The sequence below is a fragment of the Corvus hawaiiensis genome, chromosome 2 (assembly GCF_020740725.1).
Source record: "Corvus hawaiiensis isolate bCorHaw1 chromosome 2, bCorHaw1.pri.cur, whole genome shotgun sequence".
Classification (NCBI taxonomy): Eukaryota; Metazoa; Chordata; class Aves; order Passeriformes; family Corvidae; genus Corvus; species Corvus hawaiiensis.
Genome location: NC_063214.1, coordinates 32072337 through 32188456, shown reverse-complemented (window position 1 = coordinate 32188456; position 116120 = coordinate 32072337). Strand labels below are relative to the sequence as shown.

General features: G+C 41.1%; 1 protein-coding gene across 2 annotated transcripts; it reads left to right on the top strand.

Annotated features, from left to right (window-relative positions):
• The first annotated feature begins 3970 nt into the window (after window positions 1-3970).
• Window positions 3971-70831, top strand: LOC125321408 (ephrin type-B receptor 5). 2 transcript variants are annotated; one of them, XM_048294205.1, is made up of 17 exons: window positions 3971-4123; window positions 22582-22800; window positions 33146-33210; window positions 35729-36425; window positions 49267-49422; window positions 50408-50746; window positions 59310-59434; window positions 60422-60584; window positions 61363-61477; window positions 64241-64296; window positions 64412-64531; window positions 64929-65176; window positions 66098-66313; window positions 67340-67489; window positions 67640-67833; window positions 69093-69248; window positions 70296-70831. In XM_048294205.1, the coding sequence occupies exons 2-17, from the start codon at window positions 22707-22709 to the stop codon at window positions 70402-70404; spliced, it is 3003 nt and encodes a 1000-aa protein (XP_048150162.1). In that variant the 5' UTR covers window positions 3971-4123; window positions 22582-22706; the 3' UTR covers window positions 70405-70831. The 2 variants fall into 2 exon arrangements, with proteins under 2 accessions (XP_048150162.1, XP_048150161.1); XM_048294204.1 differs by lacking the exon at window positions 3971-4123 and adding an exon at window positions 4194-4613.
• Window positions 70832-116120: the final 45289 nt, after the last annotated feature.

The following is a 116120-nucleotide window of genomic DNA, read 5'->3' as shown; positions in this document are numbered from 1 at the left end:
AACTGATACACATACTTAATGAAAACAATAATTAAAAATAATAGGTGGGTGAATAGTCAGCTAATGTAGATTGAGGTTTTTCTCCTCTTGGCATTTATTTCCATTAAAGCTCATAAGCAAAGCCCTAAGCAGAAGTGCAGGATGGCAAAGAAGGAACAAAGAGAACAAGTCTGGTCTGTAAGCAGAAGCACACTGCTTGTTTCAAGGGAGAACTGAGATCCAGAAGCCTTTTTGCTGGTAGAAAATCTCATTATTTGTGATAAAGATTAAAAGAAAAAAATTAAAAAGCATGTCTGTATACTAATGTTGCCAAGAGCCGATGTGGAGACTGTAAAGGTGCAGGGTCTGGTTTTTCACACTCCATTTTGAGCTGCCCGTCAGTCCTTTGCACTTCTGTGCTTCCCCAAATTATCTTCAGTTATCTCTTAGGAATTTTCTGTAAGCTTCTCCTCTTTCTATGCCAAGCTTTCTTAGGGAGAAAATACCTTTGTACTTAACCAAACAGCAACAAACAAAACAACAAGGCTTTGGATATAGGGTATCCAGAAGGATATTATAAGGTTTTAGTTTACTGCTCTGTATGATTATTTTTCAGAAATCTGTGAAGGAAAATGTGCTATTTCAGACAGTTGCAGTGATAAATCTGCCCTTGAAAAAAATCTTCTTGAAGATTTTATCCACTAAATAGTTCTGCTTCAAAACTGCTTGTCAAACATGTCCTCTCATGTATAAATAGTACCCTTCTTATTCTTTCCTCTGCCTGCTATTCTATTTGCTGTTCCCAGCTCCTCCCTTTCTTCTTCACATCCCTTTCTTTCCTTGTCTGTCTTTTATAGTCGCTCTGTGTGTATCTTGCTTTCTCTACCTCTGTCTCCCATCTCTCTCACTCTTACCCTCCTTCTTCTCTCCTTTTTCTTTGAAACTCTATTCCCCTTGTCGTAGCCTCACCCCTCCCTTTTATCCTCCTCAGCTATTCTCTCATGGGTGGTTTTCTTCACTTTGGTTTGTGTGGTCTGCCCTGCACATTCCAATTCTTTTCTCTTCAAGACCTAACATGTTTCACACAGTGAGGAGAGTATTTGAGAAATGAATTACGCTTTGCTGCTCTGACCATTGTTTTAATAACTGCAACTTTAAATATTATGAGATCTGTTTGTGTGTCTGGACATTTGAAACTCACTATTGTGTGGAATTGTGTGTCTATAAAATGAATGTCTGTCTGTGTAATTTGGAGTACATGATTGTCTTTATCAGTGTCTCCAAACTTTCTTGATCATGTACCCCTCTTAGTAAAAGGCTTTAGCATACACCCCGTTATGCATATATTTACTTATTTATAAATTATGTAGTACTGAAGTTCTAATATTTTCCTCCTGCCCCCCAATGGGCTGCCTTGCATACCCCTTTGGGGTGCATGCACCCCACTTTGGAGATCACAGCTCTATATTGTGGAAGCCACATTGTTGCATGAGATACACTGGTTTTGTCACATTTAGAGACTGTCCTGAGAATCCGTGGTAGTTTGGGATTGAGAGCTTTTTCTCCTCTGTTTCTGTCACGTCAGCTGTGATTGTTTATATATTGAGAGGGCTGAGTTTTTCTGGTAGGGTGTGATAATTTGCCTAGCAGAGGGAGATTTCAGATACTGGATTTTTTTTTTTTTTTAAGATACAAATTCTGCAGCATCGCAAAATGCCGCAACATTGGAGAAGGAACATTTAAACGCTGACATAAAAATTAATCCCTCGTAAAAGGTTGACTGTCCGCTTGCCTTTCACCAGGTGAGGTTTTAAAGAGGGTTTGGATGTTGCATGTGCACGCGTGCACAGGAACTTTTCCCAGACTTCCTCATTCAGAGCAGTTCGCTCATGCTTGGCTTTCATTCCACAAGAAGGAGGAGGAGGAGGTTTTGGGGGGAATATTCCGTTACCATAAAGGGGAGGAAGTGTTTCTGCAGCTATTGAACAAAGCAGCTAGTTAACCTCTTTCCCGACCCCGGTGCAATGGTACAGTCCCACTGCTCCTTTCTAGGGGCCAGATGCTCCTCACAGTAGTAAAATGAGGAAGAAAGGAAAACATATGTGCAAAAATTTACTACCCAACTGAGTAAGGACCAGATTCCAGGAGGAGTGGAATACCTGCAATTTCTCCTAAAGTAAATTTATTTTAGAATCATATTGGGGTGGGGGGGGGGGGGGGGGGCGGAGAGAGAGAGGGAGGGAAGTTGGAAGGAAAGAGGTCTGTTGTAATTGGTGTCTAGAAACCCCCACAGAGAGGATTAAGAAAGAAACTATGCTGTCTGGGAAGAAGTAGGTATTTGTGTTACTCTGCATATATACAGAACTGCTAGGAAAGGCTGTGTTCTGTGGAAACTAGCCCTAGCTTTCTGAACACTGAGATGTGTCACTGTCTGCTGGTGGTACTTCTTTTAAGCAGAACGTTATTCAATGTGCTTTTTTTCTTCTGTATGTGTACCAGTGTCTTACGTGGAAGGGAATCACAGTCACTTTCTATTGTCCGTATTGTGAAGCTCATACTTCAAACCAAAGGAAGTTACTTTGGCAACAGAAGCCCAAAATTCTGCTCTGTGTTATCACAGAAGTATTTATGAATTGTAAGGCACTGAGTTTTGATATCTTTTCCTTTCAGTCCTAATGCACGCTGTGTTTAGCTCACTGCACCCTCCCTCATTTTCTGCTGCTTGGCTGTGTAACTCACTGAATGGTAGGAATGAGCAGAGGGTTATGCTGTATGTCTCATCCTCTAGCATTTCTCTGTTTTCAGCCCAGTGACATTTGCAAAATGAGTAGGTAGACTCTTGTTCTTGCACGAGCAATAAACAGGAGACACCCAGAAAGATTATTCAAGAAAGATGCAAAGTCCTTTGTTTCCACATTGGAAGCTGAGGTTCTCCTTTGGAAGAACTGAGGAACCCTGTTTGATTCACCCAGACAATTAAGGTTTGTCAGTGCCTGGAATCGAAGAAGTGCCTAGCTAGCTTCTGTGACATTTCACAGAATCACAGCATGGGTCAGGCTGAAGGGATCACGGGAGGGGTCCTCTGCTCCAACGTCCCTGCTCAAGCAGGGTCATCCCAGAGCACATGGCACAGGATTGTACTCAGATGGTTCTGGAATAACTCCAGTGAGGAAGACTCCACAACCTCTCTGGGCAACCTGTTCCAGTGCTTGGTCACCCACACAGTGAAGATATTCTTCCTCATGTTCAGGTGGAACTTCCTGTGCATCAGTTTCTGTTCGTTGCCTTGTGTCCTAGTGCTTGGCACCATTAAAAAGAGCCTGTCTCTATCCTTGACACCCTCCTTGCAGATACTTACAGACACTGCTAAGGTCCCCCCCTCAGACATCTCTTCTAGAGGCTAAACAGGCCCCACTTCTTCAGCCTTTCCTCATAGGAAAGGTGCTCCAGTCTGTTAACAATCTTTGTAGCCCTCCACTGGACCCGTTCCTGGAACTCCATTTCTCTCTTGGACGGAGGAGCCCAGAACTGGACACTGCAACTCCAGAGGCAACTCACCCGGGCTGAGTAGAAAGGAAGCTTTGGAGGTGGAGTACAAGCAAGCACAGATGCACTAACTTGAGGCTGGGTCCGGCAGAACAACAGGAGATGCCACACAGTAATTTGGGTTTCAACAGTATCAAGAGAGACTGACCAAGGATTAGTCCTGTACAGCCACACTGTCCCTCCTAACCTGAACCTGGCAGGGGCAGAGGGGCAGGGGCAGAGGGGCTGGGGCAGGAGCTTGGGCAGAGGTTGGGGCAGGCACAGCTGCGGCCACGCTCGGGATCCCCAGAAAGCAGGCGGCGAGGGAAGACCCGCTTGGAAAATCCCTCTCTGGAAGAGGCTGGGTGGGGGAAAGGAGGAGAGGTCGGGCAGCACAGGCTGGGATCGCGGAGGGAAGCCGGTGCCGCCCAGCGACCCGCCCAGCGGAGCGGCTCCGAGGGGAGGCTGCGTGCGGCCGGGGGAGCCGGCGGGGCGTGCGGCACAGAGGATGGCGATGGCCGCGGAAGTGACAGGAGTGGCTGCAGCCGCCTCGGAGTGCGGGATCCCGCAGCGCCCCCACCCCCATTTGCCGTCGCTGGGCCTCTGCGAAGGAAAGCAGGTCGGGGGGGCGGAGAGAGAATGGAGGAGGGGCACGACGAGGAAGGGAGGGAGGGAGGGAAGGGGGGAGAGAAAGCGAGAGAGAGAGAGAGGAGCCGGGAGAAAGGGACAAGGCAGATTCTGGGAAGCGAGAGGAAGAGAGACTCCTGCAGGAGGGGAAACCTGGGCGGGGAGAGGACATTCCCAGTGAAGGGCCTGGAGGGGAGCGCAAGGATCGGGACTGCTCACAAGCATCCGACTTGTTGAAAGACGTCGAGCGAGGACCAGAGGCTGTGCCCGGGGCCGGGGGACAAAGCGGCGTTGGGCGCGGAGCGAGAGGGAGCTGGCGCTGGCCCGCCGGGATGGTGCGACTCGCGCCGTGAAAATGGTCTTTGTCCAACTTTTCTGATGCCGGGAGGCCGGGCGGCACGGCTCTAGCGGGAAGGGCTCCTGCGAACACTGCTCGAGTAATGCTGGGAAGTGGAGGGGGTGTTGCTGGAGTCCTGCACAAGGTACCGTGGCGGACGGGCGAGGACGGGTATTGTGAGTCCGGCCGGAGCGCTCGGAGCGAGCGGGACGTGGTCGCGGGTTACCCGCCGGTCTCTGCCATCCGGGGGAGGGGGCACAGAACAAACGAGGACTACTTAGAAAGGGGTTCAAACTCCTCAGGTCATGTTTTTTCCCTCCTTTCCCGGTGCGTGCTGTTCAAAGGCTGCGTTACCGGGACTCTCCCCCGAGCGCGCCTCTGCTGTCAGGTGCCGGCTGTGGGCGCGGGGAGGACAGATGTGGGCAGTCGGGTCACGGCCTCTTGCTCACGGAGGTTACCATCGCACCCAGAGTCCTTCCACACAGCCATGGTGCGTTTGGTCTGCTCCCATGAGCGGTGTTTTCCGTCTCTCTAGCCCCCTGAAGAGCCATAGGGAAAAGCTGCCTTTGAAGTCTCTGAAGTAGGGTTTGATGGATGCTGGTGCCGGTTCCCGATCCTCGTGGAACGACACAAGCGAGGCTGTGTGGCCTTGTCTGTGGGTAGGGTTGCTCAGCGCTCTTGTGGGGGACAGATGGCTGTATGAGTGCTTGTGGCAGAGAAAAGCCATGTTAGGCTATTTTTCAAGGAGATGATGCAAGTTACTACTACTCAAGCTAAATAAATCTGTGAATGTGGGAGGGGCTGTTGTGATGGGTAATTTTAATTTTGCCTTTTGTGGGATCCACTGAGATGATTTCACTTACTCTGAAGTTTCTCTTGCTGTTACCACACTCATTTGGCCAGGGAGGAGAGTGAGTATCACCTGCCTTTCCTACAAGTTCCAGAAACCAGAGAGTAAAGGTGGGGAAGCAAATCTCCCGAGGGGCATCCTTCACTAGCAGTGATACCATGTCATGCAGATTCATGATGAAGAGGAGTGAGAGGGCAAATGGAAACAACAAAGTCAAGAAGAGTAGCTGGCACCAGATGCATCTGTTACAGGGACAAATCTGTAGCCTCATCTGGGATGGAGGAGGAGACCTCCTTTTTCATTGTTGTATGGGTTCTAATCAGAAACGTGAAACTGGATGTGGATGCACCTCTTGTTTAGTTACAGCTGATCCAGCTGCCCTAAGCCATTAGTACAAGATTTATTGGCTGGTTTTAGGTATATCTTCATTCCTGATTTGAAATAATTTCAATGCTGATGTTCCTTTGGGAGAAGGAAAGGAAAAGATAATCCACAATCTAATAATCCTCTTCTGATGCTACCCCATCTCATTGCAGAAAAAAAAATACTGTTTTTCTCTAGAAGTTCATTCCCTAAATTCAACACCTTGCACTACTTCAGTTCGCTGTGCTGATGTATTGGCAAGTTTCAGATAACTGCACATAATTGCATCCTTTCCTTTACTGCCCTTTGCATGTATGTTCTCTTAGCCAAATTACGCATGTGCAGTTTTTAATTCCTTGACTTGTGTGTCCCTCTAGCCACTAGACATTTTTTTCTTGTCTTCTGAGTTCTCTTCTATTTGACATTCTTGCACTTGCATTGAGCTTCTCAGAATTGTTTGCATGGCCATGTGTTTTGATACTTGGAAATACCATCACTTTGGGGCACTGGAGATTGTATGAAGTAGGATTGTATCTCTTTCTAATTTCATCACAGAAACCCTACAAAGGCATGTTTTCTTGCGTTGTTCTGAGGTTCTCAGCTCTTCCAAGCTGTTACCTGTGGCAAGAACAGCTTAGGTTGTGGAGACTTTTTGGAGGGGGTTGGGGAAGAGATGTCTCTTCTCTTTTCTTTCGCCCAAGGCTGCTGCTGTCTTCGCCTTCTGTATTTTACTTGGAGGCTGACCAATGGCACAGTGTAAATCTTTTTTTGGGGGAAGGCAGCTGGTGGATCCAAGGAGACAGCTGCTTATTCTCCAGCATGCTCCCATAGGCTACCAGCACATGTATCTGACAAGGGAGCTGATCGCTCAGTCCATTGAGAATTGTCTTCTTTATGCCTGTACAAATTCGCTGTGTACGTCCCTCTTTGTGCCCAGGTGCAGATGTCTTCCCCTTCTCCCCTCTGATACTGCATGTGCCATATGCAAAAGATCATATAAGAGATGAGTATATTTTTTCCCCCTTATCTTGTGTGCTTCCAATTAAGACAGTGTTGTTTTTTTTGGTCAACTCTCCCTCCCTGAATTGTAGAAGATTTATGCATGCTTTTCCTCTGGTGCAGGAATGCTCCTCTCTCCAGATCTGCTCTCCCTAAAACCTTAGTTTCCTTGTATTTCATTGTCCATCAGCAGTCTCTTTGTAGAGGGTTATCCTAAAGTCCCTACAGATTAGTGCAGAGTACTTTTTGAGCACACATAAGGTTGCACAATATATTTTAATTTCTCATGTCTGTGGCCATACTGCATATGTTTACTGCACACATAAACAATAGAAGGTGGAAGAAGTACAAATGGGTGTGTATGGTCAAGCTAGAGCTTTATAATGTCATTTAGCCACCAAACAAGAGGGCAGTATCTCCCAAAAAGGGTGCTGTCATGAAGAAGTATTTATTAAGAATATTCCAGATTGGCTGGTTTTGGTCATAAACGTGATGATTTTTTTCAAAAAGCTCAAAGACTTATTTCTGTGAAAAGCAGATTAAGGGTTTAGGGGGAAACTGATGAGCCCCTATAATATTGTCATTATTTAGTCTTGTTTGTTGTTGGTTTTTTGCTTAAACCTGATTTAATATTATATTACTATTCTATCTTGCTGTTGAGTTTGATTTTGTTAGCAAGCTTTGTATCATCTTGCAGAAGTGCAGGTAATGTACTTCTTCCAGCTACTGACTCCACACGTTCAGCAGTTTTCCAACTCATTACGACCTTATACTTTAGCTTCTACCTGTTAAGTCTTGGGCTGGGTATCACTCTTCTCTCCATATTTGCTCTCTTTGGCAACCATGAAGTGTCATGGGCTTCAGGGGTGTACACAAGTGTAACACAGGTGTATTTTGTAAATAATTCTGCAGATGTTGTACAACAGCATACTAGCTCTCTTTCTCCAGTGCTGCCAACTGTGCTGTGTAAACAGACCCCCAAAAGGATAAAAACTCCTTAATTGCTTGTGTCAGCCACAGCAGTCAAACATGTGAGCAGCAAGTCTGAGTAAGAAAAAGCCATTTCATGTTGTCACTCTTCTCTCACTTGATTTATACAAGGAGTTTTAAACTTAACAAAGAACTACACTAGTACTTCCTTCTCAGAGGCATGTGTTGTGCTTGAAGAAATACTCCTCTGCCACCAGAAATAGAATATTATTGGAAGTGTACTGTTAGTATATGTTGTGTTTTAAAAAATGCAGTTAAAACGTGTACTTTTTGGAGATCCTGGCACATTATTTTATACTGAAGGTGCTGTCTTGCCTCTTAAAAAGTCGCCATGGAGCAAGCTGATGCTTCTGTCACAGAGGTCCTACTTGAAGGTTGTTCTTGAGATCACTTCTGCCAAAAGATCTTCTAGTCATTGGTTTCAATTTTCCATGCCAACAGAGGCCCCTGTGCATTCTGCTACTCAGGCCTGCTTGTCAAGAAGATTTTTGTTCAAACGTTTCACGTGCACACCCCCACTCCCATATGCACGCACGTGTGCGCATGCTCGTGTGTGCCCACAGCTATGGGCAAAGAGCGGAAAAAAGGGCTGTCCTGGCAGTAGAGAAGATTCTGGGTACTATAAGAACACAGCCTATCCAGCCTGAAAACTATAGTCTTACATATGAAAGCTGAATCCTTAAGGTCTTGATTCACCTTAGGATGGAAATTCTCGCCAGCCCAGACCTGCACATTGAAACATACATGACTTCATTTTCAGACAGGCTTTTTTTTTTTTCCCCCTGTCTCCTTAAGCTTGCCAAGTGAATGATTCCTCTGCTGATTCTGCAAGTTTCCAAGTGCAGTTTTTTGCTCTATGCCATGTCTCTGGAAAATATCCAATGTGTCTAAATCATGTAATTAAACCCTAGAAGCTAAAGACTCAGAACTACTGACTCTTTGTAAGATATTTCTGTTTTAGCATGCTGATGTTTCTCCAAGTTACTGTAAAGCTTTCAAAGCTCCCTAAATGACCTGATCTCTCTCCCACTTACTGCAAAACATTCACATGATATGAATCTGTTTGGCCCAGCTGACCACTTCAGAGGCAGTGTGTAGGATACAGACGCCTGTGTGGAAGGCTTTAGCATCAGGCTTACCACAGGTTCTCTCAGATCCTGAGGATGTCTACAAATGGAAGCATGGTTCCTTGGCAGAACTCTCTTATCTTCCTAACTATTCTCTAAGAAGAGAGTGGGATGTCACAAGAGAGACAATATTACAGAGATTTCTGGGCAGGTTTTGAATAAATTCAATTTGGAAATTCAAACTGAACTGTTTATAAGACTGTTTGAATTTCCAAATGTTAAGTTTCACGCACAGCTAGGATCAATTTCATTCCAGTACGCAGAATCTGGAATGCTTTCTGCACCAGGAAGATGTTTTAAATTACTCCTCCTTGGGTTTGAGCCAGGAAGAAGCTGCTGGAAGCACAGCTGGATTGGGATGCATGCTTACAGTTGTCTCCCAGATAGTCCCTTCCCTTCCTAATGTCAGTAGGCTTTCAGCTGGTGCCAGCAGCAATGGGAATGCAACTATGTACTGACATTTTCACTTTTCAGTGAGTTTGCTAATCCCGTTCGGTGCATGTGTTGTCCCTAAAGGGGCTACCATAGCAGCAGTAACCACTGCCATCACTACAGTATCAGGAATGGAGTAGTTGAAGAATGTTTGTTTCACTGCTAGTGCAGAGAGGATCTTAGTGGTCTTCTCCTCTTCCAGTATCTAAGCATGTTAGAAATACATAAAGATGCAGTACCACATGATGTGAGAACAAATCCTGATGACTTAAGTATAAATCAGCAGTCTGTTAAAATCCAGGAGATAGATTGAGGCTTGACAGAGGGAATTTTCTTAGTTTGCGCGTGCCTTGTTCTGCTGGGACATGTATGTGGAGTCAGATGCTGAAGAGTAATTAGTCTTCATTTTGAGCCTTACTGTAGCTACCTTTTTGCTTGGGGCTCCAGGCTGAGCACCAGAAAGACATTTGGTGAAATAACGTAATGGGAATGATGCATGACTTGTGCTCCTTGTTTCAGTCAGAAGTCCTCTTAGCTGACTGCAAGAATCGTGTTGACAGCTGTGTGTTTCTCATGGATAATTTTACCAGTCTTGACTTAGAAGTGGCTCTGGATGGTCTCAGAGAGCTGCAGGTTCTTGCAAGAACTAAGGATGTCTTCGGGTAGAAGATGGAGTGCCATGAAGGGAGGGCCAGAAAAGAGGGCTGAAGCACCTCTTCTATGAAGACAGGCTGAGAGAGCTGGGATTGTTCCGAGTGGAGAAAACTCTGGAGAGACATTATTGTGGCCTTCCAGTACTTAAAGGGGATGCGAGAGAGCTGGAGAGGGACTTCTGACAAGGGCATGTAAGCAATTAAACATCTGGGAAAGACTTTAAACTGATGGAGGGGTGGTTTAGAGCAAGGAATTCTTTACTGAGAGAGTGGTGAGGCACTGGAACAGGTTGCCCAGAGAAGCAGTGGATGTCTCTTCCCTGGAAGTGTTCAAGGCCAGGCTGGATGGTTCTTGGAACAACCTGGGGTAGTGGAAGGTGTCCCTGCCCATGGCAGGGGGATCAGAACTAAATGATCTTTAAGGTCCCCTCCAACCCAAAACATTCTATGATTCTATGATTCTGTGAAATCAAATTAGTGACTAGATCCCTGTTACCTGAAAAGAATAGCTTAAAAAATTGTCTCCCGAATAGATTCTTTTGATTATGTGAACCCCAAAAAGAGTGTGTGTGATGACAGAGCATAAAGAAAACAAATCCATCTTTGGAAACAGATTAAAAATAAAAATGTTCAATTCTTTAAAAGAATTGAGCTAAAACAAGTCTTACTCTGTCTGATAAATTAACACTTACAGCCCTAATGGAAAGGATCAGAATAGGCTCGTTGAATAGTCGTTCATTTCCTGCTTCTCTTGGCTGATTGTACCAGCCCACTGTGTCTAATAGCGTTGTAAAGAGTTGTGTGTACAGAAATCAGAGTGGGAAGAGGGAACTTACCCATAACCCTCAGAAAGTTCTTTTAAAATCAGTTTTTAGATTATTTTTTTTTCTAAGAAAGACTTAGCTTTCCCCTTCTCCACCCAGATCATAGCAGATCAGCCTGGTGTTTTCTGCTTTTTTTCTTTTGTGCCTCTGAACCTGAGGTGTTGAAATTGGACAGTCCCTGACTTTATGGCACTAATGCAAATGCACACAGACTATTTGTGTTTGACTGTGTGAACTTCTCTGCCACAGCACTGATGAACTGGGAGCTCAGTGAAGAACAACAGAAGTGATTAGGTGACTATAGGGAATTTCTAAAATGCTATTAAAAAGAACTAGCTTACTGATGAGTGAAAAGAGTTTGCCCTGGAGTAGCTAGACTACCTGGGAGACTGTTGGCAGGTTCCTAGGCAAAGGGCTGGCTCAAATTGCCCAAAGCAGATGGATTTGGGTTCAGTATTAAGATGTGGTTTCTTCCAGCAAAGGTTCACACAGATTGTAGAAAGTCATGGAAGCCATATTGCTAATGACATTTAAAAATATGACTAGGCAAGCCTAAGGAATTATACAGCCAAAAAATCCTGCAGTTGACCGGGGACTGTAGGCCAGATGTTGTCTAAATAAAGATGCCCATCCCCCTCGTTTCATTTCTATTATTATAGCCTCACCAACAACTGGGGGAGGGACTACCTTCCTGACAGAAAATGTATCTTGGATCTGCTCTGTTACAACCAAGACTGGTTGATATCCAGGGAAAGGAAGTGGTGTATTGTACTCACTCCATTTTAAATGTAATCCTTTGGTTTTGAGGTTGGACGTGGATGTAACAAGAGCAGCGAGCCCCAGCATCCACACTGAAATATAAATAAGCCTTTGAGACACTGAGGAGGCAGGATGAACTCTGAGATTTATGTGTTGTTGCTTTCATCTCTGGCACGAAAAATAATACAAACATACGTTAGAAAGAGATGCTATGAGCCTGAAATATCTTTCTACCGTAACCTTCTTGGCCTTCCCTTTTCCTCTTAAGACTATTTCTGTTCTGCTGAAGTATTAGTGGCACATAATGTTCCCATTTCCTGAGGGTGGAAACATTGAACTGGAAATGCAGGATGGAGCAGGAGAGAAGGACCTGAGAATGAAATTGGCTGCTCTTCAGGCTCTGCCAGTGGCAAGTTCAAATTTTTGGTGGAGCTTCCTAACCCACTTTTGCTACACATGGGCTCCTTGTGATGCTTCACTGAACTCAGGTAATTGTTCCAAGCAGTCATTCCCATTCATATAATCTCTTCTTTGCAGCCTTCGTCTGACTTCTTTTCTTCAAGCTACCATTTCTCCTTCATTTCCCTTTCGATTGTCTTGTAGACGAGAGCCAGTTTTGGGCAAACCTATTCCCAAAATCACAGTGAAAACGTGGTCAAAGCCTTGAACCAGCATGAATCATTAGCGTTGTCCACTAAATAAATATCTAGATGTTGATAAAAAGTCTTAAAGGTCTTAGTGTTAGAGACCAAGTGAGATGTTTCTGAAGTCCAAGGCACTAAGAAGAAAGACAGCTGAGTCTGAATGAATATTATGGATTTTGAGACTGGAACTGAAGACAGCAAAACTGGAGAAACCATCTATTTTCTCAAAGCCTTTCCAGAGTAAGTTCTAGGTGTCATAGTTCTTTTCTTTGTGTTCTTGAGAGATTGCCTGTTACTGCACAGTGTAGTAACATCTCCTGCAAAAATGGTTGTAAGACAGACTGCAGTAAGCGTTGGTGTACAGTTCTCAGAGTGTGACCAGTGCAGTGCAGGGTTGTTTTGTAGTGTTTTATTACCTAACATGAACATGAGACTCAAACAAATGGCAGAACAGACAGAATTCCCATCTAGGCAAACAGTGGTCATAAAAGAATGAAAACTGTGTGGCAGAGCTCTTCTCTGAGCCATTTTCTCCCTCCCTCGTAGCTTCCTAGTTTTGTGCATATATTTCCACATCAAACGCTCTAATTTACGTGCTGGAACTAAAGCTTGTATATTGTACAGCCTGTTGGTGCAGTCAGCAAAATGTAAGGGAATCAGCTTGACTGAAGATAATTTTTTATTCCCACTGCCATTTGGGGAATATGTTATGTTACAGCCCTCTGTTGGGGCAACCTTATGAACTGAAAAACTGGTATTTGCAATTTTGTGGGGGTTTAACTAGATGGAAGCTACCTGGTAATCATCTGCATGGAGGGAAGCTGGGAGAGTAGATCTGGACAGCAAGGTCAAGGCAGTGAAAAAGTCAGTGAAGTGATCGTGCTTCAGTGCTTTTCTGCCTTGTTGTTTTACAAAGAAGCATTCTTGCTTCTCTTAACAGGAATTAAAACAGTGATGATAAATAATGCTAGTAATTAAATAGTTTTAAAAGTAGCCTCTATCTGCAAATGCATGAAGCCAACAATTTGTGAACCAAGCTCTATGACAGCCCAAGGCTGTGAAACTGATTAAAATGGAAAAAAGTAGTTTTAATTAACCCTTAAATTATGAAGCACATTCTCTGAAAACCCAAGCTGCCTCATTGAAGCCAGAATGGAGGTTAATAAAAAGAGCTGCACTTAAATTAAGATGCTTTAATATTATTAGTTCTTTCTGTAATCTGTTTTGAAATGACAGTTTCTCTCGAATGAAAGGCAATTTCAAAATGATGGGAATTCTCATAGAAGAGGAACATTATCTCTTAACCGGCTGTCAGTGCTGCCACTATATCCCAATAGACAACATAACCTTGGATCCTGTGAATACGAATAACATGCATTTTCTGCTTATGCTAAATATTTCTTACTGTAAAACCCTCATGAAGTCAAAAGCAAAATTAGAGATGAAGACAGTAAGCATATTTTTACAAAAAAAATGAAGTTCTTTACTGCAGCTGAAGAAAATACTAATCCATACTAAAGGATTTTGCAGACTGGTCCACAATGAACAGTTTTAGAAAAGTATTTTCAGCTTGTTCCTTTTTTTCCCTCCATTGTATCTTTTTAGTATTTGTGCATAGATCTTGGTTCATATATTTCTAGGCATGCCATGTAAGGCTACATTCTTAAGTTACAATGGGAAAGAGCATTAGTATAAAACATCCCTTTTCTTAGACTTACTCATATCTTAGTCTTGCAAGCCACTCTCGCTTTTGCTCCTACTCAACCCTTCAGGCCCTTGATTTCTTTTCCAGTGTCCTGAGAGTGCCTTTAAGGTTGTTTTGCAGCTCTGTGTTTGGGTTGTCTGTGCAGATTTGCAGTTGCATTTGCAGGCTTGGTCAGCAAATGTCAAGGTTATTTTTCTGATTTGTGGCATTGCTTGTCTGGCCATAGCAGACACTGTGCTTGGCTTCTTTATCACTTTCCACCCATCAGCAATCAGAACTTGGTATATAATAACTTTAATTTCACTTGAAAAAAAAAAGCATGATCAGCACTGCTGAGTAGATGAGAACATGATTTTAGGGACATTCTCTTTACGTCACTGTCATGGTTTAACCCCAGCTGGCAACTAAGCAGCACACAGCTGCTTGCTTAGCCCTACCCTCCCACCCCTCAGTGGGATGGGAAGGAGAAGCGGAAAAAGTTAAAAGACATGGGTTAGATAAGAACAATAAGAACAATTTAATAATTGAAATAAAATAATAGCAGTCATAATGGTGATGATGATGATGATGATGATGATGATGATGGAAAGGAAAGGAAAGGAAGAGAGAGGCATAAAACCCAAGAAAAGCAAGTGATGCACAGTACAGTCACTCACCACCCACTGATGGATGCCCAGCACATCCCTGACCAGCGATCAACAGATCCTGGCCACCTCCCCTCTGTTTGTGTACGGAGCATGACATTCCATGGTATGGAATATCTCTTCAGCCTGTTTGGGTCAGCTGTTCCTGGCCAGGCTCCCTCCCAGTTTCTTGTCCACCTCCTCACTGGCAGAGCATCGGAAATTGAAAAGTTCTTGATTTAGAGTAAGCTCTACTTAGCAACAACTAAAACATCTGTGTTATTAAGAGTATTCTCATACTGAATCCAAAATACAGCACTGTTCCAGCTCTGAAGAAGAAATTTAACTCTCTCCCAGCCAAAACCAGGACAGTAACACATCCTTTGTTTAATAACCATTTGTGAAAATGTGTTATTTCCTTTCCCCTTTTAAATGCCGAAATAGGATGCATCTTTTTTCTTGTTGTTTTCAAACGTCTTCTGTAGTAAACTTTCAGTGAATTTTGGGATGTTTGTTTAAACTTAAGCTGTATCAGAGAAAGTGTCAATTTTCAAAGAATTTTTAGTACCACAGATGATTTTCACCTAGAAGTTAAGAATGTGGTGATCTTCAGGGATATTTAAGTCTAGTACTTTAAACTTAAAATTCTGTGCTTAGAATTGTGGAAATACAACATTTTACACAGTGCTTGACAAAGGTTTGCTGCTGTACCCTAGAGTTTGTGAATTGCATTTATTTTCCTCTCTGAAGCCTTGCGTCTTCCTTTTGTACAGGTGAAAGTATAATTGTCAAAGATAAATCATACTTGAAGTTGATAACATATTTATTTCCACATAAAAGTGCAAGGATCTGTGCATTGTTGTACTGAGAGAAGTATCCTGAGAAATTAGAGTAAAATCAATAGCAGGACAGTGAAACCATACCCAGTGGGTATAGTTGTCATCTTCTCTTTCCATCAAAGAAGAGAAATGTGATGGACAGCTGCTAATTCTTTTTCTCCCTGTTCGTACAGTCTCCTTTATTTACTGTATGAAAATTCAGAGGGGGTAATTTCTGTATCATTTCAATTCCTGGGTTTTTTTGGAGAGTTTCTATCAGGCAAGTGATGGATTACATACAAAAAAATTAATTTCTTCACATTTTTCATTCTATAATGTTGTTAATATGATAAAACCAGGATTGTGCTTCCAGGTGTGAATGTTAGAAACTCAAGTATAATTGCCAGTGTTTCTTTGAAAACGACACAAATCACTATAAAAATTGTCAGTGAAGTCAAATCTTGTGAGGTGGGAAGAGATTTCTTTCAGGAACTTAATTGTGTTTAATATGTATACAATTAAAGTATCTAATAGGTGGAAGAAAGAATCTAATTAAAATTTTTTTTTTAATTGCTGTAGTTTCAAGAGATCAGTGTCCATCTTTGTTAGGAATAGCAAAGCATGATGTGGAGGCATTGAGAGAGTCTGCAGAAACATGGAGCAGCTGTGAATGAATTTTGCTTAGGAAGAAAGACTAGATTTACAAGCTAAGCTGTGAGGCTACTCTAGCTGACTATGTGTCGTGGCAGACGAGAGAGATTTAAGGGAAAGCACTGTAGTTATCTAAAGAGATGCTAGTGTGGCCACCTGTGTGGGTTGAAAGATCTCACAGAGGCTCGGAATCTCCCCAGATACCTGCGGGCTGCACCTGGGGAGTCATCGGGAGGGAGCTGTTCAGCTGTCCATAGCTCCCTTTTTTAATTAGTGCAGCTCTTAGTTACCTGGTGAAGATGATTCAGCTCCGTCCAGTGACTGTAGAGGTCATTTGAGTGATTATGCTTCTAATTTGGACACCCTGTTCGAGCCTCAGGGGTTTAATAAGAATGCATGAAAATAAGCGTCTCTTTCTTCCCTTCAAGAGCTGTGGAAGTTCTTCATTTGGATCCCACTAGGAAATGTATAATCAGAGCATGGAAGATCAGCTTCAGGACTCCTGGTGTTTCTGTGGTAAACAAGGAAGTAAATGTCTTTCTTTGGAGAATATTCAGAATCAGATCTTGGACTGTCATTGTAAACTTAAGGGATCCCAATAGACACTGACACAGCTCTATCTAGATAATCTGTAGGAAGCAAATGATCAAGCCAGCTAGAAGAAGTATTTTATGAAGTATGCTCTTGGGGAAGAATTCCTTTAAACTTAGTTACACATTTCATCTAGAGCATTTCTCTCAAAATTAAATTAATGAACAGACGGTAAAAAATCCACAAGGCTTTTTTTTGACAAATTCCACTCTCCTCTCGGATATTTCCAAAGTATTTTGGAGTCATTAAAAATAATCTCAATTAGTTCCAGAGATAAAAGGATATACAGCAACTATCAAAATGATCTATTTATTTAATCAATCATTTTTCTGTGGTGCCTTATGTGCCCCAGTAATAGAATTTTTTGAAGAAAACACATTAACTTCATTATATTAAAACCCTGAGTGATAAATTATATGTTGCTCTCCCCCCACTCACTTCCTGTTTGGGATGTAGAAAGATTTCTATGAATAGCAGTTATTGTAATTATTGTCCAAGAAAGAAGGTAGGCAGTATTATTTCATGCTCAGAGTGTTGGGCAGGCACTGAGTGACAGCTTTTCACAACGACATTGTGAGATTTATCCCACTGAGATGCATGACCATTGCTGCAAGGGCATCCCAGTGGCAAAGGAGCAATTACAGTAGGACAGAACTGGGGGCAGCAAAGGGCGGGGGGAGGCCTCTTGCTTGATGTGTAGCACTATCATGATCCCCTATTTATCACGAATGAGAAGTATTAATTCCACTTTTTGTACTCTGCCTAAATGTGATGAATCAGTGTGCAGCACAAATTAATTGGAATAGTAGTTTATTGACTCTCCCAGATGTTGTGCTCATTTATCTTTTTAATGGTTCTTGCTGAGAGATAATATTAAACTGATATGAGTCACAGTGCAAAATGTGCAGGAGGAGGAAAGACTGTGTTTTCAAAGGTACAGCATTTTCTCTACCCTGAAGAATTTTTGAGGTGAGGAAGAAGTATGACAAATACGGGGAAAATCTGTGGAATCAAGTGTAGCAGAGGGAAGTTATACCCATATAATGTTTTCTGCTGTGAAATAGGCCTAGAGGAGTCAGTTAACAATGAACGAGGAAGAAGCATTGTTCCAATGGGAGGAAACAAGATGATTTGGAAAAGTTCTTGGAACAGATAAGAAGAATTGAAAGCATAAAAAATTTGGCGCTGTTACGATTTCAGCTTCTATTAGTAGAACAATTTAAAATACGTAAAAATACTTTGTTGCATGAGGATAGATATCTTTCCAAATCTGTTAATAAGTTCAAAACAGGGATTGGATTAATTCCTAAAGAGATGCTAAAGGGAATGAATTGGGGGATATTCTCTAGTAACCTTTGTCTTGTATTTGTGGATACCGGAGGAGGAGTAGGGAAGTGGATCACACAGAGGCCAGGCTTGCAAGCCATCTGCACACAGCACTTCTTCCTGGCACTGGACACACAGACAAAACTTGGCTTAGGTGGACATTGATCTGCTTCTGCGTTTTCTTGTGTTTTGAAATGCAGAACTCAAAGAAATGGCTACATTCCATTAATGGAGAGGAAGAACCTGTCAGGCCCTCATCTTTTCCTCCAGAAGGCTTGTGCAGTACCTGAACAATCCTAGCTTTTTTCTTAATCCTAAATGCGTGCCTGAATTCCTCCCGTGGAAGCCAGACAGATGCATGGTTCAGATGAATGTTTAGTGCAATTTGATGTCAGGTTCTGCAGGTGGTATCTGTCAGAGGGAGATAGGGTCACTGTGCTATTACTTTCTGATCTGTGACTACATATTGTCTGTGTAGTGAGCTAGAACATGGTTCAGTGAAGGTCTGTCTAAAGTTTTATGGTTAGAGTCAAAAGGTTGAGAAAAGGATGGGTTTTGTTCAAAGCTTAGGTCCAGAAGAACCTGTGGCCATCACAGAATTAATACATTCATCTAGTCACCACTGTTCTTCATCAGTGCCATGCAAACCCCAGAAGAAAAGAAAAAGCACTCCATGCTAAGGAGACCCCTCTTAGGTTTGTCATGTGCATGACCACCTCCATCAAGACACCATTGGGGTACTCTGAAATAAGTGGCTACACAAACCTAGGAGCAAACCTGCTTCCTTTCTAATAAAAACACATGCACTGATGGAAGAAAATTTTCAATTAATGCTGACCTGTTTAGCAGCACTGGTGCCCTATGGCTCTTCAGGTGTCATCACCAACAGTGCTTGAACTTCGAGGGAATCCTTTATTTGCATAAAGCGGCTTCTGCAGAGGTACTGGCTGCATGAAATACTTTGCCACAGCTTAGGTACAGCATGGGCAGGCAGCAGCCCTCTCTGTGACAGAAGTCTCGCAAGCACAGAGCTGTAGTACTGTCAGTTGTTTTAGCACATGTGGGAGCACTATCACTGTCTCTTCTGTAGCACTGAGCATCATTTGCCTGGATGTGTACTGAAGTGTTCCCACTTCAAGACTGAGTTCAGAAGAAGTGAGAAATTACAGCGCTGGTCCTGTCTGGTGAGAATAAACAGGACTTAAACAGGACTTAAACAGTGCCAGTCAAGCCAGGCATGCTGTTTCACATTCAAGGCTTTCCAGCTGAAAGGGTTTGTGTTTTCAGTCTTGGGTAGAAGAAGGTTTGAGGTGATTGGCAAGAGCTGACTCTCTTCTGCTGAGATAGACAACAGACATATATAGAAGGAAGAAAAAAATCCCCAGTAAAAAAAAATTTAAAATTACCCATTTCAACACTGCTACAGAAGCTCAAAAAAGCTCAGGAATCTCCATCTTTGGTGGTGTTCAAAACTCACCTTGACAAGCTTTCCAAAGAACTCTTCTCCCTCACTGTTCAGCTAAGAAACCAGAATTCTTGAAAATACTGGTGATGATTCTATTTATCTCTCTAACTGGGATCTCGAACGTAGATTTCGGTAATCTGGGTACCCCAGTGAGGGTGCCAAAGTAAACAGTCATAATAGCTTTGGTGAATAATGTAAGGAGATAACCCAGGAAATTCCACTTCCCATCTCTTGGAGCTTGGTATTATGGTAAAAGTAATATGTGACTGGTCTTTTCTGACTGCTTGAGATCTTCACAGTTTTATAGGGCTGAATCATTAAAAGACATTTGGATCCTCAGGAACTGTCATGCTTTTCAGATGCTTTACGATTTTCAGGACTTCCAAGGAGATGGGGATCATTCCTCTAGCTAAGGAAATACATGCCTTAAAATGGATTAAATTCTTCATGGAAGGGTTAGCATAAGAGGAGTGACATCTGGTACATGAGTAGCAAGTTCATGTATTTGGAGGAGAGAGCATGAGAAGGGGTATTAATGGAAGTTTATAGATCCTGTGCACAGAAGATGTATTACTTTGCAGTCGGATTTGGAGGAGAATGGGGAGTAGTGGATTCCGTATCAAAGAGAAGTAATCTTGCTGAAAGCAGTTTTGGAAGAAGTAACTAGCTGAGAAGGCCATGGAAAGGTGCTTGCGTGGACAAGAGAAGAGGGTGGTTTAGAAGTTGGGATCATTTGAGGTTTCTGTTTACGTAGTTTGGTGTAGGGTAGAAGTTGTAGTGGAACTGAAGAATGAAAGATGAGCGTCTTTGGGTGTAGTCAGATTCTGTACACATCAACTGCTAGGGGGAAGGGCAGGGCAGTGGTTAGCAATTTAGGGGCTTGGTACTCTTTAATTCACAGAGGCTAGTGCTTCCCTCCTACTCTCCCTTAAATGCTTCCATAATGTTCTCTCTATCCTTCATTGTGGAGTAAGCATTTTTCACTGAGGTGTGGAAGAGGCAGAATAAGAATTCTAAAAAAAAAATTTTCAAAAAATTTACCTTTTTTAACTACTAAATCACAACCAGCTTTTTTATTTGGCCACAGTTTATTTCAGGGAAGATAATTGCCAGTCTAATCCAGACAAAGGCTGTATGATTCCTCTTGAAGGGCAGTGTAACTTAGGTGGGATATAGGATCAACCAGGATAAGGCAAACAGATGTTGCAAGAGAGATGTGCGGGTCAGGAGGGCAGCAGAAGAGCAACTGGTTTCCTTGGAGCCAGAAATTGTTTTGTGTCTGGTTTTGTGCATGAGGGGTTTCTTAGTTGTAACTGCTTAGTGGTAATTTCAATGCTTTGGCCTGAGATCCAGGAGCCAAAGCATATTTGGGTTCTGTTTTCTGCTCTGTCACTCATAAGTTATGTGACATGAGAAAATCTGAATTGTGAGCTGTTTTCAAGCCTTCTGCAGATAAATAAAGTCCCATTGACTGAAATGAAGGTATTCTTCAGTTTGTTTGACCTCTGTTTCTGCATTTATTTGTCTTCATTATGAGTGTTTAAAAGTCCCCATCTCTTAGGATTTTACTGGCCTAATAAAAAACTTTTAGATATTGTATAGATTGACTGGCAGTCCAAGTGGTGAGTATTTATGTCTCCATGTAGAGGTATCTTGCAGGCTTGATTTTGGTGTACCCAGTCTTAGTTTTGGTGGCTCAGGCAGCAATCTTCAGTCCTGTTCCAGGAGAACACTGCTGTGTGCTTGGATCTTTCTTTCTGTAAAGAACGACTTTCTGATCATTACCCTGAAATTTTCTCCCTTGTGCAGTTGCATCCAGTGGTGTTTTTATTCTGTGATGTGTTGTGTTGTATACAGGCTTCATAAACTAATAAGCAGTACCTGTGTTATATCCATCCTCACATTTAATCTTCATTTTTCCTCAGTTGTACTTAGTGGACTTTATTTTTCTCTTTCCTCGGAAGTAATGAATAGAAGTTTTTTCCTCTTGCTGGGATCCCTTTAGTTTCCTTACATTTTTGTGATGCCCAGAGTGCCTTTGGTTCATTTGGGTGCTCTAGGTTCTCACTGGTGGCAGCAGAAGAGAGAACTGTTCCATCCTGTCCAGTATTTCTCTCCCTCTCCAGTAAAGCAAATCTAATTGCACTGCACTGCCTTTTCACATACTCCCCAGGCTGCTTTTTTCTCTGCTATGCCCAAGTTGCTCAAATTCCCTATTGCAAGGTTTTCAGATAATTGCACAGAGGCTGCCCCTTTTAATTACAACTCTTCCCTCCCCTCTTTCAGCCAAGTTATTGAGCCATTTCTGTATATTGCCTGAGACATTTTTCTTTCTCCTTAGCTACGCTTCACTGTCTCACTGAAGACATTGGAGTGTTTTCAATGCTCTGCTCAAAGAGCACCTGAAGAAACAAAACATACTGGCTTTTTGCATGCAACCTACATTTTACTGTGATATTACTCTGGTGAGCTGAGAATTGGACAGATGGAGCTAGAATTACCTTGCTTAGCAAAATTGTTATGCTGTATTCATCTAATGCAATGCTGGATTAGACTACATGCTGCTCCCTTACTGTAAGATAAGCCTTTATGTCAGGTTCTTAATGGTGGTGGTAGAGTTTTGTTTGGATTTTTTCCCACTAAAGATAATAAGCTTGGACTTGTGTGCTTTTTCTGGCTGTAATGCAGGCTTCCTATTTGACCTTAAATATCACAATGTTTGCTTCCTCACGTACGACATATCAACGGGAAAAATACTGTCCAACTTAGTAGTGTTGTACAGTCCTGTGCTTAAAGGGACAAATGGCTGCATCTGAAATGCAGTTACAAGTGTGTCAGCTGTGCAGATTTGTGTTGGCAAAAACTCTCCTGTCATGGCTACTGCCCTGCAGAGTCCTGAAAAGGCAAAGTGTAAGTTACAAGAGACAGAATTTGAAAAGCATACAGGGGAAATGGAATGGACACCTTCCAAGAAATGTTTCCAAAGATGCAGAAAGGATCAGGTCTTCAGTAATAGTACAGCCTATACTGTGGTAGAGATTAACGTTGATTTGGGAGCCACACTGTCACTGATGCCATGAAAGTCTCAAAATCTGTGTGTACTGGCAGAGCACAAAACACCTGTGACTGACTGGAGTCTTGAGGGGTGGGTATGTGGTATATACTGGGTCTGTGCTACTCCTTTTCACCCATGTCTTGGAAGTAGTAAATGATGGAATGGGTGTATAAAAACTGTCAGTTTTGTGTTAGTGTGACCTGATTTCTGTTTCTACCTTCTGTTTTTTCTTAAACAGTATTTCTCTGTGAAGGCCTCTGTCCTTTAATTTGGGAAGAAATTAAAACACTCCAAGAAATCTCTGGCCATTTCAAGGGAGTGGTGTGTGCTTGTTGAAGATGGTGGTATTTACAGAGAATCTTCATGGATTCTAATGCTGGCATCAGTGCAAGAAGAGTGTCGGGAATGGGTTTGCTCTGGATGGTCTTCTTCTTTCATCTAGTCACCTCATTAGAAGGTAAGAACAGATGCTTTGCAACAACTTGACAAAGTTTTCTGTAGAGGTTAAAAAAAAAAGTGTGCTCTCCAGTATGCTTGTATCCTAGTTCAGATGAGCGTGTCTTTCTGTTTGATGGTTGATCACTATCTCTTGGGATTTAACAAGTTATTAGTGTTGTTTCTGGTGGGAGAGGCAAACCCTCTTATAAAGGACCATTAATGAACATTATTGCTAACTATCTCAGAAGTGACTGCCTCAAAGAATAGATTTTTTTCTCCAGGAATAAGCTCCTTGTTTATACTTTGTGTGTATTTGATTCTCGTGTTCCTGTTCTTGCACCATGCTTGCTTTGTGAAAAAATCTCTGGACATTTATACTGTTCTAGAAGACAGCACCCAGTGGGCTGAAATCAAGAGTCTTTGTCTCACATCTGAAAAACTTGCCTCAAATAATAGATATGGAGAGAATGCTTTGCGTTAACAAGAAGAGGCAGTTCACATTCAGCCAGCAGGGAGAGGAGGGAGAGAGCAGTGAAGGCAGGGTAGGGGAAAGGTAGGCAGGGGAAAAGAGGTGCCAAGAAAATGGTAGGAGAAAGAAGGAGATGATAGAAGGGAGGGCGATGAGAGCAGGAGATAAGATGAGAACTATGGAAGAGAGTGAGAGAAGGGCAGAGGTACTGTAAACAGTCCCCTTGTTTGTTCCAAGAATATCCTTGCAGCTACATGTGCTCAATGAACTGTACTGCTTTGTGATGAATGTTCATCTCTTGCATTTCTGAAAGCCTCTGAAAAAGGAGAGGAGGGAGAGACGGAATCAAAGGGAACGATCTCAAGGAAAGACCTAGAGGAAAGGAGAATAGTGTGAGATCTAATAAAAAGAGGAAAGCTTGTTAAAGCATCCCTTCTCTTAATAGGAGGGGAATGCAGTGTGTGTGGGAAGTTCAAGGACTAAATAATTGATGTAAGATTATAATAGAAATTCTTAAATCTCTGAAATTCTGTGAATTACTGATTTAAAAATTGTATTACAAATTACTGTGTAATTCCTTGTGTAACTGGTAGAGAAACTGAGATAGAAAAGGGGGGGAGAAATGTCCATTCTCTCTGCAAATACGAAGTAACTGAGTGATGCCTGTACGAGTGAACATTTTTTTAGTTCAGTGCTCACTCCTGAAAGTTTGTAGAGATAAAAGAGTTTAGAAAGTACTGTGTGATACAGCTTCACAGATCACGTAGTTGGACTGCCTGGATTAAAACAGGACAGTAAAATTCTGCCTATGGAGATGAAACAGTAAAGGTGTCCATGAGCCAAACTGCACCTCTCAATTCGGAGTCAGGGGAGTCAGCATCTTCCTTGTGACTGTACTGCATGGTCCTAAGTTTGCACTCCAAAGCTGATTTGCATCTCAGAGGTAAGTATTTTTGTTGTGGTCAAAAGTCAAAGAAAAATTATATGGTAAGGGAGGAAAGTCTGATGATAACTATGTAGAAAGCTTTGCTTTAGTGCAGAGTTGTCCATAAGGAAGAAAAAAGGCCCATGGCTTGTTTGTTGACTCATTATTATATATAGCAGAAACTTGAAATTCAGGTTTCAGATTTAAGTTGAAAAATACAGGGAATATCCAGTGTGGTCTTTAGTTTTTGTAAAGTTTCGCAGAAGTTTTAGATGGTGTTTAAAATAGATTTTACCTCTAACTAAAGAGAATTGACTGAGTGGGAAAATCAATCAAGGTGGTTTTTCTTCCTAGAGTTTCTCGGGCATTTGAGTTGAAGTCTGAATGTAAATCACGTTTTGTCTCAAACTAAATGTTGTTGAAACTTTGTTCGAAATTTTCGAAGCCTTACTGTTAATCATTAAGAAAAGAAGGAGAAGCTGTAGAGAGGGGAAGAGAAGTAGTCAAAATATTCAAACCATCTTTATATGCATTATGAAGAGAGCAAATACTTAGGCAGAATGCCTCTCAGATATAAAGAAGGCAGCATGCTTTTACAGGACCTGATGGGACTTTAAACTCCTTCATGACTCAGAAGTAAAGAAATTCTTGTAAGCAATAGAAAACGTTTTTGTTGGTTTTGGTTTTAATGCATGAAAAGGAAACATTAGGCTGAATTTATTCAGTGCAGCTCTAGTATTTGGACACACTGATTTCACTAGGAATGAGCATGTCTCTGCAAAGTTTTCCAGACATGGTTTTTACAATAAAAAAAAGCCAGAATGGAAACCTGAGGGAAGACTGCTTTGCAAACAGAGGACATTTATATACTTGTTATTTTATCTTTATAAAAGAAAACACAATTGCACAGAAGTTTTCCTTAATACTACATTTCTCAGTGTTTATGGCTCTGCAAGATTTTTTGAGGATTTAATTTTGAGAGCATTATTTTTGAGATACATGCTGGGTAAAGGAATGGATTTTTCCTTTTTCTCAAAGCCGCATAAAGAAGTACACTAATTTTATTTCTTTGAAAATCTATATATGTATGTAATTACAGTTTATCACTGAATATTTAAGTTAACATTTTAATTTAACCTTTCTGATTGTAAAAGTTAGTGAAGCATAGGATTTAAGAATGCTTGATGGGCTGCAGTCAAGACAGGTGAGAGCGAGTGATAACTTGTTAATGAAATAGCTCTTTCCAGGGCACTGAGATCAATTTTATGTGGAATATTGGTTTTGCTTTGATGGAGTTATAAATGTCTACAGCTGTAAACACAAGCAGAGTTCATTTTGCAGAACTCATTAAATATGTTCCAAGGGAATGATGTGTTCTGTATGTAAGTGACTGCATTTATTTTACAACAAGCTCTCAAGCCTGCAGAATAGCTGGACAATCTTTCTAAGTATCTTCCAGAAATTCAAGATATAGAGAGAATAATTCTTCTGCTTTGGTAAAACCTCTTTGCATTAAGAGTGTCTCCTTGGCAAAAGGGAATATGGAAGAGAAAGGTAGTGAGGTCAGACATTCTTAATTCATTTTCCCCCTATTTTTTCTACTAACTGGTTGCTGTCTTGGGCTGTTGAGAATAATGTATTGATTGCTCAAATTGGCTTGCCTTTGAAGTGGAGGAAAATATACTTTCCTCAGAGGGAATCTTCAGAGTGAAAAATACCACTGTTTTTTGGCTTATTATATGCAGTTTAGTATATACAAAGAAAGATTTAAATTAGTGTTATTTTACTGCAGGGAAAAAAAAAGTGAAATTAACTTTTTCGTTTGATTGTTTGTGATTCACACAAGTTATTAAAATCCTAGCAAACATTTTCTTCACAGTTCTTTCCTGATGCTCTCCTGCATGCCAAAATCTTCACCACATGCTTGGAAAGCCCAGGGCAGAGGAATACCCTGTTGTAGACATGCAGAAGGTGAATGAGAGTGGGCTGGATGCACATCTTGTTTGTAAAGGGAGAATAGACAGTGGTTTATCCTTTTGGTCAATCTCAGCAGCTCTGTTTGGTTTATTTTCTTCCATAGTAGATTCCTGTGTACTTCCTGTGCTAGGACATCCCTGCTCCCAGGTTTGTACCATGCCGTGTGTTGAATCTGTTCCCAAACTGCTGCTTGGAGGCCAGTAGGACAGGACAGAGTATTTGTGCTGCAGCTAACACTGTTTATATTCAAAGCTAATTAAAGCTTCAAAGAAAAGGAGCAGCATTCTTGTAATGTAGGGTATCCAGGACTTTTAGTACATGCTTTAGTAAAACTTTGGAAGACATAAACTTGCTTTTTAATGTCTGTGGAAAAAAAGGAAGCAGGAAAACATAGAAAAGCATTGAAAGTCATGCTGTGTTGCCATCAAAAGTAGCCAGTTTGATGGCAGTGGCAGTTGGATCCAGGTTCTAGACTCTGGTGGGTGTTTACAATGGTGGGTGAACTTCTTAAGCTGTGGAAGAGTAGATATTATATTGTATCACTAGGAAAGTTGTAGATAGTAATTTAACTTGATTTCATATGCAAAGTTGAAACTTTTTTTGTTTTAATTTCTTGATGTCTGCATTTTCTGACATCAGTAGTAGTGCAACATGCTAATCCTGGCAGTTTCCTTAGAGCTTTAACAAAAGAAAGGGGCTGGGAAAGAGAAAAATACACAATCATTCATAAAGCTTAAAAACTGTGTTACCTTGCAAAAAGCTGTGTATTTCCATATTCTACACCATTTGGCTGTCATTTTTCTCTTTCACAGATGGTGCATAACTCCTGGTTGGAGTGTGAGAATTCCTCCTTGCAGATGACAACTTTGATGTTCTGATAGTGTCAGCATTTTGCTCTGACATAGCAAGCAGTTAAATTACATTATACTTCATGGAACTTACTAAACACATAGCCCATTGAATCCAAATAGCTTTTTAAAAATTAATTGCATTTGAGAAGTAGCATTGCAGAAGTAATACAGATCATTCATTGCAGGATTGACAATACAGATTTATACAAGAAAAATTTGAACTCAGTTGTCTCATAGAGGTTGGTTTTGTGTATATACTCTTACATTACTCTATAACTCTGTAGCTTGTTTTTTCATGTTAAGTCTTTTTTTTCATAGCTAAACTTGAAGTATTTTTTTTTTTTAAGTCTTTGTGTTGGATAGTTACAAACAAGTTGGATTTTTTGGCTATTTTTGTTTGGTTTTTTACTTGTTTCATCAACTCATTTTTGAAAAATAGAATACTTATTACAGTTGCATATGTCATTAGCTATTGATATATTGTTGCCTTCACTACAATAGCTGTTTAGTTTTGGAAGAAATTCTAGTGTATTTAGACCTTCCCAAAGGTTTCACTGTATTTTGTCTCCAGATGATAGACCCCATGCATAAATACATTTGTTTATCTGAGTGATGAAAGGCTCCTGATAAAAGGGTCCTCTCCCCATGCTCAAAGGAGTACAGAGGAACAGTGAAAGGCAGGGGAACCTGAATAACCTAACAGAGAAATGAATGCCCTGACCCAGCTTCTCCCGGAGCTACCACAGGAGTGTGATCAGTCCATGGGGTGGGAATGAAACCCATTAAGTTAAATCAGTGGAAGTGCTCTCTGGAACGCCTTGCAGATTGAAGGAGATTATTGCCATCAGGGGCATAGGATTTATTATGGGAAGTAGAGAAGATAATCTGCAAAATTTACTGCGGGTTGTTTAGGGGAGTAACTGTAGGTGTGGAAAGGGAGGATTAAGTGTGAGAAAGTAGAGAGATAAGGGGCCAGTCACGTACACCAGATGCTGGTCAGTATGGCTGTCAGGCATCTGATCACCACAGTCTATCCTATCTTCTTATTAAATTCCATTTTTCACCAGTTACCTGGCTGAGGGGGCTTTGTTTTGTTTGTGTTTGTGCATGCACATTTTTATACCAGCAACTGGAGTTGAACCACAGGTCATAGTGGCCCATGAGTCAGCGCTACCATCAGCTGGAGATCATGAAATGGATGAAAACCAAGTGCTAGGAACTCAAGGTGGTCATAGGATCTGTGCATCTGTGAGGCGAGGAGCTGGAGTGAGTGAGCTTGTGTTGGTGAGCCTGTGATCTCTACATCAAGCTAGACTAGCCTGACGGTAGAGTTAGTGGGTTGGGAAGCCAGGGAAAGACCAGAGTCTGGAGGAGGAATGAGACACTAGTTTGTATGTGTGTGTCTCTGTGAGTGAGACAAATGGAGGGGTTTATCTAGTGAGGGAAGATCAACTATCAGGAGATCCAGGTCGACTCTTCTGGTCACCATAAATTCTGGGGGTTCTTTGAGAGTCCTGTCTGTATGTTGTGTATCTCAGTGCACCCAGAGACAAGATGATCCCAGGGCCAACTCCTGGGTAGGCTGAGTGTTGAAGACCACTTGTTGGAGAGATCCAAAGAATAGCAACCCAGAAGAACAAGCATCCAGGGCTAGCGACTGGGTAGGCTGCATCCTTAAAGCCTCTTAGTAGAGGATCCATAGCGTGCCTTTGTGTGTGTGTGAAGGGATGTATCAGTGAGTGAGGCTGGCTGACTCCTCATACCGGGAGTGGGGCTGTGAGCTTCAGGTGCCAGCAGATGGAGAGACCACAGATCAAGAGGTCAGGAGGCTAAACCTTTAAGGACAGTTATTGCAGGGATCTGTATTGTATATAAATGCATATGTATTTCCCACTACCAGACCTTAATCCTGACCCACCAGAAAGGGGAGCAGGATGAGGCTGTTGGTGGTGCTGTTTCTGTTTGCCTGACTGGTGAGTGCTTCTGTTGGTGTTGATCTTTGGGGCTGGCCATTCACAGATGTGCAGTGCCTGCATGTGTTTGTGTGTGTGCCTGTTGGGAATATCCACTTAACTCTGCTATTGGTTCTGCCTGGGGCCATGGAGCTGCAGCAGCCTGGCTTGTGTGAGGTTACTGGATTTGACAACCCCTAACACTGTTTTTGCACAAGCCCAGGGAATGCTTTCTCTTCCCAGCCTTCTTAGAGAGCATTCACACTCTTCCTACTTGTTCAAGGCTTAATCACAGAAGGCAGAACAAGCTCAGTAACATTTCAGTTCTTTTCAAGAACTCTTTTAACTGAGTGAGTTGTGCTGCTTGGGGCATTCAGCTGCATAGCAAAGCAAACTCTCTGAATGTTACCTTTTACCGTAGTGCCCTTTGCCTTCTACCAGTGTACATTTGGATGTATTCAGAATTCAACTGGACAAGGTTTGGAGCAACCTACTGTAATTTAGCCTGGCCTTGAGTGGGGTGTTGATCAAGATGACCTCTGTACCTCCCTTCCAGCTTGTTTCATTCTGTGATTCTACAGTTTTAGTACTAGATTCTCACCACACAGGTAAAGGAATTCTTTTGCTCTCCTCTCAGGATCAGCTCTCTTGTCCGTGGCTGTAGTTTGCAAGGCTTTGGCTGTATAATTCCCTCTTGCGCCACTGCCCTGTTAAGACACTGAGGGCGAATGTTCTTCAGTCCAGAAAGCTGTTAGGCCATCTCTGCCCCTGTGAAGGTTGTCTAAGGGTAAATCATCCTTGGGTGAATTGTCATCCTCTTGCATCAGGGTATCATTTTGTCTGTAACATAAGCGCTTAATAGTCTTGCTTGAAAATACAGGCAGACCAAAATCTGAGGATCATTAATGTGCCTATTCTGAACAGCCTGATCTGTAATAGCAGCTTCCAGCCTCTGCCTAGTTTTTCTGGATGTTGACATAACAGCATAATGTAGCCCAAGAGATTGTTTTGTGATGTAAATATAGAATAGTACTAGCTTAAGTACTTGGGATTTTTATTTCACCCTTTCTGGCCTGCAAGAACTGAGGATACTGAAATGAGAGTTTAGATTTTGCGAAGAATATAATGAACCCATTTGACTCTTCTATAAAAAGTGATGTTTTTTCTTTTTAGTTTAGGGAAGAGAAATACAGGAGAATCTCTCATCGGTTATTTTTATCTTAGTTTAACTAAAATAACACTTGTAATATGAAATTGGAATATCATTCTTCAAAACTGAGATTGAACCGGGAGTCGAAGAAGAGCTGTAGAATTGTCATCATTTCACATGTTTGAAAGCCTCTAGATTGCTCAGATATCTTGCCTATTCCTCATTTTTAATGCAGAGTGGAATACTGCTCCAATGATACCCAGAGATACCTCAATCAGTGTTGCCTCTAGCAGCATCATGGGCTGGACTGAGCCTGGGTTTAACCTGATTTTGATTTTGAGCAATGATGAAAGGGTGTAAGCCATTTTTCTTCCAGGGTGGTAAATTCAGCTGAACAGATCATTTCTCTCTGCACTCAAGAGCAGCAGATTACTGGTCTGGCCCAGCAGAGTGAGGATGTGGAATGCTACAGCAGTCATCAGTGCTACTAAAGTGTCAGAGCAAAGGCTTGTACATGTACACATGTAGTCATTCATACTGTTAAATTATGAGCACAGCCATGGATTTGTTTGGTCCATGCCAACTAATCTCAACACAAACAGTGCCTACACGTAGGTCAGAGGTTAGGATGGACCAAGGACCATTCCTGAGAGGTGGTTTGGATGCAGCCGTGCACTTCGGTGGGGTTGGAGTTTTTAGCCATGGGAACATGAACCATACTGTGCCTGCTGTCCTCAGAGCTAGAGAGCAGTTTAACAGCTTGTTAGATTTATGAGTGTGCATGCAGCTGGTGTGACTGAGGATGTGATTCAAGCCATACAGCCAGTAGGTGAGGGAGAAAGAAGAAAAATAGTGAGGGACTTTAGGCTGTAGGTTGTGAAATGAGATTTATGAACACAAAATTCTTGTGTACTTTTCTTATTTTTCTAATGGTTTCTGACTTAAAATATGCACTGTAAAAGGGACAGTGCTGTCTGCTTCAGGCTGCCTATTTCTGTTTGCTTGTGAAATACTCATGTGTTTGGTAAGTATTACCTTGCTCACTGGTGAGAAGCTGTCTGGAGAATGTTTGACATGGCAGAGCACAGGCTGCTGAGCAAGTCTTCTCTATTTTCTTTCTTCTCCATTCCTTTCTCAGTTTCTAGATGGCTTTCCCTGCCCTGATTAACTTTTCTCTCTTGTACGTTCTTTTAGTTTCCGTGGGGTAGATGCATTATACTTTGGTAAACGGGAGACTCAGATCTGATTAGAAAAGAAGTTCTTTCTGTGTAGAAAAATGGCCTTGTATATTATTTCAGCATATCAAGGCCATGTCTAGGAACCCAGTGGCAAAATAATGACATGACACAGTGCAATCTCTGTGCCAGACTGCAAGTGAGAAGGGTAATGAGCATGGGGGAATGCCAAATTCCTCTGCTGCCAGGACAGCCAAGGGAAGACAGTGCCTCAGGGAGGCATAGGTCTTTTGCAGATGTTCTGCTGCTCAGAGGGGCTGTCTGAGCTGAGCTGTGCTTGAGAACTGAGCAGCTCAGCATTTCCTGAGGTCTGTTACATAATTTTGGTGGGGTTACTTTAGCTGTAACCAGTAGTTCTTTCTAGTTTTGGCAAGCCAGCCCAGGTATTTTGCACTGCTTTTGAATCAAGGAGCTGCATCAGCTCCTCAGAGAGGCCTAAAAGGTATAAAGTATCCTGTAGGAATATAGGGAATGTAGTTCAGGGACATGGGTGAAGGCTGAGGTCTGTATAAACTTGCTCACTTGATCATGTCTGCTTTAGGATGAGCCTAGTCTTTCCTTTCCAGTGATTAATGTGGAGTGAATCCCCAGGTGTATTGGTAGGGATAGTGACATCCGCAGTCCACAAACTGGGAATAAAACCCATTGAGGACCTTTCACGTGCATAAAACATGGGCCAGTCATAATATTAAAACTTTGCAAGGGAAATTGGAGTAATGAATCCTATTTGTAAGTAAGCTGGCTGTTGCTGTTGGGTTTTGGGTTGTTTTTTTTAATCTGGTTTTTGGGGTTTTTTTTTAAAGCAATAAGATAGAAATATGAAAATCAAAATAAGCAAATAAAGCTTCCTAGAATTTAAGAAAAGCCAGCTGATTTATACAGTATATATCAACACATGTAAATACCTGTTCAACTGAGTAATTTTCTTATTCTGTGTCCTAAATATACAGAGTGAGGAGCACATGCTTGCATACCACGATGGTCTCAGACCCTGACATTCTCTTTTGGAGAATACTATGTTTATAGTTTGCACTGTCACAGTCTCTTCTGTGTTTATTTGTACCCAAGCAGAGAACAACATGTCCGAGAGCAGTCAAGGCTAGTATCTGTCTCCAGTGGTAGATTCAATAACAGTGGAAATGCAGACTAGTGGGAATAAGCTAGGCCTGTGAAGTTCTGCCTGTACCCTGCTCCTGAGCCCTGTGATGCAACAGATTGTTTAATACTGGGATTCCTACACAGGCTTGCAATGTAATACCCAGCTTCAGAACTAAGTGAATCCATTACAGGATCAGATGGGTCATAATCCTAAACTCCCAAAGAAATTTGGTTCCAGAACTGGAAACAAACATGTCTTGGCCTCATGTCCACACTTACATCTGCAAATAAAATGGGCAACCATAGTTCTAAGGAGACTGGCATGGATTCATGTAGCTCATCTTGTGTCCCACCTTTTCCTTTCCTAAAAGAGAGTGGTCTCATGTGTACTGCTCATTATGATAACTCTGCTCCATGCTGTCAGTATGTTTACACTTTGCCTGGGAAAGTCTGGTCAGAATATTGCCAAGCAACTTGATAATCATGAGTTAGCCTGATTATGTGCCCAGTGTCTCTGCCCTTGTCTTGGCCCTTCTTAATTTATTAGTATGGACATAACCTGTTGTAATTAATCTGAAAACATGAATGTTTATTTTTGGTGTATGGAAGCCCTCTACAAGACAATGTTGTGAGGAACAGATAAGATTTTAGTCTGAGTTGGAATAGCACAAAATACTTTTTTTTTTTAATTTTTTAAATACAAACAGAAATACTTCTGGATACAACTCAAGAGACCTCAGAGATTGGCTGGACCGCACACCCTTCTGATGGGGTAAGCATTTCCCTTGTCCTCTTCTTGACTGTACCTCTGCTGGGAAGATGTGCGTGCATCTGATGAAGAAAGGGAAACTGGAAGCAGTGAGACTTGATTTATGGATTTTCTACATATGAACAATTTGAACACAGTGTGTTGTACAGAGCCAGATTGTTAAGAGAGGAGGATGGTGAGTGGGATGCTGTTGCCACCTCCTTACCCTATTCCTTCCACTCTGCTCCAGAAATAGAGTTCTCCAGCCATCCCTCCATACAGATAGAATGGAATGGAATGGAATGGAATGGAATGGAATAGAATAGAATAGAATAGAATAGAATAGAATAGAATAGAATCTTTCAGTTGGAAGGTACCTACAACAATCACCTAGTCCAGCTGCCTGACCACTTAAGAGCTGACCAAAAGTTAAAGCATGTTATTAAGGTCACTGTCAAATGTCTCTTAAACACTGACAGGCTTGGGGTATTGACCACCTCTCTAGGAAGCCTGTTCCAGTGTCTGACCACCCTCTAGGTAAAGAAATGCTTCCTGATGTCAATTCTGAGTCTCCCCTGAGGCAACTTTGAACCATTCCCATGCATCCTATCATGGATCCCAGTGAGAAGGGATCAGCACCTCCCTCTGCCCTTCCCCTCCTCAGGGAGCTGCAGAGAGCAAGCGGGTCACCCCTCAGCCTCTCTTTTCTCCAAATTGGACAAACCCCAGAACCCTCAGCCGCTCTTCCCAGGACACAGCTTCCAGCCCTTCCACCAGCTTTGTTGCCTTCCTCTGCACACATTCAAAGACCTTCCCATTCCTCTTACACTGCAGGGCCCAGAACTGCTGCTGGCACCCCGGGTGAGGCCGCACCAACGCTGAGCACAGCGGATGATCCCCCCTTCTGGCCGGCTGTGCTGCCGTGTTTGATGCCCCCAGGACACGGCTTTGGCCCTCTGGGCTGCCCGGGCACACCCTGCTGACTCTCACTGAGCTGCTGCCCATCAGCACCCCCAGGGCCCTCCCTGCAGGGTGGGCGCTCTCCTGACGCTCCTCTCCCAGTTTGTGCTTGTGCCTGCAGTTACTCCATGCCAGGTGCAGGATCCGGCATTTGTTCCTGAGAAATTTCATGCCAGGGATGATTGCCCAGTGCTCCCATGGTGTACAAACCTTTCAGTTGTGCTCCTGAGCCCTCCGTGCTCCCAGGGGCATCGTACATGATCCCAACTAGCACTGCCATCCTAAGTCTATGCCATGCCAACCCTTGGTTTTACCTTCAGCTCTCCTGGTAGTATGCCCTTCCTCCATCAATTATATATCAAATCTCTCAATCAGTCCTTCCAGTTTATGAGCAAAGATACATTTCTTCCATTGGGACAGTGGATTCTGTCAGGTCCCAGCACACCTTATGTCTCAAAGATTCTTCAACGGTCACAAACCCAAGCATTTTGGCAGAGGCACCAATCCTGAAGCCAGGTACTGATATCTTGGCATCATGTGTTTCTTCCAAAGTGTTTTACCACTACTGGAAGGATGGAGAAAAACACTACCTGTGGTCTGTAGCGTTCTTCCCAGTGCCCTGAAATCTCAAAATCAACTTTGCACTTTTTATTGGGACTTTATTTGTACCCATGTGAAAAAGCAGGTGTGGATAGTAGTCTGAAAGCTGTACTAAGCTCTTCCATCATCTAGTGGCATCACTAAACTGGGGCCCAGGGAGGCAGCACTTCTAAAAAGATGTTCTGGTCTGCAAATGGGTGCTTCTGTTTCACACAGGAGAAAGTCACGGATGGCCATAACCATAATGGCAAATGGTCTTAATGCAGATCTTGTTGCGAGGGGTTGGTTGGTCAGACCTTTCCGAGAACGCTTGAGCAGGTTCCTTCTCTCCTATCTCACTGTTTACGTCCTCTGTCTTACCCAGGGTCTTGTACCTATTCTGTAAAGCTTGTTGAGAGGATAAGGAGGGGTTTCTCTTTCAGCTTTGTACAGGAACCCGCTTCTACCCCTCCTTATCCCTCCCTTGTGCCTTTCTTCAGGCACAAACCAGATCTGGACCTGCCCCTGTAGTGGCCATGCTGAGTGGATTATGTGCACAGATGTCAGAACACAGCTCCCACTGTGGCGAAGCTGGGTAGAAGCGACTTCTGCTTCAATGTGTTTTCCAGAGAAGAGTGTCTTTGTTGCTCTATCTTATTTGTTTCTGTCCTGTGTTTTGTCTCTGGAGATGAGAGACAGGAAAATAGGAGGGAAGAAAGTGTGACTCTCGCATTTTAAGATTGTCAGTGTCGTGTGACCAAATTTGCATGATTTATGTTTTCTGTCACAGCAGTTCTTACTTCACAGTTTTGACTGCTCTTCTTTACAGGGTCATACTCTGTCTAGAATGCTGTGCTGCACATGGCATCAGCAAGTTCAAATCTTGTCACAGACATGGCAAGGAGAAGGGAAAGACAAAGACCTGTCCTGTATTTTTGGTGCAGTTGAATACTGAATCCATTTTTTTTTACTGTTTCTTTTTTCTCCTCTATATCCATTGCAGTGGGATGAGGTAAGTGTCCTGGATGACAAGAAGCGCCTGATCCGAACCTTTCAAGTGTGCAACGTGGCTGAGCCAGGTCAGAACAACTGGCTGCGCACCCACTTCATAGAGCGGCGCGGAGCCCACCGAGTGCACGTCCGCCTCCGTTTCTCCGTGAGGGACTGCGCCAGCATGCGCACTGTGGCCTCTTCCTGCAAGGAGACTTTCACGCTCTACTACCACCAGTCGGAGGCTGACATAGCCACTCAGGACATGCCAGAGTGGCATGAGGGCCCCTGGACCAAAGTGGATACTATTGCAGCTGATGAAAGCTTTTCCCAGGTGGACAGCAGTGGGAAGGTGGTCAAGATGAATGTCAAAGTGCGTAGCTTTGGGCCACTCACCAAGCACGGCTTCTACCTGGCCTTCCAGGATTCAGGAGCCTGCATGTCCTTGGTGGCAGTCCAGGTCTTTTTCTACAAGTGCCCAGCTGTGGTGAGAGGATTTGCCTCCTTTCCTGAAACGTTTGCTGGTGGGGAGAGGACCTCCCTGGTGGAGTCCCCAGGGACGTGTGTACCCAATGCTGAGGAGACGAGCACGACGGGGTCCTCGAGTGTTCGGCTGCACTGCAATGGAGAAGGGGAGTGGATGGTCGCCATTGGACGGTGTACCTGCAAGGCTGGCTACCAGCCTGTGGATGATGAACGAGCCTGCCAAGGTGAGAGAACTTTTTCCCCATCCCCCCAACTCAGGCAGCCACCTTTTTTTTTGGTTCTCTGCATCAGCAGTATTTGGCACTAGCCAAAATTTCACAGACCTGGGAGAGTAAATCATTTCTCACAGAGATCACTTTGTAGCAGCCTCTTCTGACACATTTAGCTCCTCAGACTGGAGTTGGGGTGACTGCTTGTCCTGGTTTAGGAATGGTGTTCCCTAGTTTGGTATTCCCACTAAAACCACACTGCCACTCGCTCCCCCTCCAATTGGAAGCACAAAAGGCAAAGATAAGAACAATTTATTTGAAACAGCAATGAGATAGTAAAATGAACAGTAACAGCAACAATATTGATAACAAAAGGTGTAAGACAAATGATTTACATGGGAAGTGACAATAAACAAATACTGATCGATTGGCTCTTTCCAACCAGGTGTTCTCCCGATGAAAAGGAATGCCCTTTTCCTCAGATTGTGAGTGCCTTCTCCCCATCCCTGGGAATGATAAGAGGTGGTGTAGAGTAACATCTAGTCCTGGTTACACCCCCACAGCCACACCCACTCCCAGCTGATGCAGAAAATTATCCTTGTCCTGGCCAAAACCAGGACACCACTGCTTGCTGCTACGAACATGATTGGAAACTCCACTCAGGCCTTAGTTCCAGCTGCCACCAGAGACAGCCTCTCAGGCTACTTATACAGAACTAGCAGGAGCTCTCACTAGCCAGATGTACCATAATTCCACTTCTTTACCAAGAGGCGACAGTGTTAGAAAGAAGATGCCACATGGGGGAGAGCTGAGCCCAGAGCTAACACACTCTTTTGTCCTAGTTATTTCTGGCCCTTTTGCTAGTGTATAGTAATAAAATAAAATAAAATAAAATAAAAAAAGGGGAAATGGCAGCAGCTTGGTCATGGGACAGAGAAAATGTGACAGGGCTCTGTGAGCCTGTCCTGACTAGAAAAAGCAGTCTTAATGGTATCATCATTACTAGTAATATACTCTCTGCCCCAGGGCCCATGGTATTTCTGTGAAATGTTTGTAGGAGGAAGTAGAATACATCACATATCACCCAGAAGTGGTATTGGGCTAAAATCTGGCCAAGCCTGAACACCCAGTCTAATGTCATGACTGTATTCCTGTCTCAAGCTTAGGACTGTCCATTAGAGCAAACTGCTTATGTTGGTTATGATGTTCTTCTGATGCTTCCTTTGTTTGAATATGCATCTACTCAAAATCTCTCAGCCATGTAAAATGTTGCTGCAATACATTTAGTACTCTAAAAAATAAATGTAATGTGGAACCCAGTTTTGGCTGCAGACAAAATGCAAAAGTTGGATTTATTCAAACGAGAGTTAACTCAGACATGGAGCATACAAATACTCTGGTTAACACCGAGTGCAAATGCAATGAATAATTAATGGTTGTCAATATGTTACCTTAAATTCCTGCTTCATGAAGTGATTTGGGTCATGCAAAATAGCTTTATTAAAATACAGGTCATTGTGCTGGAGACTTATAAAGAAATTAAAATTGGTAAGTGCTTTTCATTTGTTTAAACTTTGAGAATAATTAAAATATGTGTGCCTTTTTATCCTGCTCATTCTGGGAGAAACGTAACTACATTCATTTAGTGGTGCTCCAGAGACAGTAAGCTCTGATGTAGAGCAGCTCTGTATGGCGCTAAATTTGTTGTCTGCATCAGTAGCATGACTAGTTCACAGTCTAAATAAACTGCCAGTCAATAATTTAGTTTCAGATAGTACTCTTAAGCAGTCAAAAAAAAAAAAAAAGAAAAAGAAATTAGACTTGCCAAAGAAAAATGAGGGGTTTTTAAAAAATCTGTCTTCCATTTTTTGTAGTATTCAGTAAAAGCTGATACTTCCTTGCAGCTTCATTGTCACAGAAGCTGGAGATGGATGAAAATGGTTAATATTATAAGGAATAACTGAAATAATGACAGTCTATCAAGCTACAAAAGTCAGTTCCCGTCATTTACTTCCTGAGATTCCATCAGCAGCCTAGAGCAGCCAATGACAACCAAATAGGAATCATAATGTTAGAGGGGTTTTTTTTCTCCTCATGTTTCTTGTAAACTCCTCTGGCTTGATCATCCATCCTGATCTCTTCTCCTGCTAACAACATTTTGCTGTCCTGTCTGAATGAAGCCACATTCAGCTCATGTAATTTGTCTTTTTGCTTGGTGTTTCTCTGTGTGGAGTCCTCTCCAGCACTTCTCCTCTGTACATAACGTTCTCCCTTATGAAGAACAGAAGTACTCCATGATACAGAGCTGCCACAGTGTTCTAGATGAAATGCAGAACAAAAGCAATAGCTCAAGGGCAGATTTCTACTGATGGTAATGCGGAGAGGTGTTCTTAATAAGACTGAAGAATCAACCAAGGATGATGAGGAGAAGCAAGTTTCCTTCTTACGCTTTAGTGGAAGAGTGTGTGGGCATTGCCTTCCCCCTCACCATATGCAAGCCTGTGGAGCCCTTCCTGGACCAGCTGTTACCTCTTTATTTAGAACAACGAATCTGCCAAGAGCCATTCTGGGCAGATAGCTAGAAAGCCCTTTTTTCCCCCTGCCCCCTGTCATGAGTTAAGGTACTTTCTTTCCTTACTTTCATAAGACTGCCTGCTGTATGTTACTATATGACAAATTTATCCAGCTAAATGGAAGAGTGAAATGGCAACCTTTGGGTGATGTGGGGCTCAGTCTGCGTGGGATTCACTTTTGATTTTATCTGAGTAGACTTGTCATGGTGAACAGTCAGAAAAGAGAATGGCAGTTTACAGAGGAAAAAAGCAGGTTGGGACCTTAGCTCCTTTTCTTTCTGTAGATGTATACACACAGGGTGCATTGCCTTGCAAATGTCTTACAGGATTTAAGTTACCAGTGCTTCTGAAAATAATATTTAGAATGTATGACTGGGACATTTTTAAAAATATTCCAAAAATGACAATGTAGACAAAAAAGAGAAGAAGAATGACTGCCTGATAAAGTGCTAAGCTGACTTCCAAATAAAGAGGGAAAGAGCTCTGGACAGAGCTGAGCTGATTAGCCATGTGTGTGGCACTTCTGTACAAACATATTCAACCAGGGGCAGAAAACACCAGCCAGAAACAGGAGGAGGGAAGAAGTTTGGAATGAAAAGAGTTAAGCTGAACTTGGGAGAGGGAGGAGGAGAGGTGTTGGTTTAATGTTTGTTTTTGTTTTCTCATTACCCAAATCTATGTTAATCAGCAATAAATTAAATTTCCCCAAGCCAAGTCTGTTTTGCCTGTGACAGTAATTGGTAAACAAGCTCCCTGTCTTTATAACTTCTTTACCTTTGCCCACGAGCTTTCTCATCCAATTTTCTCACTATGTCTTGCTGAGGAGGGAGAGTAAGAGAGTGGCTGGGTGGGCATTTGGGTGTTTATCAAGGTCAGCCATCCACATGGCTGCTTCTCCTCTCTTCTTTCCCTGGATGTTTCTAAGAGTATTAAGCAAGCCAGAGGTCTGCCTGTCATCTGTAGTAGCTTTAAGGATTCCATAAAATGGCTCATATGCTTTGGCTATCTGTAGTCCCTTCTGATTGCAGAAGGAATCACATCTGTATTACTGATAACTGCAGGAGCAAGCAACTGTGCACAGAGCTGTTGGAGGTCTCATTTGGGAAGAATATTGCATGATTATTTTTGTACTGTTAAAAAATGCCCTTTCTCACCAGCTTGGGTAAACCTTTTTCAGTGTGTGAGGCTAAGAGAATTTAAGATTTATATTAAAGTAAAAGATTCAATAGTCTGCTAAAAATATGCACATACTAGTAGCAAAGGAAAAAAAAAAGCACAATGAGCTCTTCTTAAATTTTAATCACTTAAAAGATGCTTCCTTTAAAACCACAGGATAATTTACATTGCAGGGACTTGCGAAAGTCACCTGCTCCAACCCTATGCTCAAAGTAGGACCAAACTGGGTTAGGTCACTCAAGGCCTGTTCTAATCTAGTTTTAGTTATTACTGAAGATGAAGATTACACAATGTCCCTGGGCAACTGTTCCAATATTTGATAACACCCATGGTGAAATTACTTTTTCCTATGCAGAAGATTTTAGTAAGATGTAGTAAGAGGTTATTACGACTTGTGTCTGTTACCTCATGTTCTGCCACCTTGTGCCTACACCTCATTCATATCCTCCCATCAGGTGGCTGATGACAGCCGTAAGCTCCCACCCCACAGCCTGCTCTGCTTCAAAATGAACAAACCCAATGTCTTAGCCTCTCCTGGGTAAGAACTTTACTTTCAAGGTAAACTCACAGTAGACAGTAATGTTTGGTGCCTTGATCTAGATTACCTTTTTCTATTTATTTTTCTCCCATATTGCTCCTTTCATCGGCTTCTCCAGCCTTCTTCTGCTATTTGCACATACATTTGGGTGCTTTTCAAGTAGTTTGCTGCTTTTCCTGTTTCAAGTGCTTACTGTCTACTTGTATTCTGTCCTTACCCTGCCCAAATCTTTCCTCTCGTGTTTTTGCCTTTTTTTTCCTTCACTCAACCAATTCCCTGGCAGTTCTCCCATATGTAATTATCCAGTAATTGCTTCAGCTCCACCTCTTTTACCTAAAAAATCCCTTACTCAACTGATCTCTTATCAACAGTTAAGCAGGAAAGAGTTCTTAGTCACTTCATTTATTTTATCTCAGTTGATTCGATGCTCTTCTTTAAGACTCAAAAGACACACTTTTCTCTCCTTATGTTTCTTTCATTTTCCACTCTCTCTTACCCACCCAAACAGTTGTAGCAACTGTGAAACTCTCGATCAACCCAGGGCCCCTTTGCGTCATTGTGCCTTGCTTCTATCTCTGGCTGATCCCACCTTATTCAGAACAAGATGCAAGATGCACGGTAGCAGTCACTGTGCAGTAGCCTGGCCCAGTGGGAATTTACTATCGCCATAAGCTAGCCATAGACATTTATGGGGGGGAGGGGAAGAAGTGCTTTATCTAAAAAACACTAAAATTTTTATTTTCTAGTGTGTTTTCTGCATGCTAATTATGCTATCTTTCTAACATTTTGAGAAATGTAATGTCTAAATGTCTACATCATATTTCTACAATATTGTCAGTTACTAACTCCTTTCCATCATCCTGCCCTCTAAGTGCCAAACTCCATCCCTTTGCCTAGAGTCATTCTCATTTGAGGCCCTCTGTAGCTCTGCGCATCCCATTTTCCCCAGGCCTCAAATTGAGCTGTGTCTATTCATCCTTCCCAGTTTGACTCCACTGCCAGCTTTGACACTGTTCATTTTCAATACTCTCTCATCTAGTATTTATTCTTGCTGCCCCATAGTACACCTGGGAGCAGAACTCCCATAACAGAAACAGATCACTTGTCTCAGTCAAGAAGAGAGCAATTTTATGCTCTTCTAAATGTCTTCCTGTGTCCCAGTTCAGTTCCAAGTCATATCTGCATACAAAAAGTCAGTGTCACCTGTATCCCATTCCCTAAAGTCACTGTTGGGTGTACCTAAAGCTCTGTTGAAGTTCCCTTGGTCCTTCTCCACTTGCTGCATTTTGTTTAGTTCTCAGAATATTTCCTCTCTGCCCTTACCATCTGAGTGAGCTTTTTAATGCCTCTTTCTTAACCTCTTTGGTTCTTGGTCTGTCCTCTCTTCATTTTCATTTTCTTTATCCCTCTCTTTCTTGCCACTCCACAATTCCAGCACTTTTCTCTGCTGGTTTTGGTATTTGTTATTGTTAGAAGTCTGTCAGAAGCTGCTCCTCTGGCCTCCCGGGTGGAACTTGTCTCCAGTGAGCAGTCAGGCAAACACAGGGGCGAGTGTTGTAGGGGGAGCTGATGAAAACTGGGTCAGTGTCTGAGATGAGCTGTGCCCAGCTGAACTGTTGTGGCATTCTGACACTGTGCCAAGATATGAAAAATGACTGAGACAAGCTGAGGGAAAAGCGCTTGCGCACTCCAAACTCTGCCTTCTCCTTTCATAGTAGCCTTGACTTGATGGGAAGTGGCAGCTTGCTCTGCCCCCTGAGGTGCTAGCTCTGCAACCTTCTGTCCTTGCATTGGATATTGTGAATCAATCAGAGCTAGATCCGTGTTTTCTTGGAAAGTCCTGGTGCCCGGGGGATGATAAGTGGTACGATCGCCGGCAAAAAGGCCTGTGGCTTAGCTGGTGTTCGTGTTTCATGTGAAGATGTTCTCCAGGAACACACTGGAGGTGTTTCAGGAGAAGCCGCTCTTGTTCAGGCTTTCTCTGGGATGGTCCTGAAGTGGTAGTGCTCACTGCAGGAAAGCATACTAGTCCTAGTGACAGTGGGCCTGCTTCAGCCTGAATATTTGTTACGACTGTCTCAAGTGAACACAGTCATCTGCAGAGACTGGAGGACCATGGCAAGTGGACCTAATGCCGTGATCTGCAGTAAGAAGGGTATGCAAGGTAAGATCATTCAGAAACAAATGAGGGATGGATTCTGTGTGTGCGAAGACAGCCCTAGGCTCACTGTAACTGCTTGAATAAAAGGAAGTTGCTGTTGCCTATTTAGATTGCTAGGGAATTTTTTTCTCTTTCCTCCTGACTTGACCTTCGATATACTATTTATAGTGACTGGACTGAGGCAATGCCAGGAAAAGCTCCATGTCCTGGGAACAATTATTATTGCTATCTGAGGGCTAAAGTCCTGAGTGCTGTGGGCTAGCCTATCTTAGGTAGTTTTGGAAAGGGATAAAGGTGCTCATGAATGTAAGCAGCTCCCTGACTGGATGCAGAGGCAGGGTTCAGGTGGAAGCAGAAAGTTGTGATAGCTGCAATGCCTGCCTTTGGAGGCCATTCTTTAGCTTCTTTTAGCTGGAGGCCAGTTAGTGTTTGCTTTACTCAGTCCAGCCATTTTGGCCAAAATTACAGATGTAAAATATAAGCAACAACAAAATTTAGGCCACAGTATACTTTTTCCAACTATATTTTCATTAGGAAGGTGAGAGAGATGTGAATCATGTTTAATCGCTGTAAATCAGCTTTGCTTGCAGTATGCTATATGATTTCATTTTGCTGTTTTTCTTCTGGAAATAGAAATACCCAGGGGCAGAATGAGAGTTTCAAAGCATGATTGTTTCTCTGTATCTGCCATCCCTCCTGGAAATAACAGCGTGAGATTATAGGTTTATGTAGTAATTATTTTTTTCACTAGACAATAAAAAATAATCACTGTGGAGAGATCTTTGCTCCTAAGTTGCTCAGTATTCCGCTCCACAGTTCTTCAGGTGCAATTTCTGTAATGTGAGTGGAGCCAGGCAGGTGACTCTCTTACTTACTGTTTTTCTTTACACTTTTCTGTCCTTGTTTAAAGTCTTTTCTCAGGCCCCTCCCTCAGAGGGAACCTGACAATCTATTCTCATTTCACTTCTGAACATCTGAAATGAGATGTAGTCTAGTGTCAAGAACTTTCCATTCATTGTTCCCTGTCCACTCACAATCATGTATGTGATGAGTGATCTGGCAATGAGGCAGCCAAGACCACAGGATTCTATCCACACATTTTAATTGGCTTGTGTTTAAGGGAAAACACAGAATAGCTCCACTTGGAAGAGATCTCTGGAGCACACCTTAACCTCTTCCCTGTACAAGCAGGGTCATCTCCAGCAATTTGCCCAGCACTAGGTCCAGATTATTTTTGAAATTCTCTAAGAAGGGAGACTCTGCAACCCCTCTGGGTAACCTGCTTCAGTGCTCGGTCACTCTCATGGTAAAAAATTGTTTCCTGGGTTCAGAGGGAACCTCCTGTGTTTCAGTTTGTGCCCTTCACCTCTGGGCCTGTCACTGAGAAACACTGAAGAGACCCTGGCTCTGTCCTCTTTGCATCCTCCCTTCAACTATTTGTGTACATTCATGAGATTGCTGGAAGCTTTCTCTTCTCCAGGCTGAGCAGTCCCATCTCTACCAGCCTCTCCTCCTGTGAGAAATACTCCATCCCCTTAACCATCTTTATGGCCCTTTGCTGGATTCTCCCCAATATGTTACTGTCTCTAGTGTACTGGGGAGCCCAGAACTCAACGCAGGACTCCAAGTGTACCCTCACCAAAGCTGCGTAGAAGGTAAAGATCATCTTCCTTGCTGCAGAATTCCCCAAGGTCTCCAGGACCTAGAGTTCTTAAAGGCTGGTCTTGCTAGTAAAGACTGATGTGAAGAAGGTGACCTGTGTCACCCAGCAGTTGACCCACATTTTCCCTCTTCCTTGAGCCACTTCTGTTCTTAGAGAAACCCTTCTTGCTTTTGACATCCTGTGCCAGATGTGATTCCAGGTAGGCTCTGGCTTTCCTAGCCACATGTCTACGTGTTTGGACAACGTCTCTATGTTCCTCTCAGGCTACCTGTCCGTGCTTCTGCCTTCCATGTGCTTCCTTTCTCTGCTAGCAGCTCCTTGTTCAAACATGCAGTCCTGTTGGCATTTTTTGCCTGAATTCATGCTTGTTGGGATGGATTGCTCTTGCACCTGGGAGAGGCAATCCTTGCACATGAGCTAGCTTTTTTGAGTCACTCTTCATTCCAGAGCATTACCCCACAGGACTCCTCCGGATCACCAAGGTGGTCACATCTGCTCTCCCAGAGTTCAGTGTTGTGAGCTTGCTTTTTGCTCTGTTCACTGCACTCTGAATCTTGAACTCCACATGTCATGGTCACTGTAGCCAAGGCTGCCTTCAACCTTCACATCACCAGTGAGCCCTTCCTTGTTTGTGAGCATCACGTCCAGGGGGCACCTCCCCTCATTGTCTCCTCTATTGCTTGGGTCTGGAAGTAGTTCCTGATGCTTTCCAGGAACTTCCTGAAATGCTTCTACCCTGCTGTGTTCCTCCTCCAGTAGATAGTAAGGTAGTTGTAGTCCCCCTTGAAGATCAGTGCCTCTGAATGGGAGGCTGATTCCAGCTGTCAGCCCTCAGCTCGATCCAGTTTTTCACAGATAAATATTGAAAGCCCTCTGAGATGCCCTGGTGTAGCCAAGACATCAGTCTACTCTGGTCTAGCACATAGGACATGTGAACATAATACTGAAATTCGTTTTTTTGGTGGAACAGCTGCAGTGAAATTTTATTTGTTCAGTTTACTCAGCTCAAGTATAGTGCTTATTAATGAGACTATGTGGCTTCTTCTGCTTAAGTTAAATAAAGGACAAGGGAATATTTGACCTGGAGATGTTGGAAGGAGGAGATGTGTTTACATTAATTCTGCTACTTTACTGTAAACGGCAACTGTATCAAAATCGATTCAGAAATGGGCCAAGTTCCTTCTTAAATGTGCTTAGGCTTTTTTTTTTTTCTTTTTCCTTTTTTTGTCTGCTGCTCATATTTGAAGGTTTTGTCAGAAGTCTGCTACTTTAGTTGGTGGAAATATTCTTTTTTAAACATGTAAATTACTGTGAAGTCACCTGTTCTCATGCTGTCCTTACTCTTGAGCATAAACAAGCAATTCTTCATTGAGTGACTCTTACCGTTCTGGGATTGCAGTCACAAATAGATGCTGCCTCAATGAGTAAGAGGTCTCATAGGTAGCAAGGAGTCACCTCAGTGGGACAAGACAAAAGGCATTGGACATTGGGCAGTGCTAGGGGAGACAGCAATGACCTGCATTTGCATATGGTTCTGACATATAATGTCAAACACAGTGCATGGACAGTGAAATTAGATTTTGTGAGGCAATTAGCACAGGTGTAAGTATTTGATCACTAGTGTTTGTTACACATAACTATTTCAGTGTTGTCTCTATAGTAGTATCCTGCATCAGTGATAGGAACAGATAACATTGTTAGCTGACACCATGTCCCTGTGCAAAGGCTTGTGTTCTTGCTCTGTGTGTTGGTTGGTTGGTTTTTAGAAGCAGCTTTTGAATGTTTATGGTCACTTGGAGTGACTGCCCATAGCATTGATGAAGTCTTGCACGGCCTTTTAAGCAATAGAGGTGCTCTTACTGATGCCATGATGATTTTTTGCCTTTTCTTTTATACCCCTTCTATATACCATTTTATAGCTTTTGTATTCTTAGTGGTTTTTAGCCTACATTCTTAGACTTATTTGTTATGTTAGGAGACTAACCATCTTAGAAGCCCCAGACCCCAAGGTCCTCTCCAGAACAATTTGTAAACTAAGATAGAACCATCCAGGGGAAGGTTCCTTGGGGAGGGGGAGGCTCATTTGAGCCTCTCATTGGGCAATCTTTGATAGATATGCTAATTAGTAAGACCTAGAATATTATACCAGATCTTTGGGGGGTGCATTGCTGTGTGCATTGAGGTGCATTTGACCTGGACGTAGTGCACCTAAGGATCCTTAAAATAAATACCAAGGTAAAATCCCTTTTCCCCTTCTAACCGTTTTCTAACTGTGATTCTTGATTTTAAGACCAGGAAAAGGCATCATTACTCACATAGACTGGCTTTCTTTACTGAGGAGGTGCTGCACCATTTTGTTCCATTGCATAAAACCTACAACACTGCACTTGTGCTTACTACCTTTGTCTAACTCATCAACAGCGTGCTATCTCTGCACACCTCATCCCTGCATCTCCAAGCTCAACAGCAAATTGCCAGTAGACTTCAAAGAACTGTGTAAAAATAAATGTTTATTTATTTTAACACAACATGTTTATTTTTAAATTAGTTTTATTTACTAAATGCCAGACAAATTCTTCATTCACAGCTTTGCTAGCTTTCCATATGATTTGCAATTGGGCTAAAGGTGAATCTATCTGAATTCTTTTAGCACCGTCCTTGTAGGGTAAATGTGTTTTTATATGGCAGGGGTAAAGTCTGTACCCTCTGCAGATTTCCCTTTAGCATCACATACATGACAGACATTACCATTACCTGTTCATTTTCATTATTGTGACTAGCAGGAAGATCGTTGTCCCACTTGATATCAGGCTGTAATACTGAATAAAAGAAAAGAACCATTCTGCAGGGTCTACCTTGACAAGTGGAATGAATGTGCCATTAGTTCTAAGCCTCGACAACAGCTCAGAAGGAGTTTGATGCAAGAAAAAACAGATGAGATAAAATCACTTTTAAGCAAATAAAGATACATTAAGTTCAGCATTCTCAAATTTGAAACAGAGAAAGATCCCTGAAATTTTGGTGGAATGACTATGCAGTGCATTGAATGAGAATTTGCCGTTCATACTACTCATGGTTTCAGTACAGGTGCATTTGCCAAGAAGTGTAAAAATTATATTCTACATCTGTGGCTGTTCAGAGAGCCTTAAATTGAGTGAAAGGTGTATAATTTATAAAGTGGATAAAATCTTACATACTTTTTTTTGTCCATATGAACATACGGACATAGCTCTCCATATGAGAATTAGTTTGATTTTCTGCTGGATAAAGGCCTGAAGGCAAAGGCAGTTGCACTTTTCTAACCATCATCCATCACAAGAAGATTACAGTCTCTTCTTCCCCTTTCCTTTCCAAATGGCAATGTATCACACGCTGAATGTTGTCGTTTTTTGAGTGCTGGGAAGAAACAGTGCTCCCCTATCTAACAGCTATTATTCAGAGTTGTTGAAGTCCCCTTTATGGTCCGACCTGTTCCAGGACTTAACACTCTGTTCATGTGGAGGTTGCTCTGCATCCAAGAAGAGTTTCAACAGAGAAGATGAAGTAATACAAGAGGCATAAACCTGATGGGACTCCACAGCTGTTACGGGCTGTTATTTGTGGACTGCGCCTGTAACCGCAAAGGGGATTGAACACATATGATCCTGATTTCATATAACGCCTCTACACAGTATTCTTCTCTTACTGGCTTTGCTTCTTTTAAATAACTTTTTGCTATCCACAGTCCTTTGGAATATTCTGCTTATGGTCACCCCTAGGACAGTTCTGCTCTTGAGGGTGTCCCTTGTGTCTTTTGACATCAAATGCTTATCTGGTATCTATCTGAAAGTTTCCCATTCCTTGTAAATGCTTTTTATTGTGAAATTAATGAACAAAATGTCAGCTGCAAATGAACTTTTACCTGAGTTTTGTTAGTCCATAAAATCTAAAAGAGCTGTATCTATTTATGTAGAAAATCAACTTCAGAAAACTTAGATAAAAACAGTAAAATCTGTATCCTAGCACTTCAGTACTAGGTCCAAGCACCTCCTGTTAGGCATCTTTGCCAAACCTAGAATGTACCATACTCTCATATTGTTAATAAGTTATTTTTCATTTTCTTTCCCCGTGGGATGGATTTCCATCCTTGTTTCAGCTTGTTGCAAATACATGTTCCTATGCAGATTACATTTGACTAATTAACGTGCTTTTATCCATTACTGGGAAGTTTTCAGACCTACAGGAAAAAAAATAGGACTGCCATTCTTAGTGTCTGCTCTTAGTTTTAATGCTTAATCAGCCATGGTAGTATATATGACTTAAAGTAATGAATCTGTTGTAGGCAGCATAAAAAATCCAATTTTGTGGCTGTGTTAGGTGGGGGGAAGGAGATGTGGGTAGCTGTTAGATATTTCAAGACAAATCACTTGGCTGGGCTCTTTGGATTCTCCAGTTTAAAAGCTCTTTGAGTGAATAATGAGAAGACAATTATTTGAGGTGGCCAAAGCTGTCTCAGTTCTCTGCTGGTTCTCTTTCATCTGCCAGTGAAATCAATCTAAACACTTACATATAGAATAAAATAAACTGTTTTGAAATTGCAGCTTGAACAAAATATGCTCCATAAAGAACCAAAACTGGTAGTGGCTCTATGCAGTAACTTCTCCCAGCAGTAGCAGCACGAGTTGAATGTAAATAAGATTACAGTGTTTCTGAAATCTGAATTAATGATTTTCCTGCTTCTGCCTCTCTTATTTTCCTCCTCTTAGCCTGTCCCCCTGGTTTCTTTAAAGTATCTGTGGGAGATGAGCCCTGCCATCTGTGCCCTGCCCACAGCCACGCTCCACTGCCAGGTTCCCGGGAGTGTGTGTGTCAGAACCGGTACTATCGATCTGCTTCAGACAATTCTGATGCTCCCTGCACTGGTAAGTGTTTGGATGAAGTGTTTGCAAGCAACAAGGGCAGTTAATGAGAGAGAATGTGCCTGGATGACTTGGGGGGGTTGCAATTCTCTTCATCTCAAGAGCTTTGAAATATCCCAAAACTTCCCTTTGCTTCTGCACCTGACTACAGAGTAATGGTGAGAATGAGGATTCTTGGGTTTCATTACAGCCTTCAAAGGGAAATATTCTGTAAATAATGTTTCCCTTGCGCCTCCCTGTTACTGAGCTCAGCCTCTCTGTCCCTACCCTTCCCGTCTTGCTTTGTGTCTGTGCCCAGGTTTAGCAGCACAGTTCTGCTGCCTACTTCTACCTTTCTGAACTTTTCACTTCTTAGCTGCAGTGTCTTGTCCCACTCATCCCCATGCCTCCTTCTCACCCTCTGCATTTTCCTCCTTCTCTTCGCTGTCTCTCTGCCATCAAGGGAGGTGTTGGAATGCACAGAATGGGCAGTTTTTCAGCTGTCAGAGTTTACCCCCTGATGCCATTGAGGAATCTGGCTGGCACCAGGAATAATTGCAGGCAAAACTGGTATGCAGTTCCTGGAATAGATGGAACAGGTTAACGGTAGTCTGAGAAAGTTCAGACATATTAGATGCCGAAGGAGAGAATTACAGGTCTCAGTAGAGAGCAGTCTTTACTAAGGTTGTGCAAAGTTTAAAATTTCAAGGGATTGGCACTTCCCTGTTCTACGGAAATGAAAAAGTCACACCCTTGAAACAAAGACCCTTCTTTATAATTTTGTTTGTCTAAAATGTGCTAATACAGTTGTTCCTTTGTTTATGTGTGTGCTTGATGTAGCAAAGAGAATGTTTTTCTTAGCCTCGCTCAAAGAAAAAACTAAAGAAGAGGAAGAATGACAAGAAAAAGCAACTTGTTCTTCTATTCTTTTCCCTTTGCTTTGCTTTTCCCTTCCCTCACCTCTCTCCCATTCTTTCATGGGATTTGGATCTTTCGTTCTGTTTTCTAGGCATCCCCTCTGCTCCTCGTGACCTCAGCTATGAAATTGTTGGCTCCAACGTGCTGCTCACCTGGCGCCTCCCGAAGGACCTGGGTGGCCGCAAGGACGTTTTCTTCAACGTGATCTGCAAGGTGTGCCCGGCGGGGTCGGCGGGGCCGTGCGTGCGCTGCGGGGACAGCGTGCAGTTCGAGCCGCGCCAGGTGGGGCTGACCGAGAGCCGCGTGCAAGTCTCCAACCTCCTGGCCCGTGTGCACTACACCTTCGAGATCCAGGCCGTCAACCTGGTGACTGAGCTGAGTTCAGAAGCACCCCACTTTGCCACCATCAATGTTAGCACCAGCCAGACAGGTGAGGAGACCTCTGCATCCGAGCCCCGGAGTTTCTACTTCTCTTTCTCGTTTGATTTGCTTGTATCTTTTGAATCCTGGAGTTTTGTATTTTTAGTTGTGTGGTGTGGCTTTTTTTATCCTGCCCAGCTAGTTCTGCAGTTTCACTTTCGCCCTTCCTGTTCCTGCCTTATCTAAATGGGCTTTCCATTCTTTCCTCTTGGCAGAAAAACTCAAGTTTAGCAGCTAATGTGGTTCTTGGGGAAGAGGCTGCCCTGGAGCAGATTCCAATGGGAGATGTAGCGCTGTGGGTCAGACGAAGCATGTTGTTTCATTGTGCAAGAGAGGGGACACTATCAGGGTTTGACGAGGATTTTGTGAGCATCACCTTGCTAGAGAAGTTCTTAGTGAGCATTTCTTAATTTCCTCTTCATTTTCTCTATCCCCTACTCCTCTTCATTTCATCTTCTTATTTTCCTGTTAATAAACAACTTTTTTTCCTCTTTACATGGTAGAAATATTAAAATGTGTTGTGCAGTTATATTCAAAGATGTTGTGATCCTTGTAACTAGAAACTAAACCGTGGGGATAACTAAACTAAGATACTAATGGCTTGTGTGGGCAGTCAGAGGAGTTCTATTTCCTGTAAATATCATTTACAAGGACTGGAGCTGGAGAGAAACATACATCCAGGCATAGAGTTCTGCTAAATGTCAGCATTAAGAGACTGGGCATATGTTGTTCTTCACAAGCATGTATAAGCTAATATGGAGAGGAATTATACACAGCTTGTTTAAGAGGATATAATGAGGAGTAATGTGATGAAGAGGAGAAAGAGGGGGAGCATTTTGAATTGAGTGACAGAAAATGTCTGCAAACATTTAGAGTTGTGTAAATATTAAACTGAAACAAATCCTGTAGGAGATTCCAGAGTGTAGTGTGGAAACCCCTGCAGAACAAGGTTTTGCTAAAGATCCAGAGAAGTGCTGTGAAACCAGATGTGGCATCATGGTCTTGGTTAAATCACATCTTATCATTTCTGCTTCTATTATATGGAAAGAAAGGGAATATATATGTACCCCCCAACTAATTTCCTACTGTTAGCAGATGCCAGGGGGTTGATCTGTTTGTTCCCTTTGAAGTGTTACCTGGCAGACATTGAGTAGCAGAGCACCTATAGGATCCCTGGTTCCCTTAAGAGGCTGGCTGCAAGTGGGTGATCAGCTTTTGTTTACTGTAAAATGTGGGTGGGTAATTTGTGTGGTAATTCCAGACAGTCCTTTAGCTTCTTCTGGAGAAAGGTGGGTGTTCTATTAACATCCTACAGAATTCTCTTTCTTCATGCTTCTCATGTCAACCTTCTTATCTCTATCAGAGATAACTTAATTGAGTAGCTGCTTCCTCCTCCTTCCCAGAATCACCAAATCTACTCTCTTCTTCTGCTTCTGTTTGATTTTTCTGACCACTCCTGCTCTTCCAGGTGTCTCTTGGTGTCTCTGGGTGTCTTGGGTGTGTTGGGTGCCTCTCTCTAAGGTGCTTCTCTTGTGCAGTAAAGCTGTTTCAGGGGACGACAACTTTCTTAAACATCAGTGTGTACTGAGTGGCTTCTTTTTGTGTTTGGTCGCAGTTTTTCTTTCCTTGCTTTTCCTTGGGATCATTAGGAGTGATCTTGAGATGAGCTGCCCTCGATTTGTACTGACAGCTCATACTAACTAGGCCCTGCTTCCTCCATCACATGGCCTGTCTCATCCATACCCCCTCCTTTTGATCCCTTCAGCAGCTTTTCACTTCAGCATTGTTTGTTGATGTTGTGTTATTATAACAATTACTACTATTTCTATTATTACTATTATTATTATTATTATTATACAAGCAGAGATCAAAATTTCAGGATTTTACATGCTGAGAGAGACAAAAAGGGCACAGGGAAACAAGAAGGGTACATAAAGAAAAGCAGACTGGAAAAAGGTACACTTTCAGAATAAAGGGCCACAGCAAAAATTTTCTCTCTATTGAATTAAAGATGACCCAAAAAAAGACCCTCCAGTCCTGGCAGTTTCTGAAGCTTCTTCTTACTTATACATCAGAGTCCTCTCTCTCCTTCCAGTTGCTGGTCCAAAAAATACTCCTGCCCCTTCATTAGAGATATCTTAGGCAATATTCTGTATGGAAATAATTCTATTTTTTCTTTTTGCCATGATACCTATTCACTCTCCATCTTTGTCTCCAAAACACTGTTCCTCTAGGAGTTTGCTTACCCCTTGCAGTCTTCTGGCCCTTTTTCAGAGCATGATAGGATCCTTTGGTTACACAATCACAGTTTTCTGTGGCAGACTGATCATGATGTTCCTACTCTTCAGTGACCATGTGCCTGAGACCAGAATAAGAAGGGCTGGCACTGAAAAATGTCCTTTACTATAATAAGACTTAACCTGAAATATGAGATCTGTTTGGATAGCAATAATAAAACCTGTTTGGATAGTAATAGTGTGAAATGCAAATATGATATGCTAATCACCGGAAGAACTGTACAGAGATGAGACAAGAGAAGGGAATTGCTTTCAGCTCAGGTTTGAAGTGCTGAGGGTGAATACCTAAATAAATGTCAGGATGTATAGAGAGATGTTGGAAGGCTGTTCCAGATAACAGAAACCACATGATGAAAGGTAATTATGTAATTCTAATTAAGTTACACTTCTTCACAGGTGTGAACCTGACACACAAAAATGCAAAGAACTTAAACTCCTACCATATTATTACAAAAAAAAACCTGACTAAAATTTTATTCGTTATTTTAGCATCTTCAAGTGTACTTATCAGGGTAAACAAATACCTCTTCTCATGTCTCAGGACAGAAGTCAGGTTTTCATTTAAAGGACTGTGAAGAAACTTCTTCTCTGCACAGCTGTAACTACCTGGAACGACCATTTTTCCTCTGCAAGTTTCACTGAAGCATGTAGTAATGTGTTGCCAGAGACATGCTACAGAGCTTATTCGTTCAGGCAGTTGTTGCGTTCCTAGAAAGAAGAGGAAGAGAGAAAGGCAGCAGAGATTTAAATGTTGGAACAAATCAATGCAGACTTCTAAAAGCAAGTGTATTGGGGTTTTTTTTAACTGAATCCAGACATTCTGAGAGCTAGTAGAGGTATATGAGGATAAAGGTTGTTTTTTGACCAGGTTGCCTTGTACCTGTGAAAATACATGTAGCAGCCTTCTGCATCAGTGGGAATCAGAGCAGTGGGACCTGGCGATACCAAAAATCTGGAGAGCTGCAGAAATGAGTGCTAGACAGTCTGAAGGTTTGTGTAAGAGGCTGAATAGGGACAAGGACACTTTTGGGTAGTGCCAGGAAGTTTAAGAGGACCTGACAGAAGATTTTCACATGAAATGGTATGATAAGAGGAAAGAATTTAAATGCCAAGTGTGATTATGAGATTATGAAGGGAAATGATGAATTGCTTGAAGATGTTTGCTTTTCCAAAGAGAGCCAAAAGAGTACAGTAGATTTACTTGGCCAAAGCAGGGACAAAGGCAAGGCATTTTCTAGTTCAAAACAAGAAAGAAATAAGAAGAGAGCTGTCAAAAACTACATACTATTGTGTTTTGTCAGGCTAAAGCCAGCAGGTACAGCAAGTGGAGTGTGAGTGTTCATTGTCCTCTGAATGAAATACATTGTTTTTCAAAGTAGTTAGCTGTTTCCTTATTTATTACCTAATTGCCAACCCTGAGCACCAACCAAAGTTCCCTAAGAATTCAACTTTTTTGTTTTCTATTCACGTAGGAACAGCAAAAATACTCTTTTAAGTTCTAATTTTTCCCTTAGTGACGTTAATGACATTTGTCAACTTAGCCATCTTTAATGGATTTGCCCAGCTATGACTGGGAATTAATAACAATTTCTGTGGTCACACCACAAAAAGGAACTATTCCAGTTTCTCTCTTCACTATGCCCAATCTCTGCAGCATGAGCAGAGAATGGATGTGCTTGTTTCCACAATTCAGGTTTCAGTTACTGTTTAAATGAAGGCAAAAACCTTTTGAGCAAGTATAAATACAAAATACAAAGTAAAACATGGTACCTTGTGTCATAAAGGCTATTTTCCTCTTTATTAAGCATGAGTGGAATGCATCCACAAAACCTAATAATAATAGAGGTAAAGGAAGTTAAAATAACTGACTAATTTGCCCTTTTAAACCACTCTTCATCCATAGAGAGCAAAAGTACAAGGTTATGACAGAAGACAATCCAAGATACTTTTAAAGGATTTTTGGATATTTAGAGAAAGGGCCAGAACTAAAGTGAAATGTGTGGGAAAATGTAAGACATTTTTAAAATAAAGATAAGATAATAAACACATCAAGAAGGGCATTTCCATGCTGCATTCAGACTGATCTTGCTTTAAGATGGTATTTGGGAAGCTGTATGGAACAAAGCTAGGGTCTTCATGTCATCTGCTTGGAAGATGAGGAAAATAGGATACCTGAAGAGGTAATGAAAGTGAAATAAGAGTGAGAATGGCAGATTTGAGACTACTATTAGAGAATATAGAGGCATGTTAGAGAACATTAGAGGCCTGCCTGAGGTTGATCAAACTGTATAATTTCAGAAGATTGTGGGGCAAGATGGAAGGATAAATAACTAGATAGAACACACAGGCCTTGGCAGGGTTTAGTTTGAATCCCAGCTGAGTGATGACCCACGAGTCAGTTGTCTGTAGTCCATGGATGTCTGTACTGCTGAATGAGTGTCTCCTCAGAATCAGAAAATGGCTAAGCTTGGAAAAGAGCTCTGGAGAATGTATTCTCCAATCCCTCTGCTCACCAGGGTCACCTCAAGCAAATTGCGCAGCCAGAACACTTTTGAATATGGCCAAAGTTGGAGACTCAACAACTCCTTTGGATGAAGGTGAGGCTTAGCTGCCTGCACATCCCTGGATCCTCTTTCTTTCCCGTGTTGAGCAGAGGAGTGACATTTCTTTTCCACTAGTCCTCATGCACCTTTCACAGTCACCATGATGATTCAAAGATTATCAAGAGTGGTCTCAAAATGGCGTGAGGCAGTGACCTGATGGATGCATTCCATCAGGGGCCATGGAATGATGTAGTTTGCCTAAATATTCAGTCACCTGATCTGGCATGAGGAAGATCTTCCTAGCTGCAGACTTTCCCCTAGGTCTGCAGGACCTGGTGTTCCTAAAGGCAAGACTTGCTAGGAAAGACTGATGTGAAGAAGGTGGCCTGTGGCACCTGGACCCCCGCACCCCCCAGCAGCTGACCCACATTTTCCCTCTTCCTTGAGCCACTTCTGTTCTTAGAGAAACCCTTCTTGCTTTTGACATCCTGTGCCAGATGTGATTCCAGATAGGCTCTGGCTTTCCTAGCCACATGTCTACGTGTTTGGACAACGTCTCTATGTTCCTCTCAGGCTACCTATCCATGCTTCTACCCTCCATGTACCTCCTTTTTGTGTCTTGAGTTTAGCTAGCAGCTCCTTGTTGAAACATGCAGTCCTGTTGGCATTTTTTGCCTGAATTCATGCTTGTTGGGATGGATTGCTCTTGCACCTGGGAGAGGCAATCCTTGCACATGAACTAGCTTTTTTGAGTCACTCTTCCCTCCAGGGCGTTACCCATGGGACTTCTCCAGGCATAAGCACAAAGGGGTCACATTGGCTCTCCTGAAGTAACTTCATGGAATGGAATATGGATTGAATGTCACATGCCAGAGATGCTCATGGTCTGCCAAGAATCGCACTTGGCTGTGCTCTGCATAAATGGGGATTGCCATGTATTCTTGCTCAAGTCTGCGCTTCCTTCACATTCCTTCCTTACCTAGTCTGTTGATTGAGATAGATTTAGTCTTGCAGGCACATGTCTGCTGCCAGGAAAAAATTTGTCCTGCAGTGTAGAAGGGTTGCAACTGACAACCCACAAAATACAGAATCTGGTAGTTGTATTTAACTGGTATTTGGACTTCTTTGCAGCTTTAACTAGGTTGATATGGGCACGAATTTTCCATACAAGTCTTACTTAGAGGTCTGGTCTCACAGCATTTTTTTAATCTCGGTAAACAGAAGAATAGAATAGAATAGAAATAGAAATAGAATAGAATAGAATAGAATAGAATAGTTGGAAATGAACTTACAGTGATCATCTAGTCCAACTGCCCAGATTGGACTGAATCAGGCCCTGTGATTTCAGCTGCCATTAGACAGGGACCTAACATGTCTATGTCTATAAAAACCCCATGTAAAAAAAATGAATAAAACTGAAAAATCCTTATAAAGCTGGACACATTTTTGTATACAAAACAAAGGTTTGAAAGCAAAGTTATGTTACAAACATTTTTAGTAGTTGGCATGCAAACAAGGGAAAATACTCACCTAGCACTTCTGTGGCAGCGGAGGTATGGTACTTTGAATGTCTGTAGACATAAAATCTTGAACTTTTTATTTCCTAATGTATTAACACTGGGAGAATAACCTGATAATACACCTCTGACAGGAAGTATGTATTTACTCCACCAACAATCATTGTCACATTGCACATCACTTTAGTATTAGTATTCATACCATGTTGGTATGGAATTTTTCAAAGGAGAAGTCTTGATATCTTTTTTACATGAAGTGATGGAAGAGCTCCCTGGCCAGTGGTTCATAATTTTTTAGGTCCTTAAAAGAGAGACAAACATGTATCAAAATCTACACTCTTATCTCAGAGAGGCAGGTTGAAGACAACCTGCCTTGCAGTGATTCATAGCTGGTTTTATTTCTGAGAGTTTTTAATGGCTTTTGCCCTAAGCACTGTATGCTTATTAGGCACAAATCACCTATTTGTGCCTAATTTGCTATTTTTTAATACAACAGGCTGCATTTTCCTGGTTGCCCCCACCACCACCATCTGATTACCCTGACTGATGGACATACCTGGATAATAGGAGCATTCTAGAATGCTGTGGCACATGGTCAAGAGATACGCTTGAGTGATGTTTTGATTTTTTCTTTATTTGATTAATTCTTCTAGGTAGGGGAAAAATTGGGGATTGGGAAGGAATGAGAAGCAAGGGACGAATAACTGTTGCAGGTGGGAAGGAGAGGAATTGAGGGAAGATTTAACTCTGATAATTCTGTAAAATCTTCATCCAAAAGCTGAAAGAAGTGGGCTGTTCCCTGGCAATGTAGCTGTGTATTTAGGTTTGCATCTTTCCCTCTGTGTTTGCTTTATGTCTCAGGGAAGGGAGTTAAACTCTTTGGAACCTTAAATGTAGCAGAATCTGTCTTGATCAAATCTTAACTGACAGTTACCTGCTGACATTTTGATAGTATTATTCATTTGCGTCTTAAACGCTACATATGGTCTTGGTTAATTGTTGCTCTCTTCCATTCTTGTCACAACATTCTCAATGGCAGGTGAAGTAGTTGTGTAATATTGTTTGAAGAACAAGCAATGGTAAAAAATGAAAGGAGTAAGGAGGAGAGAAAGCATTTTATTGCTTAGACTCTTACATTTTTATTTCATTTACATTTTTAAATTAGTTCCCACTTGCCTGTCTTGTTTGAAGCCCTTCTGAAATATGTTTTTCAGAATAATTTTATCTTGTTATTAAAAACAATCCTTTTATCTTTTTCGTAATTTATGAGGGAAGAAAATGCTATTCTGCAGGTTTTGATCATTTGCCAAATGTCTGTGCTTCATTCCTCACATCAAGGAAGTTTATGGCTATTTTGTAAAACCGGTGGTGTTTGGTGGCAGCTTTTCATTGGCATGCTTTTTCTGGAAAATTCAAATGTTGCTGAAAATGTTGCATCCATTAGGAAAGTGAGGATTCCCTAGCTGCTTACCTGTAGGTTTCTTGGCAACGTGACATTTTGTTTGCAGAGAGAAAGCAAAACTTGAGAAGAGCTTTGTGGAAAGACAGCTGGCAGGCTGAAAGATCCTCTTAAAATTATCCTGAAATTTTTGCTTGGAAATCTCTTCCTAAGATGAAACTCCTACTCTCTTAGCTTTTGCATGAACCCACAGAGTGTGCATGTGTGTGCACATGGGCTCATGAATGGTTTTGGTAGAAGTGGATTTCCATTCTCCAGAAAGCTTCACATGCGAGGCCTCCATTACTCTGGTAGCCCATCCTTGATTTTTTCCCCCCAGGAAAAGAATTCCAACCTGGGGGAGAAGCAGAAGAGAAGTAATGTGTTCTGCTTTTATTCTGACCACTGTCCCATTCTTTGTCCAAGCGTGATCTTAAAACAAGGTGGTGGCATGGAGCACCTTCTCATCTTGCATGTAAAAATTGCACATTTGAAGATCAGAATTATATTCCAGCTACAATACAGATGATTTCTTAACTCCTGTGCATAATCAGTTGGATGTGGATTTTTTCATTTTCTTTCTGTCTGAATTGTCAATGACTGTATCTCCCAGCAGAGTAGTATTGTGCCTGGATTTCTTCTGGTTATTTTACAAAGCATTTCATAATGCAAATTAAGGAAAATTAAAGGAAGAGCTGACCTAACTTATTTACTTATCATAATGAATATTCAATTATAGTTCATTTTTAAGCTTATCCCTTTCTGTCTTTTATTCCAGTCCCCTCTGCCGTGCCTATGATGCATCAGGTGAGTCGTACTACCAATAGCATCACGCTGTCGTGGCCTCAGCCGGACCAGCCCAATGGGATCATCCTGGATTACCAGCTACGCTACTTTGACAAGGTGAGCAGAAAGTGATACTGAGCACTTCTGTCTGGGAGATGGAAAAAAATGCTTCAATTATGAGGAAGAAGCAAAGTAGCAATACCAAAAGTTTGTGATATACTTGTCACCTGGTATCAGTCCATCTGCATTTCCCAACTTGGAAACATCTAGGGACAATGTAAATTTAAAAAAAAAGAGAAGACACTTGTTTAAACTTAAAAGCTGTGGCTAACAATAAGTTTAGCATCAACTGACACAGGTAACAGTGGAAGGAGCTGAAGTTTCTAAATACGTTTGCTGGAATTGGATTCACTGCAAGTCTGTCATTTGTTTCTGAGGGGAAGTCTCGTGTCCCCATTTATGCCTGGATAGACATCTCTAAGAAATTCCATGAGGAGGAATGCACTCTTTCATTTGCTAAGTGGCGAATACCTCTTTGTGTGCTGGAATTACAGGGTGGCAAATACAAATTTGTCCTCCATTCACGTCTTGTGACTCCTAATCCATCTGACTTGAGGGGAAGAGATGTGTGGGGCTGTTCATACAAACTCCCATTCCGTATTACTGGTCTTTCACATAAATATTTTCGCAGGATTTTGCAGGGCTACTGTTAGTGGTAAAAAATACTGCTATTTGTGATAACGTCTAGCGGCTTCCTGAACACAGCATTACATGTGTTCTTGCTCTGAATTCTCCTAGGAGAGTATATGAATTTGGAGTTTGTAGAAAGCAAACCACAGGACAAAGTTTTGTCTCTCACTTTTGTTTAGATTAAGAGTCTTTAGCAGAGCTTTGTGGGAAGCCCAGGCTTGGGGGAATGAGAAGCAGCAGTGAGGAATGAGTAGTGTGCAAGGAAGTAAGGTCTGGAATAGCAGCTGTTGTTGGGAGGCTCTGTAAGAGGCTCAAAGAATACTGGGTTGACATGGAAACTGTCATGCCTTGATGAGGGGAGCAAGCAGTGTAGGCAGAAGTTTCACATTCCTTTTTGGTCATTGAAATTCACAGGCAGAAGATGAGGATAATTCACTGACCTTAACTAGTGAGACCAACATGGCCACCATATCAAGCCTGAGCCCAGGCAAGATCTATGCCTTCCAAGTGCGTGCTAGGACAGCAGTCGGCTACGGCCCTTACAGTGGGAAGATGTATTTCCAGACTTCAACAGGAGGTGAGTGCTACCATTTTGTCCCGAGGTCTGCACATGATCACCTTACACTTGCATGTGTCCCTGAGTGTGTTGGCTTATCCTCTGGAGGACTGCTACCAGACACTCCTACTCAACTTGTATTTCTGTTTATAATAATTTGCATATGCAGATTTGTTCACTCAGAGAAGCTTCATGCTGTCTGAGGGTATTGTTTACACTACTGCCATGCTCCCCAGCCCTGCTCCTTGTTGCCTCGGTGCCTCTCACCAGCAGGCACAGAGTGTGCCAGTAAAAATCTCTTTAGGGGGACAGGGCACTACATACACCACTGTAGTTTGGCCCCCCCAGCTGTCAGGGGACATCCTACAGCTGAAAGCTCTGTGAATGTCTTAAAGATAGGTGGGACATGGGACACAAAGGTAGATGGGACACAGGCATATGTGCAGAAGCTTGCCTTCCAGCAGGATCACCATCATTTTGGTACGGATCAAAGGTACTCAAGTATGCCACTGACAAGCTACATTAATAGGGGACCAGTGGATTACAGCCCAGGTGTAGAGCTAGCCTGTGCTTAAAGTGGATTGGCAGCTGTCAGTAGACCAGGGGAAGAAAAAGATGATTCAGAGGGAGCACTGTCTTTTCAGATGTAGGAAGGAAGGCACTGGAGAAGCACCGTGACTGGGGAGCAAAGGGCTGTTAGGGACAGAATTACGGGTGAGATTTAGTGAGCAGAAGGGAGCTCTTCACAGCTCCTGTCCTCTGCATCCATGTGTGTGTGTATGTGTGTCTTCCTTGCCAGGGGAGCGCTCGGAGATGGTGCAGGACCGACTGCCACTGATCGTGGGCTCAGCACTCGGGGGTCTGGCCTTCTTGGTAATTGCTGCCATTGCCATCCTTGCCATCATCTTCAAGAGGTGAATTCCTTGAGCTGCTCATGTGCACTTCAGACAGTGGAACTTCCTTACCCCTGCAACATAACCCCGTCCCAAGGGAAACAGCCTGATCTGCATTTATCCAGATGTCCTTGAGATGCCTTTCTCTAATTAAGGAAAGATCCTGCCCCATTACTCCTATCTGAGGAGCCTCTCCTTTGGTAAACCACTCATGTACTTAGCTGATATTTGGCTAGTTAGCAATATGAACACAAGGAAAGCATTTCAGAGCTGATACTCAAAAGGTATTCAAATGTATCACTGTAAAGAAGGGACTGTAAATTGCATTTTAGGCAAGCAAGTGGAGAGTGAAACAATGTAGTGGAGAAGGACTGGTGGAATAAGTATGCATATCCAGTTATTTAGAAGGTGATAAGTACCCTTTCACCAAGAACCAAGAGACAAGGGTGCTCATTTGCTGAAGAATAAAATCTATACAACCCCAATGGTTCTATGGAATGCTAGCTCATAAAATAGAGGTTAAAGAAAGCAAATACCACTTTCCATTTTGGAAAGAATAAAGGGCATATAAGAGGTTGTAGAGATAATCTGTTACAGCAAAAAAAAAAAAAAAAAGGACAGAAATTTTAAAGAGAAAAAAGTAAGGGTTGCTTTTTTTGTAGAGGTACAAAAGTAAACAATGGGGGTTTTGTTATTTGAAGAAAAGAAACAGTCATTACCCACTCCTTGAATTTACTGAGGTTTGAACTAAATCCCCTAGATTGTCAGTAATGGATTTCTGTATCTTTGCTCTACCGTGCCTCTGCACAAGAGGGACTTTTTAGCTTTTTCTACTGATCTAAAAAAATGTATAAACTACTTAACTTTAGAAAGCGACGTCTAGTTTTAATGTTTTCTTTTTTGTTCTCTTCCCTTTTCCACATTTGTTTTCTCCTCTCATGTATATTCTCTTTCAATATTTTTCTTTCTGCAAAGAAAAGAATTATCAAATATTGTTATTTTTGAAATGTTGCCTCCTTTTGTAGCTTTGAACTGTTAAAAATACAATTTCTTGTTACAGCTGGAAATGTGATATTCTGTGCACAACTCAATAAAGCATATATTTTTCTAAAAAAAATGAACCAAACTCAGAATAAGTTAATATTACCAAAACTGTGTTGGGGAAAGACATTAATGGCATCTGTAAATATACATATGAGGAAATATCATAAAAAATATGTTCATTTATATTTAAAGAGTTATGTACAGTTAATAGGCAGCTTTTCAGAAAACATGGAGATACCAACTTTCTATTTTAAATTTGTCCTTGATAAGAAAAGTAAGTTTGAAGATGCAGAAAATGAGGAACACCAGATGAAATGAGTAGTTCTTTAAAAGGTTGAACATATGTAGAGTCAAATGCTGTGACTTTAACTTGTTTTTATGAATTGTTGGTACACATTTTTCAAGAAATATGCAATGTGAAACATCTATTTTAGCTAACTGTTTTGTTGGTTTTTTATACAGAAAACAATTAGTTTGTTAAATAACCTATAAAAAACCATTAATGTAGACCTGGCATTCAGGTTCAACAACAGAGTTGGAGCTCTTACGTAGAGACCCCCAGTAAAGCAAATTTCTTCGCACAAGAGAAAAAATTTTGAAGGTAGAACTGCCTGTGGTTTTGAAAGCAGAATTTAAAGAGATGTCTGACAAGTAAGAAGAATACAGTTAGCTGTTAGAATGTCGGAAATACTTATGTTCATAAAAGTAACATAATGTTTTGTGATACTTTGTCTTCAAATGCTAATTGAATCAGCAGCTAAAAGGTCTTATACTGAAACAGCAAAACATATGAGTTGACACAAATCCATGCAGACAGCAGGGATACTGCAGGATACTGTAGGGTCTGATTTACAATCTGGTCTAATTAATAGGATGATTGGAAACTATTGGAAACTGATGAAATGCACATTATTTGGAAAAAGAATGAACACTTTGGAACAAAGGAAGTATCTTGAAAATGGAAAATATATTTACAGCAAAAAAAAAAATAGGATGAAACTCCTAAAATAATTAGATTATGCAAGAAATAAATACTTGAATTATACACATTTAGAAGGAGAATGAAATCTGAGAAATGCCTGTGCTGAGAAGGACCTATACTTACTGGAAATGAGATGCATATATGCAATAAACTTTACAATATAAAGACCATACCTGTTTTGATCTGCACATGCAAAAATCCCATCACGGGACAGATTTCTGTCTATCTGGGTCTGTGTGGCTTGGTTCGGGTACCGTACTTATGAAAAGAATGGCCAAAGTAAATGCTGTTAAACAAAGCCAGGAGGAAAAATAATTGGGGGAAATCTATACATGTTAATCATTAGAGTAAATGGCTTTTAGAATGTTTTTGAAGAATTCAAAAGGCATCACAGAAGATGGCTTAGATTATAATTGAAAAGAATAATTTGTTGCAATTTAATGAAATTAAAATGCAAATTTAGCCTGAATAGCAAGAAAACTTCTAAGGCAGTGATGTTAAACTGTAATTTTTTTTCAGGATAGTGTTGAAAGCCCTATCATTTTTCATTTCTAAAGTGGGGGTGAAAACAGTGGTGTAAAAACTACCACGTAGAAAACAAGCATGCACTGGTTACCAGGAGATGGGCAGGATCTTAACACCCATCTTCCACCCCTAATTTCAAGGATTCTCTGAGCCTTGCACTGAGAAGCCTACCCCAGCATCTGATGAGAGACTCTTGTGTGTGTTTTGACTTTCCTTTCCTTTGTGTCCTGCAGTAAAAGGCGAGAGACTCCATACACAGATCGCCTGCAGCAGTATATCGGTGCACGAGGTAAGTGTGCTTGAGCAACAGATGGCAAGGGCCTGTCTCTTTTCAGGACTCATTAGCAGTTGTGTGTCTCAGGGTTTGATTCTGGTGATGTTTTGGGCTGTTTCCCCCACTGCAGGACTCGGAGTGAAGTATTACATTGATCCTTCAACTTACGAAGATCCCAATGAAGCCATTCGAGAATTTGCCAAGGAGATTGATGTGTCCCTCATCAAGATTGAGGAGGTCATTGGATCAGGTAGTGTGAGAATCTGCAGATTTTGAAGTGCCTTCTTATTCCCCTTGAGACCTGGCACACTACTGGCCTGAAATGGACCCATGAATCCATGGTACATCAAGTGTCCCAGGATACCTAAACCTCCATTATTACCAAAATTCATCTTAGCCTACTGACCCTTAGCTGCTGGCTCTAAACCAAGTTTAAAACACCCTTTGAAGTCTCAGAACTCCTCATTTGAACCATGAAGATGTAGTCTCCAACCTTCACCAAGAACTTTGCCTTAATCTAAACATTCCCAGTAGCCCTATTTCCAAGCAGCGCCCGAAGTCATTCACAGTAGAATGCTTTAGTGCATCTGACTAAAATCCATTGCTGTGTTTCCTTACTTGAGGTGTGTTTCTTCCCTCCCTGACAGGAGAGTTTGGAGAGGTGTGCTTTGGACGCCTGAAACACCCAGGGAAGCGTGAATACACAGTAGCTATTAAGACCTTGAAGTCAGGTTACACAGAAGAACAGCGGCGGGAGTTCCTGAGTGAGGCCAGCATCATGGGGCAATTTGAGCATCCCAATGTCATCCATCTGGAGGGGGTGGTCACCAAGAGTCGACCAGTCATGATTGTCACAGAGTTCATGGAGAATGGATCACTGGATTCCTTCCTCAGGGTACCAGAGTCTCCCAGAACCATTAACCTCTTCATCTTGCTGTGTGCCAGTCTCAGATCTGATAATTTCTCCTGTCTTTCCTCTTCACTCCTGTCTCCCTAAATCCTCAGTTGCCCTCTTCAGGTGCAATAGAAATGATAGCAGATTTCCACAGTAAGTGGTTTTGGGCCAGCATGGTGAAAATACTCCAAAGGCTCAATGATCATATAAAATTTCTGCAGTATTTTAGACTTCTCCAGCTCAAATAATTAATGTAAACAGTACCAAATTGCTTATCTCTGTACACACCCTTTCAGTTGCTTGTGTACATGTTCCAAATTTTTCTTTTCTAATAATGTTTTTCAGACTTTATTTCACAGAATATTTTCATGTTTCAACATTGTAATGAAGTAATGAAACTTGCAGTTATTTTTGGATTTCAAGTTTTCTAGTAACGAACCACAAATATGGACAATCTATGTAGTATAGCTGCTTCACTTCTCTTTTTTTACTGATTCATGTGCTAATTCAGCCGCAAATGCTTTGGCAGGTACAAACTGAAGAGCACGTGAACCCATTGAGTAGAACTGCATAGAACCCATTTTAAAGATCTTAGTAAAAGCAGATTTGTCTGCTCACATTCGTTTAGCCATCTTAGTAGTTAGCGAGGTTAGGTGTAGGATGCTAAAGGGAGATGTGGCCGCAAGAGGAGGTTTGCCTTCAGGAAAAGGTCACCAATGTCTGATTTCATTTGAGGTTCATTGCTTTAAGCCCACCCTCCTTTGTTATTTGTTGTCCCTGAACCTTCAGATTGTGGCCGAAGTTAAGATGTATGTTCTCTAACTTCATAAATCCACCTTGTTCCTTTGCTCTTTGTTAGTCTCCCCTGTTGGCTTCATGTTCTGTGGTCATGAGAGCCTGTGTTTGCCTCCTCCCTTGCAGCAGAAGGAAGGGCAGTTCAGTGTGCTGCAGCTGGTGGGAATGCTGCGGGGGATTGCAGCCGGCATGCGCTACCTCGCAGACATGAACTATGTGCATCGGGACCTGGCAGCACGGAACATCCTGGTCAACAGCAACCTGGTGTGCAAGGTGTCAGACTTCGGGTTGTCCCGCTTCCTGGAGGATGATGCTTCTAATCCCACCTACACTGGGGGTCTGGTGAGTCACTGCTGTGGTGGGAGTTACTCACAGTAGTGCTGACAGATAGAATTTTTTCCTGTGTTCCTCCTTGGTTTGGTGTACCCTCTTCAGTCCATCTTGAGACCACAGAGAAGAGTGGATAGAGCCTTCTATCTTGTGGGCTATTTGTTCCAAAGCAGTAAAACGTAAAAATAACTGAGGATCTGAGCCACTCTGCCGTGTGAAGTCTCAAAGTGATATTCTTTGTGGCATGATGGTGAGTAGGTCAAATCTCACAGCCTGATGTAGCTGTTACCGTCCCCCTTTCATTAGCTTTTCATAGGAAGCATAAAGGACTGAAGGAGAGATTACAATCCTGTACTACCACTCTTTAAAGAAAGAGTTGAGTTTTTTCCTACAGAAAGGATAAATGGACTAAGTGTATTTATGGGCTTACAACCAACCATCAAAGGAGCTTATTGCCTGTGAATTGTGACAGCTGTCACACATACTACAAAAGGGGTGGGAGTATAGCAGGTGGATTGAAAAAGAAGGAGATGAAGATTCCAGTCACTGAAAAGTGGAACAATTTTTAGATCTGTGCATTTTGAAGAACCAGCACCTGAATGATATTTCATCTTGTAAGTCATACCTGCAGTTAGAGAGGTCAAGGTGGAAAGAGAAAGGAGTTAATGCAAGCTACTAAGTCTCTGACCTTACTGCTGCAGTTTGGCATTATTTAAATGGCTTTAGATTTCTAAATGATTGTGGTTCAGGAGGATTTAGCTATATGCCACTTTCAAATGCTGCAAAGTAAAGCTGTGAAAGTATAAAATCATGGGATTTGTAGCAACAAGGTAGCTTGATTCTCTCTTTCCGTTTATACTTGTCAGTAAAACAAGCTGAAAACCTTGAACATAGTATGAATTGAAACCAGGCAGAATCAATGGGACTGTCATGCTCAGGGTTGTGTTGGGCTACTAACATCTGATTGTTTCAGTGATGTTGTTTTCACAATTAGTGCTTATCTCACTACGTTCTGGTTGCTTTCTGTCTGCTTCCCAGGGCTGCAAAATCCCCATCCGCTGGACCGCCCCTGAAGCCATCCAGTACCGCAAGTTCACCTCCTCCAGTGATGTCTGGAGCTATGGCATTGTCATGTGGGAGGTGATGTCCTACGGTGAGAGGCCTTACTGGGACATGTCCAATCAGGATGTAAGTTTTAGAAGTGGTGAGGATGTACGTCTGCCTCTCTGTCCTGTATCAATTCAAGCAGAAGAAAGCCATACACACAAGAGTGTTTGAAGCTCTTTTGTCTTTTATTTTCCCAGTTGTGATAAAGCTTTTTTCTTTTTTTTCCTGCAGGTAATTAATGCCATTGACCAGGACTATCGCCTTCCACCACCCCCAGACTGCCCAACTGTTTTGCACCTGCTGATGCTTGACTGCTGGCAGAAGGAAAGGGTCCAGAGACCCAAATTTGAGCAAATAGTCAGTGCCCTGGATAAAATGATTCGCAAGCCATCAGCCCTCAAAGCCACTGGCACTGGGACCAGCAGGTGAGATGGGCATTTAATGCAAAATAATAGAACTTGTCTCTCAGTAGGCATCATGAAAAGGAAAAGGAAAAGAAAGCCATAAATCAGGCTATATAGTTTTGTTTCTAACCCTCTCATTTGAGACTGGGAACAAACAGGAAGGGAAAAAAAAAGAGGAAGCAGGTTGGAAGAACTGTGTATCCTGATTCAGTTAATGTGGAGTTGTGAGTGCTGAATGTGACAGGAGATAAATCTTGGTGAGTTGCACTGGGGATGAATGACTGAGGGATCATAGGGACTGAAGGGAGGGACACATCTGGGTGCAGCTGCACGAGATATTCTGTGATCACACCATATTGTGTGACCACAAGAGATGATGAAGAAAAAGAAGACCTTAGCTTATGGAGGGAAGGAAGTCTCTAGATAAGAATAATTAGAACTGCAGCTTACATCCCATATTTTCCCAACTGCATTTTGCAGTCTGATGGAACAAGAGGCAGGAGGTCAGCAAAGAAGAAGTCTCTGGAGGGATAAATGGTGCCAAGGTTAGTTGGCTGCTGGGCTGATGACGAAATTACATCCTGCTGGCCTGGAGGGTTTTTCCCTGTGGTTATAAATCTTGTCTCAGTGGAATGTACTCCACAGCTGGGGGAGGGGAAAAGTATCTAGTGATGCCCAGTTTACTAAAAGCAGCACATAAAGAGTATTATAGCTTTGGGATAGATTCAGATGATGAGGAGAAGAAAAAATGCCGTGTGTCAACAGTCATTTCTTTGGCCTTTTACTGCAATTCTTTTTTCTGATGGGTGTTGGAGCTGAAACAACGTGCTCATTGTCTCATAGGTTACTATGTGACCCAAAGAGAACATCTAGGAGAGGGAGACCTAGTCACAAAGGTAAAAAGGTATATAAGGTCTCATGTCTCTCTCAGAAACCTCCTCACTGCAGCTCTTTGCCCAGCTAATAGGTCTAGACCAGGAAAGTGTGAAAAGATCTTGGGCAACAAGCAGAGAATGTGCCTGAGAGAGTATGGGCAATGTGTAGGGAGAATCAATTTCTTGGGTTGGTTGATTGTTTTCAGGCAGAAAAAGGGAAACGGGTAGCCTGGAAACAGCACATCAAGGTGGGACTTCAGGAGTCAGGGCATGAAGAACAAACTGTCATTGTTCTTCATTCTGTCCTCTTCAGAGGCTGCATTCTCTGCCTCTCATAACTCTTAATTTACTAGTGTGGTCAGCTGAAGTTGGTAACTTGGGTTTTAGAACCTGCCTCTTTTGCAGACCATCTCAGCCTCTCCTGAGCAACTGTCCTCCAGATTTCCCTTCCCTCAGCAATGCCCATGAGTGGTTGGATGCTATCAAGATGGGCCGCTACAAGGAGAATTTTGACCAGGCCGGTCTGGCTACATTCGATGTCATATCACGCATGACTGTCGAGTAAGTAGCAGGGCACAGAGCAACAGATACCAGACACTGAGTTTTCCATGCAGAAAGTGAAAGCAGTCTGAGAAATTGGCTGCATGGAAAACACATACACATGAAAAACGAGAGGGAAGCCAAAGCAAAGTAGCTACTGTTCCTTGCATATTACTAGGGCCTCTGGACGCCATCCATGCTATTATACACTTGTAATCTGTTTTTATAAGCATTAATTCTGATCCAGTGTGCATCAGAAAACATATTGTCAGTGTTGCAGAGAGCCTGTTACATCAGAATGTTCATGACAGCTAGCACGGATAATAACAGCCACTTTTAAGTAGATGTGTAGAAGCAGCCACACAGTATACTGGATTGAAGTGTTATGTAGAAGAAAGAATCCAGAAAAAGGAACATTCTTGGAATCACAGAGTGGTTTGGGTTAGAGGAGACCTTTAAAGATCTTCTAGTCCAACACCCCTGCCATGAGCAGGGACACCTTTCACTAGATGATGTTGCTCAGAGCGCTGTCCAACCTGACTTTGAATGTTTACAGGGTTGGGACATCCACAACTTCTCCTGGCAGCCTGTTCCTGTGTCCCACTACCCTTCTTTATCTCCAGTCTAAACCTACCCTCTTTCTGATTAAAGCCACCACCCCTTGTCCTGTCACTACAGGGCCTGGTAAAAAATCATTCTCCATCTTTCTTGTAAGCCCCCTTTACATATTGAATTGTCAGTTCAATTACATATTGAAGATCATTCTGGAGCCTTCTCCTCTTCTGGCTGAACAACTCCAACTCTCTTTTTTCTGTAGGAGATCAGCCCTCTGATCCTTTTCGTGGCCCAATTCCACTGCTTCTTTTTGTACCTACCAAGTTCTGCCAACACCCCCTCCACCCACGCACATTTGTCAAGCAAAAGCAGAAGCCTTAGCTGTTTCTCAGACACAGACAGGCACACACACACATCCATACACGTTGATTTGCATCTACAGCAAAATGGACTGAGTCTGTTGAGAACAAGCAGCTCATTTTAACAACTTCCATGTCCTGTCTTCTTTTGCAGAGATATCCAGCGTATTGGAATCACCCTCGTTGGTCACCAGAAGAAGATTCTAAATAGCATCCAGCTCATGCGAGTCCATTTGAATCAACTTGAACCAGTTGAAGTGTGATGTTTACATCATCCTCATTCCACTAGTCTCAAACTCTGGAAAGGTTCTGGGGGAATTCAGAGGGATTTTCAATGTAAGAAAAAGATGTCAGTATGCTACTTGAAGACTTAATGCACCCAGAGAGTGCACACTACATGTCCTGTTCCATGAACAAAAGCAAGGCCTTGCCGTGATTTGAAAGCAGAGCTAAATGACTGGTGACAATTACATGTGGCTGACGTCATACATTGGGAATGGGTTTGGGGTGGGAAGGTTGTAATAACACGGGGCAGAGATGGAATAATGGCTTGGACAGATCACAAGCACCTGTTGCCTATTGTCTGCCAACAAAAGGTACCTGACAACTTTACAAAGTCATCAGCAGGCTTTATTTATGGCTGAGAGCCCAGCAAAGCTGAAAAGACATAATAAAGGCAACAAAAAATCAGCCTTTTTTTCAGAAGAGTGCCATTGTGGTGTGAGAGGTTATTCCTCAGATGGAGATGAGCATCAGGCTATCACTTGGTATGCCAGCTCAGTTTGGAACTGAAGTTCCAGTAGTGCACAGTATGTGATAAGCAAAACCAGGTGTCACCTGGTAAAGGGTTCGAAATTCAGTGCTATTTCGTGTGCAGTTCTTGGGTCTGCTCCATGATGGGAATTACTAATCTTTTGTGCTGGTGTGAGGAACAGTCATCTATTTATGGGGCTGCAACAGAATGGATAAATAACGATTCCTAGAATCCATCCTGCAGGATCTGAAAGTGAAGAGGGAAACAAATAGATTCTGGCTCTCATAAGCCCATTCTTGTGAGGAAAGGCATAGCATGTGTTACTCCAAAATCCTGAGTACTCAGAATGTGGGTTCATTCTCTTCTGAACCCCTTACAATGAAAAGCAGAATGACAAAAATCTGAAGCCCTCTGCTGTTGAAAAATACTTCCTCTTTTTCTCACCCTAGCCACTGAGCACAGTTGTTTGAATATTGTTTTTGAAGAAAATGCAGACCTGCAGTAGTCAACTTCAAACAGACAGTTGGAATGAGGGAGGTGAAATTCACTCACAAGTTTTTGCCAAGAGTAATCAGGGAGTGGTACCAGTCCCACAAGCCACTTCAGTCCTTAAAAAAGGGTTAACAATGTTCTTGGGATTAACTGTGTTGTTCAGTACAGGCACATGAGAGTGACCAGAATGGCAGAGCTTATGTATCCCTTCAGTACATGGAAAAATCTGCTTCGAGAAGGAGCAGAGCTTTGGGACTGCATCTCTCTATCTATCCCTATGAAGTTGAGCTTGAAAGGAAAACTCATAAACTATACACTTGTCTACCTCATCAACACATAGGAAGGGAAATGGAAATGGCCCTGGTAAACAAGACCCCAATTATGATACTGTGTGTCCAGAGAGGAAATAACCCCAACTGTTCTGATCTGTGCTCATCTGTTGGCTCACTGTGAACTAGACATGAACCTAGTGTGTTTTTCCAGCTGTCAAGGTTGGAACATCACAGCTTCCTCCAATACTACTCCTGTTTGGATTTAAAGATTCCCCCAGTTAGCCCAGCAACTGAAGACCAAGAAGCCACGTTTAATAGTGATTGAAGCATCCAATAATAGGATAGGAGGTGCTCCAGAGTCGTTGCACTGGGATAGCCAATGCACTTCAGACTCTTTGTTACAGCATTAGAATAACGTTATTTTTAATTTTTTTTTTAGCTGAAGAGGGAGAACAGCATTGCATTTTTCAAGATACAAAAAAGTCAATACAAAAACAATAAAAGGAAACATGAATAAAACATTCATGACAGTACAAAGAGAGTGTGAAGATTTAAAAAAACCCCAAATCACATCAGACTAGAGTCCAACCCTAGAAAATTTCAGTCTGTGCTTTTTAAGGGGTTTCTGGAAACTTGGAATACTCACACATCCAGTCACATGTATGCTGACTGACTGTCAGCTCCACCCACGGCATCCGAGACAGAACAAGTGTTGTCCTCTTCAGGAAGCATATTGAGCACAAGATGTTGAGGGGAATCTGTGGTCTCTAGCACCTTCCATATATATTCACCAGAGGACAGCAGTGCATGTATGCATCTTCATATATGAGTGTATTCTAGAAGTTCTCTGTGCCATGTGGGGAAACAAGGCAGCCTTTCTTTTCCATGCCTTGAGTGGTCAGGATTACTGGAGAGATAAGCAATCTAGACCAAATTCTATGGCCTCTTTCAGCCTAGTAGAAACTTACATGCAGAAAATACATTGTCTCTCTCTCTTCATGGAATAGGAGATGAAATGGGAGCCTTGCCTGAATTCTGTTCTATTGACAGTGAGACTTAGAACTGCACAAGGGAAAGGCTAGGCATCACATTTGAAGGCAAATGGGTAACTCTTTTCTGTAAGAAGTGTCTCCGTTCCCTTTATTCCCAGTGTGTTCCCAAGTTTCAGGTGCTTATTTTCTTACACAGCTTGTGATGCAAAGGTTCTCAAGTTGCAATCCAGCTTGTGTTATTTGGCATCATGTCACTCCTTAACTCTGCAAGCATGGCAGAAGGGCAGTCATGGCAAAAGCATTAGAAATACCCTGGTCTTACTGTTCTCAGTCATCTGAAACCAGAAATTCTACGTTCTGTTTCCACAGTTGTCTGGGATGTCCTGCAGTATATGAGCACCCTCAACAGGTAGGGATGAGAATGAGGAGGGAAAGGAGTGGGCTCCCCTAGGCACCTGATACCCGCCCTTCACCAGAAGAGTGAGAAACAATGCTAAAAAAGTCTTGCAGAGCTGCATTCTTTGCCTGAGAAGCAATGGGAGACTAACAAGTTAATGCCCACCTTTTCTCCATATGATTTCTATAACATGCAGTGTGCAAGGGTGATGAATAAATTAAATGCTCAGGGATCAATGCACAGACCTTCTTGAGGGCATTAGGCTTTTGTGTGAAAGCTCAGAAGAGTTACACCTATAGCTAGAAAAAATATATTTCAAAGATGAATGTCTCTTGTGCTTGAACACCAACTTTTCACAGTCTGGAAACAGGAAGAAACTTCACCTTAAGGCAAGCTGTTTTGTAATTATTCTTGATGAGGTTCCTTGAACCTGTCTTTTTGCTGGACAGCCTCCCAGACAGATAATTGGATCTGCACCAGGATGTCAGTTAATGTTCTGTGCTGCCAGAGAGCACATCGGGCGAGCAAGTTCCCACCTATGCTGCTTTGGCAGCCAAGTGGAATTCTCAGCCAGGAGCTACATGCCTGTGCACTCCTGCCTCACTAAGCCATGGCACGTTTCTGCCAGAAGCAGCCCCTGCTCGCCAGTGTTCAAAGACAAGCGTGTAAGCTAAGATTCTTTCTTCCATGCCTGAAATGATTTTAAGGAAAGGCTGAACGAGAGTGTGACTTACACAGTGATTCCTGGGCTTTGCACCCAGGTAGCTTCAATTCATGTGTGGGTGAAATGGCTGAAGTCCCTGGTTTCTTGTTTGGTTGGTTGGTTGGTTTTTTTTAAATTGAAGTGTATGGTCTTAGCTCATGCTTCAACAGCATTGTATTAGGGCTAATTGAGGGAGCACAAGCTGCTTAGTGGAGAGAAATGCTGAAAGTCTGTCTGTTTAGCACAAATATATTCAGCACCTAGGGCTATCTAGAAAGAAAGAAGCTGCTGTAGCTAGTCCCAGACAATTCATATGTTATGAAGCTGAATGAAACCTGTGGGTGTGGTGGGAAATTATGAACATCACCAAGGAACTTAACCTTTACTAAACAAAAAAGAGCAGAGCTGTCCCTACCACTGGATCTTCCTTGGTATGATTCCAGCCAACAAGTCTGCCTGAGGGCTACTCCAAATGAAGACAACCAGCTTGAATCCATCCTGCCTTTGGCACTTTTTCTCACCAGTCAGCTACACAGTTGTTATACACAGAGATGCAGCTAGGTAGTAGCTTTAGGTTCAGGACAAAACTGATAATTTCTCTTTCCTGAAACCAAGTAGTGCTAGAGGGGCAGTGCAATCAGCTGATCACATGTTGTGTGCTAGCATCTATTCCTGAGTACCACGTATTCTGAGGATTGCAGATCGCACATAAATTTGAATCTTTGGGTATCATTGAGAGACAGCATGGAAGAGCAAACTTCATTGCTCTACCTAATCTGTCACTTTTCAAATCTATATGGAAAAAATGGCACCTTTCTTAGAATTTACATTTTGTTGTGGCATCCAAGGTCATAGTGCTCTTTGTATAAAGCTGTTCCGCTTCAGTATTGCTGAAAAGGCTGCGCTGAGCTAATGAAAAGTCATTGTCTAGACCTTGTGGAGCTGTAACTGGGGCCTGTTCAAAGAGGATCGCTCCCCCTGGTGTGCTGAAATACAGAACTGAGGTGTGCTCATGTGCTGAAGTACAGAACTGCCCTCAAAAAGTATTGGAGCGTAGCTATTTCATTTCCCTTTCCCGGGTGATGAGAAAACTCTCTTCCTGAAATATTCTCAGTTGAAACATGCAGATTCATGAAAACATACTGGGATTTCCTTCTGGTTTCTTCCATGACCTCTGTTCCTGGAACGAACAGAGCAATGTGCTCTTTTACTCAAGTGCTGCAAGAGCAAGTCACAAGTATGAGTGCAATGGGTTAGCATCTATGCCTCAAATAGTTAATAGTTTGGCGTGTTATTTATGTCTCTTATACAAGACCAAGTGTGCTTTGCTGACAGTGATAAAGCTGTTTGCTTCTGAAAACTAATTCCTTAAATTCAGGCCATGCTAAGTAAGGTTGGATTTTTTCCAGTTCACAGAGACATGGAAACTATGCAGGCTGCTGGCTAAAACTAGAATTTGAGTTGAATCTATCCAACTCTCTCTCATTGCATTTTGGCAACTTTTAGCCAAACCTACTACTGCCCATGCATTTGGACAGCTGGAACAGATTGATCATTTATAAACAATTCTGTTGCTGAGAACAGGCTCTTGCCCTCTTTGAACCATACTAACTCTGCAAGTGAACAGGAGATTAAAAATAAGAAAATCAGATTTATTCAGAGAAGTCAGGACAGATACGAATGACAAGGCATTATCTGAAATAAGCTATTTAAAAATAGATCTATTCATGTTGCTCTGTTAAAAAAAGACAGTAATTATAATGTGCCTTCCTGTCTCTACTATTCGGGTAGAAGAGGGAACATTGATCTTTACCCTCCAGGACAGTACACTTCACCTCTTGACCCATTGTTGAGTTTAACTTATATTTGACTGAAGAATTTTTGCTAGAAAGGCATCTAATCCTGATTAATTCAGGAATAATGAATCTACAGGATACCTTGGACTGTTTTTCCCATGGCTGTGATAATTTTTAATTGCTGTTTACCAGGCACTTTTTGTACACTACCCAATTTGGATAAAGAGCTGGTTTTAATCTGATATTTCTGCATTTTCCACCATCATTGAGTCCCATATTCACTTCTTTATACTCTAAAAAAATGAAATATTTAAGTGTCTCCCTGTCACACATCTTGTTTGGTCCTGTCATCATTGTTACGGTTCTCTTCTTCATCACGTTTTTGGCCTTCCTTTCTAAGATGAGAATATGAAGAACAGACAAAACCTGTCTCACTAATACTCTACATGGACAGAAAACCAGCCTCTCACACTGACTGTTCGCTGCTTATTCACCCACAGATCACAGTAAGCCTTTCACAATTGAGTTCTTTGACTCAATCAGGACACTCTGATCCTTCTGACGTAAATGTTTTTTTAGGAAACCCATTCTATGTAGATAGAAAGTGCACTCTTTTTTTTTTTTTTCCCCAGCTGTCAAGCACCACCCTTAGAGGAGAGTTTTCAAAAAATGGATCTTCATATTGGCATTTTACAATGCTAAGCAGTTTTTAATCAGTATTTTCAATCTAATAGACCATAAAATGATCCTTAAGTCAAGTTTGTACTCTGTAAGATTAATTTTATTAGTACTTTGCTATCCAAATCTCAAATATTCGCAAGAACTGCCTGAATTAAGGAAAATATATCAGTGTCTGCCACTTCCTCCCTAGACACAGGGAACAAGCATTTTCCCTTGCTTGTTCAGCACCTCATCAGAAGAACCCAGCATCTAGCTGTTCCTGGGTTGTAAGCCCTTCTTAAATACAGTAAGGAATGAACCTGTGACTTCAATTTTGTGAAACTCCAAGGGCAGAGGAGTTACAAATCATGGGCCATATTGCTATAGCATTTTTTAATTACAACCAGGAATTTACAAATGTAAAATGCCTAAAAATGGAAGTGATCCAGAACTTCTGAATCCCCAATGGCCCTATCAAAGGCAGGCCCTACCACCTGCCAGATGCTGGTTCATGACTGCTGGTTTGTATCCCATCAATTTCTTCCATGCCTGCTTTGAGAGAGCACCTATCAATAGGTCCCTTACAAGGTACAGCCAGAGCAAAGCTAGATGAGATAAACTCTAAATCACATATATGTGATCAGATGGGTAAGCATAGCAGCAGTATCTTAGGATCTAAAATAACTCAGTCAAGAAATTCTTAAACTACATCCTCTCACTGAAATAGATTAACTGGAGAGCTCTGGATCACAGGCTCAGGCATTTAGGTGTTCAAGCCTTTTAGTGGATCTGGATGGCCATACTGTAAAATTATCCTGTAATTTATTATATAACTCTGACCGTGCTGTTGGGTTGGACTGTGACACACGTGTTCCATCACAGCAACTCGATTGTTGTCCATACATCACCTGGGATCTGTGATCCCATTCACACAGGAATTTACCATGTGAATTACTGAGTCTTTTAATCTGGTGATAGATATCAAAAATAACATGCACCCCTTCTATGCCTCTCCAAATGGATCCATCATAGTCAAGATCCCACAATACTGAACTACTCTTAAGTTCTTAAGTAATTGTATCCATAATGTCCTAGTCATCAATCTCCATTGCTTTTTCATTTTTTGGCATACCAAGCCAGGTCAAGGATTCATTCTTGGATCTCCTCTGTCTTGTTTAATTATCTTATGCTTAGATGGTGGCATAGGTAAAAAGAAGTATAGATATGTCCCTAATCCGTGAATGTAAACTGGAGAACTATTTTCATTTTCTTCAAGTTTGTAGTGTACCAGTGCCTAAGACTGAATATTTTTCACCACAAGGTTGAAAAGTGCCATACAAATGATCCGGAGGGAGGACTCTGTATCAAAAAATTACTCCTTTTACACACCACCACTTCGTTTGAATTTCCCATAACAACATTCCAGAATTATTTGCTGAAGGCAAAAACAGTAAAGGAATCTAGGGGGTTTGCTTGAAAGAGAGAGAAAATTATTTTGACAAGAATCAAGTTATAGCAAAGAGTAAGGACAGAGCGAGTGAAAGATTTGTGTTCTTCAGAGGAGAAGGAGAAGGGAGTAAGAACTTAGAGCAGATAGAACATAAGACACAAACAACAAGTGAACCCATGAAGAATTTTTAAAGTAAGAAACTGCTTTGGACAGAGCCTCAGAATGACTGAAAATGCAGCAAATCTAGATTTCACAGCATCCCTAGGCAACCTGCTCCTGTGCTTTATCACCCTCCCAGTAAAATACATTTCCTGATGTTCAGATGGAACCTGCTGTGTTTTAGTTCATGCTGATTGCTTTTTTTTATGTCACTGGACACCACTGAAAGAGCCTGTGCAGATCTGCCTTCTTCAAACACTCACCTTCAGACTTTTGTACATATTGGACAGTCCCAGGTCTCCCCGCCTCACCTCATAGGAAAGAAACTCCTCTCCCTAAATTGTCTTAGTGGCCTTTTGCTGGACTCAATGTGGCAGCTCCATGTCTCTCTTACACTTGGAAGCCCAGATCTGGATGCAGGACTCCAGGTGGTGCATCACCAGAGCTGAGCAGAGGGGAAGGATCACCTGTCTCAATCTGCTGGCAGTGTTCTGCCTAATGCAGCCCAGGATTAGCTTTCTTGGTGTCAAGGACACACTGCTGGCTCATGTTCAACTTGTGGTCCATCAGTATCCCCAGACTCTTTTCCGCAAAGCCATACAGCCAGAGAGGCATCATTTATAACAGGGTTCTTTTTCAGCATTTCATTTTGGTGCAGGAGTTAAAAGAAGAATGTTTCCTTGATTTTGGGGCATGCAGAGAAAGAACTATTCATATAATAAAGTACAAGTGGAAGCACAACAAAGAAAATAATTATTTACAAACATTAGAAAGGGCAAACAAAAGGGGAAAGGAATCGTTTATATTAATCATAACTCCTGTTTATAATCTTAGCTCTTACTTATGGTCTCTATTAGCAGGGCAATAGAGAACCTGAGTGGATGTACCTACTTAGCATTCATCATGTAAGAGAAGTTCATCATGCACAGAGCAAGGCTTACGTCCCACTTCAATCTTATTTTATAGTGTGAGTAGGATGTAAAGGAGTTCATCAGCTTCATAATGGCTCTATTTACACGGATTTTTTTTCCTCATGAAAGTTCACTTAAAATGCCTTTACTTCAATGAAATGTCGCTATATTTACAGTCAAGTAATCAAGAGTAAGATTAGACCACCATCTGTAGCAGATTTGATTTGAAAAATGTCTAACTCTCTGAAAAGTTGCTTTTATTAACCATCTACATGGAGAGATAAGTGACCCTCTTTTGGAAACTTTCATGCTTTCTCAACTGGAATTTGGACAATGGACCAGGAACAGTTTTAAAGGAGAATATTGAAAACTCAGTGGGATGGAAAGATCTAAGATGTTAGTTTCAGTAGGAGAAGATTTTGCTGTTCCCAGGAAAGAAGTGGAAGCAAAAATGTAATATGCACATAGTATAGTCATATATAAACACAAAGTACACGTTTCTATACACACCACAGGTATATACATATATAAACCACACAGATGTTTGGCTTAAAAATGAAGTGTCAGTATAAAAAGTGATAGCAAATTTCTTATTTCCTTTCAGACATGGGCCGTGGCATTGACAATTACTAAATACAATGGCCAGATCATTGACTAACATAAATAAAATATTGGCATTTATTGCACTATTCTAGTTTTTATCAAATGACAATTAAGCCCATTAGCATCTTAAGGAAAAACCCAACACTATAGGAAGAAGCAATACAACAAGCCAGCTACAGAATTTGGAGAAATGAAAACAGAAATGAAATATGGAAATCAAAAAAATTGTATTTGCATTCTTTTCCACCTGTCCTGCAGAGATTTTCTGCTCTTCAGGGGTAATTCAGATTACCAGTATAATGAAAAGATTATTCTCTCCTGCAACAAGGCACTATGCTGATCTTACATCTCTGCCTTGCCAAATCCTGGCAGCAGAGGTGTTCCAGCATTTTGAAGAGAGTTTTTTTGTCAGATTGATGTTTTGTGTCAAGAGAGAGCCTTACTGAGTGTTAGCATATTAATAATAATTCTTTACTTTTTCTGCTCTAATTTAAAGTGAGCAGGGATTTGTCTGCTAAGTGCCTCACACTTTATATCCTCAGTTCCATACTATCACAAATATTTCCTGATACTCAGCCCACACTTTTGCTTATCAAATTTCAACCCCTTTTTTGTTGTTGTATTTTTGAGGCCCTTTTGAATATCTGCTCTCTGTGACTGTTGTATGCTTTTTTAAAGCATATGATTAGGTAATATGAGATGATGTGGTGTGCTGTGATGTGACATGACACAAAGAGTATAGGAGAGAATGGAAGACGGAAATGCATCTACATGAGAAATTGGAAAGACAGCTTTGGAAAGAAAATCACAAGTCTGTGCACTCTGAAGCAGTGCTTTTCAATTTCAAAAGGGTAGATAAGAAATTTTATGAATATTTCATATATACATACGTTCAGACATCTAAATTTTAAATTAATAATATCACTGTCACAAAGCCATCTGTATTAATTGAAGGGGCAAACCATGAAGACTTGGCTGATGTCAAATGTTACCTCATAATACATCTGGACCCACAGAACAACAGTTCCATTCGAAAAGAAAACATTATTAACAAAGTGGATGCATTTGCACAATCTGCCCTTTCGGGTTCTTTAGATAATTTTTGTGCTGACTTTTGTTTAGAATCACTTTTCACAGACATCAGAACTTCATATTGCATATTTCTGTTCACAGTTGAGGTTGCAGAATATTTTCATAGCTGCATATGAAGAGCTGATGCTCTTTGGCAGAAAAGAAAGCACGGTATGAAGTTTCAGATCAGTTGTATTAGTGTTGTAATGGGTGACAGTGAAGTCATTAACAGCTCTTGTCGGTACCATTATCTTACAGGATTAAAGTTTGGTGCTTCTTTTCACTGCATCACGCTGCTTGCAGGCTCAGACAGGCATTTCCCCATGGGTCACTGTTCCATAAGGGTACAGGGACTAAAAACTCCTTCCTTTTTTAAGACCAAACTTCTGCAGAAAAGTTCTCTGACAAGATTTGTCTTCCTTAGCAATTCTGAAGTTAGGATTTATGGAAGACACACAGACATGCTACTGATTAGACAGGCTGATAGAAAGAGGAGGAAAAGGAGGACAGATGCAAAAACACCCATGTCAGAAATAAAGACAACCCAGCAGTTTAGCCCACAGGTGAATACCAAAGTAGATGAGATCGTAACAGTTGTGTCTAAAAACTTATTTAGTGGCCCGAGGATTTTTGACATCATTTCCCTTTTCTATTATTACCTTCACCAAACTGATGGTTTCTTTCACCACAGCACTGTGAAGAGCAGTCTCTCCCGCAACACACGATTTCCTTATTGTGTCTCACACCGTATCAACTGTGCCAGAAACACTTCAACAACTAGAAATCCACAGCACAGCCACAGATATTTTATTAGTGAAAAGCTGAGAGATACTGAGGAAAATACAGGATTTTCAAAGATTTCCATTAGAATGAGTAATGGATATCCATGGAACAAGGGAGATGAAGTGTAAGATTTCTTTCAAGTCTTAGGAAATTGTCAGTTCAAGACTCTCATCTCATTTTCATGTTAGGACTAACTTTGTAGAAGACAGTCTGGGTTTTGTCCTAAAAGAAGGACCATAAGATCTGATCTGGTTTCTCATCCGTGCAGTGTTCAATTTGTTTGGATCCAAAGGCAGATATTACATCTGTGAAATGAATTGCCACTCAGAATGAACAAATTCACTGTCAGCATTTCTCATTAAAGTGTTTTAGCGCTTTGTTTATTCCACTTGTGTTCCGACTCATATTTTTACACTCTCTAATCACTTCTGTGTGAGTATCTCAAGTACTTGGAAACGTTACTTCACCAAATTTCCGTGAAGTAGCCTATGTTTATGGCTCTGAAATAATTAATGATCTTTTACAGATGGAGAAGCCGAGGCACAGAGAAATGCAGATCCTTGTTCTTAGATAGGAAATTGACCATAACTAGGTTTCACACATAAATCACTGTTTTCCCTATTTTTTTTTAGACTTTTTCTGAAATAGGTGGATGCAGTTCTCACGCAATGCAGGGTTGCTATGAAAGCATTCTAAAAAGTGACATACCCCTCCAAAACCTTACAGGGTAAAATGTAATGTTCACCCTGAAATTTAGGCAAAACCACAAAATAAATACTACTGCTCCTGAGGGCTGCATGAACATACAAGAACTTCAGATGCTTCTGCTCTCATGAATTGTGTTTGTTCAGGGAGGAGGCTCTTCCCCAGGACTGTTTACATTACTTTTCTCTGGCAGGTCTGTGTAGCAACATCTGTGAGAATGAGCTTCAGATAGGAAATCTGAATCCACACTGCTTCTCTCAGCACTGAAACATATCTGCAGAGGCGATCACAATGTGATCTTTCTCAATTATCAATCCAGACAAATCACATAGGAATAAGAAATGGAGAAAAAGAGCTGAGAATGGGATACATTCCACGGACAAAATTGACTTACGGGCTTTTTAGGTCATCATAAGCACACAATGTAGGGACATGGGGTTTTTAGACAGTGTAGGTCCACAGTTCATCTCTTGGAGTGAAAGCAAAGTGTTCAGAGGTATCAAGAAACTGAGTCATGAGTAAATAGAATATCCTTGAGTAGGTAATTTTCACTAGCTCTTTGGGATCCTGAGTGAATCTCTAATGCAGTTCTGGACCACTACTGGACCATTTTTGATCACTTGGATGTCCTGATACTGTCCTTTCATTTATTTATACCTGCTTACGGCTCAGATGTCACCGTTTCATTGACAAGCTCTGGGGCTGTGTCCATCGCAACTGAGTGACACCCACACTGTCCTACAAGGCAGTCACATGAGGGGCTGCATCCCTCACTGCACCTAGAGACATTTTAATAAATTAAACATCTTGGTGCTGAATCCCCAGCCATTCAGCCATTTCCCCTCCACCCTGGCAAGTTTATTTTCTGCTACTGCTACAGTCTTGTAGCCATTGTCCAAACATGCAGGCCCCAGTACTTTTCTTCTAAAAAAGTATTGCAGCCTAGACTAGTACAAGAAGGGGCATTACCTCTCTCGTGAGTACCACAGATTTTACAAGCAAGAAGTTTCTGAATAGTTTGTTATTCTCCAAGGCCTGGAGCATGGGAGATTCCCAAAGCCTGGAACAATAAAAATTGCCCATTCATGGTCTTAAAATAAATACATTTGTTACAGGAAATGAGTTTTGCTGCATCAGCAAACCAGAGTTGGTTAGAGGTTTTTGTTCTCAAGGCAGCAAACACTTCGAGAACTCTCAAGACATGCATAAAAATGATCCACCTTTTATAGATCAGACATTTTGCATAACCAGAAGATCTATAATTCAGCTTTTACATGACATGGGAGCTGGTGAAGATGTCACAAAGGAAATATAATTTTGACTCAGGTGGTAATTCAGCATTCTGGGGTTATTGCACATTTACTGTACTTGACTAGACTTTGTACAAGGTGTCAAATTACCTTCCAATCTTACACGGCCAGGCCTCAGCATTTTCCAGCATGAGACATCTGAGATCCATGCACAAATTGCACATATTCCTGGCATTATTTGTGGGTTAGTGTTCCCATTTCAAGTTTGTCAACCAGTCTCAAGTAGATGGGATCATTGATTCTTGTCATAGTACAAAATTCAGTAACCAAATCCTTTCTTTCTGACAGATGGAAATACACAGCCAGAACACAAAGCTGTCGCTTTGATTCTCATCCTTCTGCTCTAGCCAGGAAATTCGGGTAAAAAAAGAATCCTAATTAAAGATTCAAACCTTTCATCTTGCTCCATCCCAGCATGGGAGCTTCAGCTCAATACAATACATAATGACCCCTCTGGAAAGTTTGAAAATAAAGATGTCATTGTTAAGAGAAATAAATAATTTTTAAGTAGCATAAAGGTTGGCTTCATGCCCATTGTAATTATCTCTGATACTGAGAGCCACAGGGGTTCTGCCTGTAAGGACCCAGCCAGCTTAATCTGCCAAAATGAAAAAAAAATCAAAATAAAAAAAGAAGCTGCTTCTTCATCAGTTCATTAACTTAAGTAAAATAAGGTGATACCCTAAGAAAGTGCACTAACAACATGCAGCATCATGCTTTTCATAAGGCAGGAATGAAAACCCTCCTGCCTGCTTTTCATGGGGTAGGCTGTGCTTAAGAAATTGAGAAGTCAAGCCTGCAGTTACTGACAAACATGCTGAAAGGGTAAGATTGGGGTAACAGCAGATCTTGCCAACAGGTGCCACACCACAGACATACAAGGCTGGAGAACCAAATTAGCAAGAGGTCTGTGTCTCTCTGACTTGCATCTGCACAATGCCATTCAGAAACTGAAGAAGAAAGAGCTGAAAAGGATGAAGAGACTGGAGTACGCTTGCATGTAGAGTCATCACTTGTCCAGCATTCACTGGCTCTGCACAACACTAGGTAGTGCTGTCAGCTACTCTTTACCAGCACCGCAATACCTGGTTTATTAAATAGATTGATAAGATAAATGGTTGTCATAGTTCCCCAATGGTTCAGTGGGTAATATAAACATCTGCAGTCACTATCCAGGACCTCTGTTTTACTGCCTTTCAGCACAAGGAAACAGAGGTATCACACATATATTTGGATGTCAGTCTCAATGAAACACTGAAAGAAGATACAGGGCTCATCATTTACCCTAAACCCATTGTGGAAAGTAGGTCCAGATCCTCCATTAGTATCCCACAAAAAGATGTGAGAAATCCTTCTACCAAGTCTTTTAAGTTCCCTTCATGTGTTTCTCCATGGTTTCTGAGCACTTCATAGAAAAGGGGGCTGTTCTGAAGTCTTTACAGGTTCTCTCTATCCACGCAGACTGTGATATCCTCAGAGTTAAGAACAGGCTGTAATGTAGATGGCAGCAATGTAGATGTCCCTCAGTTTAGCAGGTTCCTCAGGAAAATTGACGAGGTCTTCCTGTCAGTTGTTACTCCTAGAGGGAGTCCAGCATTAACTCAGATTAAGTCTGAACTATTGATAAGTTAACCACCCCCCCAGCCCCCTCGCCAGCAGCTGATTACAGAATAATTAAAATTTTGAACATGACGTTGCAGGAAATTTTAAAAATGGACAAAAGTCAAGCTAAAGGTAATATTTTTTGTCATAAGGAAATATACGTGAAAGTCTGGAATGTCATTTCATTGTGATCTACCCTGGGCAGTCCCAAAATCACATTTTTTGCCACTGCTGAAGTCTGAACTTTTTAGATTACAAATGCTTGGGCCTCTGTTCTTGAGGGAACTGTTTTGCAGGTTTACAGAGTTGTGTTTGTGCAGAAGGATCTCTTATCATTCTACCTGAATCTTCTGGGTTTGCCTAATTATTTTCTTTCGTTCCCTGTGTTCTTTTGAGCCACTCTAACCAATTTTATTGCTTTATCTTTAAGGATAAGATCACTGTCTGTGTAATTCTACCTTTGCCTTAAAATTTTCTGCATCTGTGCCTAATTTTCTCTGTCTTTATTCTCAGCAGGATTTTCATTATGCTAAAATGCCTAAAATGAATGTTTAAAGTCTACCATTAAAATTTTGTGAAGATGCAGTAAATGCAATACCCCTTAATTAAAAATTTAATCAAACTTCTGTCAAATGTATTATATATTATTCAGAATGATTTTTAATGTAGGTGCTCATCACCTGATTGGATAGGTGTATCCACATAAGACTGGATGGTTGTACAGATCTCATGAACTTTTGTAATAGGGCTGTGGAAGAAGTGTGTGTGTTGATGTGCTACCTGTAATTCAGGAATCAAGAAACTACATTCTTTTGTTCCAGAATTTTTTTTTCCAGGTAGCTAAAGTTGAATTTTGAGAATGGCGAAAGCCCGACAATTTTAGTAAAGAAACATTAAATATATTTTGATTAAAATTATATTGAAGAGTATCAAAATACCACTTGACTGGTAGTTCCATGCTCTGAAATGTTATTGCTAGTCTGTAATGAAGTCCCACTCAGCAAAGGAAGAGAAAAAGGAAAAGCTCCCAGCGTTTTTGTCCTTCTTACCTTTCAATAGAGGAATTAATCTCCCCTCATGCCTCAGTAGATTTATTCTTCCCTGACATGTTTGATTGTGTTGCTCACTGATTATTCATATTAAGATGACTCAAGCAATGCGATTCTGTCACTTTTCTTGGAAGTTCATACTATTATGAAATCTTTTTATTGTTTAATTATTAATCCTTAAAGTAATCCTTAAAGCCTGATGGTGGGTCACTAATTATGATTTCAGTTTGACTGTCAGATAGCCTTTCCAGATTTTGAGGCTGTCATTCCATTTATGTTTGTTTAAATACTGTACTAGTGTCACAGTATTTAAGCAAGGGCAGAACTTCACTTGCTTTTATTTGAACAGAGCATCTGCTCCCTTTGGTAGCTGCCTTGTGATATCCAGCAAGAATTGGCTTGGCTGATAGTTTGGGTAACAGCAGTTCTGACAGGTGTGTTAGTGGCCTGCAAAAGATAAACATATAATTTTGTCCAGGACACTGAGCTAAGCAACATGGATTTTTCAAGGAGAACAGCAGGATATGTATATTGACCTGTTTATTTTTGCAGTGCTTTACTTTGGAGAGGCTCTTTTCTCTTCTCTTCTCTTCTCTTCTCTTCTCTTCTCTTCTCTTCTCTTCTCTTCTCTTCTCTTCTCTTCTCTTCTCTTCTCTTCTCTTCTCTTCTCTTCTCTCCTCTCCTCTCCTCTCCCCTCCCCTCCCCTCCCCTCCCCTCCCCTCCCCTCCCCTCTCCTCTCCTCTCCTCTCCTCTCCTCTCCTCTCCTCTCCCTCCCCCGAAGACTTAGTGATACTGTCCTTGAGAAAACAAGCCCAGCATTGAAATGACACCAGATCTGATGGCATTTGGTGATGAATTATGTTTTTGAAAGTAAATGTAATGAATTTGGTCTGAGACAGGAAAAACAGTCTACTTTATTTTTCTAACATTAAAGAAAAATTCACTGAGCTGAGAGATGCCTTGCCCTACTCAGCACAAAAAGGCCTACCTCAAATGACTACCTCAAATGTTTATTGAAATCTCAAACTCTCACTCTTGCTGGTCACTCTAGGACCGCAGGCAGCCCGTGGTGAGGATGTAGCCATTCTGCTGCAGTGAGAATAAATGAACACAAGGCAGCAGCAGAGATTTGAGTGGAGAACAGGGAGGGCTTAAGGAAATTCATGTCTGCCTGAACTTGACATATAAAGACTTGCTCAGCATATCTCTGTTTGGAGAAGGCATGTATGTGCCAACTCCAATTAAATACAAGCCAGTTGAACTAGGTTTTAGTTCAAGTGGCTACAAACATCAACCTAACCCCCCCTAAACTCTATTATTTAGCTAAACCATTGACACCTGGGGGTATATCAGACCCCATATATAAAAAGTGCACAGGCTTTATGAGGCCAGATTTACAACCTTGGAATGCAGCTGCTACCTCTAAATGTCAGGGAGTTTGTCCATAAAACTCTACACCTGGTTCTCATTCCCAGGCTTGACTGCACCCTGGCTCAGACAATGAGTCTCCTCACTTGGTTCATTTGAAAATGCTGTATCAGCTAACAGAGCTCTTGTAATACAAATAATTGATTTCTTTTTAAAGGTAACATTCTTTGTCTGCCTGATTTAATTACATTTTCTTGAGCTGTGCCCCATTTTGGGGTCCTGAGCCCCTCAGTACAAGCTCCTGCACGCTGCTGAGAGTGAAGCCATTTGCACGAAAGGAGGGCTGGTAGCTATAGAACAAGTTTTGCCCAAAAGATCTTTTAGAAGAAAAGAATATCCTGCTGTACATAATGATTTGCATTCTGAGACACTGAAGGACCCCTTGAAGAGAGTTTTCCTCTCTCCCCACAAAAATCCTGCCACCTTTGAATAAAACATGTTACATTATTTTGTAACTAAAAAAATTCTTGTACATAGATGAGCAGATGATTTGGGCTTGTTCTCAAGATTCCGAAGCCACAATAGAACTTTCCAGGCAGCAACAGAAGGGAATGATAGAGGTGATTCAATCTAATCATGATAAGCATCAGCTGCTGCATAATTTCTCTTCACTGACTCACAACACGGTGAGTGGGGTTAGCAGACATGCACCCCTTGTAAATAGCAAAAAGGGGGATATCTAATATCTATATGGGTGATATCTATTGCTCTGTGGATTAACTCTCCATCAGAATTCATAGGAGTTCAGCTTTTCTGAAAACCAGATCAGCTGAATATGAAGATAATCATTGCTGAAAATGCTCAGTCGAACAGAAATATATTTAATCTCTACTTGGACATAGAAAAGTTCTGATATCTGTGTCCTACATACCTGCTGAAATGAAATTTTCCCTTGAAATTGTTCTGGCTCAGAAGCCATAACAGCAAAACATAAACTGTTTTTTATTTTCTTAACCCGAGATGGCTCCATGTTAATGAATATAGAGCTTTGCTGGTTTTTTAGACACTTTCTTTAATAATTGTGGCAATTTATTCTGAATAATGACAAGTAGAAAAATTCCAGCAATTCTGTAATAAAAACTACTCTGCTCAAATCAGTTGTCTGAGACCCTCATAAGAGAGTTTACATTTACTTAATCAGAGTTGTGTTTCTGATACAGAGTTAACCAAGAACTTGACACCCACTGCATTCTGCCTCTCAGTGGGGATACAAACCAAACAATTTTGAAAATGCATCATGGTTCTGAATACAGGCTGCATAGTCCTAAGACTTCCACATCTCTGATCTCTGTGTGCTGCACTTCCAAACAGCTGAACTATTAAGCTGAGAGTAAATACAGCTGTTCTTCTCTCTGAGTAGCTGAAAATGTTATCCTACTTGGGGATTTTAAACAGATGGCACAACTGTGTCGTCCAGCTTATTTACCTGAGCAAGTTTTGAATGCAATACAAGGCAGCACAGACATCACTACAGGTGAGAAAACCTGCTCAAAAAGCTGAGTGAATCCCAGGCAACTAACCTACCATGAACATTCCTACATAAAATCTTCCCCACTGGGAGTTTCTTCACACTTTCTTGTTCTATTGCCTTCCTAATTTTTGATCTACTGCACTCGAGGCTGCAGCACTTAGTCCTTTGCTTAAAAAAATCCCTGAATCAGATAACCACTCAGAAAGCCAGCACATATACCCTAAAATATAGGAAGGAAAAGATGACATTTTACCTTTGCAAATGAGAAAACAGTTTGAAGGATTTTAAAATACTGAGAAAAATATGCTGTTGAGAAATTCTACAGCAACACAAAAGAATATCTGTCTGTCTATAGTCCGTTTTTCCTTATACCAGTGCTGTTATTAATATATTTGCACAATTTCTCTCAGGAAAGAGTGATTACTGACCAGCTGAATGCATGAGTGTATGGGCTCATGCTCAAAAGAGAGCACAGGGCTCTGGCATTGCAGCAACCTTCTTTTGGTTTGTACTCTATAGGTATGGAACCCCATTCCCAGTCACAGCACAGATAACATCAGAACAACTGCCAGAAAAGGGAAGATCATCAAACATTATGTATCAGAAATTAGAAATTTTATCTAAAATTAGCTTTCACTTTATCCTGAATAACACTTAATTCATGCGTGGGTCTTGCTATAGTCAGTCCACTCTCCATAAAATACAGGATGGTCTCTGTCACACAGAGGTGTGCCTAGAATCCTAAATTGCAGCTTTCAAGGCAAGTACCTTTAACGTGTGTGGTAAAGAAGCATGTAAGAGTTATGAGACAGCATATTTGCCTTATCCCCAGTCACTAAAACTCAAGACTGGATTATAATACTAGCCAGTATCCAGAAACAGGACAGAAGCCTGTGATGATGTGTATTTCAGCTGGTTGTGCACTGTGCAACACTTCTCACACAATATGCTATCTAAACAGAGACTGGAAATTCTTCACTAGATTTATTATGTTTCAAATATGTAGGTTATCAGTATTTGATGCAATCTTAAAAGAAGTAACTTCATATGGAATGATTAACCCAGCAAGGTGCACACAAGTATTTCAAAGAGTCAAAGTATAAGCAAAACCCCTCATGTGACTGACAACCCCTGGTCATAGCAGAGGTTAGGTTTTAGGAAGAAACTTTCTACTGTGAGGGTGATGAGGCACTGGAACAGGTTGCCCAGAGAAGTTGTGGATGTCTCAACCCTGGCTATGTCCAAAGGCAGGCTGGATGGGGCTTTGAGTAACCTGGTCTAGTGGGAGATGGCCCTGCCAGTGATGGGTGAGGTTGGGACTAGATGATCTTTAAGGTCCCTTCCAACCCCTTAACTTTCTGTGATTCTATGAATTCTGCTCCATTTTATAAAACGGGAGGACACAGAATGCAATGGTAGCACAAAGAGCAAAACAATTTCAGCTGCAACATACAAGGAACAGTTTAACGAGGCACAGGCATTTTTCCTACTGACTGAGTAGTTCTCAAGCTGACTAGCACAGCACTGACAGCCTCCTCAGAATACACGGTGTTGTCTACCTGGCTTTAGCCAGGGTAGAAGGACAAGTACAAGGTCAAAGACAAAATGTGCTTTATCACCATTTTGGCATTATGCTTGTACATAAGTTCTGAACTTGCTTATGTGTAGCTGTTCCTACCTTTTTTCTCGTTACTCTTCCTCTCCACCCCTGTTCTCACGTGTACTGAGTTTGTGCTCACTACTTCTTTGAAATAAAGGGGATTATTAGAATTTAAGGCCAGAAGCAAGCCTAAAATCACATAGTCTGACCTTCCAAACGTCTTAGATGTTTACAACTCTCCACATACCAGGGATCTGGGTAAAGTTGTCTAGATGGAGCTTGCCTTCAAGAAATTATTGAGGATTAAAAATTTACCATTTGTTGCAGAATTTTGTTCCCCAGTTAATCAATGCTGCTGTTACAGATAGTATCACTTCTTTTGTTTAAAATTAACATTGGCTTAAGCTCCAAGTCACTGTTTCTTCATACTTTACATCATTCTCAGGTACTTTACAGAGCTGTTGCCAGGCTGGCATTTTCTCCTTGTGGAGATGCTTAACACCTGTAACTTGCCACTTCTAATTTTTATTTATTTTAATACTTGTATGGACTGTACTGTTTAAGCTTTTCAGTATCAGGCATATTTCCCCAATTATTAATTCATTGTTAGGGTTCCCATCAACAAGATTTTTAACTTCTCAGATGCTTTAACAATTTATATATTAATTAACATTTTACATTCTTTCTCTTGCATAATACTTTCAACATGCATGCCAAGAGTTTCACACTGATTGTCACGTTGATTTCTTTGTCCTCTACTACCCCAAAATGGTTTTCAGTGTCCATGTCCCCCTCACACCCAGTCCATTGTTATAGATAGCTTTCTTCTTTAATAATCTCAGTTTATTTAGCTGTATTATTAGAAACAGAAAACCAACCTGCTCAAGATTTACATCTCTATGTATGGATCCAGACTGCCAAAAAAACCCAGTGTCCTGTGAAACTCCTCTAGTTTAATCTTTATTTTGTTTATTATTGCAGCAGTGATGACATAGTGAACAGCAGTGATGTGCTTCTTGTCTCTTTTCATTAATCTTTAAGTCATCCAGTTTTACACTAAGATCATGGTGAAACCTGAAAGAGAGTCCAGGAGCAAAAGAATATGGGCTAATTTTCCATTCTCCCATCTTCCCAACAGAATGACTAAACAGTAACAGGAGCAATGCTCTGGTCCTAAAAGGTTTATCCCCAGATACTATCTGCTGCCTTCTCACCTTGTGTCCTGCTACAAGCAAGCATGGGCCTAGAATTTTCTGTTTTCCCACATCACCTGTTCATCACTCTGCACTGTCTGAAACCAGAGTAGAAATGGTTCTGTGTCCCTTTGGAATAAAATAATTAATTCTAAAAACCAGCAGTGTTTGCTCTTGATTTGTAGCCCTGTAATTTGTGTGTATATGTGGTCAATTATTGTATTAATCCAAAGGATAAATTCCTTCCACTTTAGGTAGGTCACTATAGACTAAGCTGTATCTTAAGTTTTTTTTCTTCCCCCTTTACAAAGATTTTGAAACAGAGTCTGAAAAAAGTTTAAACACACACAAACCCAGTGTCATTTACTGAGCTTGAGTAATTTCAGTTATTTAATTGCACCCAAGGCAAATGGCAACCAATGGAACTGATGTGTCTGAAGTTTTGTTTATTGATGCCCTTTTGGGTAGCCAGTAAAAAAATATTTACATAGGCCTGTGGCGAAACTTCTTTAGAAAAAGAAAGGGAGAAAGGAGGACAGAAGACAGGAAAGAGGTCATTAGAATAGGCACTGCTTTGGTGGTATGTTTGTTATATAATTGTGACAAAGTAGAACATACATCCCTTCTATACAACATCAGAGATCAGAGATGGGGGAACTCATACAGAAAAAGGCACTTGATGTGACTAAAGCTATGGAGATATCCATTGCACCTATTTGAAAATAAGCATGTCTAAATATCAACACTGCTTTCAGTCAAGTGTAGATTGTGCCTCTCCAAGAGAATTTTTCCCCTACACTTTCTTCTCTGGGATAGCACAATCCTGCTATTGTTCCATCTAAAAGGAGAATCCCCAGTGAAGAACAGTGGAGTCTAAAAATGACCAAGTGTAGATTGTGCCTCTCCAAGAGAATTTTTCCCCTACACTTTCTTCTCTGGGATAGCACAGTCCTGCTATTGTTCCATCTAAAAGGAGAATCCCCAGTGAAGAACAGTGGAGTCTAAAAATGACCAGGTATCCTGGAATGGGACTAAGTCACATCATTAACCTACTCACAATCATTTTCATCCTCCAACATTTCACCCAGCAAGGTCCTTGAGAAAAGACTTGGTACTTCCCACAACACACTGAATTTGGAGAAGACCTGAACCAGTTATAGGGCTCTGTAGCTCTGGAAAGAATATGTCCTTTTATGTCTGACATACCCAGGTAACCCTTGAAAAGGACCCTGGGAACTTGCCATGACAAGCAGTGTGAAGGTAATGTGTTCTCTTTTCAAATGTCTCTCTGACAGTAATCTTGTATCAGGAACAGAATGATGACACAAATAGCCACAGCCTCCAGTTTGTGTCTAGCCTTGCACACAGAAAGGAACTCAATTTCTAGGGTGCTGCAGGCACACCTGCTGTGCTCCTCATGGTCACCAGGCCAGTCACAGGGTTCAAGAGCAATTTCACTGGATCATGTGGCTCTTACCTCAGAGAACTTACTGGATACTTAAACATACCAGCAGCGCCACACTATCAGATATTTCTGCTGCTGGGGAATGTTCTGTGCTCCGCTGAGATCATTGGTGACGCCACGACTCCTTGGTAACCTAATTCCCAAAACACCAGGGGCTTTAACAGAGAATCCTTGGATGCATCCCAGCTCCACTCAAATGGAATTTCTGTGAATACTTTTAAGAATTCACAAAATAGTTTGCTCATAGATGTCAAGCTAGTTGCAACTGTCCTGGAAGTTACAGTGTTCCATATGGAAAATCACAACAAAACAAAAACAAAAGTAGGAAGACAGAAGTCTTTATTACAGAATATTACAGAAAATTGTATATTTATGCTTTCCTTCAGAGAACAGATCTTTATAAAAATTGCAAAGTTTACAATATGAAAAACAATAATACACAGGTAAGATATACTCAATTTTTTAAATGGTTTAAATACATGCCCAAAGTTTCCTGTACGTGAAATGATGACCTCCATCAAAAATTGTTCTGTTGGTCTAGATAAAGAAACTTCCTTATAGTTCTTGCATTTACAATGACATTTACCATTTTCACAACAGAAACGACTAGAAGTGGCTCTCTAACACTGCCATTGTTTGCAGTAGGAAGTGTTCTCTGGAAAGGGATCCTGCCAAGTCTATACAGTTTCTAATCAGGAGCAATTCCAACATACATATACTGACTCATGTTAATGTATCTTACACAAGATGTTGATGCTAGCAACGCTTTCAAGTCTCATTTCTGCACATCTGTTTCTGATCAAAACACATAATCTCTTTATGTATTAATGTCTCCTTAGCCTTTCTGTTCATCATTCTGAATATGCTGTGGGAACTCAGTTGGCATGAAAATGAGCAAACCTGTCTACAGCCTTTCTACTCTTGCTGCTTTCTTTCTCTTGCTTCTCCATACTTACATGTAATTTGGGAAGTACATTGATTAGAACTACTGTCTTAGTAAACTCTTATGTAGGAGTTATTCCATCCCAGAAAAGCAGGGACCTTTTGCAAGATATAAATAAATATTGTGCTTTGGAAGTGTACACACTTTTGCAGGAAAAGGTAGCATTACACCACCAGGAGCCTTTCAGGGATAAGTGCCAAGCAGAGCATCCTATAGTGGCTATTTTAGGCAAATTTACTTCATGGACAACTTGTTACTTCATCCTTTCATCTCCTACAGAACAAGTAACAAGGCAGATCATATCTGCTTGCTTTTTAACAGAATCAGAATTGCCAACCTGTTATATTCAGTGTACTATTGAAAATAATAAATCTGGGGCAATACTTTAGGGACAATCAAGTAAACCTTGAAAACACAGCCCTTGTTTCAAAATAAAAGCTAACAGTGAATAAATTATTTCCCAAGGTATTAACTGCGAGTGCTCTTTTACATTCTTCAGAACCATGTAGCATGGGGTATCAGCAGAGATGGTATACTGGGTTAGAAAAGCCTACAATCAGTCTAAGTTTAAAATCATGAAAATTATTGTACATAATTTTAGATCTCTTTGATTAAAACAATTTTAGGGAACAATTCCAAGTACCCTTCTACTATGGTCATGAAAATTTAAATCTTGCAGAGTTCCAAATAATACTCATGACCTTTCCTTACTAGACCAGAGTTCTCTGCCAAAATACAGATAGTACTGAACTTAATATGAATGTCCATTGCCTGGTGAAATAATCTATGAAAGGCCTTCAGGGTCTGGGGAATTCATTCCTGACTGGAAGCTGAAAACTAGCCTACATTATCCCAATTTACAAGAAAGGTGTGGGTAAAGATCCAGGAAGCTACAGACCTGTTACTCTAACCTCAGTACCTGGAAAATTATGGAGAAGATCATACTGGGTGCTATTGAAAGGCATTTAGAGAGCAATGAAGCAATGAATTCATCAGGCACAGTCAACGTGTTCACAAAGGGAAAGTCCTTTCTAATCTGATGTCTTTCTCCTGTAACATCACCTGCCTGGTGGGTGAAGCAAAGTCAGTGAAGGTTTTCTGGATTTTAGTAAGGCTTTCAATGCTATTTCTCACAGCATCCTTCTGGACAGGCTTCCCAGAGAGGGGAAGAATGCCACAAGCCTGTCAGTTTGAGAGGCATTTGGACAATGTCCTTAATAACCCGCTTGAACTTTTTGGTCAGTTGGACTAGATGATTGCCAAAATGACCTTCCAACAAGAATTATTCTGTTCTAATTTTACAAGAAAATCAAACTGTATTTCAAACATGAGAAAAACTCTCAACTATTTATGTAGCCTCATGAGAAAACAGAAGAGGAGGTGAATGCTGGTCAAAAGGTCATCTGTTCTTGGACCCACTTGAATGGGCTAACTAAGGTCAATGAGTTTGGACAGTGTCACTGAGAGTAGGATTTACCTCATAAAAATGCAACGGCTGTGGGCTGTTTGTGTTACATAATAACCCTTTAGATAAACCTGTTAGAAAAAGTCACTCTTAAAAATACAGTCATTTATGGTAATGACTACTTTCCTAATACTCTATTAGCAGTGCTGCATTCCTTGGCATGTTATCTATGTAATCATCTAGAAGAATGTCCCAGACAGTTCTACATGAAATTCCAGTTCCTGCTAGGCAGTGGGGTGCTTTTTAGATATCTGAATAAACAACTTTGGTGTAACATGAAGCATGAACTGACAGAGCTTGGCCTTTCCTACCTCAGGAATGCATGTATTGTTGAAAAAAATATTAAGCATTTTCTAATGCTATATGCATAATCTAATGGTACCTAATAATTTGAAAATGAATGATCAAAATATATATGATAATTTAAATGAATAAAATCCTGAGGAATGTCAACCGAGTCCTATTTTAATGCAAACAAGTATTACAGTATATTACCCCTTAAAATATAGTCAAAGTTTTAAATCAACATAGACCTAATGGGGGGACTGAGATAACCAAAAGGGAAGCTCTGCCCTGCAGGTTATAAGGTTGAAAATAAGGACAGGTAGTACAAGTTATCCAAGGCCATTCACCACAATTAAATTTCAGGGTTACAAGATGCTTTTAATGATTTCCTTTTTTATTTTGTGAAATTAGGGTAACATAGCCTTGGCCGTACTGTGACACAATGGCAGCTCACTCAGTCCCCTGTCAGAGAATGACCAGTGACATGTACAATGCAGAAAGATGACAGAGGCTTCTTAAATGTCAATATCAGGATCAGATCCACTCATACAACTTACATATACACTCAAGTATATAAGGCAGTTAAGTGTGCCTGTTGGGGGGTGGTGTCCTGTGAACCAGCACATAACAGCACTGATGATGGGTGACTCTCCAGGACATTTAACTGTCCCTTTCCAGGCAGAGCTTCACCTGGAGAATGTTGTTCAACAGGTCTCTTGCATCTCCCACTGCATACAAGAGATTCATGCTGCTGGACGTTGGCATGAATGTAATCTACCTTACCAAAAAAAAAAAAAAAAACAAACCCTGAACAAAACAAAGAAAAAACCCGAGGTCTGGATTTTCTGCGCTTTAATTTTTTCATTGTAGAAAACTTACTGTTCTAGAAGCAAATTTTGTTTCTGTTGACAACTTCTCTGATTTCTTTCACTGTATGAAGGACAGGATCATCCTCTTCTCTCTCATTCATTGTTTTAGCAAATCTTCCCTATATGTACACACCCTCCCATTTTCTAATATTCCTAAACCAAATAATTTAAATGCTGTGTCATGTCGCATTTTCTTTATGCTTTGAATAATTTTTTGTATCCTTTCTTACATTTACCTCATTAATTGAGATACGATAACCAAAGCTGAATGAACTCATTTACAGACTGGGACAGGAGAAAATTTTCTGGAGGATGTTGGCTCTGTAACTGTTCACTTCTCTCATTCATCTTGTGGCTGCTTCCAGCCCTAAGCATTACAATATTCCCATTGTTATATTCTTCCTACCCTTAAATAGGCCAAAGTTACAAAAATGAAGTTGCTAACCATGAAAGTATTCTAACATCTCACCCCTTTCCACTTTTCAGACACATTCCAATAATTTCATTATTTGCTCTGAACAGTTCATTAATTCAGTGGCATTAATTGGTAATAGAGTAGGAGGGCTTAGAGGAAAGGTTTCCAGTTGCTAACCTTCTAGTTACTGTACAATTACTGGCCCTCTGGACTTCAGTTCTCGAGCCAAGTTTTACTGCCTCCCTGTTCATGGGCTACTCTGGTGCAAGCCTTAATCATGATTAAGCCAGATACAATTACAGTATGCACACCCCAAGACTTAATAGAATAAATAGCTGATCGAGCCAGTCCTGTGATTCACCTATTTGGCCACCCACAGGAAATAATCACCCACATTGCAGTACTCAGTTTCCCCAAATACCTTGCAAGAGCAGGGTCCACAGCAGGTATGATGTTAGCATTGTGAATTTTTTTTATCCTGACAATAGTTGAGGTTTTTTTCCCTCTGGTTGTATTCTGAGCACTCAACTATAGACCAGCAGCTCACCTTGATCATCCTCTCTCTTTCTTAAATGTTCAGAAACATTGATGCTATGGTCCCTATGCTCTGGATCCTGAAAATTAGTCACAATGATGGTAGTTATGTGTAGCTCCCTGCAATTAAGGGTGATATATTTCTCAGATAGCTAAAACTCAGAGGAACATGTTTGGTGCCCATTCACCAAGCAGACTGCAGTGGTAGTCCCTTTGCCAGCCTAATTTCAGACTGTTTGACTATTCCCCACACCACTGCCAGAAGAGAAGGATGCCAAAAGCATGGCAGCAGAGTGAGGTGGATCACCAATTGGTTGGTATGTTGTGTCTTGGGATGCAACAGCACACCACTGGGGTGGGGTGGGCAGACCAGGAGGGCTCAGCCTCACCCTGGTCTGTGCCCCAGGCATGCGGTCACCTGCACCTCCTTGTGCTGAGAGCTGTGTTCAGCTCACAACAGTACATTGAGAGCCCATCCAGCTGAAAACAGACCTTTTTCTCAGATTTCTTTTCTGCAACAAGGTCACATCCCTTCTTCAGCTGGTAGCACAGCAACATTAGTGTTAGTGCTGGCAGAAGGAAGGTGATAGAGTAAATGTAGGTGGGTTTGGACACAGGGAGAAGACTTCTGCTCTCAGTGGCAGCCAAAGCACATAACCTCATCTTACTACGGCCACATAAATTCAGCCTCACTGAAAGGCCTATACAGCTTTTCATTGGCTGACTTTCTTCCCCTAGGACCCTACATGGGGATGATGGAACACTGCTGTAATCTCTATTTTACTCTTCTCCACAGTCACACAGTTTTAAAATACTTTAAAAACTTGTTCCTCTCAACAAACATTTCAGCAGAGAAGAGACAGAGATGATAGGTGATGATCATGGGTGTGACACACCAAATTTCTGGTTGCAATTGGGCCAAAGTTCAGAGTATGGCTCCCTCAAGACTGCAAACTATTAATGATGGCAAGAGATTCCTATAAGCTCTGTTGTGCTTTCCCTCACCACTTGGAGCTGCTGAATTCTCAGTTGTCAAATCACCTATGCCATTGAGCTGTAGTGTCCTTTAGTCTGTTTTTAGCATCTTCAGAATACCCCTTTCTAAACATCCCCTGGTATATGAAAGGAAGAACTTTTTCCAAGCTGTCTGGAAACAGCAAGTTTAGGGCAGAAAACAGGTAAACATCAGGTGGGGATAGCATACCAGAAAAACCACAAAAACCCACAAAAAGTTGATGCAAAATGCAGAAAGGTACAGCAAGCCTTGGACATACATTTTTTGCTGCAGTAGGTTGATTTCATCCAGACACCTGCCCTGAGTCCTGTCACCCTGTAAGGTGTACAAAAAAGAGCTCCAGAGAAACCCATGATACTTAGGCAGGACCATCTCCATGGTTCTGTGCCCTCCTCAGCTGAACTCAAACCATCACCTCCATCTCTTTTTCCCTCTCATGTGTAAATGGCACTCCCCTGCTCCACCTGGGATAAGACTACCCCATCTGGGATAAGACTGCCCAAGTGGGAAACATGCTTCTGCAGGAAATGTCAGTGCAGAAGAGTGGCAGGGAATTGCAACACTTGGCTAAGGATGCAACCCGGCTGAGCTTCAGGGTCAGACGGCCTGATGGATAGCTGCTGAGTGAAAGACAGCAAGCACACACCTCTCTACCAATCTACTTCCTCTTTTAAAGAGAGGCAGCTTTCTTCAGAGGCTGTAAGAAATCTACTGTGCTCCCATAGGACTTCCGGAATGTATTTGTGACAGTAGATTTCAAAGATAAACAGTAGATTTATAAGTGAAGTACAAAATATTGTCAGGGGCTCCAATTTACCTCCACTTCTTTCCACTTTCTTTCCTTTTCAGGTATATTTTGTCCCTGTCTGCAGAAGCAGGAACAATATTATGACAGGAGAATGTGAAGGTTTGCTTGAAGCTCTTCTGCTTTAAGTTCAGGCAAACTTCTCTCTTGTGTCTCTTTTTGACAATGGCAACCCCACATGCACATGCTTAAAACCCAGTCCTGAGTAACAGCTGCTCATGCCCTTCAGCTATCTTAAGATGCTCCTTTCCCTTGTTGGAGTCATTAAAACAAAAGTATATCAGCAGAGGGACTGAAAAGGATTCATCTCCATAGGGTCTCTTGAATACAGATTTCTGTTACACCTACTTAATAAACCCTGCAGGTACTTGCTATCCCTGAATGAAAATTTGATCATGCTAGATTGGCAATACAAAAACCTGAGGGCCCAGGAATCAGGCTGTTGTTTCATGTCTCTCACACAACTCAACTGAATGAGCATGAAAAGCACACCAACCCAAAACTGATGTGTGAGACCAGTTAGGTTACAGGTCTCTTGCTAAAAAGACATAACAAAGCCACAATATCATCTAGCTGTCATCATAAACCAAGGATGGCAGCTTCATTCTCTAATCATGACCAGAAATCAAAGAAAACTCGCTTAGATTTGTAAAGCATGGGTTGGAATGATTGTAATCTGCTGCAGGTTTAGCAGGCTGGCTTGAGAGAGGTCTCTGGGTACAGTCTGTCTGCTGAAGTGCATGAGGATAAACCCAATGAACTCAGAGAGTCTCACTAGCCCTGTGGACATCAGACTGGTTCTTTGCTCTCAAAGGAATTGCCTGGTGGAAGGAAGATGGATATGAACAAGTGTGAGAACCTCAGTGACTGGGAACATAAACCTCTATTGCCTCCTTGCATCTGGGACAGTCAGGATGAGGGATCTGTCTTTGTCCAAACAGATGAATAAAGGGGCAAGAGGAACTTATGTAACTCAGTATTGTACAGCTGCCTGTCATGACTCTCACATGAGGGCCTTTATAAGCTCAGGTTCAGGTTAGATAGAAACATGTGCTCACACCAGCAAACCTAATTTATGATTTACTTCTCTGCAGATGGCTGTGACCAGCTTTTCCTTTAGGGAATCAATGCTTGTGTTCTCAGGACCACTTAAGAGAAATATCAGACAAACACAATTTGTTTTAGTCCTCTTAGCTGAAGAACAGTCCTTTGAAAAGTTATTAAATGTCAAGGGTCTGACTTTTGACAAGAAAAAGGCCTAGAAGTGGTAAAATCCTGTCCTGCCCACTCAGAACAAGCTCTCTCACACACTGTGTCAATCCTTTAGGTGCTTTGAAAGAGTTGGCTCATTATCTTTACTCAGAAATGTTCATTTCCTGAAGTTCAGTCAGAGCCTCCTGGGTTCCAGATTGTGCCTCCTGCCTCTTGTTCTGTTGCTGGGCGCTACTGAAATGAGCTTGGGTCTGTCCTCTTTGCATCCTTTCCTTGGATATTTGTGCAGATTAATGGAACCCCTCCAGAGCCTTCACTTCTCCAGCCCTAAGTCCCAGCTATCTCAGTCTCTCTTCATACAAGGGATACTCCTGTCCCTTTATCATTTTCTTGTCCCTTTGTTGGACTCTCTCCAGCATGTCCATGTCTATTTTGTACTGGGGAGTCCAAAACTGGACACAGAACTCCAAGTGTGGCCTCACCAGAGCTGAATAGAGGGGAAAGATGATCTCCCTTGACCTGCTGGCAATACTTTGCCTAATGCAACCTTTTTTTTGGCAAGGGCACACTGCTGGCTCAAGGTCAGCATGGTGTCAAACAGAGCCCCAAGGTCCTTTTCTGCAAAGCTGCTTCCCTGCTGGGTGGCTCCCAGGATATATTGGTGCATGGGATTGCTCCTCCCCAGGTGCAGGACTTCCCCTTGTCGAACTTTATGAAGAGTCCTGTCAGCCTTTTTCTCTGCCCTGCTGAGGTGCCTCTGGCTGGCTACATGTCCTGAAGGTGGTCTGAGGCCACCCAGAGTGTACTGTACATATCCAGTAGCATGGATTGAGGAGAGAAAGTTTCTTTTTCTTACCACACCATTGTATTTATCTCAGGCATGTACTAAAGTGACATTAACATGACAGCAGCTGTGCTGCCAAGTACTGCCATTTCCTTGGGCAGCTCAGCTCTATATCTCAACTCTATCTTACACAAAATGGGAGCAATAACACTAAATTTTATTTGTCTTAGTGTGACCAATTAGCTCCCAATCTTCAATGATAATCACAAATACCACTATGGTAAATCACCTTTATGTTCTTATTATTTGCAACTCTCCGTAGGCAAGAGAGGTAGGAAATGCTAAAGAGTTATTGTGCATGGCAAAGAAAGAGAATTAATTACATATGGAATTTGCTGTGCTGATGAACTATTGCAGGGTGTAGGAAGACTACACTTTGCCCTGTAGTTAGCAATGCATGTTAAGCCTAGGTGGGCTATGGTTCACTTACACTAACAAGAACTTTCAATCGGGATTTTATCATGAGTTAGCTAACTTGACATGAAAATTTGTTCCTGCATTTCCATTTTCTCTCCTCCCTTAATAAACACAGCCAAGAGCAAAAAAATTTGATATTTCATATAATCATAAAGTTGTCTTGGGTTGGAAGAGACCTCAAAGGTCATCTGGTTCCAGCCCCCCTGCCATGGGCAGGGACACCTTCCACTAGACCAGGGTGCTCAAAATCCAGCCTGGTTTTGAGTGCTTCCAGGGATGGGGCATTCACAACCTCTCTGGGAAACATGTTCCCATGTCTCAACAACCTCACAGTAAAGAATTTCTTCCTAATGTTTAACCTAAGTCTCTTTTTTTAATTCAAAACCATTCCCCCTGTCCTGTCATTATCTGCCTGTGTAGAAGGTGATTCATGCTCTTTTTTATAAGCTTTAAGTACTAAAAGGCTGTAATGAGGTCTCCCTGGAGCTTTCTTTTTTCCAGGCTGAACAACCCTGAGTCTCTCAACCCATCCTCATAGGAGAGGTGCTCCATCCCTCTGATCATCTTTGTGGCCCTCCTCCCATATCCTTTTAACAAGGTTTGAGGATACAGATTTTATTATTTTCTTGTTCAGACATTTTCAAGTGTAATTCAGCTTTGGGAAGTGAACCCTACATATGGAGCATACACAGAACTTCTTCCTTATAATCCACTCTTTGGTAGAACCATCTCTGACTCAACATTTTTATTTGAAAATTAAAAATATCTAGCTCCACATTAAATGTTATTTGACAAATTTAACCTGAGGTCTAAGAGGCAAGAAATCTTTCCTCATGTTCTTCATCCTATAAAATAAAGCCTTGTAAAGTATGACAGACATGAAAACAATTAAATATACTAAATGGTGGTAGTTTTCAAAATTATGTAATAATGGACCTCCTCCCTGACAGGCTTACTGACATTTTTAAAGCATGGAAATACCTCAAATAAGCAAACACTTCTTGATGAGAAAGAGTATTCCAGGAATAACAATAGAGTGAGGAAGCTGTTATTCACAAATCCTTCTCTGGAGGATTCAAACACTATCTCTAGACACCATATTCAACAGCTCGATAACATCACTGAAGGTCAATATGGCCAGGTTCCCAAAAGGTGTGAAGTCCTGACCATACAGATCACTCTGGTTACCTTTGAGGCTCTTTCTGTTTTCTGAAGTAGAAGATGTGGAGAACAAGCTAAAGTAACGTTCTCATAGTGAGTTGAGGATAAAGAGAGAAAGCTGAGCTGATGATAACTTCATGGGTAATGGAGGGATTTTGATGGAAGAAAGAAAGTAAAAGACTCTCAAAATGGGGATAATATTTAGTGAGTAAACAGAACTGAAGACACAGACCAGAAAAAAATCAAAAGTAAAAGGACCCCAAAATTCTGAAGAAATGAAAAAAAAAACCCAAAACAACAACAAAACAAACAAACAAACTACCTTAAAAAAAAAAAAAACCAACAAAAAACCCACCTCCAAAACAAGAATATTAAGAGGAAAAAATCCTGAAAATCAGTGTAAATACAGTCTCTCATCTAGTTTTCAGGGAGCTGGTATTAAAGTATTAGAAATTTTGATCTCATTTGGAAGGGGGTTACTTACAGTAAATAATAACCTCATACTTGTGGAATAATGTTCTGCGTTAGAACTGAGCTACCACATGTCCAGCAGTTTCCAGTAAGTGTTCTTGACATGTTAAAAATCCCTTCTGGATTTCTGATAGAAAAGCAGCCCTCACTTTGAGATCTGAAAGCATTCAGTTCATACTGCAAATGAGGCTGCTGAGGTCAAAGCAGATGGCACATCTCCAAAGTGATACTGAGGCAAGCAGTAGAGTTGAATTACTTTTGTTTTCTACAATTACAATTTATCTGAAGTATAAATATGAAATAAATGGGCACTTTCACTGGAATCCAAAGATGTCACCTGTCTAGATGTGTTGTGCTTCCATTTAAAAAGGGCAAATACAATAAACCTCCCTTAAACAGAAATTGAAAGGAAAACCACGAAATGTGGAGTTTTATGCAGTATCTCAATGCTGTTGTAGTTCTGATTCAAATGCAGCTGTCTAAATATATATCATAATATAGAAAAGGGTTCCAAGTGGATGAAATTGCTGTTAAAAAGTAGATTACTTGCAGAGAAATCAGAGTTGAAACGTGTAGCTCTAAGTATTTCTGCTTTCAGAGGTCATAAAAATCACTAACCTGCAGTCATTGTTAATTTAGACTACTCACACATGCATGTTTTAAAAAGTAAGAGGTATCTTATCACAGGGACATCCTGCTAAGCGAGTGCTAAGGAAGGAAATTTCCTTGAAGCATAACACTGCAGGGGCAGGCATCCTATGTAAGTGGCAGACATCTGTATGTTACTAGTCAGAGAACAAACAAGTTCACTCTGTAACTGAGAGAGACACTCAAAGCACGCTGAATTCCTACCTGGAGCAGTATCCCACTATGGACCACTGAGAAAACCTGACCTTGAGCAGCTGCCTAATACTTACATGATTAAAGTTAGGGGAAATCCACTTCCTGATGTCAGAAATTAACTGAGCAGTTTTATCTGGAATCAAGCAGATGGCCTCATGTACAGAAAAATGCCTGGTTTCCATTGTAATTTTTTGTATGTTTTTCATGATCCTGCATTTTTTTATTAGATGTCTTTATTTTTTAGTCTTTGTGTGATTAATTTAGAGTTTGGTAAGTTTGTGAATAGGACTACATGATAGTATAGTCTATCAAGGCATCAGCCTCCATGACCCTTCCTGGCACACAGTACATATAATTTAGCACCACTGACTCTTTCACCTCTCTAACAAAAGAAAAGAAAAGGCTAACATACCTCCCAGCTTGAAAACAAGCTCTAAATACAACAATATGAACAAACACTGACATCACCTATATATAAAGAGTGAAAGAAAAGCATTTTAATGTGTTCTTCAGTTGCATCACTTTCCTGAACAAAGAGGCTTTAGACAAGGCAAACACAAAGGGTCTGTTGGAAGAAACAGCCCCACTTGAGCACATTGTTAGGACATCTCTGGTCTAAATAGAGAAATTTATTCCCTTAGCTACGCATCATTAGCATCATTTGCCTCATACATCTGGAAGATGATTGCCATCAGTGGTGTCTGTAATTTTGCTGTTATTAAAAGTTAAGATCTGGCTATAGAAAACAATGGAAGACATATTGCTTGGAGATTCCATGTAGGCAGAGTTGTTGTCTGTATGAGAAACAGGTTTAGATTGTTACATGCACAGCACCACTACCAGTTGCCTCTATGTCCAATGGGAAAATCAATCTTGAGTAAGAGGCAGTTGTAAATTACTGGGATATTTATGGACTGAAGAGAGCATTGTCAACACGGAAAATTGCCATTAAACAACTTAACCCTCCCTGCTGCTCCTGGAAGGTGCCAACATTCAGTGTTAAGTCAGATGCCGTGGTGCAGGAAATGCTCATTTCTAATGAGTGCACTAGTCAGTCTTATTCTAAATCAGCTAACTCTCCACAAACAGACAAATTAAAAATCTCAGTAAAACTGAACCTCACGACATTGCTGTAGAAGGTCATGATGGGAAGACAGTTCTGTGGCTGGAACACATAAGAACAAAGGGAAGTGCAAATTTCTGTGTTGAGGTCCAGTAGTATTTTCTTGTGCAATTTTGGATGGCGTTTAGTTTGAACAGCCATGAGTCTTCAAATCTTGTGTGCCTAATTTGAAAGTAGGCTCCTTCTAAACCATGGGAATTTTAAATGAGTCTTCCTTTCAACTCCTTGAATTTGGCTATTGCTAGGATGAACAATTTTGTCCCACTCCATGGGATATGTCAAGTGTTTTGACATCTTTGCATATAGAGGATATAGAAATGTAAAATATTAATGGCAACTCAACAGTCAAGATAAATTGACAGGAAACTAGCTGAAAGCCTGCTATATATTACACACTCCTGAAACCAAACTTGAGGAAGGTTTTCAGCTGAACTGACCACAGGTTATGGTCTTATAGACCAAGATGAAATCACAAATTGGGAGCATATGTCCGGCACTGTACATCTGCATATGCTTCCACTTATTAAAGAAAGCTTTTACCAGAACAGCCAGGGAATAGGAGCTCTACAGTACAGGATTTTGATGAGCTTCATCTTTTGCCTAAAAGTATCAATTGTGACATGTTTTTTTAGAGACAAATGCTGCAGAAGAGTTGTGTGTTAAGAGAAAAAGCTCAATGTTTTCAAGATGTTTTACACTAACAAAGCAACTTCTATCAAAGATATGAAAGACAGGAATTAAGGAGGAATGTAAGCCCATTGTCTTCTCTATTCCATTCTTCTACTACCCCTCTAATAGCTGAGCAGAGTCAGCAGCCACCTATATGTATATACATATAAATACATATATATATATATATACATAAACACAAGTTCTGTTCTCTCTTTCTTCCCACACTTAACTTCAAAGTTAACTTTGCCGTTCTGAGTCCTAATTTATTGAATTTACTAAATGCACTTAATTTCTTCTTTTTTTTTTTTCAGTTCAAATTATTCATTATTATTCTACAGCGTTTATATTTTCCTCAGCGTAAAAGCTTGATTCATATGTTGTTTCCCTTTGAAGCAGGGAGATCTGAATACTAACATGGCCCAACATGAACAGGTACTGGAAATGTCAACTATAATTTGACAGCTTATGAAGTAAATTAAGCAGCTATTAGGAGAAAAAGCTTCTAATGTGACACCTCTCAGCTAAAAGCATCATCAAGATATAAAGGTATCCCTAAAAGACTGCCACCAGACTGATATTCACCTTTCACCAGTACTGAAGGGAAAATACTGTTACAGAAGCTGGAAGTGAATTCACACATGAGTGTGCACGCATAAATATTCACGGAGTGACAGGCACACAGATATGAATGAGGCCAAAGCTCAGAGTCCTTTATATACTGATCTAGAGGACAACATTTATTTTTGTAATCTTCTGTAAGGTAATTGCTGTCCCTAGTAAGCAGTGTGGGAATAGCCAGTTGTCATTGTCCCCCCTCAATTGTCAATTGTTTTTCTACCTTGCATTTCTCTGTTTCATTCCATGTCCTCATGGCCACTTCTTTGTCTGAAATGACAAATCAGAGCTATTTTTTTCTTCTACCTTCTTCAGCTTGTGCAGGATTTTTTCATCACTGCATTCTTTGGAGTCACTGAGTTCATAGGGAGAAACATTAATAGTGTATCTGCCTTTAACCCCTCTGATCCTCTGCTATCTTCTTCTTTTAAGACTTTTTAAGGTTAAGCCAAAGCAATACTTCACACCGTGTCTGGCAGACCAGTTACTGAGGACTGTTGTGTTCTTCTATTTACGCCTTAAGCAGAAAACATAAAGGAAAAGACCTGGCAAAATCTAGTGTGTGCAATGTATTGGATCCATCCTCATGTCACAATGTTTTAGGGTTTCCTGTCACATTTGCTACATGTCTCTGGGAAACATCTCTTTCTCACATATGTACTGGCAGTCTCTGAGCTGGGAGAGAATCATGAGAATCAGCTTTCACTGCTCATTTTAGCCATGGGCTGGCCAAGGATGCTGATCAGGAAAAACTGAGCCACAAATGGAAAATTCAGAATGTCTCTTAATCCCATTCACTTGGATCTCTGCTGTGCCAGGATTTCAGTATATATTAATGAAAATAATTTGCACTCCTATTCTAGCAAATATGGGAAATGTTGGACCTAACAAATCATTGATTCTTTCCTTTCTTTTCCACCTACTTATATTGAGTTGTAGCTTGAAAGAGTAACCACTGCCTTTATTTTTTAATACTGGCTACTTTTGATAATGCCTGGAAGCCCCCCAACATTGTTCTATTACACAATAGACAATGTGAAACAATATCTATTGTCTTGTGTATTGTCTGGCAAACAGAAGAAGAAACCATTTCTGGAAAGCAAAATTGGCAAAGACGAATCCACATAGCAGTAGAAGAACAGGAATAATTGAAACCACATCTTCAGATTCTCATGTTTTCTCAAATGAAAAATAAATCATGCACACAGCTCTGGAGCAAGCTTGAGGGACTCTAAACAGATTCCTCCAAGCTGTCCTTTCACAAAGAAAATATTTCAGATGTTTTTTATTGCTTTGATGAGAAAGAATGAATGCTGGGAGTTAGCAATGCTCTGTTGTCTGCAGCAGGAACTCATCCTGCCTCTGTTGGCATGTCTACAGAAGTTGTTTCCCTTTTTGTGATAGTCAAGGCAAGGCTGTATGAACTCAAGTCCTTCATCACCATTCCAATGACAGTTCAACCACTGATGTGGAACAGACCTTCACTTGCTCATGCATAAATATCCTATGAAAGCCATGACTCCTCCAAGGCTAATACAACTCCACATCCATGATACAGCCCGCTTGCTCAAGGCAAGATTAAGGCAAAATGGATCATGGACCATGGAGCTGTTTTAGAGGGAGCATTCACCACCACCTGCGATGATGGTACACAAACTTTTCCTTATTTTCCTGTTGGCAAAAAATACAGGCATGATCTAAACTTTTTGGGAATCACTTTCTCTTTTCTCTTTTTTATCTCCTTTATTTCTGTCTGTCTTTGATATATCTATTTCTAGCCTGATCATCTTTTCTTTTCCTTCCCTTCATCTTCTCCCACGTGAAGTAACATGTTTATTAGAAATGTGGAATGCAAGAAAATAGAAAGATGGAATGGAGAAAGTCTGGTTGTTCTAGTTAGACAGTTCTCTGAACCTGCAATTGTTCTCTTACAGTTAAAAATTGCATTTCTGCTGTCTTGCACCTAACCCTCCAATTTGGAGCCCAGTTTCTAGGCTCAAGGATTGGAGATCAATCTTCCAGTTTTCCTGAATGTTATCAAAATTCCTGGAAAAAGTGACTTATCTTAAGGTATTTGGGAGTCTACTTTTTGGACATGTCTTTATAGATTTTAGAAAAAGATAACTTCAAAAAGTTTACTTAAGTTTAACTCTAACTTCATAAAACAACCTTGATGAAATGCACTGAAATGAACTAGATTAAAAAAGAATTTATTGATTGTCTCAAATTTGTCTTCTCAAGTCTAGGTTTGAGCTCAGCAGAAAATTTTCCTTTACAATGAAAATTTTTGCATTTCCAGTTTCAAATTCACAAAGCCTTCTGAAAATACCCAGGTAGTACTAAAACTGCAGAGAACAAGGTAGTTTTCAAATATAGCAGTGCCTGAATGAAGCAACTGCACCATGAGGCCAAATTTTAAACTGCATTTTTACTAAGTGAACAAAAGTGAACTGGAGGAGAGTCTGGCAACTGTGTGACGTTTTTATGAGAAAAAGTGTCCGTTATTTATTTGCTAAAAATTATTTCTAACTACTTTTTTCTCATCATTCCTGCGGGTGCTGGGTGGGTCGGACGGTCGGGACGGACGGTGACGAGAGATCTCTGAAGTCAGATCTTGGAACATGCGGTTTATTGCAAAGGGCGTGGGTATAGGGGCACTGCTTAGAGCTGCAGCTGGCAGCTCTGAGCAGGCCCAAGAGAGCAAGAGAGTAAGCGGGTAAGAGAGAGCGAGAGGAATGAGAGTGAAGAAGAAGTGATGAGAATAGAAAGGAATGGTGAAGTCCTGGTTACAATACAATAAATCATCTTCTGTACTGAATATTCTAATTGTCACTAACCAATCTAATACAAGATACAAATCCTATAGCATTTACATACAGCCTATAAGAGTTCTTATATTACCATAGAGTGTTACATCTTAACTTCTAAAAACTACTCTTTGGACCCCTTCTGCTGAGCTAGTAGGGTCTGCTCTGATGCTTGGACCTGCCTGCAAGCAGAGGGTATTGTTCAATCAAGAGGGGATTACCTTCAGTTGGCCATACCATTGTTTTCCAGTTGTTCAGTAACTAAGACTTGGTATTTCAAAAGTGGCTTTCATTTCGATGTCGCCTGTAGTTTTCATATTCCCAAAATCTTTTGTCAGGCAATCATATTTATAAGGCTTTCCTGTTTCATCTTCCCCAACACATTCTGGCTTGTTTTGGCTTTTTTTCCCAAACACTTTTCTAGTTGGCTGAAATGTAAAAATGTAACAAAATTATGAGACTTGGAAAAAACCATTTTGCATAAGTTCCTAATTTCTAGAGGCAAATGTCTTGATTTACTGAACTGGCGTAATGAAGAGGAAGGGTAATGTTAGAGGCCCAGAGTCTGACCTCTTTATTATGTTTCGAGAGAGAGTCACAAAGGGATTCTTTTAGTAGAAAAGCTTTAATAATTCAGAGCTTCTCAGTTATGTGCCAGTATAGAAAATATAGCTTGAAATTGAAACAGGACATGGAAACTAAGAGCTGTAGCACTGCTCCTCCGCCCCTCTCCCAAAGTGAAGGCCATTAATACAACCCAAGAATATACCTAGGCAATCATGTCTTGCACATGAGATTTCCAGGGGAATCTAAGAATCCCTCCTGGTTTAAAATATTTTAAAAATCTGTGCTAACAGATTTTGGATAGTTGCATGCATGTCTTATTGAAGAATGACAGAGATCAAGGTGTCTCATGGGCAGAAACATAGGGTCAAAAGAGTTTTCAATATTAGACAACACCTCTGCAAATGATTCAGCCAGAAGAATAGGCAAATTCTTTATTAATATTTTCAGATCTAAATAAATCGTTATCTTCATACTATTTTCTTCATAAATTTTAAATTCCTTTGTTTCTTCTTTTGAGTGATACTTAGGAATTGATCTGACAAGACTTTATGTCAATTAAATATAAGTGGAGTGTAACTTTGATGTTATACTTGGAGATTTTCCTGGCATCTGCGTGAATAAAGCAAAAAGGGTTTGGTTCCTAACATGACAGATCACCATTTCCATTGCTCCCTTTGCCATATAACTGCCATATAACACTTCTTTTTTACGTTCTCCAGCAGAGCTACATGTCATAATATCTGTTTCATGTTCTTTTTCAGCTTCAAGTGTAACAGGACCTGGACATCTTCCTGTTCATTGTTAAGAAATATTTATTACAGAAGTGTGTGTTGTTTCCCCCTGTAAAACCATCTCCATTAATAGGATCTGAAGTGATCACGGGCTCTGTTCCAGGTATGTGTAAAATCGAGTTAGTATGAAGCCACAGTAACTCACTGCACTGCCTGTGTTTATGTTTTCTGCACTGAGCAATATGTGGAAAACCCCTGAACTTTCTTCAAGCCATTTGGAAAAATACTTACTTTCAGTGAGGTTCTCACTGCTTTAATTTGTCTGTGGATGTTCAGCACAGTGTTATATCTGCAGACAGTCTACTCAGGAGTGCATGGTGGGACGTCAAGAGGCAAGAGACAAAGTTAGAACAAGAAAGGTTCCAACTGAACATGAGGAAAAGGTTTTCATTATGAGGACCATTCAAAACTGGAACAGATTTCAGAGGGCTCGTGAAGTTTCTTTCCTCAGAATCTTTCAAGATGAGGATGGAGAAATCCCAGAGCAACCTTGTCAGACCTCATAGAAAACCCTGCTTTGAGCAGAATCATGGACAAAATAACCTCCGGATGTCCCCTCCAACTTGAAATATTTCATGCCCTTAAGTTCCTAGTTCTCTCATCACAGAGACCATGTCAAACAAAATGGATTTTAACTTGCTCTACCCATGCTCTGTATCACCTCCTAAACACACAGAAAAAGATGGCTAGAGAGAAGATTCTCAGTTCTGTCCACTGGCTTCCCTAACTCTTTTTGAGCTCATACAGCAACAAGGAAACAAAAGTTGAACTAGATTTGTCCTCTTTGAAAACTAAGTAATCTCTTCTCTTGTAGCTTTCTGTTCTACATCACGGAATGGGGAGCTATTCCATACTAAAAACCTCTAACTTTTTTCTTTTCTTCTAAATTTTCAATGCCAAAACCATGGATGAAACATCGCTTGCAGAGAAGTTAATAATGGTTAGTCACTTCTGGATTTGTTTCATGCATTTGCTTTCCTTATAATAACTTTTTAAAAACTGTCCTGTCCTTGATAGTTTTTGTTTATTTATTGGCATGTCAAACTAGTCAAACAGGACTCCCACCATTGCTGACTATTTTTTTATTCATCACAGGGTTTTTCCCAAGTCTCAAAGGTGAAATATGCACACAGGTAGCATAAAACAAACAGAGAAGGGTGACTTGTGTGCATACTGAAGTTGGTAAGTGAAGAAAATGCTCAGTGGTTACAAACAAGCAATTCCCACTTCTGTGTATGTTGGGTGTGTGTTTGATGGGACCAAAATGAATAGAAATAGACTAACCACATGTAACAGGGTTTTTTGGGGAAGACAAATGTCTGCCCCTCTTCCTACTTCGGCCCCTAGCTTTTATTGCTGAGCACAACATCATATTGTATGGAATATCCTTTCCATCAGCTGGCATCAGCTGTCCCAGCTGCATCCTTGCCCAGCTTCTCGTGCACCCCCAACCTACTTGCTGGCAGGGCATTGTGAGAAGCAGAAAAGAACTTGACACTGTACAAGCACTGTTCAGCAACAACCAGAACAGCCCTGTGTTGTCAACACTCCTTTAATCACAATTTTAAAACACCACCATACAAGCTATTGTGAAGAAAACTAACTTTATCCCAACCAAAACCATCATATTAAATTAATTTTCTTTGCATATTATTGTGCAGGAAGCCTAGATGGCTAAATGAGAGCAGAATACATCAGTATGGAAGAAATTCCCAAATAGTTGGCACAGTAATAATATAAAAAAAGAGTCCAGCTCCCAAATTTCCAAACTCAGCACAGATGCCCAATGAAATAAGGTGAAACTCTGGGAGAAGGATTTAAAGCAACCTGCATTAAGTACCCAATTATCTTATGTCCTTCTGTATCTCGTTTGCGTACTCTTCATGCATGCCTACAGAAAATAGTCTGGAAGTTGTCTGACCTTTTTTGTAAGTCTGATGTTACTCTGTAGTTCTTAAAATGCTTTTGAATCTGCTATGCAATTACCATTAAAAACAAAGATTCTAATAATAATGTAGCATTTTGTTTCACCATGAATGTAAGTTCAGGAGTAAAACCCTGAAGTTCCTGAGTTTTAAAAAAAAAGCAAATATGCTTTGCACAAATAGAGGAGAACTTGGGTACAGGTGTCTTGAAAAAGTGATCAGATGTACACAGAGTTTTAAATGGATTTCTGTGATTAGGAGTCTGCAAAAATGATAATGAAAAGCTGCATTGTAAATTGGCAATTTGTCTAATTTCTGACCTTCAGCAATGTCTCTCTCTGAATAACAAGTCTATTATGAGGAGGGACATGCAGCTTTTTTCCCATTATTGTTGAAAAAAATGACTATGCCTTTGTTCTCATTGGCACCACCATTTTAGCATGTTACTATACACAGTCTGTACTACAGCAGGTGAGGTTACATCTCTCTTAATTTCACAGGTTTTTAATTGGATTCTTCTACTTTTTGTTACGGGCCTATACTGATTGTGTTAGTTTTCATACCTTTTGCACAGGGCTCAGGGCATGAGTGGAGGTGCCTCACAGACAAGTAAATTCTAGCCTTCTTTGAATTGGAAGCTATGAGGAATATCTCAGAAGTTTGAGAATTTTTTTTCTGTATTTTAGCCCCAGGAAAATATCTTTCTGTAAAGTCTCATTTTCTAACAGGCTAAGAACATTAGTTTCTGTATTAGGTTGCAATGTGATGCTAAGAAGGGAAATTATTTGTTGCAGAGCTGCAAAACTCCCAAAAGCAGTGTGCAAGTCTATCATACAATAAAACTAGGGAAAGTTTTGATAGTATTTTTCCTGTCAGGGAGTGGCCCCAAACTAAAGAGTTTTAAAAGACAAATTGGCAAATTATACTCAAACAACTATATGAAAGTATTTAGGGAAGGAGCAGCTGAAGTAATAAAGAAAGAGAAGGACAGAAACAGAAAAATAACTTCTTCCTTCCTACTAAAGAAAATCGAGGTATAGAGGAGTTTAAAATATGAAGACAAATTTACAACTAGAGGAAGCATTGTATAGCATAGATTATCAGAAGAGCTGTCAGAACCACTTATGACCAACAACACAGACACAACTGCTGTAAACTAAAGGATCTATTTAATAGGATATTAGCAATATCCTCTGACCAATCAATAGGAGAGCTGTTGTCTCATAAGCAGACACAATTAAATATAAAGATTTTATTACTTTAGTATTCAGTTATATGCCTGAATCTTTGGACTCAAATCTTTGGAAAATATTGGAGAGGTAAGGTTTTAGAATAGATCTTCCCAAAAAGATACTGAGTTTCTGACTATATTACTTCACACTTTTTCTTTATTGGTGACGAATTGTTTTGTAGTTCAAAGATGCTCTCACTTTTCAGCATTCATATATATTTGACTTTAAATAGGTCACCCATTGTTTATTATGAGGAGGTAGTTCTGACATGAGATCTTTGTCTGTATTGATTGATTAAAGAGAAGCACCATGGTGGTTGCTTTTGTAGCTTTCCAAGGTAATATTCCTTCAGGTTCTCCTAGCACCCAGTTCACCAACTACTGATATTGGAAAGTCATCTTAAAAACACTCAAAATTCACTTCCAGTGATTCTTGCTTTACCTGAACATTGTTCAAGGCTACACGTCAAATAATCTTGAAGGAAAAATGTTAAACGAAGACATAAATGGTAACTCCTGTTTGAAGTGATGAAGAGGTGGAAACACATTGCTACCTTATGTAAAAAGCATTTCAAAATATCCTATCCTTGCCCTTCACAGAGAATAGGAGGAGAGCATTGAGGCTAGTTGTGAAAAGGTGGTGGCTAAAGATCTTAGCACAACTGAAAATCCTGGAATGACTACATGTCTTCTTTCAGCATAGGTTCCACCAGACCATGAGTCTGTTGAAACGATAATGCTTTAAGCTCAAGAGAGCAGCTAGGATCACCATCTGCTGTTTGGTGAGCCACTCCTTCCATCAGCCCTGCCCCAGTGAGATCAGTATTTGTTAAAGGTCAGCTGCTTTAGAATGAAGATTGACACCCAGATATGTGTGTCCAGGCTGTCCACAGACAGTGCCAGCTGTTGACACAATGTTTTGAAGCTGACCTTTTGCACATTGACATTTATGATCCATTCCTGATTATTTCATATGTGAGATATCATGCAGTCTTACCAGTGGGAGTGGGTGAGGCCCATCCCAAACACCGAGACACAGGAGGAACCAGCATGCCAGTATTCTCAAGCATCTCAGCAGTATTTCCAGAGTATCACATTAGAATGAGCCAGTTTCTATTACTTTAACAGTCCAGGGCACTTTCCCCAGGAGATCAAGCAAATTAACAGGACCATAAGCTTGAAAAAAGAACCAACTCTTACCTGAATCCATTGGATTCTGTTTCATGTCTGTCATAAGAGATAATATGAGGAAGCACTATGGACATTTACGTGCAGAAGCAGCATAGATGGAGCTGCATCTGCCTTGTACCTCCTTAAAACCTCTTTCTGTCATTTTACTGTCTTTTAGTTGAAATGCAAAAAAATTCATTATTTGCCCAGCTATTTCCTGGGGAATTCTAGGAAGCAAGCACTTTCTCTTCAGTTTTCCATCCATGACCCAGACAGAACAATGCATAGTATGGTGTTGCCAAGTGGCTGTCAGAGCTGCTTGACTACACCAATAAGAGAGTTCATTAGTATGCGTTGCAGATATTGGCCCCCTAGAAGCTTGAATTTATTGATGTTTTTATTTTTAGATTAACTTAGAACTTCTCAAGGATTATAAAGAATAATTTATTCTGATACTATAGGCTGGTTGGGCTTAGGGAGCAGTGTTTTCTTTCCTAGTACTGATTCTTTCCAACAAACAGTCTCAGTTAATTCTTCGCAATAAAAGGAGAACTTCAGCCGACCAATGCATTTGATTAATGAGTAGGAAGGTGTTCCAAGGACAAGGTTCTCATGTATGCAGAGGGATGATGGTAGAGCATGCTTCTTTTGGAGCAGCAGAGAGAAAAAAATTTGCAATTATCAACTAAGCATAAAACACTAGCAAGACCAGAGGGTTTTCATATGTCCCGTCTCAGAGATGCTTGCTTGCATCTTCACTAGTTTCTTGTCTTGGCTTGCAGATTTCTCAAGGCAGGACAGAACTCTTGCCAAAGAGTTCTTTGTGCACAGCTGAGAGCTTGATTAAAAAGCTATAATTTCAGAGATAAAGATAACCTTATTCTTAAAATCAATGGTTAATGGCACTAAGTGTTACCCTAACCCTCTATGAAC

What these genes read in the sequence shown, in the direction of transcription:
- LOC125321408 (XM_048294205.1), top strand. Translation starts at nt 22,707, where the DNA reads ATGGATTCTAATGCTGGCATCAGTGCAAGAAGAGTGTCGGGAATGGGT. An exon ending in TCTAGTCACCTCATTAGAAG is followed by an intron (nt 22,801 to 33,145) that starts GTAAGAACAGAT and finishes AAATACAAACAG; the next exon opens with AAATACTTCTGGATACAACT. An exon ending in ACTGGCACTGGGACCAGCAG is followed by an intron (nt 67,834 to 69,092) that starts GTGAGATGGGCA and finishes CCTCTTTTGCAG; the next exon opens with ACCATCTCAGCCTCTCCTGA.